General features: G+C 38.5%; 1 protein-coding gene across 3 annotated transcripts; it reads right to left on the reverse strand.

The window, feature by feature from the left end:
• Window positions 1-7,462: 7,462 nt before the first annotated feature.
• Window positions 7,463-113,426, reverse strand: LOC139733885 (uncharacterized). 3 transcript variants are annotated; one of them, XM_071644688.1, is made up of 23 exons: window positions 113,257-113,426; window positions 108,455-108,578; window positions 107,737-107,958; window positions 101,891-101,959; window positions 99,929-99,997; window positions 93,598-93,713; window positions 91,988-92,200; window positions 88,791-88,935; window positions 87,744-87,869; window positions 80,121-80,326; window positions 79,462-79,609; window positions 76,963-77,088; window positions 63,797-64,008; window positions 63,036-63,183; window positions 50,748-50,899; window positions 29,591-29,776; window positions 28,758-28,905; window positions 23,746-24,080; window positions 22,896-23,043; window positions 21,934-22,118; window positions 19,573-19,728; window positions 11,088-11,235; window positions 7,463-8,738 (listed from the first exon to the last, which is right to left on the reverse strand). In XM_071644688.1, exons 2-23 carry the CDS (start codon window positions 108,549-108,551, stop codon window positions 8,734-8,736), a joined length of 3,360 nt encoding a protein of 1,119 aa, XP_071500789.1. In that variant the 5' UTR covers window positions 108,552-108,578; window positions 113,257-113,426; the 3' UTR covers window positions 7,463-8,733. The 3 variants fall into 3 exon arrangements, with proteins under 3 accessions (XP_071500789.1, XP_071500787.1, XP_071500788.1); XM_071644686.1 differs by having other exon boundaries at window positions 91,988-92,196; window positions 93,594-93,713; XM_071644687.1 differs by having other exon boundaries at window positions 91,988-92,196; window positions 93,594-93,713; window positions 108,455-108,619; window positions 113,257-113,276.
• Window positions 113,427-144,179: the final 30,753 nt, after the last annotated feature.

Consider the following 144,179-nt stretch of genomic DNA (forward strand, 5'->3'; position numbering starts at 1 on the left):
ATAGACATGATCATGGCGACGTTTTCAAGCTGGATGACAATGTCATTGAGGAGACCACTAGCTCTAAGTTCCTTGGCTCTATTATCAACGTTAAAGGTGACTGCACCCAAGAAATACAGAGGAGAACTTTAGCCATCGCCAGAAACATGGTACAAAGCATGTCAAAAATCTGGAGGAGCAGCAAACCAACAGCATTTAAGATTGGACTTTTAAGTCAACATATTTTGCTGTTGCAACATATGGCTGCGAGTCATGGAAACCATTCATTCCTTGAGCTTCGGTGTTATAGAAGAGTGCTGAGAGTTTCCTGGAAAGGCGGGTAAAACCAACACATGGGTCCTGGAACAGATGGGGCCTAAGAAGACACTTGTTTTCTGATATCATAGCAAGGAAACTAGCCTTTTTTGCCCATGCCACTAGACACATATGCCTTGAGAAAAGATTCATTCAGGAGATAGAACGAAAAGAAGAAGGGGTAGGCTAGCAGTAAGATGCTTCGACGACATCAGAACGTGTATGGGAACAAACATTGTCGGCGCTACTGGAATGGCAGCCGACCGCACTCGGTTGAGAACTCTCTAGCGGACCACACCAGCATATGTGTATGCAACGTGACGAAGAAGAAGAAGAAGAAGAAGAAGAAGAAGAAGAAGAGAAAATTGAATTTCACCTTCGATAGCTTGAGTTGGATAGGACGTGTGACTCTTATTTTTCTGAAATCATAGACAATGCACCGAGTCTGTGGTTGCTTTGTCGCGCTGCGGGCCGTGGCGCCGTGTGTGTTGTCATGGACGGCGCTGTCACCACCACAGAAGAATACGACTGAGATGTATTAGTAATAATATTATTAATACATCTCAGTCATCTAATATGTTATGATGCTGTCAAAGGATATGACCGTGGGGGAAGATGGAATAAAGTGGAGGATTATATTTGCAGTGTGTATTAATGTAAACATGTATGTTGTGTATAGTGGGGTTGCGTGGTGTAGGAATAGAAACTGAATCGAGTGAGTCGTACACAGAAACAAAGAAAGACACAATGTTGTAAAAACTCTCATTTCAGGTTTCAACAAAAACAAATATCAAAGTTTATTATTCTTTCACACAGCAAACATCGCCATTGTCACATTCTTTCATCTGTACATATGCCAATGTGACTACGCCTGTAGCAATTAAACCCATCTTCAAAATTATTTCATGCATGCTTATATCTCTGCCCCCCAAGGAAAAACGCAGTATCTAACATTTTTTTTTTGTCGATTTTCACTTTTTTGCATAAATATAGTCAGTGGGCAATCCTTGTTCATATGACATATTCAGATTTTTGAAAAAAAAAATGTTTGGAAAGCTACCTTTCCGTAACTGCCAAACGCAGTATCTACACTTAACTTGCACTTTCCCCAAGGAAAAACGCAGTATCTACATGATGAATATTTCCCTAAGGAAAAACGCAGTATCTACCTGATCAATATTTCCCCAAGGAAAAACGCAGTATCTACAAAGCTAGTCTTAATTACCAGACACTGCTATTTATATATGTGAATGCTATGCCGGTCGTTCTGTAATTTCAACGTAAATTACTTTCCTTAGATATACTTGCTCAATAATAATACATAATGTTCAAAATATCTAACCGAAACAATAATGATTAGTAAATATTTTTATGAGATCGTGATCCTAATATAAAACACAATATGTGATTAAAACTAACCGAGTGCACATTAAAACAATACAGCACAACACTGTTGATGACAGCTTGCAGCTAGCTGCACTGAGCATGCAGTCTGCACAGGGCCCGGCTAGTCAGCATACAGTGTGTACAATGTACATGTACTTGAATTAAAACAAAATGTTGTCGCGGGGAAAATTACTCGTGAGCCTAGCCCTCAAGAAAACTTTATCTGCAGATAATGAGTAAGTTATTCAAAACTTTTTAATATTGAAAGAATAAAGCTGATCGTTTGTCACACGAAGCGAGGTAAACAGAAATATGCATACATTTGAGTTTACCTCGCTTCGTGTGATAAAAGATCAGTCTAGACTGCAACGTTTGAGTCTTGCGTCTCTTTCCTAACGTTAGACTTAACGTTAATCAGAACTTTCAGGGTCCGTATTCCGAAAGTCTAAAGAAAGATCTAACGCTAGTGTAGGAGTAGATAGGCCTGCTACTGCGTGCTAGGGGAGGCCTGTTTATAAAACTAAGTGAGAAGTCTAAAACTAAAAGTAACTTAACCACTTAGAATCCTAAGTCAAGTGAAGTGTCAATGTTAAATTATCTACTCCATACCTAGCCCCGGAGACCCGCCGCTCCGCGGCAGGGTCCTGGCGGCTACCTCGCAGTTTCGTTCAAGTGAGAATCACGAACAACTCCCTATTGCCACATATACGGCAACTTCACAAATAAACCATGGCTAAATTTCGATCATGAACACAGGGACAATAACAAATGAAATATACACTACCCCATTGCCTTGGTTCTTCTCACCAATTTATCTGGAAACTGCAAAATTTTCCACATTTTTTTAGAAGTAAGCGGCCTGCCCTAGTGGAGAGCTTTGCTGCTATTTTGAATGTGTATATCCATTAGTACGCATCTACGCATGCGTGAACAATGACGTCACCGTTACGGATGCTCAAGGATATGAATACTGCATCATCGCACGGTGCATATAAGGTGAAATGAATATTTATTATGCATCATGTAGCCAGCAATACAGCTGTCAATGGACTGCACTGAATGCATGCTGTACGCATGTGCAAGTGATTGTGAGTTTTAGTGAGCATCGGTGAGCTGAAGATATTTGCCCTATAAGACAGCATTTTCTGCATCATAAGCAATGAAATGCATCAAACAGTCGCCGATGTGAATCACTTAGGTTTAATCGACCCATGTAAGTATTCCTAGTAGTTTTTGTTGAAAAATTAAGGAAATATAGCGCCGGAACGGCACCCGTTTTGTACAACATTAAAATCTGAATGCGAAAACGGCGCAGCCCCAACGCTGCACGTTGAGGCTGGTCGCAGTTGCTCCATACCATACTGTCCTAAAATTGAATAGCTGACAATAGATTATGTGAAAAATAGGTAAATGGACAAAATAGAGACAGTTAAGAATAAGTTGTATTTTAATTCTTATCTAGACCCTAGTGAGACTGACTAGGTTGCGTAAAATGCATGCATGATCCCATGCTGCATGCTACAACTTACAAGTAAAAAAAAAGTTACATTAAAAATTTACATGACATAAAAAACTTAGGTTCGATCCAGAAGGAATAGGCCTAACAGCTAAAGAGCGGATGTCACTTCGATCTAGACCGCTTCTAGATATACCGGTATTTTTTTTTTCTAATGAAAGAGTCCTGTCTCGTGTAGGGCTTAGACTAAACCTTCTAGGCTATTTTTTTTTCTGTCAGTATCATGCATGTATAGCCTGAGGCTGTAGACTCGTGTAGCCTGCTACGTAGCCAGCCTATTGCCCTAGAATAAACGATATAAAAACAAGTCTAGATCGATCTAGGTCCAGACATCCAATTTAGATTTATTTTGGTCTAGACTGACACTAGCCTAGACTGTAGAGATCTAGATCTAGATGCTAGTTAGCGGCTAGGCCATGTAGCATCACATTACAGCCCTGGCAAGCTTCATACTAAACACGTAACGTTACAGCAAGATCGGTCTGGGAATGTAAGCAACACGTTCCAATAACGATGTGTTATTAACATTGTTAATGTTATGAAGCCTGCTCTGTAATCAGGGCATACTGTGTAAATGGGGGGGGGGGGGGATGGAGGATGCATCCCCAGGGCCCAAGGTTGAGGATGGTGCATCATGAATACTTGTACAATGATGTATACATGCATACATAATTATGGCAGAAGATTAATCCTAGTCATTCCGCTGTACATAGATACTGCGTTTTTCCTTGGGGAAATTCGTTACGTTACATTGTAGATACTGCGTTTTTCCTTGGGGAAATCAGTCAATTGCATGGGGTTTCCCCAAAGTATCTACATTTGTGACCCGCTACAACAAAAGGATCCGAAAGTCGGGGGAGGACAATTTTCTGAAAATGGCATGACATTATTTCCTTACTCTTCTACTTTAATTTCATATATAGCACAACTCATAAAAGTACTTGGTTGCGGAGATGTCCATGATTAGCGCATGTCAAGTGGTTGAGGAAATCAGAGTTTCGAGAAAAACGCCTTCAGAGTTTTTCTTCCGACGCTAACATGATCAAGGGAAGTTTTCACCGCTTGACAATGGAAGGCATGCTCCTAGCGACCTCCACGATGTTCATTCAATAGCGTCAGCGGGCTACGTACGACCAATCAGTAATCAGGATGCCACACACTGACCAATAAGATCACTCCCTCGTTGCTAGGGGCGGAGTCTAGCTGCGGCGCTAAATCCAAATCTTCGGACACGTATGTGTTACGTTGAATGTCGGAAAATCATGGCCCAGAAAAACGCTAATTTCTCGTCTTTCCATTGATCATTTAGCTTCGAAATTACGGCAAATGATAAACAAAACATAAGACTACAATATTATGCCGAAAATAGAAATCTGATTGTTTTGATCAATTTTGATGATGTCACTTCAAACTCGATATTCTCGGCTTAGTCGTCAGCGACTTTAGGATCATTTTGTTGTAGCGGGTCACATTTTCATCAATAACTTAAAAACAAAACAAAAACACAAAATGATATTTTCCAGGAAAATTGGTAGCTAGATAGACTAAAATTCCACAATGAAGGAATTTTTCAAAAGAGTATATTTTCCGGGGGCTTTGGCAAAAATATAAAATGGTGAATATCTCGGCTGTTGAGAAATGGAGCTGGATGTAGATGCTGCGTTTTTCTTGGGGGGGGGGCAGATCTAACACGTCGTAAATTTTAATAAAGAATCAAATCCATTGTGTTCCGATTTGTGGGGCCCTATGTTTGGACTTCAGTTAATGACTCGCAAGAATCCCTAAGATCTCCTGAAACTAATATAAAGCAGGTTTCTTATATTCTGGTAGAACTTCAACTAGCCAGATGATACAAAGCATAAGTTGAAATTTACGTGGGGACATATGGGAGGGGGAGGGGGATTATAGTTCAGGGAGATTGGTATGTCGAGGAGTGAACAGATATTTCGCTCGTTACCTGTGTATCACCCCTAAATGTAATACCAACTCTAAATGTACTATCAACCATAAATGTAATACACCTTAACCCTAAATGTAATAACAACCCTAAATGTAATACATTTTAACGCTAAAGGTAATAATCGAGTCAACCCTTAATGTAATACATTTTAACCCTAAATGTCATAACCGGAGATAACCCTAAATGTAATACATGTCATACCTAAATGTAATATCGACCCTAAATGTAATACATGTCAACCCTAAATGTAATATCGACCCTAAATGTAATACTTTTTAACCCTAAATGTAATACACCTCAACCCTAAATGTAATAACAACCCTAAATGTAATACATTTCAACCCTAAATGTAATACATTTCAACCCTCAATGTAATATCGACCCTAAATGTAATACACCTCAACCCTAAATGTAATAACAACCCTAAATGTAATACATCTTAACGCTAAATGTAATGTCGACCCTAAATGTAATACATCTTAACGCTAAATGTAATTTTTCATGTAAGTCATGTCAACCCTATTATATTCAACTCTTAATTTAATTACGACCTTAAATGTAATACACCTGATTATTAAGAGGGTAAGCAACGCAGAATATCAGGCAAAATGTCAGGGGGTACACGAAGGAGATATGACGCAACTTTCTCTCGCACTCTTGAAAGAACGACAATAGTTGCTTACACTTGTTTTTGTTGTTTACCCATGTAAAAATCTTACAGTCTTATTAAATTATTGTTTGCTGCAAAGTGAATTAGGTTCATGTGACATAGTTCTTAAATCTATTATCTTTGTCATACTATCACATAAACATTTTGTATTCCAATCTTTATTCAGTGTTCATTATTGCTTAGAGTTTTGTTGAAAAAGAAAAAAAAAAAGAATGGGCAAAAGTTAAGTCAGTTTGCCTCACTCATACATTCATATATCATAGAAAAGTCAATATACAAATAGTGACTCAAAGATGATAAAAAAGACATCAATTTCTTTTTCCTTTACTGGCATTTTTCAATTTATTTCGTGTACCCTCCCCACGACCAATACTGTCCCAGTTTCGTGTCACTAAGTATAGTAGTGATTACCAGGAGTAGTGAACAATGTCATGAGGCTAATATTTCGGACAGTGATTTGCTGCCATGTCAATGTGTGACAGATATTTCGTCATTGAAACATTACATAGATAATGATGGTTCGTAAAGAATTTACGAAATCTTTCTAAATCTTTCTAATTTTCTCCATCTACTCGCTCTATCATCCCGTTTCATCAGTACTTATGTTTTTTTCTTGCTATATTAATTATTCATATTCAGAATTTCATTGTAAAGAATTTTTGCCAATTTTTTTTTCTTTTTCATCAAAACTTTAAACAAACATGAACACTGAATGAAGATTGGAATTCAAAATATTTATGTGATTGTATGATAAAGGTATAGATTAAAAAGAAAAGCTATGTCGAATGTACCTCATTAACTTTGTAGCAAACAAAGGAAATAATAAGACTGTGTGATATTTACCTGGGTAAACAACAAAAACAAATCTAAGCAACTATTGCTGCTCTTTCAAGAATGCTATAAAAAGTTGCGTCATATCCCCTTCATATACCCCCTGACCTTCTGCGTTGGTATTCTGCGTTGGTTACACTCTCTATAATGAGGTTTTTACATTTAGGGTGGTAATTACATTAAGCGTCAAGATGTATCACATTTATAGGGTTGACATGAATTACATAAGGAGTATCATTACATTTAGCGTTAAAATGTATTACATTTAGGATTGTTTATTACATTTAGCGTTAAGATGTATTACATTTAGGGTCGATATTACATTTAGCGTTACTAGATGTATTACATTTAGGGTCGATATTACATTTAGCGTTAAGATGTATTACATTTAGGGTCGATATTACGTTTAGCGTTAAGATGTTTTGAATTTAGGGTTGATATTACATTTAGGGTTGAAATGTATTACATTTAGGGTTGTTATTACATTTAGGGTTGAGGTGTATTACATTTAGGGTCGATATTACATTTAAGATTAAGATGTATTACATTTAGGGTTGATATTACATTTAGGGTCGATATTACATTTAGGGTTAAAAAGTATTACAGTTAGGGTCGATATTACATTTAGGGTTGACATGTATTACATTTAGGGTTGACATGCACTACATATAGGGTTGTCTCCGGTTATTACATTTAGGGTTAAAATGTATTACATTTAGGGTTGACTCGATTATTACATTGAAAGTTAAAATGTATTACATTTAGGGTTGTTATTACATCTAGGGTCGATATTACATTTAGCGTTGATATTACATTTAGGGGTGATACAACCTGGAGTAGAACTCCAAAAGTCTCCTCTGAATATAATATGGAGGAGGGAAAGAAGAAAGCTTATTGAACTTGTTTGTGTTGAGGAGTGAGCAGAGAGTATCTCGTTCCCTGGAGTAGGACACCGGGAGAAATGAAATTTTCTCCTACTTATAAAGACTACAATGCGGACGTCGAGGGAGACACTACGCGGAGATAGCTACGGTAAGCGCAGCCTAAGCGCTGAACTTGTACCATTCGTAAATTCTGTGCTAGTTTGATGTCGCAAATATCTTGTTATCTCGATATAATCTTATGTCACTTTTTATAGTGTGAAATCCGTCTTGCAATGAATTATGAACGATTTACCAGATGGCCAGATATGTAGACCAAATGTCTCTAGAATTGACCAGAATTGATAAAATAGAGGTAATTTTTCACACATGAAGGAGCCAAATCATTAGCTGACGTGGCTACGTCATCACAGCGATGCTGCTATTGTAAAGCCAAAACTCGCATCCAAACTCATATCATTTTGCAAGTTAGCTTTCGAGGAATAATAAAATTCATTTCAATCACCAAAAGTCTAATTCGTGCGTTGATATTTCTAACGTATTTTTCTAAGAGATGACGAATTTAGGGAATTTTAGACATGAATTAAAATGAACGGCCAGAATATCGAAGACAATGAACGAGGGAACGTTTGCAATCCTGAATGATCACTACGCGGTACGCGCATCCACCTGCAGTGTTTTTGGATCCTTCGTAAGGACATGACTTCGCTTTTAAATTCCATATTCCTTCACATTCGCTGTCAACATGGGGTAAGTTACCACTCGAATATTCGCTATATTTAATAATCGGTTCAATGATCAGGATATTCCTGGCCGACAATTCGTAATAAAGTGGTATTCCCTATCCTTTCAATGCCTTATGATACATGAAGTTCGCTTGTTGAACTATAAAAGTGCAAAGACTTTATACACGTATTCAAGCAGAACCATTTCAGCAATCGCTAAGTCAGCTAACATAATTATATCAGGAATAATTAACAGTGAATGTCGTAAACTTCGACTAAAACAGACTGACATAACAAGGTTGGCTAAATTACTACTACTACTACTACTACTAGTTAATGATCAAGGATGCACAAAATAGATGAATATATATGGATAATGTACTCTTGGTCAATCACATTCCGTTTCAAGACACCAGGCCTGCTGTCGGCTGAGCGCCATGGTTTGGTCGATTTTGGTCACAATTGCCGCATTATTCTGAAAATATATGGAAAGGAAATACAAGTAGAATCTTTTGAAAATATCTTGAAATTAACCGATTAGACCCTCAATGTTTTAGGAAACCATATACCAGACATGCATAGAGGATTCCTATCATTTAAAGAATTATAATGTAACAATTTTTTTCTTTTTCTTTTTAACAAAAATAATTATGCAGTTTTCCTCGTTTTTTTTTTTGTTTCAATTTTGTTTCAATGCTGTTAACCCAAAACAGATGTCTTTTCCTTCATTAAAAGAAAGAGAAATCCAAATTAATCCGCACTCCTCGCCTCTCGTTTGTAAAACATTTTTCTTTGTTGTTGTTGTTGCAAAATATCTTCATTGTTTCCTTTATCTTCTCATCTCATCTCTCTCTCTTTCTCTCTCTCTCTCTCTCTCTCTCTCTCCTATACCGATACTTGTACGTGATATCATGATACAAAATTAAGATGCTCGATTGTTGGAAATGATATGCTAGATGGGAAAACTTCCTGAAAAGCAGAATCGATGTAACCGCCCAGTTCAAAATCCACAAAAATTCGCAGATATGACCGTTTGTAATGGACCAAGATGCGTCTGTTTCGTTTAATGATTCAATTGTTTTTATTGTTTGTTTTTCGTATGTTGTCTTCTGTTGTTTATCAAGTGGAAAATGATATTTTTTTCTGCCTCCTGTCGAAATGTAAAACTTAAAATAAATCCCAAATCGAAATATGACTAATTTTTCATTGTGACTTTTTTTTTCGGACACTGTATGTTTTCAATTATACACAAGCACAGCTGCATGAGTGAGAGACCCTAATATACAAATCCTCTTTTCTCCCCTTTTCTATGAAATCACACCTCCTAAATAAATCCCAAATCGAAATATGACAAATTTTTCATTGTGACTTTTTTTTTTTGGACACTGTATGTTTTCAATTATACACATGCACAGCTGCACGCGTGAGAGACCCTAATATACAAATCCTCTTTTCTCCCCTTTTCTATGAAATCACACCTCCTAACTCTTTCTTATTTCAGTCACTTAATTATTTCTAGTTTCTGAATGCCTTAAATGCGTTTTAAACGCGGAATGGTTCGATTTTATCGATTTAAAACCGAGAGCTTATTTGTTTTATTTCATTTTATTTTATTGTTCCACATCTCAAACACAAGTAACATGATACAATCGATTGAACATAAGACAGGACATTTACAAAGAATGCAAAATAAAACAATTTAACAAGCATGAAATGTTGGGGACCTACTAAAAAGCAGAGCTTGTAATAATGTAGGTCCCTATATAGATGAAAATGTTGGTCTTATTAAACAAACAACCTAGTAACGAAAACTATGAACGGAAGGAAAGGGACGTAAAGAAAAAGAGAGCCAAAAAGAGAAAGAAAAACAAATTAAATACATCAGAACATAAAGAAATAGCCACCTGTAATGCGCTTGTAAGATTCCTCGTCACCGAGCAACATGGTTACGTGAGTGTAAGAATGCCCCAAAATGCTCATGATACATAATGATTCTTTAATTCAGGAATTACCTCGTCATGAACGACTCAGCCGTAAAAAGAACGAAAATTGAACCCAGAATACCTAATAAACAACTAATCTGATAAAGAAAAGGAAGTTCGATTAAAATTGCATGCTGTATGACTAAACATAGGCCTGCACGAGATCTTTTTTTTTTTTTAGTTTACGTTTAAAACAATAGTGCCAACGACTCAGTGATGTTAGAGTCAAGGCTATTCCAGAATGCCAGACCTGTGTGTACTATTGTTGTAGTAAATGCAGTAAGTTCTTACTGGGGAAAAAATAATGAAAAGAGTTTTCCTGTCTTGTATATAGGGAAGGAATGTATAACTTTATTTCTTACAAACATATGAGTAAAAACATAAGGTAATTCATCTTTTATAATAGTTAACTAGTACATAAATTACTACGGGAGTAAATATATCAAAAATGTTTAATAGGTTTTTACTTTTGAAAAGTGGGTTTGTCGGTGCTAAACAATGTGTAATATTGATAATCCTTACAACGGGACTCAAACGGCGCCCTCATTTGTCAGCTATTCATTGCTATTTCATTCTTTGAACTATGTAGAAATGCGAACGTTCGTTTCGGACTACTTTTGTGTGTGTGTGTGTGTGTGGGGGGGGGGGGGGGTTCACTTGGCCAGTCACAAATAAAAGCTGTTTTGTTTTCACCAGAAAAATAAGCATTGGGAATATAGATAGCCACATTATAGTGACACATCCTAGCCAAAATCTAGCATCAAAAACTCTTGGCAACTTTTGTTCGTCTTGTTTGTTATTTTTCTTGAAAGTATTGTGCTTTCCCAGTCATTTGTACTAACCGTGCACTGGGCCTTCTCCGTACAGTTCCATGCGCATGCTGATGTGGCCAGTCCAGGTCAAAGGCAAAATGCGCACGTACTGACAGATGACGGGTACGGGAAGCTGGTTCGTCACAATGGTGTTGCGATCCGAGTTCCCTGTAAAGATCTTGATTTCAAAGTAAACACGAGCAGAAAAATGAGAAGATTCAAAAGAAAATAGCTTACCAAATTATGGACATTCCCAAAGCCCACATGAAAGGGGTCAGCCATTATCATAAGATATGATGCAACAAACTTTGTTGCACCAGAATAATTAAGTATAGGAGAGAAAATGGTATAGATGATAAATTTGGGACCATGGTTTAAGCTTCGTTGTAAAAAAAAAAAAAAAAAAAAATGTTATGACCATGTTTGTTAAAGTGGAAGTTCACTGTACGTATTGGTTTTGATAATTAGATTTCAAGGCAGCAATACTTTGAAATGTCATGATATTATGATGATGAAAGCTCTCTCAAGATAATTCCACAAAACATCACTTTGCGATAAAGAGTAAGTACTCATCGACATTCTGATATCATCTTCATAAAAATAATGTGTTCACCTCTGTTGCCTTAACCCGAATGAGCCAAATGTGTACAGATTTCACACACAAACCTATGGAAAGAAAATTAACGTGGCAAGCAGAGAGTTAAAGGTCATATCTACCTTTGGGAGAAGTGATTACAAAAATGTTTAAAATATCACATTATTTTGATGCATATGTGTAGGTCTGTTGTATCACAAAACCTCCTGCATATAAAATTTCCACAATAAAGCCTAAACAAGGCAAGTGCCATAATGTGTCTCGCCCATTCGCGTACAAGAAATTGTATAACAGATGAAAAAAGAGATATAACAGATAAAAAGAGATATAAAAGGGTAAAATTTTATGGCAAAACAGAAACGTGCCACAAACATTTAACAGTGGGCCCTTAAAGTTCGTGACCGCTGCCTGTGGCCTTTGACCTAGTGGTAACCATCCATTCCCCAAGGGACATCTACCATCCAGGTTTAGTCACAAATGGAGTTATGGATCAAAAGTTATGACCCATAATAGAAATGCGCCATAAAAACTTAACATTGGGCTCTACAAGTTCATTGACCAATGCTTGTGACCATTGACCTTGTGGTTACCATCCACTCCCCAAGGGACATCTACAATCCAAGTTTAGTCACAAATGGAGTTATGAATCAAAAGTTATGACCCATAATAGAAACACGCCATAAAAACTTAACATTGGGCTCTAAAAGTTTGTTGTCCCATGCTTGTGACCATTGACCTTGTGGTTACCATCCACTCCCCAAAGGACATTTACCATCCAAGTTTAGTCACAAATGGAGTTATGAATCAAAAATTATGACCCATAATAGAAACGCGCCATAAAAACTTAACATTAGGATCTAAAAGTTCGTTGTCCCATGCTTGTGACCATTGACCGTGTGGTGACCATCCATCCCCCAAGGGACATCTACCATCCACGTTTGGTCACAAATGGAGTTATGGATCAAAAGTTATTACCCATAATAGAAACGCGCCATAAAAACTTAACACTGGTCTCTAAAATTTCGTTGACCCCTGCTTGTGACCTTTGACCTTGTGGTGATCATTCACTTTTCAAGGGACATCTACCATCCAAGTTTGGTCACAAATGGAGTTATGGATCAAAAGTTACGACCCATAATAGAAACGCGCCATAAAAAGTTCATTGACCCCTGCCTGTGAGCCTTGACCTTGAAGTGACCTTCATATATAGTGGGGCAGATATGTGAAAAAAATGCTCACATCAGGCGGAAAGTATGAATTTTGGGGTATAGGGGTATTTTGGGGCGCTGTTTTCAAAAATTGCCGGATCCAAGAGATCAGGGCCCTGTTTTATCAAGATAAAGTTAGCGTTGATTGTGAAATCAACGCTAACTTTGTTAGTTATAGGTGATCACCATGACTTAATTATTGATTTAGTCAAAACAAGCAACACGGGACGAGGCTGGTTTCCGGTACTGTCTGCTTACAAACAATACAATACTTTATGCAAAACAAACAACAAAAACATGATTGTTTGCCATGGCCACGGAAGCGTAGTCTGCTAGTGCGACGCAGTATTATTAGCGCTACAGCCGCTGAATTAGAAGTATTTAAGTTTGCAACAGAACCGCAAAATACGCCGTTTTGCGTTGTTACTGAAGAAAGTAGGTCGATAGATCTAGCACATCTCGAGCTCAACGAAAATCTGCGTACGCGCGTACCGTAAAGTTTCCGCACACTACGTAGGATTAAACACTAAAGTATCCATTGACATGAGCCGCATTTACACTTACTAACATCGCGATTTTTAAAATCGCGATATTTTGGTTCCACCGTTTACACTTGCGCAAAAGCATGCGAAGTTTGAGCTTCACGAAACATCGCGATTTTTTGGTCGGTAGTGCGCATGCGTAATTTACCTCTTTTCAACGCGGTAGCTGAGTGGAAGCGCGCGCTTTTCTGTTCGTTTTCACTGCAGTGCAGTATATTTTGATCACAATAGCTGGTTGGAACGTTGAGCCAGGGCTTTTTATCAGTACAATGCACACATAAGTTTGTGCTTCTCGAGACTGTTATACTTACGGTAAAACTATATAGCTTGCTATATTAGATCACATACGTAGTAGGTGTGTAAAACTTCATCTACAGCAGCATTCAGGAGGATCATGAAATTTCGCCGATATGACGAAAGTGAGAAGTAGGACTTGGAAGTTAGGACTGGTATTTTATCAGGCGACAGCAAGAACTCACACTTGTTACGTACTCCTGTACTAGTATTCCACAAACGGCGTATATCGAGAGCAGTACGGGCTCTCTCACAATCTGAATCAACGCATTTCTGGGAGAACATTATTTTGTTAAGTCGTCTTGGGGTGATGATACGTGGTTGGAGAACTTCAGGTTTGCTACTAGTAGTAGTTTTCACGTACTAGTTTCATCAGGGAGAGGGAGGTGAGAGACTACGAGCCGATCGAGGATCGGCCGTACACAGCTAGCTGTCTATACCGTGTACTAGTACTCTGGCCAGTGACCGACGTACTCTCTACACGTTCCAAAGAGGGATCGGGAGCGCGCATAAACTCCCGGTGCAATCCGAGACCGAAAGTCACGTGATGAAAAATCGCGATATTTCTGCAGCTTGGGCTTACACTCGCTAACTTCGCCTCAAACTTCGCGATGTTTCAAAAAATCGCACTCCGGCTGGCGATTTTTCTGGCGATGTTTCGAGGGCGTTTGAGTGTACTTCCTTAGCAACTTACACCCAAATGTCGCGATTTTTCCAAGCAAGTGTAAATGGGCCTATGGATAAACGTACAGTAACTGACTGTCCAAGTCTTAATTAAATAGGCTGAAGTCCTGTGTGTTAACGTGTAGGATTATGGAAACTTGTGAGAGTGTGGTGAACTTCAGTAGCTTGTTCTTACCTCTACACCGCAGATCAGCTTTGTAAAGAAAAGATCGCGAGTCTACATACATCAACATGTCGAAATTCTAGACTCTAATAGGCGCTCTAATCTGCAGTACCTGTCTACGGTAAGTACAATCGACTCGCTGAACGAATAGGCCTGTTACTGGTTAGCCTAACTTAGATCTCAAGTTACTGTCGTACTCGGTGCTATAGAATTAAACTCTTTATTTTCTGTATAGGCCTACTAAACTCTTATATTTAGTATCTATTATAAAATGGGTTCAAGAATGTAGCCAATTGGAAGCGCTGAAATGAGTCACGTGTGCGTGCATTAATCTTTACTATCATGCACGGCCTTGCCAAAAAGCGTAAAGTCACTGACGTCACAATGTTTACACTAGCAGTGCGCACTTAATCAGTTGTTACAAGTGCGTCGCGCGCTACCATACGCGCTGTCAATCCTGTAAACAACTTCTCGTTCGGGCTGCCAGCCGGCCTTTCTTGTGCACAGCAATCATGTGGCGTACGTATACGCTTATACGTACAGTACTTACATGTGCGGGATTTCCGAGTGCGACGTGCGTAAATGTTTGGGACGAACATCCTCGGACGTCTTGACCCACAAAGGTACGTGAAAAACGCTGACAAATGCTGTTAGTTTTCGAATTTTCGACCCATTTTATAAAACAAATGATGCACAGGATTATTTCGTGGCGTTAGTGGAGGCGTAGCTCACTCTCGGGTAGTTACAATGTAGTGCAACATGCACTCGGCTTCGCCTCGTACATGTTTCACAATTGTAAATACAATGTACCCTCGAGTGCACTATACGCCTACACTAACGCACTCTATCCTGTGCATCATTTGTATATTGACGATCTAGCTCTAGTAGCCCTACGCACGTCAGAAATCATTGCATTTCCTCGCATATGGGTTCTTTGGCAAGATTTGCATTGCACACAAACGCGGTTCTTAACAGTACCGTACTCGGTTACTTGCCCTTACTGGCAATGGCTTGACTGGCGGGCGGGCGGACCGAGGCGCCGGGCACGCAGACTGGGATTGATCAGACTGCTGTCTAGGGTGTTTGCGTGCAGCAGTCGCGTAAGCAATGCGTGCCGATCGTGAATTTCATGTAACGAAAAGACCATAATTACAAGAAAGAAACGCGACAAAATGTTAGAGAAAGGTGAGCAGTTGATAGACAAACATTTGTGACAAGACCGCAGCTAGACTAGGAAAGTGTGACAGTCATCTTTCTTCTGTAAATTGCCTTACAATTGAGTCTACTGAGACTGTTTCTACTTAAAGTTGCTATTTATCAACTGTTAAGTTAATCATAGATTTGGAGCGGTTGAGAAAACGTATGTGTTGATTTTTTAGGAAGTTGGAGTTGATGTCAACTCTGGGTGTCTTGATAAGACGGACTTCAAGTGGATTTGGAAGTTAATCATAGATTAAGTGGACTTATAGTTGATTTGAGAGGTTAATAACAGATTATTTTGACTTAACGTTAAATTTATCTTTTGATAAAACAGGGCCCTGGCCACGGGGTCGGCCGCCATTTTGAATTCCCATATGGCCGCCATCAAAGATCCCTATCTTCAGTTCTGAATGACATAAGCCATTGGAATTTGATACCTAAAAGCATGGTGATATGATGACCTCAATAACAGACTTATTTGATATGTCTGACAAGCTGCACGGCAGCCAATTTGAACTTATTATGCATAGTTGCCTTGTTGGAGTGTTGAAAATCTCTATCTCGGGTTTGTAAATTAGGCTACCTGATTGAGCGCGTGTTTGTAACTGATTGAGTGCGCGCTGCAGTATTTACATTGTGACGTCAGTGAAAGGTGCATTATGCTTCCCGTAGGGCTCCGGGTTCGCTCACATATTATTAGAGGCAGTACAACTGAGTGGAAGTTACGAGGCAGCTGACACAAATCTTGCTTGTACGAGATCTGCTGGCGAACTGTCCTTCCCAGCAATTGTATTGTATAACTGATTCTTGTTCAGGCACTTGCCATTCAATGAATATGCATTATATACAAATAAGTTGACAAAGGATCTGAATATTCAGGAGGCTCAACACAGGATCTCAAAAGGATAAATTGCTATTCATGACTCATATAATTATGTAAATTGGTAACAAGGATGGTTGCACAGATAAATATTCATGACAGGGAAAACCAATCAGGAGAAATGGAGTAGGGTGGAGTCCTATCTCGAAAGTGTTGACTCCTCGGTTGGTAGGCAGCTCGCTGTGGACTGGGAGAGCGATATCGACTGTCTGAGCGAGGACTTGGTGAACGTTGGTGGTACTCAGTTCGTGGACTGGGAGATTGAGACCGTTGTTCATATCCACTATGAGAGTACTCTGCTTGTGATCTCGGTGGGTGACGATGTCTGTAGTCTGGTGCATATCTGTGTTCTGGACTTGGTGACCTGTACCTACTGGTATTCTGTCGCATTGATGGTCTCTGGTCACGGTAGTGAGAGTATCCATGGTGTTTATTCGGACTTGGTGATCTGGCTGGTCTGTGTTGCCCATCTCGCTCTAGCTTGAGACTGAGTTGGTCCATTTTCTTTTCCAGTTCATCAAGGCGTTTCATCATTTGCACATAGAGTATGTCCTTTTCAACCGCTGAGATAGAAGCGGTTGGGGCTTGTTGGTTTGCTCTTTCCACACGAACTGCAATGTTGAGAGCATCCGTCGTTGTTGTACCCCCCAACTCATGGATCTTTTTCTGCAAAGCGGGATCAAGTCCTGCAGTGAAACGTCTGAAGGATTCTCGTTCCTTGGCTTCCTTGTCATACCTTGGGAAGGCTTCTTCAACTATCGTGATTATTGCCGCAGCATACACCTCGAGTGGTTCCTCAGGGTGACGCTTACGAGCTGTGATGCACGATCGGAAGGTCTGGAGGTCCTGCTCCCTTTGATAATTTCTCTTTCATCACTTTGAAATCTCTCTTTTCTGATTCAGACAGTCCTTCCAACAGAATAAAAGCTGGTCCTGCTAAACGTGCTGGTAGAAGCAAGTGTATCCTGTCTGATGCACCCTGTATAAATTCTGCAGCCAACTCAAAACGTCTGATCCATTGATGGAAATCTTTTCCATCATCACCTGAAAAAAACTTCTGGTAAATCCATCCGAAAAGAACTCATTGTGGTCTGTCTCGATGAACTGGCTACTAGTTAGCATGGGAAGATTCACTACTTGTCTGAAGAATACCAGCTTTGACAAGCTAAACTGACGGCAGGTAGTGCATTAAGCTTCCTTATTGAGTAGCAGCAGTTTCAACATAATTGCACAAGTTTGTATGATGGAGGAAGTACTCACCAAAAGCAGTTGATTTCAAATCAAAATTGGCAGATGGAATCTCTATATGCACAAGTTTCCAATTCCAAAGTGGTAACAAAATTCACCTTATGTAATTCAAGATGACGGATGCATGCACATACAGAACACATGGGCAATCCAAGATGGCGGATGCAAGCTATCTGCCCAATGGTATAAGTACAGGTCTACATTCAAGATGGAGGGTGAAAACATGTGCTTTCCAAAATCCACTTGAGTATATGAAGCAAGGTGAATTCACAAATTGAATGTAGAATGCTGCAAAATGTCAGTGATCCACTTAAAAAAAATGTCTGCCTGCACAAAATGGGAGCACCGCTGCCACCAGTTGTAGGGCTCCGAGTTCGCCAGTAGATCTCGTACAAGCAAGACCTGTGTCAGCTGCCTCGTAACCTCCACTCAGTTGTACTGCCTCTAATAATATGTGAGCGAACCCGGAGCCCTACACTTCCTTTTTGCTGCACTTTTTGACATGCTCGTGAATGTTAGTTGTGGTGTTTGTCTTCGTAGCCACATTGGAATTCTAAATATCAGGCATTGCGTTTGTCATACACATCACATTATCTAATATTTTAACTCCGTATGTTAAAATACTTGTTTACACCAAATTTCAGCATCACTCACTACTTAGAAATCGAGATACGGATTTTGAATATTTCGTCGAGGCGGCCATATTGGAATTCAAAATGGCGGCCATTCGATGTTTGTCAGACACTTCAAATCAATCTGTCATCAAATTCAAAACGCTCATGTGTACAAAATGTTGGTGCCACAGGTCATTTAGAACTGAAGATAGGGATCTTTAAATTTGCTTCGTGATGGCGGCCATATTGGAATTCAAAATGGCGGCCGACCCCGCGGTCAGATCTCTTGGATCCGGCATTATTTGAAATCGGCGCCCCCAAAATACCCCTACATGCAAAATGTCATACTTTCCGCCGGATGTGAGCATCTCGACCAAATTTTGTTACATATCTGCCCTACTAATATGGTAAAATGTGAAACTTTGTATGACCCCTCTTCCCTCAAAGTTTGATTGCAATTGAAGCCCAGAGTAAAGGGTATTGAAGTTTTTGTAGCGTTACGGATAGACGGCGGACGGACGACGGACGAACAGACGCCGCAGGCGATCCCTTAGTCTCCCCTCACCTCCGGTGGGCTCGACAAATATAAGGAGATATCAGTGTATTTCTCAACAAACCGTTAACTGTAGACGGTTTAGTCTGGAAACATTTCTACCATTACTATTGTTCAAATTTTGCGTATTTAACAACACTGAACATCGATTTAACAGATTCAAATATGGTTGTTTCTATCCCTTGGAAGTGGTGATTAAAATATAATGAAATGAGTTTGTCACATTCATCACATTTGATGCATGATGTGTAGGTCAGTTGTATCACAAAGCATCCTACCATCAAAAAAAAAAGGCAACAAAGGTTAAAATATGAGGAGATATCAATATTTTTCTCAATAAATCCCAATAACTGTAGGCGGTTTGGTCTAGATTTTTTTTTTATCATAATCACTGTTCTCAATTAGTGTATTTAGATACGTAAGATTGATGATACGGATTATCATTTTTACATTGGTTGTTTGGAGCATTTTCGAAGCAATAAAGTTGGGTTTTTGCTTCATCTGGAAATGGGAATTAATGCTTTTAATCCTCACCCTGTCTGCCCTTGGATTGGTACAGATGCCCCGAACAACGTCAAAGGTTGTTCCATCCAAACTGCAAGCCACCTTGTAGGTTCGTACCCATTGACTGACGTCCTGGCTTCCCTGAGTTGCCACGGCAACGACGCGGTAAGGGGTCAAGAAATCCACCTGTTGGGGATGGGAGTGGGATGGGAGGGGTAAAGCAATAATATTCCAAATGTTCGTGTTGAACTCCTAATGTCATGCATGATCCAGGTAGGTTTTCATGCATTCATCGCACATAATTTACTTTTTTTTTTTTAATTTGGCATTTTTGCAAGATGTGACCGTGCATCACAAAACCAACAAAACGTCGCAGACACGACGTCCTGATTTTACTGGAGGAATCAAAATAGGTGAAACGGACCAACGTAGTCAATCTCGACTTTTTCAAATTTTCTTAAAGAGAAACTCTTTATTTACTATATAGAGTTTTGAATTATAAAGCATTTAAAAAACCGTATTATAACAGTTTTTGTATATTTTTATTTCGTAGAATATTGCAATTAGGGATATCATAAAGGCCCCATATCTTATTTTCAAACCTTGACTCATTTTTCACTTTCACTTTAATTACATTTGAATGGATAATGCTACTGCTTTGAAAATTGTTATCAGTCATGAACAGAATGTATCAATAGATAGGGCTTATATGCAGTATGATATGCAATCTTTGTTTTTTGGGGTGTTTTTTGTGGTCCCATTCATTGCACAGAGCAAGCGTTTTGTATGATAAAGGGCTTGAATAGACCCAAGTAATTTTTCCACAGTGTGTGCTTTCTTTCCGATATTTATATAAGTTAGAAGAGTCTATGCTATTTACATTGAGTTACACATTATTTCAAGGCTTAAAGTCTGTTCTTTCAAAATCTGTATCTGGCAACTTTTTTGTTGGCTTTGTGATGCAGGATCATTATATATCAAAGGACAAAAAGTGACACAAAGACCGGCTTGGAAGATAACAATTAATGAGTAATCGGATAACATGCAATCGATATCGAGACACCCAATAAAGATAAAAAGAAAGAATATCTGTCATAAAATATGCATAAAAATAAATTAAGTAGGAATACAGCTTGAGCGGGGGAGATTTAGTTATATATCCAGGCGGTCTACCAACAACTCGTTTATGAGTGTGGTTGGTATTTCAGCAACAAGTGATCTGATCAGGATAGGCAGGGTACGCTCAGTATATTGTGGAAATGATCTTAAAACAAAAAGCAAAACAGATAAACAAACAAACTAACGGCATTGTTTCGCCGTTACTTTTACAATCACTGCAAATTATTGTAATGTTTCCTTTATCTATTTATTCATTTTTGTTTTTTCAGCTGTCATTGCAATAAAATCATCGTTGATTTAAAAGTTTGGCAACAAATTGAAGAGTTTGTTCGCAAAAACCGATAAGTCCATTTTTGAAAATTTCGAAGTACGGTCTCTGTCAAAAAGTACAAAATAATACCTTTCAACTCTTTATGTGCCATGGTGGAAACCCCCTGTGTGCCACGTTATTCTGAGACACGAACGTAGTCATCCTTTGAGAGAGAATTCTGTTTTTCAAATTTGTATAACTTCTACAAATTTCTGTTAAGATGGGCATAATAGTAAGCAAAGTTAAAGATGAATGCCAAGCTTTGTTTCGATATAAATTGTATGACGAATCTATTTTCAATTTTTCTTTTGAATGACCAATTGCTACATTACTGTAAAGGCATTACTTTTCCACATAAAACCGTGACAGAAACTTAGAATGTACGAGCAAATCTAGTTGGGAACACCACTTCATAGTCAATCACCACATAGAACGCAAGCCGTATATGAGAGGAACAAAAGCACGAGAAACGCTTCCATTGTGCAGGGGGATTAGCAGTAATTAGCGATTTATCGATCGGTTTTGGCGGCTTTGTTTGTTGAGCAGAATATGCGAAGTTGACACGCCGTCGACTGAGTCGGACGTGCGAACGTGGCACATAAAGAGTTAAGTGATATATTGGTCACTACATATAAAGATACATTTAGAAGCAAAAATGTTCTTATTATTCTCTTCATTTTTCTTGACCTTTAATCACAAATATCTCCATTTAGCAAATATAAACTTGTCGGTTTTTGCGAACAAACTCTTCATTTTGAAAAAAGAATAGTATTAAAATTGTTGATTCAGGCTGGGAAGAAAAATAGCCGCATATTTAAAAAGTTGCCGTGACAGCAATCCTATCATTTGGCAAACCTTCTTATATCAAACGGTTTGTTACAAGATCACAGCAAATCGTTTGAAAAGATCATTACAGTTTACATAATTATAGAGCCGTAGACACAAAACTGATGAGTACTTACCTGTATCCATTGGTTATCATTGTTATGTCGAGCCGACCACGCTCCTCTCAGATTCCCCTCACGGACCCGGTTGAGGCGGCATCTTTTCGCCCCGTGATCTGCGTCATATTCACTTGATGCAGACAGCTGAGAGTCGGAGACTACGTTACTCTCCAAGCCTAAAGGAACGGTGTCCTCTAAAATACCTGTGGAAAAAAAAAATACAATCGAGATTTTTTCAATGCTACTTCTTGCTCATGCTGTGCTCTTTGGCATGATAAAAACAAAAAATGCAGATATAAATTGTGACCGCCCAGCTCAAAATGTTATAAAACTTGTTCATATTGGACCATCCTCAGGCCCGTAACTATGATTTTTATGGAGGGGGGGGGGGGGTTCAAAATTGGAAAAAGTGGAACACGGATTGTTTCTTTTTGTTTTTGTTTTATTTTGGTTGTTATTTTATCTTTAAAAATCATTGTTCTGTCGTATTTGGAACTTTGGAAAGAAGTTTTCACTTTTCTTTATTGTTCAAGGGGTCCCTGCTCGCCAACGGGGGGGGGGGGGGGGGGGGGGGGGGGGGGTCGTTCGAACCCCCTAAACCCCTCCTAGTTACGGGATGATCCTGACCCGTTCGATTATCCTGAAAAATGAATAAGAAGTAATATAATAGTCTATTCCCAGTGAAAGCAGCGCCTGTTTAAAAAGAATTGAATTGAAAGCACTTAGGTTTTATTTGAAATTACTAACTTTTGACAGTAGATCGTAAAAAGATTCATCTTACAGGTGTTTCAGGTAGGTTCCAGGAAAGGCAAACTAAAAACAACAACAGCAACAACAACAGTACCACCACCAACAACAACATCATGAGACATTCAAACGAAATTACTTGTTCTGGTCCATGGCAGAGAAACCTGTTGTGCAACTTTTTTGTTCTATTTTGATTTTGAGATAGGCGGTCACAAATTTTTTAATGCTCTTACCAGCGACTGGACCAGCTCCGAGAAGCTCAACTCTCATGCTGATGTGGCCGAGATATGTGTGAGGGCGGATGCGCACGAAACGTGTGGTCAGTGGGGGAGAAAAGAGGTTGGTCACCTCGGTTGTGCGATCGCCGTTTCCATCAAAAACCTTAGGAAAGAGTTACGACATGAAGCTGTAAAAAAGTTCCTTGTGTTTTTATATCGGGGTTCCTTATTCTTGCATTTAGGCCGACACGAATGTAGACGCACCAGAACTTATCTCATTTAATTGAAAATTGAGAATCAAAAAAGGGAAGTGAATATAAACGATTGAATTTAAATGTTAAGAAGACACGGAAATGTTCTGCAGTACATTGAATGGTCGAGGATCTCGTAAGTTGTTCGAAGTGTTCATCTTTTACCGTATAATACGAAATTCGAGCCATATTTGTGGTTTTTTTTTCTTTGTCTTCCTCTCAGCATGAATGTGCATGGTGAATATAATGCATGAATAGTGATTCTGATGAGTAAATAAGATGCGATAAAACGTCAATTTCCGGGAGTTCGTGAATAATTAGGGTTATTTCTCCTCAAAATGTCATCCTCTGAATTCACAGCAACATCTACAACAATAACAAAAACAAGCGGCCGGTAATACTCCGTGAGCAAAAACAAACAAACAAACAAACAAACAAACAAACAAACACAATAGATACAGAAATATGACAAGACAATTCTTAAAGAGAGAGAGAAGAAGAGTGTTTGTATGTATGTATGTGTGTGTGTGTGTGTGTGTGTGTTTGTGAGCGCGAGATAGAGAGTAAGAGATAGGAAGCAGGAAATGGGTGTGACGATAAATGCGACAGGGCACCTTGTCTTGGGGAGGGGACCGGTTATCCTTCACCATCGTCCAATCTTGGCCATTCAAGCTGTGTTCGACCTTAAAGGACGTCACCCATTCGTTTTCGTCAGCTCGACCCTGCGTGATGACCCCAGTCACTCGGTAGAGGCTGCGCAGGTTAACCTGCAGGTATTGGGCATGGTCGTTGATCTGTGCAGACCAGCCGCCCCTCCTGACCCCTTCCAATGGAAGATTCAGGCGACCGCGTGAAGCGTTGTGGTTACCGTCAAAAACGGTGGAGGCGGACATCGCGGTATCAGGTATTCGGTAATCTTCCACGCCCAACTTTTTGCTCGCTTCAGCCACTGATTGATATAAAACAGATAACGCAAAAAGAGAAAAAAAAAAACTACAAAGAGATATTGCGATTTTCCTTCTGTTCGAAGGCAACTTCCTTTATTACATTAATGTTAAAAGAATGCAATCTCAAGTAGTGATTTTAAAACGCTTATATAACACTGACACAAGAATCAACGGGATTACAGCAGATACACTCTGCCCCCTCCCCCCCACCCCCCCCCCCCCAAGGAAAAACGCAGTATCTGACATTTTTGTCGATTTTCACTTTTTTGCATAAATATAGTCAGTAGGCAATCCTTCTTCATATGACATATTCAGATTTTTGAAAAAAAAATGTTTGGAAAGCTACTTTTCCATAACTGCCAAATGCAGTACCTACACTTAACTTGCACTTTTCCCAAGGAAAAACGCAGTATCTACATGATGAACATTTCCCCAACGAAAAACGCAGTATCTACAAAGCTAGTCTTAATTACCAGACACTGTAATTCATTTTTGCCGGTTGTTCTGTAATTTGAACGTAAATTACTTTCTTTAAATATACTTGCTCAATAATAAAACACAGTGTTCAAAATATCTAAACGAAACAATAACTATGCTGTTACCATGGCAATGTACTTTCGGGTACTGTCAAAAAATGCGTCTTGCACATCTACAACCAAAGGCACACATCTGTACCAAGTTTCATGGAAATTGGGCAAAAACTGAGGAAGTAGTTTGCAACACAAAATTTTCCATCATTTTGGCTCATAATATGTGAGCTGTTACCATGGCAACATACTTTTTGTCACTGTCAAGAAATGTGTCATGCTGACCTATATCCTAAGACAAACATTCAATATGAATTCCATGAGAATTGGAAGAACACTGATGAAGCAGTTTTGCCATGAAGCATTTTGCCCTATATTTTACCAATAACATGCCGTTACCATGGCAACGCACTTTTTGCCACTGCGGAAATATGTGTCTTGCACATTAACATATTCAGATGAACATCTGTACCTAATTTCATAAAAATTGATCAAAAACTGTGGGAGGAGTTCGCGACGCAAGATTTGTACCCATTTTTGCCCATAATATGCCGTTACCATGGCAACGTACTTTTGGGTACTGTCAAAAAATACGTCTTGCACATCTACAACCCAAGGCACACATCTGTGCCAAGTTTTATGGGAATCGGTTGAAAACTGAGGAAGTAGTTTGCGACGCAAGATTTGCAACGGACCGACCGCCCGACCGACCGCCCGACCGACCGCCCGACCGACCGCCCGACCGACCGCCCAACCGTCCGCTGATTCCTATTATTATACCCCCTTCAAACTTCGTTTGGCGGGGGTACAATGATTAGTAAATATCTTGATGAGATCGCGATCATTATATAAAACGCAGTGTGTGATTAAGACTAACCGAGTGCACATTAAAACAATTTATAAAATGGGTTCAAGAATGTAGCCAATAGGAAGCGCTGAAATGAGTCACGTGTGCTTTGGTTATTCTAGTCCCATTGCACTGCGTGTTAAATCCTATTGCCCATCGTCTGTGCGCGCGGCGGCTCTTTTGATTGCATGCATACGCGCTGTCAATCCTGTAAACAACTTCTAGTTCGGGCTGCCGGCCGGCCGGCCTTTCATCCCTTGTGCATAACATGTGTGGCGTACGTATACATTTATATGCACAGTACAGTAGACCAAGCGTTGTGGGACCGGACGCGTACATGGAGTCACTTTGAAGGGCGAATCCAACGATTTAGCAGGTTAATTCTCACACCGTTTTCAGAGTATGTTGTATAGTAGGCCTAAATGAGGAGTCTATATCAAGTCTTTAAGGTAAAGGGTGCATATTCTATGTAAAATAAGTAAGTTTTCATGCGGGAACTTAAGTGTCCGGAAACCCAACCCCCATCATACTTAGGCCTATATGTGCGGGATTTCCGAGTGCGACGTGCGTACTTGTTTGGGACGAACATCTTCGGTCGTCTTGACCCACAAAGGTACGTGAAAAACGCTGAAAAATGCTGTTAGTTTTCGAATTTTTGACCCATTTTATAAGACAAATGATGAACAGGATTATTTCGTGGCGTTAGTGGAGATGCAGCTCACTCTAGTCAGCATACAGTGGGAGTGTGTACTTGGATTAAAACAAAATGTTGTCGTGGGGAAAATTACTCGTGAGCCCAGCCCTCAAGAAAAATTATCTACAGATAATGAGTAAGTTATTCAAAACTATTTCAATATTGAAAGAATAAGGCTGATCGTTTGTCCCACGAAGCGAGGTAAACACAAATGCATGTTTGTCACACGAAGCGAGGTAAACACAAATGCATACATTCGTGTTAACCTCGCTTCGTGTGACAAACGATCAGCTTTATTCTTTCATATTCTACCACGATGATGAACATCTTCCGTACTATTTCAATATTAACTTATTGTGAAGTACCGGTAACTTTGTTAGGCCTAGACCCTAGTCAGAATTCCTCAGGCTCCGAATCCGAAAGTTTCGGCGAAATAAGGCAATAGATCTAGACCCATTTGTGTTGTGTTGGATAAACGTCAGGTTAATTAACAACATGTTAGACGCTGTAGATCTAAGTCTAAATCTAAGACTTGTCTAGACAGTCATAAGCGTTTGAGTCTTGCGTCTCTTTTCTAACATTAGACGTAACGTTAATCAGAACTTTCAGGGTCCGTATTCCGAAAGTCTAAAGAAAGATCTAGTGTAGGACTAGAATAGGCCTAATGATAGGGCAGGTCTGTTTATAAAACTAAGTAAGAAACCTAAAACTAAAACTTAACCACTTAGAATCCTAAGTCTAGTTAAGTGTCAATGTTCAATTATCTACTCCATACCATACTGTCTTAAGATTAGGTCTAAATAGCTGACAATAGATTATGTGAAAAAAAAGGTCAATGGACAAAATAGAGACAGTTAATAAGTTGTATTTTAATTCTTATCTAGACCCTAACACTAGTGAGACTGGGTTGCGTAAAATGCATGCATGATCCCATGCTGCATGCTAACGTTACAACTTACAAGTAAAAAAAGTTACATTACAAATTTACATGACATAAAACACTTTGGTTTGATCCAGAAGGAATAGGACTAGAGAGCGAATGTAACTTCGATCTACACCTAGATGTATTTCTTCTAATTAAAGAGTCCTGTCTCGTGTAGGGCTTAGACTAAAGTAAACCTTCTAGTTATGCTTTTTTTTTCTGTCAGTATCGTGCATGTATAGCTAGCCTGAGGCTGTAGACTTGTGAAGCCTGCTACGCAGCCAGCCTAGAATAAACGATACATAAAAACTAATCTAGATCGATCTAGTTCCAGCCATCCGATTTAAATTTCTTTTGGTCTAGATCTAGACAGACTCTAGCCTAGACTGTACAGATCTAGATCTAGATGCTAGTTAGCGGCTAGGCCATGTAGCACCACATTACAGCCCTGGCAAGCTTCATATTAAACTCGCAACGTTACAGCTAGATCGATCTGGGAATGTTTTACTTTTTAGGTTTGAGCTGCAATTTGAAAAAGCAAAACGTTCCAAGAATGATCTGTTATTTGTTAATGCTATGAAGCCTGCTCTGTAATCAGGGCATAAATGGGCCCAAGGTTGAGGATGGTGCATCATGAATACTTGCACAATGATGTATACATGCAGTTATGACAGAAGATTAAACCTAGTCATTCCGCTGTTCAGAAAGATACTGCGTTTTTCCTTGGGGAAATCAGTCAATTGCATGGGGTTTCCCCAAAGTATCTACATTTTCATCAATAACTTAAAAAGCAAACAAAAACACAAAATGATATTTTCCAGGAAAATTGGTAGCTAGATAGACTAAAATTCCACAATGAAAGAATTTTTCAAAAGAGTTTTCCAGGGGCTTTGGCAAAAATATAAAATGGTGAATATCTCGGATGTTGAGAAATAGAGCTGGATGTAGATACTGCGTTTTTTCCCGGGGGGGGGGGGGGGGGGGGCAGCACTTTTCTGAGTTCGTGGAACCGACCTTTCTATAGCAAAATCCTGTAAAAAAATCATTGCAGTTGTGGAAACTTGTGTTATACTACAGACAGACGAATGATAAACAAATTAATAAATACATGAATGAATAACATATCACAATGTGCTATTAGATTTGAACGTAATCTTTTGATAGTTATACCATAAAAAATGCAAATGTATGTATGTAATAGGCCTATCTGAATAGATTGAACGCGAAAATTGATGAATTCATTCTTATCGAAATTAGGTAGGCCTATATGAGATTATTATAAGAATGCATTATTTCTTGTTATCTCAATACTTCCTGTTATATGACGAGTGCAGTATAATTGGACATTTATTTTTCCTATCTGATCACGACAAGGACCTTACTATAATAACGTGAAAGTGATGTTCATCTGTTTTCCCTTTATACATTTAAATACATAAATGTATCTTATTCATATCATGGTTATTATCATGTTTATGCAACAGCAACAAATTATGGAATTTGTTGTTTTATTATCATAATCCGTACATTTACTTTAATGTGACTAGTATAGTTCTAATAGACATATTGGGCAGTCATCTCTCAACTTTGCATTTTTTCCCCAGCAACGGTTAAAAGAAATGTTGTTACTCTAAACAACAAAAAGGTGCAGAAAAAATGAACTGAAGTGAAAAAAGAAAGTGATCTTACAGGTGAATGGTCCCTCGCCAACCAGCTCCCATCTCATGCTAATGTGATTGTGCCAAGATTGCGGATGGAGCCGGAAAAATCTTGCCGTCACTGGCGGGCTGATGCTGTTTTGCACCGGGCTGTTCCTGTTGTAGTTGCCTTGGAAAAACTACCAATCGTGAAGTTTGTTTCAGGGTTTTTTTAAATAGTTAAGCCTGTTTCTTGATATAAAACTCGCGCCCCTCAAAAGACGAGCGGCCCAAGAAGGCTTTTTGGTAATATAGTATAGTAACACATACGAACATGATAGATCATTACTAGTGATGAAAATAGAAAATGGAATTAATCGCGAATCTTAAGAAGATGATTTCTATACACATGCCGAATGCGTATCTAGTTTGACTTTTAATTCAACAACTCTTTCATATCTCATGTTTTGGTTAAGCTTCGTCTGTGTTATTTGAATGACATCTCCGCTTTCTGAAATTAGATGGCACATGAGGTTAAGCGTTCCTTTAATGCTTCTATTCGTATTGTGCACGTCCTGCTGATAAGGGAGTGACCGAATTTCTTTTCTCACTGATAAAAAGTGTGTTTCAACTTGTCCTCTGTTCATCCTTGAATGTCCACAATTTCATCGTTATTAGCCAAATATATAGATGATGGGCAGAAACCTTCGTAGAATACTTCAGACATACCTACATTCATTCATGAAACGTTGTAGAATACTTCACACACATCTATATCCATTCATGAAACGGTATTACCATTACCATTTTGGATTTCTTGTAATGAAGACACCCCCCCCCCCAAAAAAAAAGGGAAAAAATAGAGAAAGAAGAGCAATACTAGACCTTGTCTTCGTCGTTGCAATCAGCCACAAAAGTCCAATCTTTGCCGTCTATGCTGTAAGACATTTTATATGTAGTCACCCATTGGTTGTAGTTGGTTGACATTTCATGCCTCCCCTGCGTGATCACGCCCGTCACCTTAAAGGCAGAGCGAAGGTCAACTTGGATCCACTGATCAGCATTATTTACCTGCAATGTTACGAGAATACTTTTTTTTTTTCCAGTACGACTTTCAGTGATGAGTATTATTCAAATAATACATGTAATCGAAATTATATTTTGGATAAAAAAAAAATATCCTCTTGTAATTGGTTGAAAGAGCTTCGCGTGATTATAAATACATTTGTATATCAGCTTTGTCCAAATGTCGGCATGTTTGACACTCCTCAGGGTACACTTTGCAAAATGACGTCACTTCTTTGAAAAACATTTTGTAAATAGTATACTATCTACAAAATGATATCACAAAGCAGTTCTGAAATTGTGTGCAGCTTTCCACCGTCACTCTGTGAAAAGAAACAATTTCTAACAAAACAATTTAGTCCAAAAGTATTAGTTTTAACCTGGACATTTTTGGTAACAAGCTGATTTTTTTTTTTTCAGGATAGCTCCACTAATGTGTCTAGAGTAACAAACTAAATCAAAAGTCCCCATAAATCCTCTTTGAGCGTTTCCTGCAATCGAAGATGGCGTCCAAAATGGCCGCCATTTCTTGAAATTCTTATAACTTTTTAACCAGGTCACTCAAATACAAAACATAAATGTCGAAATATATGTTTTGAAGCATGAAGAACTTAATGAAATAAATACATATTAAGAGATGTTAAAGCACACAAGTACCGCAATCCAAGATGATGGCGTCCAAAATTGCCGCCATTTATTTTACTGTTTTTTGTCATGAATTAAATTACAAGTAGATTTCATCTGTACACACTTTAAATTTCGAAATTTATGTTTGAGTCACAAGGAACCAAAAAAAAAAACATACTTATTCAGAACTTCTGCAACACACATAAAGCGCTAAAGCACTTTCAGAAATCTAAAATGGTGTCCGAAATGACCGCCATTTCCTATTTTTCTCATTTCCCTGCAAAAAGTAACCCCGATACGCATTTAAATGTCAAGTATTTTGAGACATAATGAACCCAATAAAATACTTATCCAGGGATCATGATGCACGGAAGTACCGATAAAACTACACGAGTTCTTCCCGAAAAAACAAATGGTACCCCAAACGGCCGCCATTTTGTTTTATCAACGCATTGCTGTTTTTAGCCTGCTTCTTCAGAAAGACACACAAAAATTCTATAGGTGACCCTGCATCACAAAACTAACAAAAAGTCGACAAACCTGAATTTTTAGTTAAGGGCGGATTCTAAGCTTTAAGGTGATGTATAGCTCAATTGAAATGGACTCTCCTAACCTAAATAATCTAATCTAAATATTGGAAAGAAATCACGCACTCTGGAAAAATGTGAACCCAGAAAAAAGGCTCTGAAGTATACAGGGTCTATCTGTCTATTCAAGCGCCCAATGCTCGCTGTGTGATGAGTTGGACAAAAACAAGATGTAAACCACTATAGCAACAACAATGAAGGGATTCAGGTGCGAGTTTCTTCACTTTGTCTCCGTCTACAAATTAAATTTGTTAAGATTGCAACTGCTGATCTGTAAATTAACAAACATGTCGGAAAAAGGAACCAGTGGGACTCGAACCTGTCATCAACTGCTTTCCGCGCAGCGACACTACCACCAGGCTGTCCCTGGTTGCCGGCAGTGACACGATGAACATGGAACACATGTGACACTGCCGGCAACAAGGGACAGCCTGGACACCCTATTTTTCAGGAATTACCTTTTTTCAATGTATCTCATGAGAAAGAGGCTGAGTCAATTCGGGCCATAGTAAACTCGTCCCCACCTCACAATTATCATACTGAAGAAAACATATTTGGATGTAATGATGGTCTCAATATTTCTCATTTTGATGTTTGAAGTTTAAGGGGTAAAGTCGACGACATTTGTCAGTATCTCATGTCAAATCCATTTGATGTATTTACAATTTCTGAAACGTGGCTAGATAATGATGTATGTACTGATCTGTCTGTTTATGGCTATGAAGAGGAGAGATAGAAATTCCCACAGTGGAGGTGTTTGTTGCTACATCAAATCCTCCCTGTCATATGTACGCAGATTGGACTTTGAAAGTGACGGACTTGAACTTCTTTGGATAGAATTACAAATAAATAATGCAAGTTCTTTATCTATCTGTGTCCTTTACCGGGCTCCGAATTTTCCAGCTGACTTTTTTGCAAAATTGGAGACAACTAAAAATGTCGCTACAGCGACTGGTTATACCCCCGCCAAACAACATTTCATAAGCTTTGGTCAAAACAACATTTCATAAGCTTTGGTCAAAAAACTGAGGAAGTAGTTAAATCCGCAAGATCTTTCCTTGATCTTCTGCCATTAATATGCCGTTACCATGGCAACATACTTTCGGGTACTGTCGAAAAATGCGTCTTGCACATCTACAACCAAAGGCACACATCTGTACCAAGTTTCATGGAAATTGGGCAAAAACTGAGGAAGTAGTTTGCAACACAAAATTTTCCATCATTTTGGCTCATAATATGTGAGCTGTTACCATGGCAACATACTTTTTGTCACTGTCAAGAAATGTGTCATGCTAACCTATATCCTAAGACAAACATTCAATATGAATTCCATGAGAATTGGAAGAACACTGATGAAGCAGTTTTGCCATGAAGCATTTTGCCCTATATTTTACCAATAACATGCCGTTACCATGGCAACGCACTTTTTGCCACTGCGGAAATATGTGTCTTGCACATTAACATATTCAGATGAACATCTATACCTAATTTCATAAAAATTGATCAAAAACTGTGGGAGGAGTTTGCAACGCAAGATTTGTACCCATTTTTGCCCATAATATGCCGTTACCATGGCAACGTACTTTTAGGTACTGTCAAAAAAAACGTCTTGCACATCTACAACCCAAGGCACACATCTGTGCCAAGTTTTATGGGAATCGGTTGAAAACTGAGGAAGTAGTTCGCGACGCAAGATTTGCAACGGACCGACCGACCGACCGACCGCCCGACCGACCGCCCGACCGCCCGCCCGACCGACCGCCCGACCGCCCGACCGTCCGCTGATTCCTATATACCCCCTTCAAACTTCGTTTGGCGGGGGTATAACAAAAAGGATCCTAAAGTCGCTGACGGCTGAGCCGAGAAAATCAAGTTTGAAGTCACATCATCAAAATTTGTCAAAACAATCTGTGTTTGGCAAAGTTTTGTAGTCTAATGTTTTGTCTATCATTTGCTGAAATTTCGAAGCTAAAACAGATCAAAGGAAAGGCAAGAAATCAGTGTTTTTCTGGGCCATGATTTTCCGACTTTCAACGTAACAGAAACGTGTCCGAATATTTGGATTTAGCGTTGCAGCTAGACTCCGCCCCTTAGCAACGAGGGAGTGATCTTATTGGTCAGTGTGTGGCATCCTGATTACTGATTGCTCATGCGTAGACCTTTGGCACTAAGCTTGAATGAACATCCCGGAGGTCACTAGGAGCATACCTTCTATTGTCAAGTGGTGAAAACTGTCTTGCCTCCCCTTTATCATGATAGCGTCAGAAGGAAAACTTTGAAGACATTTTTCTTGAAACTGTGATTTCCTCAAACACTTGGCATGCGCTAATAAAATCTTTGATATCTCCGCAAGCGAGTACTGTTATGAGTTGTGCTATAAATATGTCACGCCATGAAAATTTTTGAGAAAGCTGTATATGAGCAAGTGTATGATTACTTCATTTCAAACAAGTTATTAAGTAATTGTCAATCTAGATTTCGCCCATTGCATTCAACAGCAACTGTATTACTGGATTTGAACGATTCTAAGGAATATTGACGAAGGTTATGTAACAGGATGTTTGTTTTTAGATTTCAGACGAGCTTTTGACTCAGTTTCACATATTATTCTACTCAATAAGTTATTAAGATATGGTTTTCATGACGTTGAACTGAACTGGTTTAGAAATTATTTCCTTGATCGCCAACAATGTGTATTTTTTAAGGGAATATTGTCAGAATCTCGAAATATTGAAGTAGGAACCCCACAAGGGTCAATATTGGGACCTCAGCTTTTTTCTATATTCATAAATGACATATGTGACCCTGCACCTCAAAACAAACAAAAAGTCGCCAGACATGAATTTGTAGTTAAAACCATATTCTGAAAGAGCAGACTTTAAGCTTTAAGATTATGTATAACTCAAATCAAATGGACTCTCCTAACCTATCTAAATATTGGAAAGAAAGCACAAACTCAGGAAAAGTGTGAACTGAGAAAAGAGGCTCTGAAGTACAGTGTCTATTCAAGCGCTTAATCTTTACCAGACCGGGCTGGCTGTGCGATGAATGGGACAAAAACAGGAAGTAAACCACCAGATTAACAACAATGAAGGGATTATCTGATTGAACTGAAATTAGGAACGCCTCCTTAACACATTCTGTCCGTGATTAATGCCAACTTTCAAAGCAGTAGCACTATCTTTTCAAAAGTTATTAGAGTTGAAAGTGAAGAGTGTAGACAAGGTTTTTCAGAAATGAAAACGGGATTCGAAAGACACACCTAATCACACTATTCTTCCAAAAATGTTCGAGATAAACTGCTAAAAAACACACTTTCCTGCCCGTTTTATGATACCAAATTTTAGCATAATGTAAAAGAAGACCCGCTCTTTCAGAAAATATGAAAAAGTCAAGTTCGGCTAGGTTGACCCATTTCACGTATTTTCAGTCCTCACGCGGAATCAGTATGTGCGACTTTATGTTCGTTTTGAGGTGCACGGTCACATATGCAGATTGTCATTTTTACATTGTACAAAATTGTGTTTATATGCGGATGATGCTGCAGTTTTTTGTAAAGACAGAAATATTAATGTTGTTTCTAAATTGCTTCAAAAGGGGTTTAAGAAGATATGCAAAAGGGTGGAATTCAATAATGATTTAGAACTGAATGTTAAGAAATGTAAGTGTATGTTGATTGGTACAAAAACGGAGAGTCACTGATGTTGTTTTAGATATCAAATGTAATAGGGAAACAATTGACCAAGTTCATGAAATTTAAATATTTGGGTGTTGTATTGGCTGAGTGTTTCACAGATGGAATAAACAAAATGAAAAGATATATATAAAGGTTTCTAAAATCATTGGGTATATCCGACAGATAAGAAAGAACATTCCACGAAATATTTCAATCATGTCATATAATGCATTAATCTTGCCGCATGTTGATTATGGTCTTGTAATCTGGGGCAGAAGTACTAAGTGCAATATCAAGAAATTACAAAAATTGCAAAATAGATTAAGCTCGTTTGGTTTTAAATGCTGATTTTTCAATATCCAGTACTACTCTTTTAAGACAATTAAACTGGCAAACGATTATACAAAGGAGGCAATACCAAACGTATCTTATTATGTATGAATTGATTAATGATATGGTGCCAGTCTATTTAAAACAACTAATTTTTTCGTCATGTCAATTTGCGAACTCGATATGAAGAGTTTGTTTGCAAAAACCGATAAGTCCATATTTGTCGAATGGAGATATTTGCAATTAAAGGTCAAGAAAAATAAAGAGAATAATAAGAAAATTTTTGCTTCTTTTGATCATAACTTCAGAAATATAATTTTCCCCATACGTATATTACAAATTATATATTCAACAATGATTTCCCCTTACCTCAACTATGGAATTCTAGCATGGGGTAATTCGTCCAAATTTTTACTTGATTCGCTATTCCTTCTTCAAAAACGCGCCATCAGAATGATCAATAACGCCAGATATTTATCTCATACAAATGAATTTTTTCACAAGAATAACATTCTGAAATTGATTGATTTGTTTGATTACAATCTAGGTATTTTCATGTATAAGTACTCAACGAATGATCTTCCTGATGTTTTTCTTCACATGTTCAAAAGAAACTACTCAGTTCACAATTATCCCACCCGCCAACGGGACGCTTATCACCTTCCACGTACTCGCACAATTTTCGCGATGAAAACAATTATGTATGCGGGACCGAAATACTGGAATGACCTCCCCCCTGAACTCAAAGGTTGTTTATCACTATCATCCTTCAAATGCAAATTAAGACAGTATTTATTGAATAATTACGCTACATCAGCTCATTGAAATTCTGTTTTGTGCTGTCCAGGACTATCCCGTTATACTGTACTCCAGGGTTGTTGTCATGTAAAACCAGACTTTAAGAGCCCAGCTGTTTGCGCCCTTAAATTCTATCACTGTGTTTATGTATATTTTTCCTTCTTTAAAGATAGCTGGGACGAGAAAACAGCTGGTATTTCACATTCTCACTGCACTGCAACTGGTTGTTCGATGTCTTTTTTAATGGATTTGCAGGTGCATGTGTTCCCTTCTTAATACACGCAATGTACACATTTCTAATACTGTCTGAACGGTATCATTGTTATTATAACTATATTAAGTCATATTGTATTGCCAGAACGACAATGGTTCATCCGCCTATATACAGCATGTGGCTTTTCCGATCCCTAACCTGCACTAGAGAAGAATTTTGTTATATAACTGTATATTTGTACTTTTTTATTTATTTTTTTGTTTTTCTCTTATGTTCCGGTCATTGTTGTACCCGTGCTCCCCTTCTCAATCTTAAACTCGTTTTTAACCGGGACCTACGCTCAACAAGCTCGCTTTTTAAGTAGGTTCCTTCATATTTCTTTAGCATTCATTCACAGATTCCAAACTGAACAGATCGACCACTATTATGTTTTACATATTTGCAATATTCTATGTATGTCATGTATTTCATTTAATTTTGTTATATTTGATGTAATTTTTCATCGAGAAATATGAAAATAAATTGAAATTGAAATTGAAAAATGTATATATATATATATATATATATATATATATATTATTATATGAAGTGACCAATATATCATTTAAAAGGTATTATGTTGTACTTTATGACAGAGACCGTACTTCAAGATCTTCAAAAATGGACTTATCGGTTTTTTGCAAACAATCAATACACCCCGTACGGAATATTATAAGAGATCTCTGCATTATCAAGGGTCAAACCTTTGAAACGACTTACCTCGTTTTATGCAAGTTTTGTCATCTTTTGCTATATTTAAAAAGCAGAGTAGAATTTTATATCAAGTTTTAAACCTATTGTGATATTTTACCAAGAAGAACAGAGTGCAATACATATATATTATTTCTATGACACCGGGAACTGACATATCATTTGTTTTGTTGCTGTTGTTATAGTTGTTTGTTAACTCGCGTTTTGTATTCTCTCGATTTCTTTCATTCTTATTCATGCTGTATTCTTATCATAGTATAATTTTGTAACGCATCTTTTTTTTTTTTTGCTATCTGGTTGATATGTTTACGTTTGTTTTTATTGATTGTAACGTTGTGCATTTGAATATATGTGACCCGCTACAACAAAATGATCCTAAAGTCGGGCGAGGTCAATTATTTGAAAATTGCATGATATAATCCCCTAATCTTTCTGCTTTAAATTGACATATAACACATTTTATAAACATCGGCTGCGGAGATATCGATGTTAAAAAGAGAGCATGTCGAGACGTCTGGAAAATCACTGTTTCGAGGCGAGAAAAGCGCCCTAAAAGTCTTCCTTTCGACGCAATCGCGATCAAGGGACACGCAAGTCAGTTTTCACCTCTGGACGATAGAAGGTAAGCCCTAGCAACCCCCGAAGAGTTCATTCAAGCACATCAGCGTCGGCGGTCTCTTCACCAACCAATCCGTGACCAGGATGTGAGAAGCGGCTGAGCATAGCGCACCCCGCACGCACGCACCAGTCGACTGGGGAGTGTGCGAGCTTCACGCGTGTTGTAGCAAAATCAAACCGTCCTCAACGGGTTAACAGCAAGCAGCAAACTGACCAATGAGATCACTCTGGTCGTTGTTAGGGGTGGAGCCTATCTGTGGCGCTCAATCCAAATTTTCGAACCAGTTTCTGCTTCGTTGAAACGCCAAAAAACATGGCTCAGAAAAACGCTATTTTTTTTAATCTTTCCTTTGATCATTTTGCTTCAAAATTTCGACAGATGATAGAAGACATGTAAGAGTCCAATAACATATCCAAATCAGAAAATCGTAAGTTTTGACCAATTTTAATGCTCTGACTTCAAACTCGATTTTCACGGCTTCGACCGTGCGCGACTTTAGGACCTTTTTGTTGTAGCGGGTCACATATTACATTTTGTATCTTTTATTGCGCAGGGCCCCTTGGTAGATAATTTTTTTTTTAAACTGAAAGGGCTACCCTGTTGAAATAAAAGAGAAATAATAAATAATAATACATAAAATGTGCTTGAGGTGAGTAAAATAGACACCGTGCGGTTAAAAAATATCGATATATATATATACAAATATACATATATCGCCTTCTAGTAGGCTGTCTATTTGGCAACAAAACTAATGGCGAAATGTTTTTCTCGTAACAAGTACACACTCCTTGGTTTTAATATTCGAATATTTTAATTTGTATACTTTACACATGAGATCAATTTTTTGATTATTTTTTTTTCAGGATGAAAAATCAAATATTAATCATAGACTGATATGTATTTGCATAATTGTGAGGTAAAATTGTTATTGCAGGCCATTTTGCATGCCAGTTTACATTTTGGAAGAGCTTGAGCGGTTTTATCGGTACTCGCGTGCTTAAACATCTCTTAATTCAGATGGGCCATCCCTCTTGCATTCCTGATATTGATATGTGTGCACGTGGTTGGAGGTGTGTGTGTGTGTGTGCATGTTTAGGTGTATGTGCGTGGGTGAGTTAGTGTGAGGTACACGCGCGCGTGTATTGTATAGTTATTTGAGTTTGCGTAAATATGATGTATTCTTCAACATGGAAAATATTATTATTGTCACCTTTGTATTGAGCTCATTTTTTTTCAGACATGATTATTATTATTGGTACACTTGTATCGGATAATATCATTTTGATAATTGGCATTTTAACATTTGCATTTCTTACATGAGCTCCCTCGTGGAGACTTAAAGAAGAAATCCACGACCTATACAAAGATTATTCATAATATAGTTAAGAAATCCAGGATTCCGATGAGCTTAATGATATACCTCACTTCATAACCGTTGCAGCAAACGAGATTTTTACATTTGGGAATATTTTCAGCCAAAAAGTTCAAATTGCTGTACGGAATAGAAATCAATCACGTGACCTGATGACGTTTCACCCTCACATTGCTCGAGCGAAGTTTATTTGCGGAGGCGCTCAATACACGTACAGTACCTTGCGCAACTGCGTTGTATACACTGAGCTGCATGCATCATATCATGCTGTTCGACATCGTGCGTGCATCATAGCGTTGAGCGAAGATGCCGATGTGTCAGGCATACGGGTGTACGAATAAGCCTGGGAAAGGCAAGAAAAAGAGCTTCTTTCTTATACCCAACCCAGAAATAGAAAGGGAACGGTGTGCAAAATGGCTCAACAACATTGGAACGGATAAATTTGATGTAAAGACATACAAATTTAATCCAAATCGAGTCGTATGCGAAGATCATTTTGAGTCGCACTGGTTCCAGGATGACATTCGTGCGCGCGTGATGGGATATGTGCATCAGCACTGCCAGCAGCGGCAGCCCTCTCGGTCAGTTCTTCTTGATTCCACTCTGGTGGTTTGAAAGCATATCCAGGTGGACCCGACAAGACACTTGCAGTAAACCACATAGAATGAACGTACGGCAATAAACGGAGATTAACAAAATGGGCGCTAATTAGAGCCGAGAGAAAATTATAAACGAAAGAACAAGCGATGTATGAACTGTATGTTGTACATGTACGTATGTATGGTTCACGGTATAGTGGGACGCGACGCGACGCACGCTGTGAGCTGAACGCTGAATGCTGCGACAACACACGTACATACACACACTCACACATAGTGCTTTATACAAGTGGCACACACACACAATTTCTGTGGCAAGGGCAGGCAGCGATCGTAGAAAACGGAAGTGCGGGTCGTACGTCATCGGAAATTGCATTGTGGTAGAAAACAGTCTCGCTCACTTTTAATGCGTCTCGCAAAAGCATATCTGAGCGTTTCATATTTTTGTCTTTCATTTGAGCATGACTTTATGTAGTCCCGGATTTCTTCTTTAAAGGGAAGCAGTCCTGAGATTTTCACTGTAATGATAATTAAGAAGAGTATAAAACATAACCTTTCACCAGTTTATACGCGTGAAAATGAAAAACTGTCTCCGTACGCGATTTTTGAAAAATAATTCCTGCAAGCGATCGTGTAAGAGCCGGCAAAAAGATGGTACGTCATGCATGCCCTACTCACCAAGTTGACAGCCGTGCCTCTAAAAACCAATTTAAGTGTTGAAATGATTAATTGCAATTTTATCATCAATTGTGAAAGTTTGTGGTTTTATTATTTGTGACCCTGCACCTCAAAACAAACAAAAAGTCGCCAGACATGCATTTTTAGTTAAGACCATATTCTGAAAGAGCAGACTTTAAGCTTTAAAATAATGTATAACTCAAATCAAATGGACTCTCCTAACCTATCTAAATATTGGAAAGAAAGCACAAACTCAGGAAAAGTGTGAACTGAGAAAAGAGGCTTTAAAGTACAGTGTCTATTCAAGCGCTTAATCTTTGCCAAACCGTGCTGACTGTGCGATGAATGGGACAAAAAACAGGAAGTAAACCACCAGAGTAACAACAATGAAGGGATAATCAGATTAAATTGAATCTAAGCATGCCTCATTACCACATTCTGTCCATAATTAACGCCAACTTTCAAAGCAGTAGCACTATCCTTTCAAAAGTTATTAGAGTTGAAAGTGAAGAGTGTGGACAAGGTTTTTCAGAAATGAAAAGGAGATTCTAAAGACACACCTAATCACACTATTCTACCAAAAATGTTCGAGATAAACTGCTAAAAAACACCTTTTCCTGCCCGTTTTATGATACCAAATTTTAGCATAATGTAAAAGAAGACCCGCTCTTCCAAAAAAATATGAAAAAGTCAAGTTCGGCTAGGTTGACCCATTTCACTTATTTTCAGTCCTCACGCAAAATCAGTGTGTGCGACTTAATGCTCGTTTTGAGGTGCACGGTCACATTTCAAACAAAATATTTCAAGCTTGGATATATATAATTCATGAAAAACTAATATTCTTTACATAAATTTATATGTATTTATAATCCAAATATACCATGAACTTGACATCAAATAGGCACGGTTCTTTTCTAGCTTCCGTCCGTGTTGCATACTTCTTAGCGTAGAAACCACTCTCGCGCGCGAATTCTTACCATACTAATGTACACAGTACTCCGTCTAGCTGATTTTGCCGAAGATAACCTGTGCATGAGAGAGTCGAATTCTTCAAAGAAAATATTGTTTGTATCTCAATATTTCTGTAAGTAGTCAAATATCGCCTTTCCTCGAAAAAACAAAAAACAAAAAACTATGACGTGAGCCGGGAAGGGTAAACACAGGGGGTCGTAGGGATGATTTCGCTCCACTTTGCCGTGCATGTCCAGTCAGCACTGGCAACTCGGTTCTCTTCGAAGTCGATGCTCGAGGTGTTTACGTTTTATAACTCATGTGAGCAAATGGTCGGGATTGCATCTGGCTTCAGGAGTTTTCTCGGTTTATAACCGAGGGCCACAGCCTGCCGCCGGTCCACGTAAAAACATCGCTTCTCAAATGGTCCACTCACAGTGAGGTAGGTCACAACACGATATCGAGATTTTGTAACTACATTTAAATTTGGTATTTGGGTTGCCTATGGTTGAAACGTTACAAGAATTTCAAGAAGTGGCGGCCATTTTGGACGCAATCTTGGATTGGGGAAAAGATGATTCATGAGGACTTTTATTATGTTGTTCTCGACATATTTCTGGACCTATCCTGGAAAAAAAAAATCAGCTTGTTACCAAAAATGCCCAGGTTTGAGCCTATGTTGACCTAATGCTCTTAGACTAATTGGGACATCACAAAGCAACTCTGAAATCGCGCACTGTTTCAGAGCTTCACTTTGTGAAATGTTATAATCTCTAACTAAATTCTGACTGTGTGACGTGCGCTGATTCTTTATAGTGTCAGTATGGAATCCCTATAGGGTGGGATTTCACGGAGCACGCGAACGATTTGCGAAGGACGCGAATGGCAAAATCCAGCATTCGTATTTTAGTCTGCAAAAGATCGCCAAACGAACGTGAGGGTTCGGAAGCGTCGTCAGATGTTCGCGAATGTCGTTTTTACTTCGGCGTGAATTTCAAAAAAGTTTGAAATTTTTTGCGAACCTTTTCCGCACACTTGGTCGTGATTTGCTCGTGAATTGTTCTCGAAAGTGTCTTTAAAGCCTCGTCATATGCGCAAGACCTTCGCAAGACACGCGCGATGTTCGCAAAATGTTCGTGAAACCCCAAACAGACTCCGAAACTTTGGAGAATGTCTCGCGTATGTTATGCGAAATCTGCGAAGTTTTTCCGATCATTTTACGACGCAATTGCAAACTGTTCGCGTACCTTTTGAGACATTCTCGCGAACGTTTAGCGCACGTTTGGGGGATGTATGACCTATACGTTTTCTACAAATAAAAATCGTAGCATACATCTTAACATCAAACAATTATTAACAACTACAGTAACAAAAGAAATTAAAGACTAGCAAAGAGAAATAAATGTTTGATATACAAAAAAAAAAATCGCAGAATACACTTAATATTAATCTAAAGTATGCAAAATTTCATTTGAACTATAGAGATTATGTGTTGGAGGAACTGCAAAAAAAAAACAATCAAATGCTTTACTAGTGGAAATAGGTCCTAGGAAAAAGAAAATGTAGGCAAGCACACGATAGAAAAATGAGAGAAAAAGAAAGGAGAAATAGAGGAAAGAAAAACAAATCAACTCAAGACAGCTTCCACCTCTCCTTGGGTACATTTTATCCCATGATTATTGAAAATTTTTCGTTGTTCGCATTTCCGTCGCGTGTTCTTCGTGTACGTAACACGCTGTACTTTAGCAATGATACACACGACATTCGCACATACGTCGTGGGAACTTCGCACAAATTGCGCAAGAATAGTTTTCGGCTTCATTGTCGGAACACATTCGGAGAAAAACGTCTCCGAATGCTGGATTTTGTAATTCGCATCCTTCGCAAATCGTTCGCGTGCTCCGTGAAAGGCTGGATTTGCGAAGGTCGCGAATGGCAAAACCCAGCATTCGCATTTTGGTCTGCAAAAGATCGCCAAACGAACGTGAGGGTTCGGAAGCGTCGTCAATTGTTCGCGAATGTCGTTTTTACTTCGGCGAGAATTTCAAAAAAGTTTGAAATTTTCTACGAACCTTTTCCGCACACTTGGTCGTGATTTGCTCGTGAATTGTTCTCGAAAGTGTCTTTAAAGCCTCGTCATATGCGCAAGACCTTCGCAAGACACGCGCGATGTTCGCAAAATGTTCGTGAAACCCCAAACAGACTCCGAAACTTTGGAGAATGTCTCGCGTATGTTACGCGAAATCTGCGAAGTTTTTCCGATCATTTTACGATGTAATCACAAACTGTTCGCGTACCTTTTGAGACATTCTCGCGAACGTTTAGCGCACGTTTGGGGATGTATGACCTATACGTTTTCTACAAATAAAAATCGCAGCATACACCTAAACATCAAACAATTATTAACAACTATAGTAACAAAAGAAATTAAAGACTAGCAAAGAGAAAGAAATGTTTGATATACCAAAAAAAAATTGCAGAATACAGTTAAAATTAATCTAAAGTATGTAAAATTTCATTTGAAGTACAGAGATTATGTGTTGGAGGAAGTGCAAAAAAAAATCATATGCTTTACTAGTGGAGATACGTCCGAGGAAAAAATGTAGGCAGGCACACAATAGAAAAATGAGAGAAAAAGAAAGGAGAAATAGAGGAAAGAAAAAAATTCAACTCAAGACAGCTTCCACCTCTCCTTGGGTACATTTTCTCCCATGATTACTGAAAATTTTTCGTTGTTCGCATTTCCGTCGCGTGTTCTTCGTGTACGTAACATGTTGTACTTAAGCAATGATACACACGACATTCGCACATACGTCGTGAAAACTTCGCACAAATTGCGCAAGAACAGTTTTCGGCTTCATTGTCGGAAAACATTCGGAGAAAAACTTTTCCGAATGCTGGATTTTGTCATTCGCGTCTTTCGCAAATCGTTCGCGTGCTCCGTGAAATCCCACCCTAACAGCATCGCACCCATCATCCGCTATCGTGTATTCCCACCAAGAAGGAACTAGGCAGGCGAGCTCCCCCTCTGTTTGCTGAAATCGCCACCAAGAGGAAGCCCGCAGAAGGTCCTCAGCATATTGCCGGTGAGTGCACCGTCAAAAGTACTGGTCGCCTATCCCTCCCAGATGTCAAGTTCAGTGCCCCATACCTTCAATTACCCTAACAATGAGTGCGTCTCGCATCACATATTCTGTCAAAGAACTCCACCGATTACGTAACACCAGTGCCTCGCAGTTACCCCTGGACACAATACGCGTTGCCAAGGGATGCGGTGTCTGGAGAACTCGTGGATGTCGGGCATGCAGGTTCACACAAAATACGAAAGATCCCTAGTCATATCACGGTATTTAGCAATCCTCACGACAAACGCTAAAAATCGGGTCAAGCGAAAGTCAACGTGTGCAACCTAATTCAAATTCCCATTCAAACCAACAGAACGGCGTATTAATGCACTGCCATCTTTTCTTCTTACTAACGCCAGATCTTTGAACAACAAATCTGACGAGTTCCATGCCGTCGTTCTCGATCAAAACGTCGGAGTAGCCGTGGTGACTGAAACCTGGTTTAGTCACGATCAACCGATTCAGACGATGTCTATCGCTGACTTTGACGTTTTCTACAAATCACGTCAGAAAACAAGAGGAAGTGGAGTTGCCGTGTATGCTAGAGATCTACTTCGACCTCAACGTCTGGATGTCACAGTTCCGCCTGAGCTAGAGATCGTATGGGTTAAGCTCCATCCACCAAGAGCGCCACGATCGATCTCGTTCATTGTGGCGGCCGCGATATATCATCACTTCTGTTGGACAATGATTTCAAACAGATTGTACATGTACCAACCAGAGGCAGCCGTACCTTGGACCAAATCATCACTAACTTTCAAGAGCCTTCTGAAGTCCCCATCTCGTGTTCGCCCTTAGGAGACATTGACCATAGCGTGGTTACATGGTCACCAAAGCATCACCCACGCCCCATCCCAAATGTCACGCGAACAAAGATTTCCCGCCCAATGAGAGACAATGACATCCGGGAGTTCGGAGCCAGACTGGCTGATCATGACTGGTCTGAACTTTTCTCCAGAAGCGATGCCAACGAAAAGTGTGAATTCTTTTACACAGAACTGGTTCCGATGATCGACACGTATTTTCCAACGCGAGTTGTAAAGCTACACATAAATGATAGACAATGGATGACACCGGCCATTAAATCGATAAAGAGGAGACAAAAAGCCTTTGTGAGAAAAGAGGACAAATAATGGCGCACCCTTTGGAACAAAATCCAGCGAGAAATCGCAGTTGCCAAAGCCAATTATTACTCGAAAAGGGTTCAACATCTCAAACATTCTAATCCATCAGCCTGGTTTCAACACATTGGAAAACTTACGTCTGGGCCTAGGAAGTCCCCCTTGATCCGAATTGAGATCATTGAACCAACAGATTATAAGTCAACTGCAGCCATAATTAACACACAGTTCGTCAATGTCGCTTCCGACATCCCGCCGCTTGATGCACTTCACCTCCCGGCATTTCTTCCCTCGAGAGCCCTGCCCCCTTGTACAACCATGGGAAGTCTACCGAGAGCTCAAGCGCATCAAACCCCGTACAGCCCCAGGACCTGATGGCCTCCCCGCCCGTTTGGTGAGGGAATTCGCATTGGAACTCAGTTCGCCACTCACAGACATATTCAACGCCTCCTTTCAACAAGCGAAAGTCCCAGAACGATGGAAGCGCGCATGTGTAGTGCCCATCCCCAAGACCACACCACCATCTATCGACAATCTCAGACCAGTGTCTCTTACCGACCACATTGGAAAGTAGCGGAGAAGTTCTTTGCAGGATTAACGCTTCGCGATCTGCAACCACTAATTAACAGATTGCAATTTGGAAACCATAAAAAAAGTCTCCACATCCCACTACTTGGTCAGTCTGGTTCACGCGATTCACATGAATGCTGACAAACAGAGGTCAATCTCCACGGTAATCTCTATCGATTATAGCAAGGACTTCGATCGGATAAATCACAATCTCGCGTTATAATACAAAAACTGGTAACTGCTTATAAATGTTCGTGAGTGTGTGGTTGACTGGATTCGTGATTTCTTGTCGAATCGTACTCAATGTGTAAAATATCCTAATACATATTCAGATTGGCAGGAGCTCCGCTCAGGAGCCCCAAAGGGGACCCGGCTTGGCCCCAGCATCATTCTGGCGATGATTAATGATGCATGCAGCAACGAAGTGATCCCTTGCTTGAAATACGTGGACGACCTCACCCTTCTGTAGTGCAGAAACCTTGGAGCAGTATCCACCATTCAGGAAGTAGTGACACGTTAGCACATCTTTTCAGATCAAAACTTCACGAGACTTAACCCGGAAAAAATGCTCGTCAATGCAAATTTGTTTTGCTCGCAATGTGCCGCAACCATCAGATATCGTGATCGGAGATTCAGTTGTAGCCCAAGTGAATGAGATCAAACTTCTCGGTGTAACATTACAACATGATCTGAGATGGTCTAGTCACGTGAATGAAATGCTGAAGAAAGCCAATACGAGACTCCACTTTCTGCGAGTCCCGAAGGGTTTTCGTATGTGCCTCGCTGACCTGATTGCCATCTATTGTACCTTCATTCGCACTGTCGTGGAATATTGCGCGGTTGTGTGGTGCTCTGGCCTATCAGTTTCCCAGATAAATGACATTGAGAGAGTGCAGAAACGCGCGTGCCGCATTATGCTTGAATCACAGTATGAGTGTTACGATGACGCCCTAGTGAGATGTAACCTGGTGAAGTTAAGTGACCGTCGCATCTCCCTATGGGTGAAATTCGCTCAGAACACTCAAAGACAGACTATCGCCTTCATGACTTAATCCCAGCCAGGAGAATGAGTTGTCATGGACGCAGTTTGCGAAACAATCATGAATTCACAGAGCTGAGATGCAGAACAGAGCGATGTAGAAATAGCCCCATTCCATTCATGATAAGGTTAGTGAACAATAAGCAATGAATTAATAGTCCGGAAGCTGAGGTGTTGTATCATAATGGTTGTGTGATTGCTTTTCTCTTTTTTGTTGATAATCAGTGGAAATATATTTTTTCTTTCATTTTATGTCCTTGGTGAGATATATTGTGACGAGAGACTCCCTAAAATTAATTTATATAGTATGCTGCCATCACCCGGTTGACCATGGTCAGCTTCAGATTTTATTTTGTGTGCAATTTCAATCATGTTGTAATCGCACACATGATTATTATATAAGAGTAATTAAGAACATAGTTTTAAGTTGCTGCATGCAAATGTTTTTTTTCATTCTTTATACATCCCCTTACACCTTTTATACATCCCAGTCAAGAGAATGAGCTGTCAAGGATGTAATTTGCAAAACAGAAATGAATTCACAGAGTTGAGATGTGCACAAAACACAATGATGTAGAAATAGCCTCATCTCTTGTATGATAAGGTTATTGAACAACAAGCAATGATTTGTTGGTCGGGGTAGTTATGCAGTACATGTATTTGTATAATGGCTGCATGATTTTTTTCTTCTGTGTTTTTTTTTTTCCTGTTGATTATTAATGGAGACATGATGTTTTGTTGTACAGGAAGTGCTAGGTGTTATATTATGATGAGAGACCATTGAAATCAAATTGGATAGTATGCTTCTATTATCATCCGGTTGAACGTTGGCCAACTTTATGTCCTTTCGTAATTTCAGTCATGTTGTAACTATATAGGTCAAAATTTTGAACGATGTACAATTTAGCCAAAACAACGCAAAATTTAAAAAGTAGGAAATTCTCCCAATCATTTATCTTACGTGAAAGAGTATAATTCAAGATTTAATATGAACTCATTTATACTAGGATTTTCCCAGAGGAACAAGTTTTTATTCACCGCGGAAGTTTACCATGTCCAGAGCAACGAACGTCTGTGAGGAATAGTATTGCACATAGCCTACATTTGAATACCATTTAACATAGTTTGCAACGATCTGATTCAGTTCAAAATCGTAACGAAATATCTTAAGGGACATGTGCATGTGTTTGCAAAATATTAAGCTTGTACCCTTAACCTGTACGTAATTGTAGACAACTGATGACTTAACCAAATTCGTCATTTCTGTTGAAATATTGCTCTTCCGCTAAACACTTTCTCCACTTTACGCCCATTTTACAGAAACTCAATATTTTGACCTCTTATTTCAATATCCCATACATTAATCGTCCCAAATAATAACATAGCTTTTTTAGATGTATCTAATCTAGGCAGTCTCTATAACCCAACAAACATAGCTAGATCTGAGCTGATTTGGACTCAGGACAACATCGCCAATAACGTTTAATGGGCTACGATCTTTATTAGTAAATAGCGGAAGCCCGTTCGTGACGAAAACTGAGTATGATTTTGCATAAAAGAATGTTACGTCCCATGTACAGCCAGCAGACGTACAATTTTTGCAGGATATATTCATTAGGTGGAACACCAAATTTTCGTATACATTACAGTTGGGACAACAAAGCAGAATTTGCAGCAGCGATAGAAATGACATCACGGACGTTCGACTGTTTAGGGCTTTGATACTTCAATTATTGTTCTCTGTCATTTCATACGTGCTCATGAAGTTCTTTTGATTTTGAGGTACATACCCATGATATGTCAGATCCAGAACATGGTCAGATATTAGATGTCACGTACCGTAAAAAAAGCATATCATTAGTTTGACAAACAAAAATTATTGTGAAAATAGCCTTTTTACCGTATTTTTACTCTAAATATAAGTCCTTGTAAAAGGAAAAATATCAGTCAAAGTTCAACCAAACCATACATTTTCTGAAAGGAAATTTACCAGGCTTTGAGCTTACATGAAAGAATCTGGTTTTGTAGATCATCCCGGCGTGTTCTAAGGGAAATAATGACATAAGGTACGAAAATTCGCAATTGTACTTTGTTCAAAATTCTCACCCATATATATGATTATAAATGTAATTGAGAATATATTTTTGAACTGTGAAATATATATGTATTTTTTAACATTTTTATATATTTCAGCCAAGAGAATGAGTTGTTTAAAAGGAAGTGATTTTGTAAAATGATAATGAATTTATAGAGATAATATTAATGAATAATAACCAATGAATTATGGGTCAGAGTAGCCGTGCTGTATCTGTATAAGGGTTGGATGATTTCATTTTTCTCTTTGCTTTTGTTATCAATGGAGACATGATATTTTTATATATAATATGAAGTGTTAGGTGTGATATAGTGATGATAGACTTTAAAATCAATTTGTAGAGTATGACGTGTTAGGTGTGATGGTATAGTGATGAGAGATTTTAAAATTAATGTGTATAGCATGTTGTTATCACCCGGTTGACCACGGACAGTTTTTTATGCGTTTTTTGTAATCTCAATCATGTTGCGATTGTATATACATGCAACTCAGAATATATTTTTCAAGTTGTGATATATATATATTTTTTTGGTATTTTTCATACAGTCAGACACAGTATGTAAATATGTAGAAATAGGTTTTTTTTTTAATCTCTCTCAGGAACACAATATTGAATATGATGATGTATGATTATGCATGCGTAGTTTTGAAATGGGTTGTTGGATTAAAGAATATGTAATTTTTTTTTTTGGTAGTATATACATTGTAGCTGCACATATTTCTGGTAAAGAATAACTGTTTAAAATATATTCATATAATTTATATATTTGTGATATCGAGTGGATAGATTTTATGTATACACACATATATGTGTTTGTTTTTTGTGTAGACATATCTGGCAATTGTTTTGTGCAATATATTTCATGTCTATTGTTTTTTAATGTGGATGTAATGTACGACATTTCAATGTATCTAATTGCAATGTATTTCAGCCTTCGGGCTGCGATTTTGCAATACCCAATAAACCATTCTAATAATGATAATAATAATAATATACCTACATGACAATGCACACATCATATGTGACCGTGCACCTCAAAACGAACATAAAGTCGCACACACTGATTTTGCGCGAGGACTGAAAATAAGTGAAATGGGTCAACCTAGCCGAACTTGACTTTTTCATATATTCTGAAAGAGCGGGTCTCCTTTTACATTATGCTAAAATTTGGTATCATAAAACGGGCAGGAAAGTGTGTTTTTTAGCAGTTTATCTCGAATATTTTTGGTGGAATAGTGTGATTAGGTGTGTCTTTAGAATCCCTTTTTTCATTTCTGAAACCTTGTCCACACTCTTCACTTTCAACTCTAATAACTTTTGAAAAGATAGTCCTACGGCTTTGAAAGTTGGCAATAATTATGGACAGAATATGTTAATGAGGCATGTTTAATTTCAGTTTAATCTGATAATCCCTTCATTGCTGTTACTCTGGTAGTTTACTTCCTGTTTTTGTCCCATTCATCGCACAGCCAGCACGGTTTGGTAAAGATTAAGCGCTTGAATAGACATTGTACTTCAGAGCCTCTTTTCTCAGTTCACACTTTTCCTGAGTTTGTGCTTTCTTTCCAATATTTAGGTAGGTTAGGAGAGTCAATTTGATTTGAGTTATACATCATTTTAAAGCTTAAAGTCTGCTCTTTCAGAATACGGTCTTAACTAAAAATTCATGTCTGGCGACTTTTTGTTTTGCTTTGAGGTGCAGGGTCACATACAACACATTATATATACATTGTATTCATTTAGTAACATTTTATATTATGAAATATAATATGAGACATTGCAATTGTAGTTGCCATATTCTTTGCTTTTTTTCACCGCAACTTACCCGGGCTGACCATGATCCCGCTCGGATGGCGACGGTTTGGGGTTGGTTAAGCCGACAGCCAGCCACGTCATGATTGCTGCGACCGAAGCTGGACGATGCCGAGAGGCTGGTGAGTGCGATCCGGCCGTCTTCGATACCGAGTTTACCCGCAACTGGCACCACGAGGGATTGCAGGTATTTGAGGGCAAAATAATATTTCGGAATCATATTATGATTCCAACTAAATCAAGCTGACTTTTATAATACGATTTATAATGATTTTAAATGATATGGGAGAAATTTCTTGAAATTGAAACATAACGTATAGACTAAATAAGTTTTTGATTTATTACTATTATTTTTTGATACTGAAATTGTTTTTCACAAAAAAAGAAAAGAAAATACTATTTACAGGGATTGTGCCACATTTGCATGCCCGACACAGTCGACGGTGTGCTAATTTGGCATACTCTGCTCAAACGCACAAACCCGCCCAAACCGATTGATAAATCGCCAAACGCCATGGCACAATAAAAACATTTCTCGCAATTTTATTTCTGTCACAGTCATATAGCTTGTATTATATGTGACGATTGACTATCGAGCTATGTTTTTTACTGGATTTGCGAGTAAATTCGAAGTTTCTGTCACGTGTTTTGCGAACGAAAGTCATGCCTCTGCAATAATGCTTGCTGCTGGTCATTTGAGGGGAAAACAAGCACACAAATATTCATAGATATATCACACGATTTACATCAAAGCAAAGCTTTGCATTTCTCTACAACTTTGCTCATTGCATGTCCAGGTTAACAAAAATCAAAGTCACATGGATTTGAAAAAACATAATGTTTTCCGAAAACATGACTATGTTGCTGTCTCAGAATAATGTGGCACACAGGGGGGTTACGCTATGGCACATAAAGAGCTAATTCTCCAATGGACCTACACACATACATTTTTTTTCTTTTGTTGGTTGTAATCAGTGCATTTACTTTTAACTTAATAATAATCTCACAATAATTATTTTGTCATTAAAACAGGTCGACTAGCATATTTTTTTAATGTCTAATACGAATATTTAAAAGAAATTTTGAGGTCAAATACAACGATCTATTAAAGACCTGATAAAATGCTTGCAAAATGTTTTAATATGCGAAGGAAATGTAAAATATATGTCATGATTATCAATTTAAATATGTTGTCAGTGACGTTCCGGTTTTTATCGCTTCTAGAAACTTCCCCAAATATCACATTTTTGAAGGAACCCGTTGCAGCTTTTGCGAAAATAATAGTCACGTGACCAACACCCCTGAACCGATTGATGGCGTATAAGCACGGAGTTGTGCTCAGTTAGCAGACGCCGCTCAGCACAAGCACTCAGATTACTAGCTTGGTACACGCGCGTACACGATAGCTAGCCCGGCCAGACCCGGGCACCGCGGGATGTGCGCTCCCGGTCGACCCACTGACTGTCGACATGTACGCATTACCACGTACATTATCACTAAGTTAGCTTGCACAGATACCTTTTACCTCGAGCATAATGTCTTCCCCTATATGGGTAAACTTCGACATTGAAGATGATGATGAAAACTGCAGCTCTGACGATAGCGGAGAAGAAGAGGAGGCACATGAAGTTGAAGGGGAAGATGGGGAGGGAGAGGCAGCCGATGAACCAGAACGTTATCGTGGGGCTGCACCTTGCCGATATGAACCATCTGCATCTCCCCCGCTGCCAGTGCAAGAGCGTATGAACATGGCACCAAGCCCGAGAATAGACCTCACGGAAACAATCGCCTGGGCAATACAGAGTGGTATGTCTGGTATGCCCCCATATATAATTGTTTAACGTTAGATAGGATATACTGTTTTCTACATGATTGACATTTTAAGTTGTAACTGTTTGTCTAGTATTAAAGTAGATTAGAAGAACAGACCCAGCTCGCTCACAAAGTGAGCGGCTACTCCTAGACGGCCGCAGCAAGCAAGCGGGAGCGTCCCGGCCGTAGTCTGGCCTGTCGGCCGGCGCTTACAAGTTAAACTACTAGTAGTAGTCTAGTAGTAGATCTAGTAGCAATCAACTAGTAGTTATAGTAGTCTACTAGTAGTAGTAGTCTACTAGTACTACTACTAGTAGTAGTACTATTACCACTACGGCACTAGGTCTAGTAGACTAGTAAGTAGGTAAATACTAATAGCAGAATCTTTGGTAGTAGTACAGAGGCTACACTCTAACGCCTAAACGGTTAGGGGGATATGTTGTTACAGGGTGGGTCGTGGCTATTAAAAAAAAAAGAAAAAAAAAAGGCCTAAGCCCTAACCAGTTTCCCATAGTCAGTTTCTGCAATATTTGTTATCAGTAATTTAGATGCGCCATTTTCCAAGAAAAACGATACCAAGAATGATCGTCAATTTTGGTCGAGTAGTTTTTGTTTTATGCTAAAAATCATACTGTGGAAGGAAGCCCAAACGCCGTGCTTATCTACCGATGAATGCCACGGTGGGGCTGGGTTCACGAGTAGGTTTAGGCCTGTAAAGCAGGCGAGTCGCCAAAGTATTACTGTAGTACAGACACGCAGTGGTAGTGGGGGCTATCGTGAAATAGGCCCCACCGCAGTGCGCGTGCACCGTACCCGTGCGTTTATAGTAAGCAAGGGTAGGTCCTCCTCTAGGGTTTAGGGTCAGGTAGGGTTGTATTTGTGGTTAAATTGGCCGTTAAATTAGTCGAGGGCCATATTATGAAGTCATTTTCGCCGCATTCACGAGTATTGACTGTGGAAGGCAGCCCCACCGCCGTGCTTACCTACCGAGATGAACGCCACACGGTGGGGTTGAATTCACGAGTATTTAAACAGGCGAGTCGCCGTAGTATTACTATTAGTACGGACACGCAGTGGTGGGGCCTATTTCACGAGTTTGCCGAAAATAATGGATATCCAAGCGGTAGTAAATCCGATACACTTCATTAAATATTCTTTTGTCTAAAGGCTTAGCCGGTGACAATAGTGCAGCGCAGCACCTGCTATGCGCTCGCTAGCTCGCTCCCCCGCCAGCGCTAGCAGCCAGTGCAGCCGCCGGCCGCCGGCTGTCGCTGCGCTGCGCTATAGTATAGCCTTGCCAGCTCGCTGGTTATGGCTGACTGGTCGTGAACGACTCCGTTCTTAGACGTCACCACAATTTAAAAGTGATAGTGCGCCGCATGCGGCGAAAGTATAGATAGTTTTGCAAAACCGAGGAAATTGCATCCATTAGGTTAACAAATGTGACCGTGCACCTCAAAACGAGCATAAAGTCGCACACACTGATTTTGCGTGAGGACTGAAAATAAGTGAAATGGGTCAACCTAGCCGAACTTGACTTTTTCATATTTTCTGAACGAGCGGGTCTTCTTTTACATTATGCTAAAATTTGGTATCATAAAACGGGCAGAAAAGTGTGTTTTTTTAGCAGTTTGTCTCGAACGTTTTTGGTAGAATAGTGTGATTAGGTGTGTCTTTAGAATCCCTTTTTCATTTCTGAAAAACCTTGTCCACACTCTTCACTTTCAACTCTAATAACTTTTTGAAAGGATAGTGCTACTGCTTTTAAAGTTGGCGTTAATTATGGACAGAATGTGTTAATGAGGCATGTTTAATTTCAGTTTAAGCTGATAATCCCTTCATTGTTGTTACTCTGGTGGTTCACTTCCTGTTTTTTGTCCCATTCATCGCACAGCCAGCACGGTTTGGTAAAAATTAAGCGCTTGAATAGGCACTGTACTTCAGAGCCTCTTTTTTCAGTTCACACTTTTCCTGAGTTCGTGCTTTCTTTCCAATATTTAGATAGGTTAGGAGAGTCCACTTGATTTGAGTTATACATCATTTTAAAGCTTAAAGTCTGCTCTTTCAGAATATGGTCGTAACTAAAAATGCATGTCTGGCGACTTTTTGTTTGTTTTGAGGTGCAGGGTCACAAATATAGAACAAAATTCAGAACAGTAAAAAACCCCGCACAACCATAGAATTACTTAGAATGTAACATTTAAAGATAATAAAAAGATTTGGTACCTCAAAAGTGTCCTTGAATTTCCTTGTCTTAGTTTGTGTTTCAGGTTAAAGTACCTTTCATATAACTAACACTGTGAGACTTACTAGCCCCAAAGTGCTCTCATGTCTTAGTAATCATGCAATTAACTGCGACCAGCAGCCCCATACGCATAGCGACCAGCAGTCCCATACGCATAGCGTAATCGGGCTTCGCATTGTAGCATTCAGGATCATGACAGATTTAGTATCGCAGGGTAAATGTCAACTTAAAATCCCATAAATTCTTCAATTTGAAGACTTACCAATTAAGTTGAAGTATTGAAAACAGGCTTCGGGCAACGTTTGGTTCTGCCTTTAGTCCCTTTCTGTTCGAATTGATGACTGAATGTGACTCGGTCGACAGGACCTTAGGAGAGCTACATACAGTACACTGAATACTACAGCCAGTGCATGCGAACACATCACATGCACACAAATTTCAAATCCATGAACGGATAAGATGTTTGTGTGCGCATGCGCTGGCCATGGTATCCAGTGTATGTACTTAAGTAGCTCTCCCAAGGTCCTCTCGACCGAGTCACATTCAGTCATCAATTCGAACAGTGCTAAAGGGGCTATTGGCAGAACCAAATGTTGTTCGAAGCCTGTTTTCAATACTTCAGCTTAATTGGTAAGTCTTCAAATCGAAGAAATTTTCGGATTTTAAGTTGACATTTACCCGCGATACTAATTCTGTCATGATCCTGAATGCTACAATGCGAAGCCCCATTACGCTATGCGTATGGGGCTGCTGGTCGCAGTTAGCTATGCGTACAATGGGCTGCACGCTGCTGGTCGCAGTCAGTGGTTTCGTACAATATTTATCGACGCTGTACAGCGTTGGCTCTGGTACGAAACCATTATTGCATGATTACTAAGACATGAGAGCACTTTGGGGCGAGTAATTCTCACAGACAACGTACTTTAACCTGAAACACAAACCAAGACAAGGAAATTCAGGGAAGCTTTTGAGGTATCAAAACTTTTTATTATCTTTAATATTATTACATCATTGAGAAAAAAAAATGCCTAAACCATTTTATTAGGTCTGTAAGTCATAGAATTATAGCGGTTCCAAGGAATGGCGTAGTTTTTGGTTGAGAAGGGGATACTCAGGTTTCCAAGGTGTTGGTTGTGTGTGTGTGTGTGTGTGTGTGTGTGTGTGTGTGTGATTACGAGAAACCTCTTAGAAAATATGAAAGAACATTATTTCAAGAAGAATTCAATGTTTAATTGATAGATATTGATTTAGAAATGGCTGAGATATCCAAAACAACGTAATCATAATAAGAAATGGGACCCCCCTTTTTAAGGACCGCTTTATTTTATTTTGTTTAGGATATCTCAACAATTTCGAAACTGATTTTTATCAAGTAAACTGTGAATTCCCCTTAGAATTGTATGACCTTTAACATTATTACACAGTTGTTTCTATCTCGCAAAAAAAAAGTTAAAAAGTAACTGAATCTTTATCTCAACCAAAACTATACCATCCCTTTAACGCCTCGTTCTAAATAAAAATCGAATGTTTAAATAAACTGACATTAATGATATAGTGATATCAAAAGCTGCATTGCATATTCTTGGCAACCATTCTGTATGCAAACTAAGATGTAACTCATGTAATTGTATTTTAGATGCATTGTATAAGTTATTGATGAAAATGATAATTGTTAAAAGTATTCATACTACCGATACTTTGTACAATGTTAATGAAATTGCAGAAAATTGGTGTATTTGTGACCCTGCACCTCAAAACAAACAAAAAGTCGCCAGACATTAATTTTTAGTTAAGACCATATTCTGAAAGAGCAGACTTTAAGCTTTATAATGATGTATAACTCAAATCAAATGGGCTCTCCTAACCTATCTAAATATTGGAAAGAAAGCACAAACTCAGGAAAAGTGTGAACTGAGAAAAGAGACACTGAAGTACAGTGTCTATTCAAGCGCTTAATCTTTACCAAACTGTGCTGGCTGTGCGATGAATGGGACAAAAAACAGGAAGTAAACCACCAGAGTAACAACAATGAAGGGATTATCAGATTAAACGGAAATTAAGCATGCCTCATTAACATATTCTGTCCATAATTAATGCTAACTTTCGAAGCAGTAGCACTATCCTTTCAAAAGTTATTAGAGTTGAAAGTGAAGAGTGTGGACAAGGTTTTTTAGAAATAAAAAAGGGATTCTAAAGACACACATAATCACACTATTCTACCAAAAATGTTCGAGATAGACTGCTAATAAAAAAAAAACCACACACACTTTCCTGCCCGTTTTATGATACCAAATTTTAGCATGATGTAAAAGAAGGTCCGCTCTTTCAGAAAATATGAAAAAGTCAAGTTCGGCTAGGTTGACCCATTTCACTTATTTTCAGTCCTCACGCAAAATCAGTGTGTGCGACTTTATGTTCGTTTTGAGGTGCACGGTCACATTTGAAAAAAAAAAGTAAAAAGAGAGTAAACCAAATCAAATCAAATCAAAATAATTGCAAAGCATCTTGAAGGACACGCAATACCCGACGTCGTGTAAAATCTTGTCCATGTGAAAAGCAAAGCAGTATTATCATTATCCCCCTCACAAGTAAATAATTATATCATTCACTCATTAGGTGATACGCTATCAGCGTATCACCTATTGTGATTGTCAAAATCTCTCTTTATTTTTTTTTATTCTTCTTTCTTTCTGGACAATTTTGTGTCGTCAATATCTCAAGAATGACATAACGAAATAACATGACATTTTCAGTCAACATGTCTCATGACAAAATCTAGCCACAATAAGGTTTTCATGACAGTAACATATCTATGACGTCATCTAGGCGCCATTTTGTGATTTTCGGACCTTGTCACATGATCGATCATAACTTCATAACTAGATGTCATTTCTGTATCATTTTCGGTGGACATGAAGTTCAGGTCACGCTCTATCTTACTTTTTAACGCTAGTTACACAGGTCATCATTACGCGCGCGTAAGCGCGCGTCAAAATTTTAAAAGGCTCAAAACGACTTCCCAATGGGAAATCTCGAAGTTTCAGACAATTTTAAGCGTTTCAAACATTTTCTCGCGTGCGCGTCCGTCCGCGCAATTCCGCGCGCAGAGCCCGTAAGCAACATGAAAATGCAATTTTTTTGACTGATTTGGATTCCTGATACTTTGAGTAACAATATCCATTGATTTCCGATCGATTTCGACCTATAACAAAGGAATGCACTGGCGTCAAAGTTGAAATTCCACGTGCGCGTCTTTCTGCAAATATAGTGAAAAAACATGTCTTTGTTTATTTCGCCATGGCTCTTTAAATCGTCCGTTGACCCTATATTTCTATTGCATATTACAAAAGTATATGAATTGTAAATAACATTCCTGGTATCAATATTGCCAGGAAAACGCGATGACGTCATCATATCGTCATTTTAGATGAAAAAAGTGGAATTGATTTTTTTGAGGTACTGTTTCTGACATTCATTTGCTCGTATCTCTGTTGTTTAAGCTCAATATTATCCCAAATTCAGATATGTTGCAGTTTGAACATTTGCCTTTCAAGTCCATGTGATGGTTTTGAAATATGATGACGTCATCACACTAGAAATTGTGATTAAAGGTAAAGACTCAAAATCAGACAAGTTTACGTGTTATGTCTATGGGAGGTGATTTTTTTTTTTAAACCATGCATTGACTTGACAACGTTTAAGCACCTTTACCTCATCTGATTTTGCTCCATTTCCTCTGAAACATAAATATGTTGTAGTTTAGACAATAAGCTTTAGTAATCATGCATTTTATGTTTTCAAATCTCCTCATCAGGTTGACAATTTTGCAATTTAAAACTGAAAATGAGAATGCAATCTGTACGGAACGATTCCCAATTTTTCTTTGCAACTGTATATTGATCGAATCCACGCTGCCACTTGTGAGAAATTGAATAGCGCCATCACAAGTCGACACTGTCACAATAGTATTTACATTTAAGTTTTGCACTCGATCTTCAGGACAGCAATGTGGCATAATCTGTTAGCGCGCTGGTTCTTCATAACGCCATACCGGAAGGCGAGAGGTTCGACCCCCGCAGGACTTTTATCCGTTCTTTCTTCTTTTTTTTCTCTCTTTTTTTTTCGGCAGTTCAGCTTTACTCCGATGTCATTTATCGTATTATTTTATCAAGTGTACGTAACCCGTGAACACGGCTGCTCTATTTCCCTTGCTTTGTATTGGAGTTTGGAGATTGGGTTTGCTTCAATAATTTTGTCACACTTAATGTTGTAAATTTCCCCTTGTTACAGTGTCCCGCTTGCCACGATTCGTTTTCTCTTTCCTTTTCTCTTCATTTGTTCTTGTTATACTGTAGCAGGATATTTAGGAACGTGTTCGTTTACATAACTAACATGAATGGGAACTGAATTAATTAACTCTAGTCCAGGTGCATGGCGTCTCGCTTATCTCTTTGGAATTCCAGGTTATTGTTTGACCAAATAACGGAGTTAAAGACAGGCAGGGAAGGAAGTGACTTGATATTGCTTCATAATGAGGAATTTCGGGCAACACCTTTCCAAGTGTAGTGATTATGACGGGGTTCTCTGTCGTTTATTTTCGTCATGGCTGTTTCACTAGTTAGCCATAGGTGATATTATGTTGCTGGCATCTGGGAGAATAGAACAGATCAGTACCAAACTGGAATAGCCCTATAAGCAATGTGGTAAGCGTTCAATTTTTTGCATCATCTTTCTTCTTTAAAGTCAATCACTACTGATCGAAATACGCAATATAATATGACACGTTCCACTGGTAGTTTAGGCAAAGGGAGTTAATGCATGATGCAATGATAAATGTGCTACCATTGATTTTAGAGACGTCATTGTGGTGTGGTACTGGTGATGGTAAGGGAACCATAGATTGCTTTTAAAGTAATGAGACAATCATTGGACCTTTGCATCAAGACCGTATTCCCATCTAGAATATAATGCATGTTCGTGCGGCGTTTTTTTTTTTAATCCTGACGTGGACATTTTTTTTTCTTGTTTTTAATTTAAGAATGTTATATCTAAATTTGTTTCTTTCCCCTAACATTTGTTTTTTGTTGAATATAGAGTTAGACGTTCCGTGATCGAGTAGAAGAGCAGCGATTTAGTTACAGTTTCAATGCATCTTGTTTACCATCTTCTCTGACATTAAATTGATGGTTTTTATATTTGACATTGTCTGTCTATTTGCCAGTTTATGCTCATAAACCACTGCTATAACAACTAATACATTTGCTTCACCTGTCACACGCAATGACATGGATTGCAGTTGTGCATGCAGTTTTCCTTTTGCCACCTCTCGTTTTTCTCTCCCCTTTTCCCTCACTTTGGTTTTGTTATACTGCAGATGGGAATGATTACAATAGCATAACCCAACTTAAAGTAGGAATGAGAACTGAATAAATTAACTCTGGGCCAGGTGTATATAGCGTCTCGCTCATCTCTTTGAAATTTCAGGTTGCCATTGTTCGACCAACGGAGTTGAAGACAGGCTTTATGTTGCTATAGAGGTATCTCGCGCCACATGAATGGAATGCATACGCTGTTTAGTATTAGTAATACACTTTTTCATGCCCATCCCTGCCAATAAAAGTGTGTTTGACGGGGTTCTGTGTCATTCTGCCTACGAGAAAGCAAAGTTTTATTTTCGCCATGGCTGTTTCTCTATGCGTAGCCGTGGGTGATGGGTGTTGTTGGCATCTGGGCAGTAAAGAACCGAGTATCATGCTATAATACCCCCCCCCCCCGTTAGGTTCTAAGCGTTCAATACGGTGATATATCTTTCTTCTTTATTATATCGATCACTGCTGATGGAATTACAGAATTATGTTATGACACGTTTCACTCAAAGCTTAAAAAACAAAGTTTATGCACGATACAAGTAATGGTGCATGAGTCCTATAGGCCATTGATTTTAGATGAGAAATTATGATATGCCTAAAGTAGTGGTGTCATTGATTAGGAATTAATGACACGATTAAGCACTCCTTCCACTTCTAACTGTCCCCTTTGAATGTGTGTCGATCACGTGAGATCGTCATAAATTATCATTCACGTATAAGCTTACGTTCAAAGTGTACTCTTAGTTGGAGGAGACCTATAGTTACATGGTTAAAGGTGATGTTTTGCCCTTTTCTCTTTAATTGAGGTATCACTTTCGTCCAGGATAAATCACATTCTCATGTAAACAGACTCACTTGCTCTATATCCCCTGTTTTGTATCGGAGGCTTCATTGGTTTTACTGCTGGTAAATCTCACAGGCTTGTATATAGTTGTAAGAGCTCTCTGAACTGATCATTGTGATAGCAAGATTAGAGGGAGTCATATTGGTTATGTAAATAATGGTCAAAGGTCATGTTTTAAAAGGCCACTGTTAAAGCCAGGATGGTTATAAACACTTAATTGTCATGTTTTATTTGTACGTGCCGAGGATCACTTGGACCCCGTTTACAGTGCGAGGCTCGGCCGCGTTCGGTGTAAACGCGCAAAAGGCCAAATGCGGGGCCAAAATTGGCCTCGCATTAGGCCACGCTCTGGAGGTGGTCTCGGCCGCGGCCGAGCCGCGGTCGCGCCCGGCCTTTTTCTCAGTGTAAGCGCAAACTGGGCTAAATGCGCGGCCAATTTTAGTCTGGCTTCCAAACCCTCGCCTGTACTATTTCGCTATTCAGGATATTAACTACTTCAACGTCGAAAACTAGTATAGTTTAAGGTGGTTTTGTCCTGCAAAGGATTTTCTCCTTCGACAAAGGCCTTTGCCCGAACGGCGACTTCGTCGCCACGGAATTCAGTTGGCAAAGGATCTGAAAACCAGACAATACCAAATTGCGTTTGTTTAAAAGGGTAGAGCACCACTACGACAAAATATTGAAAGGTTCGAATCAAAAGCGCGGCCGAGCCCGGCAGTGTAAACGGACTAAATTGCGGGGCTCGGCCTCGCAATTGAGGTTGTCCTTGATTGCAGCTCGGCCGCGGCTCGGCCCAGCCCCGCACCGTAAACGGGGTCTAAGTTTATGCACTGTAAGTACTCAAAAAGTCCGTAAATCGACTTAGTCGCACACGCACAGAATTTCCACTTAGTTTGTGTGACAGAAAAACAAATGTGATCTGAATAATGTAGGCCCAAAAAAGTTCAACTAAGTATCTCATTAGAACTTCAAGGTTCTGTATTACATTCTTTTCTTTGTCGATCACGGATGACCGACATCTGATGACCCCAAGCGTATCACCTAACTCGTCTTCAGTGTGACGAGTTTCATATCTCGTTAAGTTTGTGTTGCTCACCCAGTAATTGCTCAAGAAACGTTTATTACTCCATGTGCACCGTAAGTGTTGCCTCTTAGAGCGATATACCCCTATTTAGAAAAGGCACGGTAATGTGTGCATGTACACGTGAATGAATGGTTACTGTTATCTTTATTTCTGTTAGCATTACATTTTTGTTATTATAACATTAGGTATATACAATCACAATATTCAAGCTCAAGTTCAAGTTCAAGTATATTTTGGTTTTCACACTAACATTATACACATCTCAATTTCTCTAGTGACGGAAATGATGCATGCAAATTTGTACAGGGTAAACGATATTTAAGACCTAATACAGTTTACGACTTATTAGTGCCGAGGTAATCACAGTGAAATGTCAGTAATATCAATTGCAATGTTACAACAGGTATAATTCTTACTCTTGTATCAAGCTTCAGGATTTCATGATACACACACACACACACACACAAACACACCCACACCCACGCACACACACACGCACACACAGTCACACACAAACACACAAACACAGTGGCGGGACGAGGAATTTCAGGGGGGAGGGGGGTGGCGCAAAAGATATTTTTGGTGCCACTTCCCAGTTTAATCAACCGGGTTTCATCTGCTGACAAGAAAAAAAAATAATGATAGTAAAGATAATGATAATGATTTATTATAACAATAAAAACAACAACAACAACAACAATAATAATATTGATAATGATAATAATAAAGGCTTCAGGGCCATGTTCTGATGCCACTAATTGGCTGATAAGATTTTTTTTTTTATAAAAGGGGGGGGGGGGGTGGTGGAGAAGCACCCGCACAACCTTTCAGGTTTTTTATCTTTTCATTTCTTTTATTTTCCAGAAAATGTAAGGTTTGCACGCCCGGTGCGCCCCCACCCCCTCCAACCTGGATCCACCAATGCACACAAGCAGCTGTAATCTCACCGTTAATTGGCCCGTCACCAAGCAACTCGAACCGCATGCTGATGTGGCCATACCAGGTTAATGGCAGAATTCGGACGTATCGGGCAGTAACCGGCATTGACAGTGTATTGACAACAAGACTATTCCTGTCGGTGTTTCCGGAGAATATCTGAATAAACATGATAAAAAAAAAATGTATGAATAGACAAGTGCAAGTGCAAAGTTAACACGTTAGACACTTGTTTGAAAAAGATAGTTAAGTCTCGGGTAAGGTGAAAAACGCGTCGGAAGAGAAAAAAAAAACTACTTTATCTTTATAATCATATGCCTTTAGCAACTGACGATTCCGGGCCAAATTAAGATCCGATTGTTCCTTTCAAGACTTCAAGATCTCTATCTATTTCTTTTTAGTACCACTTACGTACTTCCAGGTTAAAAAAACAAAACAAAACTGAACCTGTTCGATACATTGTGCAAGGGGGGGGGGGGGGGGGGAGGAGGGAGTTGGTCTTTTGTTCCGCCGTGTCAATCATGCCGATGAGTAAATTTTTGTGGGCGGGGCATGAACTGGCTGAATATCAACGTTTGGCGTAAGAAACAAAAAAAAAATAACAAACAAACAAACACCAAAAGACAAACTAAACTTGAAATTACTGCTGCGTATATTTTCACCTATATATTTCTTTTTCCTGCAGACCTCATTTTCAAGTCCAGCTACGAAATGAGCGTGAAGGTATGTTTCATTACATACATGGTCCTTTAAAGAGTGGGGACAAGCATACCATAGGTTTTGTATAATTGTCACCGACAACGTCCAGCAAAGTTGTCCCGCCGTTTGGCTTGTACTGTAGTTTGTAGCTCATCACCCACTGGTCATACTCGGATCTACCCTGGGTAATGACTCCATGGAGATGATAGTCGGTACCTAGATCGACTTGGATCCACTGGACGTGGTCGTTTACTTGAGCCGACCAGGCACCTGTCTGCCATCCATCTGGTATTCAGATTGCAAGGTGAAATCAGAATAGATAGTGTTTTCAGTTCTTCTTTTTCTTTTTACAGTATTGATATTGCATTCGAGTAGGAGAAAAAAAAATATATTTTTTTTTGAGGGGATGGGATGGGGAGGGAGGGGTTGGGGGTTGGGGGTTGGGGGTTGGGGTGGGGTGGTTGTTTTTCGTGTCTACTGCCGTTCTCTGGATGAGTAGTTTACAAGCTACACTATGTCATTCTTTTTAATAGGTTCCTAGCTTTTTCTTTTCGTTGTTGTTGTTGCTGTTTTACATCACAGTAGTAAAGTAAGTTCCCTTCCAGTGCAGGGAAGGCGGTGCATAAAACTTTGACATTTTCAGGGGGAGGAGGAGCAATCATGGGTGGCCCAATTCATTAGCTGCCCACTATAGGGTACATTTTATATATACAAGAGTAGCATCGATAAAGCATACGTGCATCAGTGATAAATCAGTAATAAAGCTGTACACGTTTTGTTACACGGGGACTCTCGAATTATACCGACCGGGCCAGCCATGCAACTCAGTAACGGGCATTAAGGGCCAGGTCGATGTTTCGCTACCCTCGCACATGCCGGGAGACTACATGAGCTACTATCATGATATATATCCACCCGACAATGATGTCGATTTTGTTTCATCTGTGTTCATGTTCGTTTCCTTGTTTTGTGTGTGTTTCATGTTTCTCTGTACCCATTTCGGTTTCCTTTCTTCTTCTAGGTCTGCATAGCTGCTGAGTTACGTTCAGGCGGGAAGCCAGCTATTAACTCCCGAATGTTTTATATTATATTTTTAACCTATGACTAACACAACAAATTTCGCTTTCAATTCTTTGAATAGTGATGAATTTTATGACACAGTAAGGCACTCCGAATCTGATCATGCAAATATTACTTCCAGATCGTATGAAGATTTCATATCCAATAAATACTATACCTCAGCACAAGAATTTGAATATAATTTTCACTCAAATGATCCAGTTCAGAGTCCATCATGTGTTTACTTGACTGAAAATCAGTATAAAAATCGTATTATGAATACAGTCGTTTTGACACTTGTGTTAGCTCATTTTAACATACGCAGTATCAACAGAAACTTTGACAAGTTGCGCTTACTCTTAGAAATCCCAGATCAAAAATCTTGCTCCATCATAGGGCTAACAGATACATGGTTGAACTCCAATATCAGTCATTTATTTTCTTTACCCGGATTTGAATTTGTATTTAGAAATAGAAACAAGAGAGTTGGTGGTGGAGTTGGTTTGTACATCTCGAAAAAATTTAGATACATTATACATGAAAAGATTAGTGTTATGAATGATGTACTCGAATCCCTTTTTTTGAATTGATAAATCCACATGGAAAAATATTGTGATTGGCGTAATTTACAGACCCCGAATTTGAATGACTTCTTGACATTTTTGCAGGATTTTACAGTAAAAAATCCCATTATAGTTCATAAAAAATACACTTTTGATGGGTGATTTTCATATTGATCTCATGAAATGTAACTCCCAAAACAACCACAAGAATTTATAGGAACGTTAATGTCTGCTTCGTTTTTACCATTAATTTCCAAGCCTACTCGTGTCGCCAGTCAATCGGCTATCCTCATAGACAACATTTTTTGTAACGTTCTTCCACTTTCTGAGTCTGGTATCGTCCTCTCAGACATCACCGAACATTATCCTATATTTGCTCAGGTTTCAATTAAATTGACTAAACAAAGTAATTATTATAAGCGACGTAAAATTACTGCAGATAATCTTACAAGTCTTCATAACAGCTTAAATGAAACCGACTGTTCTTCTGTATACAACACTTCCGAGGTCAACTTGTCTTATGACTACTTCACATGGGCGTAAATCCCGGGGGGATGGGGGGATATATCCCCCCCCCCCCCCCACACACACACTTTTGAAGGAGGGGGGGGGGATGGCCTGTACAAATATCCCCCTGAAATTCTCCCAAGAAAAAGATGTAGGAAAAAAAAGGAATGTGGTGACATTGATTTCAGCATGATGGATTATTGCATAGCCTATAATCTAGGCGGAGAATGCAGTTATTGTCTTTGTAATTTGCTGTTAAGCTAAACGTATGATGCAGCGAGATAATTGTCTTTGCCAAGCGATACATCTGATGCGGCGAGACTACGAACAGTGGACGCATCTACCGCGTCCGCTAGGCGCCACGATCGGTGGCAGTTTTTTTTTTTCCATGTAAGAAGACTGCCACCGATAAAAAAAAAATAAGAAAACAACGACAAACAACTGGATCATGTGGTGTATTCGCGCGCATCCACTGTTCGTAGTCTCGTCGCGTCAGACCAGCTGTATCCCCACCTAGGTTATAGGCTACATACTGTAATGCATTAGCCATGACGTTCGCACGCCCGCCTCGTGACGAGAGCATACTGCTGAACAGTGCTAGCTCGCGTACTTCTCTCGCACGCCAGTGCATGTAGAGCAATATCGACCGTTATGCATGCTTCGGATGTTGAACTACTATAGTAGCCACACAACCAGACGGCAACCAGCTGCATGCAACTAGGGAGGTGCTCTTCCCACCTCCTTAATGCAACCATGGACCTACGTTGTTGTAGGTCCATGATGCAACGGTTACAGCTCGTTATTCCGAAGGTTCGTTATTCCGAAGGCTCTTTATTCCTAAGATTCGTTATTCAGAAGGTTCATTGTTCCGAATTTCGTTTTCGGATTAACCAATCTTCGGAATAACGAACCTTCGGAATAACGCCACAAATTTTCGGATTAACGAACCCTTTTTCATTTTCGGATCAACGAACCTGTGGGTATAGGGAATTTGCGTGTTTCGGACTAACGACCCTTCAGAATAACGAACCTTCGGAATAACGAACAGCACCCGATGCAACCCAGTCGTAGGTCCATGGACGTAGGCGTGAACGAGTGCACCATGCCGAGCGCGATACGACTCACGTCGAGCTCCGCATGAGTTACCCAAAGATCTAGATAACAAACGAGTTCGTTAACAGCGTACGAGTTTGAGTCGTAGGAATTGCAACACATTTACCCTCTCCATATTGGCAGTGATTAGTTAGTATTCGTTTGCCTCCAGAAAAAACAAAAGGAACGGGTGTCGATTCCCATATTTTGCCATATGCAAATACCTCCATTAATCTAATGAACATAGCTTTAGATTAATGGTTCAGACCTATTAACCAGATTTCTTTTTGTTTTCATGGGAGATGTGCAAAAAACACAAGAAAGTTCACCTGTTAACAAACATATATCAATAGATTAATAAGACAAGTTTACAAGACATTCTAACAGTTTGCCAGAATAGTACGAAAAGATTTTCACTTTTTTTTTTCCAGTGAATAGGACCTACTTGGAATTGAGTACTGAAACGGATATTGTACCTTACCAAATCATTTTCACACGTTGGTAAGAATGTATAAAACCTGAAGTGTGCCGTGATCCAGAATGAATTTTACAACTGTATTTATGAGCCTGTTATGTTGTTGGAAAATAACGTTGCTTATCATGACATTGTGCTTAGTAGGGGCCAGATATGAAGCCATTAACTTGACAAAGATGGAAAAAAGGTGAGCAAAATAAATAGAACTATCTCTACGAAAAGGAAGGGCTGAACTCATTCTGATTTCTGCAAATATGAATGGTGTTTAAATGGTGATAAAATATACAGAAGACTCTTTAAGAAAAAATCTCAGGAAATTATTCAAATTGTCGGCATCTATGCCCAATTATGTTTGAACTTTCAAAGGCTACAGTATGTTAACATCTGATAGACCTGGGCTTCAGAAGTGCTCTGATATGTAGGCCTATGTTGCGAGATTTATAGTTAGAAAACGTTGGGTTGTCTTCAATTAAAGGACAAGTTCACCTTCATAAACATAAGGATTGAGAGAATGTAGCAATATTAGTAGAACACATCATTGAAAGTTTGAGGAAAATCAGACAATCCGTTCAAAAGTTATGAATTGTTGAAGTTTTTTTTGCAGTACCCGCTGGATGGGTAATATTATTCCCCCTGCCTTTAGAAAGAGGCAAGTCAATTGCTCTTTTATTATGCGAAAAAAGTGAAAATATGTTGAATTTGCTTTTATATTTTCTTTATACTGTTGTACGCATATGACTCACAAGCTGTAGTAGTCTCCCCATCCAGCGGTTCCAACACAAAAATTTAAAAAATTCATAACTTTTGCATCGATTGTCCAATTTTCCTCAAACTTTCACTGATGTGTTCTACTAATATTGTTGCATTTTCTCAATCCTTATGTTTATGAAGGTGAACTTGTCCTTTAAAGTACGGTTTGCTTAATCTATTCCTGAGATGTAACTGAAGTTAAAAGGTAAAATTTCCTTCAATACGAGATGAACTTTCAAGTTTTCAATCTCTGCCTATACGGTCCTTATATAACCTTGCGTTTCTGCATGATAATGTTTATTGTTTACTCTCCAAAGGAATGGGGTTCGACATAAAAGATAATATTCTATATGGTCGACTGGAATTACGGAACATAATTATGTTATTAGAGTCCACAAAGATTGTCATAGAGACACATACGGAGAAAAAAAAAACTGTGCTTGTTTGTTCAACCTTGTTTGCTTTGTTACTGTTTTATGTTAAGGTTTTTAACACATAATGTACAAAACTGATCTCGCGGAATAAATCTATTCAAGTGAATAAAACTATGTATATATTCACCTTTATCGAGCAATTTGTTCTCAATAGTGTTTTGATCAGAGGAAAACTAGTGTGTTAGTTGTCGCATGTCACAAGTTATCCCGGGTTACATGAAGAGCTGTCACTATACCTTGCCACTACAACTCGACTTCTGTGGAAACCGTTCTTCGTTATTCTGCCAAGTCCCCCCCCCCCCCCCCCCCCCCGTGAAAAAAAAAAAGTTCAATCGTGTGCAGTGGATGAAGTTGGGGGAGACAAATCATTTTGTCCTCCAAGCAATTCCCGAGATGAGGACAAATCTCGAACTTTCTTTATGGAAAATTGGACAACTACCGCCAGAATTATGCACCGGATCGCTGAATTGCAATCATAAATATGCAAAAGCTACTGGGTCCCTTTCGATAGACTTTGTACACTTTTGAGATTGACGTTTTATTTCCTTATATTTATCAAAGAGTGTGCAGCAGATCTTTCACTTACAAAAGCTCCCTCATATGCAGAGGCGTCGATGGAGGGGGAGGGGGATGGTTCCCCCATAAAAGTATTGGTGACAAACAGATCATTTTGCTCCTCCTTGTAACTCCCAAGAAGTGGAAAATAATGTTCTTACTTTTTTTTTGATAGAAGACTGTCTAAATATTTCACCCAAAGATGGCTGAATTTCAATTCTGAAAATACAAAATCTCCCTCGCGTCAGAGGGGGATAGGCCTAACCCCTCCCATACCCTCCCCGTTCAATCATTTCTACTTAATACACTTTAGATTGACATATTTCAAAATGTTTCATCCAAAGTGTGCACCAGGTCTGTTACTTCAGTTTAAAGAAATGCAAATGTTCCTTGGGTAGAAGGAGATATCTAGATACTTTCAATTAACGGAGGATCCCCCCCCCCCCTAAAAAAAAAAAAATAGTATACACTTCTGGGATTGAAATTTCCCCATCGATACTCCATAAATGTGTTTACGAGATATTTGTTGCTGCCAGTAATTGCCAGCAGTTGCACCCGGTGCGAACCCATCCCTTAATTTCCAAAGCGAAAAAAGTACAGCTACAAACGGCAGTTTTTGGACTGTAAAATGTCAAAATTTCGAGCTCGCTCGCTTCGCTCGCTCGCATTGAATCGTCATGCCATTCTTCTGATGTTGCTGTCGGGTAATTGCCAGCAGTTGCGCCCGGTGCGCCCCCCCCCCCCCTTATTTTTCAAAGCGAAAAAAAATATAGCTACAAACGGCAGTTTTGGGACTGTAAGATGTCAAAATTTTCAAGCTCGCTCGCATCAGGGAGGTGGGAAGAGAAACACCTCCCTGCTCGCATTTAATCGTTATGTCATTCTCCTGATGTTGCTGCCAGTATTAAATTGCCAGCAGTTGCGCCCGGTGCGCCCCCACCCCCTTAATTTCCTAAACGAAAAAAGTACAGCTACAAACGGCAGTTTTGGGACTGTAAAATGTCAAAATTTTCAAGCTTGCTCGCTTCGCTCGCTCGCATTTAATCGTCATGCCATCATCTCCTGATGTTGCTGCCGGGTGCTTACCAGCAGTTGCGCCCGGTGCGCCCCCCCCCCCCCCCTCCCCTATTTTTCAAAGCGAAAAAGATTATAGCAACAAACGGCAGTTTGGGGACTGTGAAATATCAAAATTTTCAAGCTCGCTCGCATTTAATCGTTATGTCATTCTCCTGATGTTGCTGCCAGTAATTGTCAGCAGTTGCGTCTGGTGCGCCCCCATCCCCCCCCCCCCCTCTTAATTTCCTAAGCGAAAAAATATAGCTACAAACTGCCGTTTTGGGACTGTACAATGTCAAAATTTTCAAGCTCGCTTGCTTCCCTCGCTCGCATTTAATCGCTATGCTATTCTCCTGATGTTGCTGCCGGGTAATTGCCAGCAGTTGCGCCCGGTGCCCCCCTTAATTTTCGAAGCGAAAAAATGTAGCTACAAAAAGCAGTTTTAGGACTGTAAAATGTCAAAATTTTCAAGAATCGTTATGTCATTTTCCTGATGTTGCTGCCAGTATTAAATTGCCAGCAAATGCGCCCGGTGCGCCCCCCTTAATTTTCAAAGCGAAAAAAATATATAGCTACAAACGGCCGCTTTTGGACTGTACAATGTCAAAATTCATGATCGCATTCATGATCTTCAGTGTAAGAATTAAGACAAGAAGTTTCTCTAAAATGCTACCATTTTATAGGCAAAATTGTTCAATAATAATCTACATAAAATGTACTGCTACCTTAAACATGTTGGACTGTTTCAAGTCGATAGAACACGCAAAAAAAAAATGAATCAAATTGCACCATTTACAACATCAATATGCAAAAAGAGTTCTCACTGTGGGAGGGGGGAAACCCCCCTCCCACACCCTCCCCCCTCGCTCGCATCTCTCCCTCGCATCTAACCGCTCCCCCTAAGATCAAATCCTAGCTACACCGGTGATAGGCCCCACTATTTAGGAGGCCTTCACAGTGATGTCGCACAGGCGGAGCAAGAGCTGAAATACAGTGTACCACGATGTAGTCATTTAATTATCTATGAATATTTCTTTTTCTGACTTGTTTTTTTATAGGAAAAAATCCCAAATTTTACCAAAAGTGTGCACTAGATCGCTGAATTTGAGATCTGAAAATGCCAAATTTTCCTCGTGTGGGAGGGGGATACCCCCCTCCCACACCCTCCCCCAGGCCGCTCCGCTCCCTCGCACAGATATTCAAACTCAAAGTCCTTCCCCTACCCCCCATCATTAAAACGGAACGATGCCCCTGTGATGATTGCTTCACTGACTTCAAACAAGAAAATTGACGAATACAATTAATAGCTACAGGAAAATATCTACTACGTTATTCAAGAAATGGATATCGTTATTAGCATTTTATTGACTTTATTTGGGCATTATTCAGGGCTGCGCTACTTTCTTGAAAGGGGGGGGGAGCAAAATCGCGTGTCAGTCAAGAAGAAAGAACATCAAAAGACAAGAGAAACAACAACAAAAAAGTCTTCATACTTTTAAGGTCTGATTTTCCGCCGAAAGTCGGCTGACAAGAAAAAAAAACAAAAACAAGAACAAAAAGTCGTCATATTTTTGCTGCTACTTCCCTCCCACTTTGCATGGAAAAGAGTGGGACATTTGATCCCTGTAAAGTGTGTGTGTGTGTGGGGGGGGGGGGTGGCAAGCTCCCCCCCCCCCCCCCCCCCCAAGGGCTGCGCCGGTCCGCTTATGGGCTTGTAATCGTGGTGATGGTGACTATCGCCAATCATCCCCCCCCCCCACTCCTCAGTACGGATTTACGCCGTTGCTACTTCATATCTATTATTACCTCCGAAATTAATAACCATATTCCCCTGCGTAATATAAAGAACAGATATAAGCAAATTCCAAGACTCCCGTGGATAACCCAGTCTATATTACGATCTATAAACAAGAAAAATCATTTCTTTTATAGATACAGATGCAACCCCACTGAAAAAAATAAGAACAAATATGTTTCATACAAAAACACACCAAATTATTACGCAGAAGAAAAATTTTTACGTAAATCAGATAAGTAAATATAAAAATGATATTAAAAACACATGGAAAACATTACAAAATGCTATGAATACACCTAACAACTCATCTAATATTTTTGAAGTTCGATGGGGCAATGCCTCCAGCAATACTCCCGCTGGCATGGCCGAAATTTTTTATGATTTCTTCTCCTCAATTGGAAAAAAAATTATCTCACAAAATTCCTCTTTCTAGTAAATAAAAAAGTGATTTTTTACATACACCTAACTCCAAAACTATATTTTTGACCCTACATATAAAGAAGAAATAATAAAGATTGTTGCTAATTTGAAAGAAGGAAAAAGTCCTGGCCACGACGGAATTGACAACCATTTGAGAAAAATCATAATTCCTCAAATAGTGGATCCCATAGTACACATTATCAATTATCGCTTACAACTGGCCATGTGCCAAATAGTATGAAAATACGAAGGTAATTCCTATATATAAGAAAGGGGAGAAGGATGATGTCAATAACTATAGACCAATATCTTTATCATCTTCCATTTCTAAGATTCTCGAAAGAATAGTTTACATCAGGACAGAACGTTTTCTTAAAACCTGCGACATATTTTCAAATGTTCAATTTGGATTCAGGGAAAACCACAGCACAACACACGCACTACTCGCCCTCATCGACAAAGTCACACACGCACTCGACACATTTTCACACACAATAGGTATCTTCTTAGACTTTTCCAAGGCCTTTGTCACGATTAACCATAGAATTCTTCTCGCCGAATTATCCAATTATGGCATACGTGGAAAGGCCTTGGAGTGGTTCATGAGTTATTTATCAAATAGATCCCAATTTGTACATGTCAACGGCTCTGACTCTCAAAATAAAAAAAAAAATACATGTGGTGTTCCACAAGGGAGCTTACTAGGCCCATTGTTATTCATTATTTATATCAATAATTTTCATAGATCCTCGGAGAAACTATCACTCTTATTATTCGCGGATGATTCTAACCTTTCTTTCCCCACCCTGACCCAAATATCTTAACAAGAACAGTAAATGAAGAATTGTGAAAGGTCATACAATGGATATACGCAAATAAATTGTCATTAAATATCCAAAAAACAAAATTTATGATTTTTAGTAACTGTTTAGATAGCCTCCCAGGCAATATAACATTTGATACTACTCCCCTAGAAGAAGTTTCTTCTTTTAAATTTCTTGGTGTTTACGTTGATAACAAGCTTTCATGGAGGAATCATATTGATAACATATGTACAACTATTTCACGTAACAATAGTGTAATGAACAGATTAAAATATTATCTTCCTTCATCTGCATTATTAACTCTTTATTCTACTTTGATACTACCTTATTTACATAACGGGATCCTTGCTTGGGGTAATACATATCAGACATTACTTGATAAACTTTTTTTTTATTGCAAAAGAAAGCGCTCAGAATTGTGACCGTGCACCTCAAAACGAACATAAAGTCGCACACACTGATTTTGCGTGAGGACTGAAAATAAGTGAAATGGGTCAACATAGACGAACTTGACTTTTTCATATTTTCTGAAAGAGCGGGTCTTCTTTTACATTATGCTAAAATTTGGTATCATAAAAACGGGCAGGAAAGTGTGTTTTTTAGCAGTTTATCTTGAACATTTTTGGTAGAACAGTGTGATTAGGTTTGTCTTTAGAATCCCTTTTTAATTTCTAAAAACCTTGTCCACACTCTTCATTTTCAACTCTGATAACTTTTGAAAGGATAGTGCTTCTGCTTTGAAAGTTGGCATTGATTATGGAAAGAATGTGTTAAGGAGGCATGCGTACCTTCAGTTTCATCTGACAATTCCTTCATTGTTGTTACTCTTGTGGTTTACTTCCTGTTTTTTGTCCCATTCATCGCACAGCCAGCACGGTTTGGTAAAGATTGAGCGCTTGAATAGACACTGCACTTCAGAGCCTCTTTTCTCAGTTAACACTTTTCTTGAGTTTGTGCTTTCTTTCCAATATTTAGACAGGTTAGGAGAGTCCATTTCATTTGAGTTATACATCATTTTAAAGCCTAAAGTCTTCTTTTTCAAAATATAGTCTTAACTAAAAATTCATGTCTGGCGACTTTTTGTTTGTTTTGAGGTGCAGGGTCACAATTGTGTTTAACATACATACCCGAGAGCATACAGATGCTTTGTTTTTTTTTTAACCAAAAACTAGAAATGTCGCTACAGCGACTGGTTATACCCCCGCCAAACAACATTTCATAAGCTTTGGTCAAAACAACATTTCATAAGCTTTGGTCAAAAAACTGAGGAAGTAGTTAAATCCGCAAGATCTTTCCTTGATCTTCTGCCATTGATATGCCGTTACCATGGCAACGTACTTTCGGGTACTGTCGAAAAATGCGTCTTGCACATCTACAACCAAAGGCACACATCTGTACCAAGTTTCATGGAAATTGGGCAAAAACTGAGGAAGTAGTTTGCAACACAAACTTTTCCATCATTTTGGCTCATAATATGTGAGCTGTTACCATGGCAACATACTTTTTGTCACTGTCAAGAAATGTGTCATGCTGACCTATATCCTAAGACAAACATTCAATATGAATTCCATGAGAATTGGAAGAACACTGATGAAGCAGTTTTGCCATGAAGTATTTTGCCCTATATTTTACCAATAACATGCCGTTACCATGGCAACGCACTTTTTGCCACTGCGGAAATATGTGTCTTGCACATTAACATATTCAGATGAACATCTGTACCTAATTTCATAAAAATTGATCAAAAACTGTGGGAGGAGTTCGCGACGCAAGATTTGTACCCATTTTTGCCCATAATATGCCGTTACCATGGCAACGTACTTTTGGGTACTGTCAAAAAATACGTCTTGCACATCTACAACCCAAGGCACACATCTGTGCCAAGTTTTATGGGAGTCGGTTGAAAACTGAGGAAGTAGTTCGCGACGCAAGATTTGCAACGGACCGACCGCCCGACCGACCGCCCGACCGACCGCCCGACCGACCGACCGCCCGACCGACCACCCGACCGCCCGACCGACCGACCGTCCGCTGATTCCTATATGCCCCCTTCAAACTTCGTTTGGCGGGGGTATAAATATTAAAAATAAAAGTTTTGTATGTGTTTCAACTTGGCCAGTTCATGTTTAATTATAATAGCATTTTTTTACCCAAAATAATTCACGACTCATTTCATCGAAACAGTCATGTACATAACTATCCCACGCAAAGATCCGATGAATTCCATCTTCCATTAATGAGAACCGCACATGCCCAAAATACATTCCTTTTTACTCCGCCCAGACTTTGGAATAATCTAGAAAATACTTAAAGATTCCCCCAAATTCATCACATTTAAATACAAATTCAGAAAATACCTACTCTCTATTTATAATTTTAGATAATCCTAATGGTTTTAATTCATGCTTCAGCTTTCACCTGTCCTGATGTCGCAGCACTTGGCGTGTTCTGCAGGCAGACCTCACTTCTTTCTTTCTTCTCTCCTCCTCCTTTCCTGTCCTTTGTTCTTCATAGACTTGTATTGTTATCGTCTTCTCTCTTCTCAGTACTGTCTCGCGTCTTATATGTTTGAGGGTAATTGAATGTGTGTACGAGTGTGTTGTCCTTGTCATATTTTCCCGGTACACGCGGTTCAATGAACAGTGTCCGGGCATTAGCATTGATACTTTATTATAATTATATATTTTTCCCCGACCTGCGTATCTTAAAATGATTATATGTATATTTCTACAGATGATTTAAATAATCTATATTAGATATAATAGTTATAAAGAATATTGAATAATACATTGTTTATTTATTAACTATCTAGCGATCCACGTCCCACAAGCTTTGCTCTTTAGTGGATCACTATTTTCCATAATCGAATTTATTTTCCGCATGCCCACGAAGTATATATGCATTGTTTTTCCTAATTATTGTTGTTGTTATATAACTTATCTTGTATATTACATGGATCTTTTGCAAATGTTTAAACAATTATTATTTCATGACATGTATACTTTGTACTATGTTTTTGATTTTCGTTGATTGGAAATAAACTATGATTGAATTGAAATTGAATTGAATTGATTCAAGTTTTGGATCTGATACTGTCCCTACCTGTCTACAGAGTGACTTCATCCAACCGTTAAGCCAAATTGTGCTTTTTGCACATTCTGTATCATAGTAAAAGTCGTATCAGAGCAATTAACCCCAGGACAATTACCCTCCCCCCCCCCCCCCAGACAAATACTGGTTAGTGATAAGGTCATAACAAAGATTAGGTTTAGCGTTATGGTTAGAGTTTGGGTTAGCATTAAGGTTAGCTTTAGGGTTGGAGTTTGGGTTAGGGTTAGGGGTAATGTTCCTAGTTGCAGTAACAATATTATATTCAAATACATGGAATGAAATAAAGAAAGAAAGAAAGAAAAATACAAGATCAGGCATCAGAATATAGTCTTGAATTCAGAAATTCAGAAAAAAAATACTATTCAAGTCTTGTCTTTGTGAAGTTGAGGATAACGTTGAGGATAAAATTACGGGAAAAACGTTAAAAAAAGAAGAAATATAATGAACAAGTACACACACACACACACACACACACACACACAACAAGTGTCCTTCTTGCTTAAATTTCGCCGAGAATAGAATGTAAAAGACACAAAATAAGTCTACTCTATACATCAGAAGAACAAAGAGAATGATATATTGACATTGGATTTACTTGCAGCTTGGTGAAGCCTGGCTCTGCTGACACAATGATTCGCACTGTAGCATGTACTCGAAGACAGCATGGCGTCCGTGATCCTTCCGCTTTCCATACCGAGCTTAATGGGTTCGAAGCGTTGACCTGCGGGCACAAAGGTAACAAAATTATACGGAACAAGCCCCAACCAGCTACCAACGACACTTCAAAACTTACGTTATATCATCGTATATTGATACATTTATTTCATTGAACCAATCTGCGATGTAATTACGTGAATGCAAAAGTTATGTAATTAGGGCTACAATATGACAGTTTTGTGGTTTTGTGGTTGTATGATAGAAGGTAAAGGTTGAAATTATCAAACACATACACAAGCTAGAAAAGTAAAACAATTCACGAAATAACAGTTAAAATTCAACCAAGCTCCGTCGTTGCACAATTTTCTTTATAGATTACCACAGACGGCTAATACGCAGTAAGTGATTATTAATTGGTAAATAATGTTAGGTAAAATTTTTATATGTTTGGCCTAATTCAGAATTACTGTTTGCAAGGAATTGTCCCAAAACGACATCTTGAAATAAGTACATGTATCATATTGTGCCCTCTTCCTAGTAAAAGAACAAAAGTACAGGTACATCAGTTCTTTTTTTATTTATTTATTCATTTATTTTTTTTTTTTTTGGGGAGGGGGAAGTGCCATTTTCCTTTTGACAGAAAGCCATTTTTATACTATTTTGGGTCAGTACCTACTCTTGGCAATTCACTCACCAAAGTCCCTCCCCCCCCCCCCCCCCCCACTGTGAATGTAACTGGCTACCACGCCCCCTCCCCCCTCCCTACACACAAACACTCATCCCACAAGGCAATATCAGTATAAATCCTAGGCCATTTTGTATGCGTGTAATTATCATGTATAGGCTTATCATATATGTTGGATTTTATAAAACAAAGAGTTTGAATTACTACGAAAACCGATATGGCAATTTTTAACAACATGATATATATTTGATATTTAAGGGGCTGAATATTGAAATATACATGATGATTTTATATCTTTACGTTTTTTGTTCATACAAGCGCACTTTCGTTGAAACACATACATTTCTCTCTGCTTGGTGATAACCTTTCTTGAAAAATAACAAACACGGACTGAAATTAAAAAAAAATGGAAGTAGCTTTCTATCTGCGTTTGAATGTTTACATGTATTTACTCATTTCCACATTTCCACATAACTTTTTAAACCTATTGATATTTTTCACTTTTCTGTGAAAGTGCGCTTCCTAATTCGTTGTTATTTTAATTCCTTTTTAATGGATTGGGTTGATTCAATTTTGGGAAGGTATATAAGAGTTTGTTCGCAGAAACCGATAAGTCAGTTTTTGAAGATTTTGAAGTACGTTCTCTGTCATAAAGCACAAAATGACACCTTTTAAATGATATATTGGTCAATACATATGTGACCCTGCACCTCAAAACAAACAAAAAGTCGCCAGACACGAATTTTTAGTTAAGACCATAAAATTCTGAAAGAGCAGACTTTTAAGCTTTAAAATGATGTATAACTTAAATCAAATGGACTCTCCTAACCTATATAAATATTGGAAAGAAAGCACAAACTCAGGAAAAGTGTGAACTGAGAAAAGAGGCTCTGAAGTACGGTGTCTATTCAAGCGCTTAATCTTTACCAAACCGTGCTGGCTGTGCGATGAATGGGACAAAAAACGGGAAGTATACCACCAGAGTAACAACAATGAAGGGATTATTAGGTTAAACTGAAATTAAGCATGCCTCATTAACACATTCTGTCCTTAATTAATGCCAACTTTCAAAGCAGTAGCACTATCCTTTCAAAAGTTATTAGAGTTGAAAGTGAAGAATGTGGACAAGTTTTTTCAGAAATGAAAAAGAGATTCTAAAGACACACCTAATCACACTATTCTACCAAAAATGTTCGAGATAAACTGCTAAAAAAACACACTTTCCTGCCCGTTTTATGATGCCAAATTTTAGCATAATGTAAAAGAAGACCCGCTCTTTAAGAAAATATGATAAAGTCAAGTTCGGCTAGGTTGACCCATTTCACTTATTTTCAGTCCTCACGCAAAATCAGTGTGTGCGACTTTATGTTCGTTTTGAGGTGCACAGTCACATATAAAGGGACATTTGTGAAGTTATGGTCAAAAGAAGCAAGAATTTTCTTATTATTCTCTTTATTTTTCTTGACCTTTAATCGCAAATATCTTCATTTGGCAAATATGGACTTATCGGTTTTTGCAAACAAACTCTTCATATATCATTTCAAAGCCTAAATTACATTCATATGATACGTACTCTAATATGAATTCATTTCAACATTTAGGTGGTCTAATGTATGTGCGCCTGTGTAGTTGAAGTTCAATTATGAAAGAACACTTCTATGAAACAGTGAGAGAGCAGAGTTCTTGAAGTTTTCTATGATACAAATGTATGTATTTCTTGCAGTTTTATGACCTGCAACTTTTTCCCATTACCTGCGACAGGCCCCTTGCCTAGTAATTCAAACCGCATACTGATTTGATTGTGCCAAGTTACTGGGAGAATGCGGACAAATCGGGCCAGAACCGATCTCGCAAAGCGGTTTGTTCTCTTCGTAGAGCGATCTGCCATGGTTGTGAATGTCTATTAAAAAAATAATACAGTGAGGGTCATTTCCTTGCAAGAACATACTGAAATCAAAGAATGCGATAGGCCTTTATTTAAGAAGTGTCCGAAATGAGAAGCGTTAGAACGTAACAGCAAACTTTCACGTGATCTTAGGCGTCAGTTCAAAAAAAAAAAACATACTTTTAACATGAAACGTACAAAACACCGGCGAGTAGGCTTACTAAACCACTTTATCTTTGTTGGTTGTTGTTTTTTCAACATTGATAATATAGTCTCCCTCTCTTACACACACACACACTCTCTCTACCTCACACACACACACACACATGCAAATGCACCCAGTAAACGAAATTATACAGAGTCACAGACAAGTGGCGAAGTCTGTGATCTTTCCAAATGTCGAATTTTGAGGTAATGTACTACAAGACACTATTCGTATCCGAAACTAATGAGACAGGACAAAACAAAAAAAGAATGGAAAAAAAAGAAAGAGAGAAAGAAAGGAAACACTAGGTCACAAACGTACCTTTTTATCTCCATTGCAGTCCCGGATAGGGGTGAAAGTATTTCCATCCTCGCTGTAGGAAACGTTATAAGTTCTTATCCAATGACTCCATTCCTGCCGACCCTGTGATATGATACCCGTCACCAGGTAAAACCTGTTCAGGTCCACTTGGATCCATTGATTTTCATCACTGACTTGGGCGCACCAAGCACCACTCTTTCCACCACCTGTTGTACAAAAAAAAAAAGGCAAAATGAGCAGGGACGCTAATTCATAAGTCAAAAAATAAGAAAAAGAACAAAACAGGAAAAAGAAAAAAATCACACACACACACACACACACACACAATCATCGGCGATATCATGTTAAAAAAACAAAACAAAAACAAACCCTTGGGTTTCACGAATGGACTAGGTCCCTATGCCAGTTTGAGAACAGTTAACATAACCTGCTCATCAGCAAAGACAGATACAGTCAAGGATTTCTCACGACGCGAGTGTGTTTTTCATTTTGCTATTCAAGATACAATTTATTATATGTGACCCTGCCCCTCAAAACAAACAAAAAGTCGCCAGACATGAATTTTTAGTTAAGACCATATTCTGAAAGAGCTTTAAAATGAAAAAAGGAAAAGTGTGAACTGAGAAAAGAGGCTCTGAAGTACAGTGTCTATTCAAGCGCTTAATCTTTACCAAACCGTGCTGGCTGTGCGATGAATGGGACAAAAAACAGGAAGTAAACCACCAGAGTAACAACAATGAAGGGATTATCAGATGAAAATGAAATTGAATATGCCTCATTAACACATTCTGTCCATAATTAATGCCAACTTTCAAAGCAGTAGCACTATACTTGCAAAAGCTATTAGAGTTGAATGTGAAGAGTGTGGACAAGGTTTTTCAGAAATGAAAAAGGGATTCCAAAGACACACGTAATCACGCTATTCTACCAAAAATGTTCTAGATAAACTGCTAAAAAACCCCACTTTCCTGCCCATTTTATGATACCAAATTTTAGCATGATGTAAAAGAAGACCCGCTCTTTCAGAAAATATGAAAAAGTCAAGTTCGGCTAGGTTGACCCATTTCACTTATTTTCAGTCCTCACGCAAAATCAGTGTGTGCGACTTTATGTTCGTTTTGAGGTGCACGGTCACATATATACCTTTAGTGGCATCGGTCACGTCTGAGTAGTATTTTTGCCAATACTTTGAACTATCAACATTTATACCAATCATCATAATTACTTTTTTACATAAAATATCACTATAGCTATCCTTATCGCCATTTGCGGTATGATAATTCAGTTACCGCAATCGTCACCAACATCATCATGGTAGTTGTATCTGTACATGTACTATATTTTCCAAAATATTGTTTGCAAATAAAATTATATGTGTATTTGCTTTGTGGCATTTCACCTTCTCGTAGAAATCGGCTATACTACTTTGCAATTAGTTTGTATTATTTGAGTACGGAAACAAATAAATGAAATCATCGCTGCCAATATTCTGTGTGTACTCCACCATTTATATCACGTCTGTTAAGATCATTCTTTTGATATGAAGTTTATCTAAGCCTAAAGTTTAAAGTTTGGAATTTCTTTAAGATTAAAGTTTAATCATGGCCTATTCATGGTAGATCCTTCTGTCATCTGCGGGGACGAGAACCAGCTTGGTTACCCCCGAAGCCGCATTGTGCAAACAGAAATTTGCAGTTTGCAATATGTCTTTTCTTCAAGAAAGTAACTTTAGTAGCTCGATATCTTCTAGATTTCGAAAAGAGAAATATAGGTTTTCCCGGTCAAATTCATACTTTTGTTATTCAAGTTCCTATTCCGAGCATTCGATTTCACGCATTTCATGCTCGCAGCACTGAATGAGCAATCAAATTCAAGATTCGGTCATTCGAATTCCTTGTCAGAGCATTCAAATTTAGGAGAGGAACATGCATTTCAGCAATGGGCATTCAAACACTGTCAAATCCATGTAAAGCTGACGAAGGAATTTCGTTGGTTATTCAAATTCGTGAGCAGGCAAGTATGTTCCAAATAACCGCATTAAATATAAAAGAAGTCCTGAATTAGTTAGTTTGAATATATTGGGATTTAAGATGAAGATTATTCATCATGCTGTGGAGGTCGACCTGTTCACTGAAAAATTTGAACTCGGGCTTCACGAAAAGGAATATACAGGCACATGTCGGATAGGCCATAAAATGGAGGTCCCATGTGTGAGAGAGTCACAACTCATGCGCGTAAAAGACCCCACCTCATTTATTCATCGCAAAGAGAAGGGTGTTTAACCCGGTGAAGTGGTTCAAACTGACATCCAACTGGACCCCATGGAAGATCAGCCACTTCTTAGATGGGAAATGAAATAAAAAAAAAACAAACATTTGACACTGTATAGGCCTTCAGACGATCATAATACGGAAGGATGGTTGACACCTTCGGGGGAAAAATGGACTACATTAAAACCCATAACATGTACATTGCATCCGGTCTTGTTTGTTGTTTATTTTTATCTCATTGGTTCACTGCGGGACTGCGGGACTATGCGAGATCATTGTGTGTCAGTTTGTCTTTAAAATTATGCATTGCCAATATTTGGTTAGTGTTAGGGCGTTGTCAGCATGCAGTATCATCAAGACATTTGATTAGATTGTCGTTGTGCTGTTTGGATGCACTGCTGATTGGACCTTACAATTAAAAAATCATTGAGATGAAAAACAAAGAATACATTTACATAGAGCAATGCAACGGCGTAGCCAGGATTTCTTCTTTAGGGGGGGGGGGGGGGGCTGTTAGTGTGCGGAGGAGCGAAACAACCGAGCCCGAGCGAGCGGAGCGAGCGAGGGGGGGGGGGGGGTGGGAGGGGGGTTTTCCCCCTCCCACGGTGAGAACCTTTTTGCATTTTGATGTTGTAAATGGTGCAATTTGATGCATGTTTTTGCGCGTTTCATCGACGTGAAACAGTCCCACTTGTTTAAGGTAGCAGTTTATTTTGATGTAGATTATTATTGAACAATTTGTCTATAAAATGGTATAATGTAAATGCACTTCTTGTATTGATTCTTTTCACTGAATATCATGAACGCGACTGAACCCGAGCGAGCGGAGCGAGCGAGGGGGGGGGGAGGGGAGGGTGTGGGAGGGGGTGTCCCCCCTCCCACGGTAAGAACTTTCCGCATTTTGATGTTGCAAATGGTGCAATTTGATGCATGTTTTTGCGCGTTTTATCGACGTGAAACAGTCCCACTTGTTCAAGGTAGCAGTATATTTTAGTGTAGATTATTATTGAACAATCTGCCTATAATATGGTATAATTTAAATACACTTCTTGTATTAATTCTTTTCACTGAATATCATGAACGCAACTGAACCTGAATGAGCGAAGCGAGCGAAGGGGGAGGGAAGAGTGTCCCACGGTGAGAACTTTTTGCATTTTGATGTTGCAAATGGTGCAATTTGATACATGTTTTTGCGTGTTTTAACGAGTTGAAACAGTCCCACTTGTTTAAGGTTGCAGTATATTTTGATGTAGGTTATCATTGAACAATTCGCCTATAATATGTGACCGTGCACCTCAAAACGAACATAAAGTCGCAGACACTGATTTTGCCTGAGGACTGAAAACAAGTGAAATGGGTCAACCTAGCCGAACTTGACTTTTTCATATTTTCTGAAAGAGCGGGTCTTCTTTTACATTATGCTAAAACTTGGTATCATAAAACGGGCAGGAAAGTGTGTTTTTTTAGCAGTTTATCTTGAACATTTTTGGTAAAATAGTGTGATTAGGTGTGTCTTTAGAATCCCTGAAAAACCTTGTCCACACTTTTCACTTTCAACTCTAATAACTTTTGATAGGATAGTGCTACTGCTTTGAAAGTTCGCATTAAGTATGAACAGAATGAGTTAATAAAGCATGCTTAATTTCAGTTTAATCTGGTAATCCCTTCATTGTTGTTACTCTGGTGGTTTACTTCCTGTTTTTTGTCCCATTCATCGCACAGCCAGCACGGTTTGATAAAGATTAAGCGCTTGAATAGACACTGTACTTCAGAGCCTCTTTTCTCAGTTCACACTTTTCCTGAGTTTGTGCTTTCTTTCCAATATTTAGATAGGTTAGGAGAGTCCATTTGATTTGAGTTATACATCATTTTAAAGCTTAAAGTCTGTTCTTTCAGAATATGGTCTTAACTAAAAATTCATGTCTGGCGACTTTTTGTTTGTTTTGAGGTGCAGGGTCACATATGGTATGATTTAAATACACTTCTTGTATTAACTCTTTTCACTGAATACCATGAACGCGACTGAACCCAAGCGAGCGGAGCAAGCGAGGGGGAGGGGAGGGTGTGGGAGGGGGTGTCCCCCCTCCCACGGTAAGAACTTTCTGCATTTTGATGTTGCAAATGGTGCAATTTGATGCATGTTTTTGCGCGTTTTATCGACGTGAAACAGTCCCACTTGTTCAAGGTAGCAGTATATTTTAGTGTAGATTATTATTGAACAATCTGCCTATAATATGGTATAATTTAAATACACTTCTTGTATTAATTCTTTTCACTGAATATCGTGAACGCAACTGAACCTGAATGAGCGAAGCGAGCGAAGGGTGAGGGAAGAGTGTCCCACGGTGAGAACTTTTTGCGTTTTGATGTTGCAAATGGTGCAATTTGATACATGTTTTTGCGTGTTTTAACGAGTTGAAACAGTCCCACTTGTTTAAGGTTGCAGTATATTTTGATGTAGGTTATCATTGAACAATTCGCCTATAATATGGTATGATTTAAATACACTTCTTGTATTAACTCTTTTCACTGAATATCATGAACGCGACTGAACCCAAGCGAGCGGAGCAAGCGAGGGGGAGGGGAGGGTGTGGGGGGGGGGGTGTCCCCCCTCCCACGGTAAGAACTTTTTACATTTTGATGTTGCAAATGGTGCAATTTCATGCATGTTTTTGCGCGTTGTATCGACGTGAAACAGTAATACTTGTTTAAGGTAGCAGTATGTTTTGATGTAGATTATCATTGAACAATTTGCCTATAAAATGGTATCATTTAAATAATCTTCTTGTATTAATTCTTTTCACTGAATATCATGAATGCGACTGAACCCGAGCGAGCGAAGCGAGCGAAGGGGGAGGGGAGGGTGTGGTAGGGGGTGTCCCCCCTCCCACGGTAAGAACTTTTTGCATTTTGACGTTGCAAATGGTGTAATTTGATGCCTGTTTTTGCGTGTTTTAACGAGTTGAAACAGTCCCACTTGTTTAAGGTTGCAGTATATTTCAGTGTAGATTATTATTGAACAAATTGCCTATAAAATGGTATCATTTAAATAATCTTCTTGTATTTATTCTTACACTGAATATCATGAACGCTGTCTGTTCAGCAATCAAACAGCAAAAGCATGCACACGAGGGTGTAGATAGGGGCATATCCCCTCCCACACGAAGGTGATCTTGCGTTTTCAGACCTGAAATCAGCGATCTGGTGCAAATTTTTGGTGCAATACTTTTTCATCGAAGTGTTAAAATCACGGAATTTAGCTCTTATTCCGAATGTGCACCATCTGTGTGTATGTATAAAGTCTTGTGAGGTAGAGCTTTGGTGAAGGGGGATTCCCCCGTTTTAAGAATTGAAATAAAGCGATCTGGGTATAGCCACAGTCTACTTCTATCCATGGTGGAAGGGGGGGGGGGGGGGTAGGGGCGGGCGAGCAGGGAGAAGGCGTGGGCGAGTGTTATCTCCACCCTTCCCTTCCGATGGAGCCTTTGCCTTTTTAAGGTTGAAATTGAGATATCTCGTATACACATATTTAATGGAATCAACATTTGGGAAATCACAACAACAAAAAACTACGGGGGGGGGGGGGACTGCGGGAGGAAAGGGTCGATTGAAAGGGGAAATTCCCCTTATACATGAGGGAACCTTCAGTTTTCGGAATATAAGCGATAAGTCTTGTGCACTCAAAATTATTCAGAATTTTTTTGTAAATCTAAAAAGTGTACTAGGGAAAGAGGCACAGAGGGGGAGGGTTTGGGAGGGGGATACCCCTCTCCCAAGCACGAGAGATTTTGCATATTTTAAATTGAAATTCAACGATCTGGTGCACACTTTGAGTGAAATATTCACAAAAATATTTTATTTGATGAAAGGTTGCAAAGGAGACCCGCTTCATGTGCATGCAAATAGTATACACGCATTTTTTTTCCGCCTCCCAAATCCCCGGTCCAAATCTTAGGGGGGGGGGGGGCGACCGCCCCATCGCCCCCCTCTGGCTACGGAATGTAGAACCTTTATACAATCATAATTACACTATACACGACTAAAGAAGGCTATACTTATTATTTACGCCTTCATTGGTCGTGTATGCCCTTCCTCCTTTCTGAACAAATCTACTCCATTTTCCTCGTTAAATTGATAGCACGAAGTAGGAACTTGATCGCCTGAAAATGAAATTGAACGCTCCAAACAAGCTCATTGGGACTATCGCATGACTATCGCGTGAATTTTAATGCACGAGTAGGAATTGCAATGATTGCATATGGACGTTGAACGCCCAAGCGTATAATTATTTGATTTGACGAAAACGAAATGGAACTCCCATAAATGAAATTGATCGCGCGGATTCTGCATTTGTTTGCCCGAATATTTTTGCGCGCGTGCGCTGTGTGACTTTGAATGCACATTAATGAATCGGAATGACACAAGTATGAAATTGACCAGGAAAACCTACATCAAAAAGTAAATCCCTAAGTTTGGACATTTCAGAGGGAGAGGTTCGTGTTTTTTTTCTGAGTCAAACGAAATTAGATCATTTCACCCTAGAGATGCTTCCTGTCGAAAATGTCGAAAATCAGTGATGGAGTTTTCAAGAAACTGAAGAGAGGTTGATACAGTGCTTATTTGCTATTGACCTATGATCTCTAGAGGTAGCACGATTCGAGTTGAAGACACTGAATTACCAATTTGCGGGATGCAGAGTGCGCTTATAGACCCTATATACTCAATCTGAATGCAAAATCAGCTTTGAAACTATAATCCAAAACGCCGTTTCCTATGGTTGTGTGTGGGGGGGGGGGGGGGGAGAGGGGGAGGGGGGGAGGATATGGTTTACCTTCATTTTCTTCACACTCGAGATTCTAAAAGAGCCGATTTCCCGAACATGTCGTTGTTACAACGACACTTGAATTCGCGAACACAACGCGAAGTAAACGCGTTTGTAACGCGTTACTCATCATGGCGCAAAAAAGTTCAGCATATAAAGGTGAATCACTCTTATTTTTTTTTTTCATTTCACGGCAAAATAGCAGGTCTGCACATTTTAATTCTTCACATGTTTACATATTTCTTGTTGATGCAAGGTTACAGATCTGCACATTAGTTGTTTGTTATCTTGCATTCGCATGTGCATTTTGTAAAACGTGTGGGCAATTACGGATTTGTGCACATTTTCGCATTTTTGTAAATGAATCATTTTGATATTTCCAGGGCAGCACTTAGCTGGATAACAGAACTGAGATATTATGTTTGATAAATAGAAACATAGAAATACAGGAGAGAGAAAAATGGGGGGGGGGGGGGTTGAGATGAGTAGTGAGCGAATTGTAAATTGAAAGGGACAGTTGTATGAGGCTACCAGCAACAGTGTCCACACGAGCTCGTGCTGGTCCTTGTCTCGCGCTGTATTCACTCGAAGCAGTGATGGCGCTGTCGGGAATTTCACCATCTGCCATACCCAGTGCTTTCTCGGAACCTTCGACCTCTGCAAGAAATTACAAAGGAGTTAAGACGTAATATTTCAACATTAGAGCGCGAACTCACAAAGGTGGTTTTAAATCTAGAACATGGTTTAAATTGAAACCATGGACTAAAATAAGCGTGGATAGGCGTACTTTTGACATGCGCCTATCAATGCGTGTTTACTGGACGTCTGCTGGCGTCAATCCGCCAATCGTATTTACGCAGGAGTAATTTGCACAACCCATGGTCTACATTCAAATCACACCTTCGTGAATTTGACCCTAAATATTAGAAGCAAATACAGCCAAAAAAAAAAATAATAAAACGGGTTGCTGTCAAAATTACTCTTGTCTATAAATGCATGTCGAAAACAAAATGGTCAGATTTGGATGTACTGGGTACGGAGTTTCCGAATTAATAGTGACTATAAGATGAAAAATAAAAATGGTTTCAAAATTCATTACAAATCATTGTGAACGAGGACAATGTCATAACAGTTTCACGTACGAATGCGTTAATGGGTGCTTAAGGAAGCAGACCGTAAGAAGAAATCATGCAAAAATTATACATAGGTTAAATTGGTGAGCAAGTGGTATTGTAATGGGATTATATTGCTACATTACAGGAATATACAAGCATCCTAATGCCATCATGGTTGTTCAGTGTAACATGTCTTGGTCTTTTTTAAACAAAATTGGATTTATATCTGCTGTAGGACGACAATAAGTTCGCACAAATTGTACATAAGACTAAATGATTTGTATTCTAGTACATGGTGAATACAGTCATAATGGTAACCTGTCATATTTTCAATGGCCCAAGGATGTTAGCTAACAATCATCCGTCACCCTGTTGTCGACAAAAGCGGGGCTACGCAATTATCAATAATTACTTTTAGATTTTTCGTCAATTGAAACTGTTTAGGAGTATCAAATGTGCTTACTTGAATACGGTTGACCCAAGACCTCAAACCGCATGCTGATGTGACCAGACCAAGTCAATGGTAAGAAACGAACAAATCTAGCAATGACTGGCTCTGCGAAGTCATTGGTTACTACAGTGTCACGGTCCGAATTTCCAGTGAACGTCTGCAAGAAAACATGATTATAATCATGTTAGCCGTATTAAAAAACAAAACAAACATACACTACAAGCAAACAGCAAAGAATGTTTGATAACATGAACTCAAAGAGAAGAAAGTGCATGCGGGCGAATGCGAAAGGGCGGTGAGTTGGCTCAGTCGGTAGCGCGTCTACCTCACGATCACGCGGCCCGGGTTCGAACCCGAGTCTGGACTGAGCATGTTGTGTGTATTAGCATACCGTTCCGTCCCCCTCCCCCATCTACTAGAAAGAGGCAAAACACTCCGACCCTTGGATGGGACATAAAATGGAGGTCCCGTGTATGAACAACTCATGCACGTAAAAAACCCCGCTAAACATTCATTGCAAAGAGCAGGGTGTTTAACCCGGTGAAGTTAGTGGTCCCACCTCATATCCAACTGGACCCCATGGAAGACCAGCTTAACAGAGCTGAATAGGGAATATCCAGCCATCTTCTCAGATGGAAATGAACAAACAAACAAACAAACAGACATTTAAACTTGTTGGAAGGAGGTACTGATAGTAAACGCGATATCAAGACAGACATACTCAGGCACGTCACTGCTAGTGCGTTGTACATTTTAACCCGCACGTACAAACGTAATGCATGTCTTATATACTCGTTAAAATGTGCAATATTTCTGCGTTTCTACACTCCCAATGACCGGATGAGAACATTCATTTTATAACAATTTGCAATGAACACAATTGTGGCATGTTTTCCAACCGATAACTCAAAAATCTGTTTATCTGGTAATACAATGTGGTCGTTTCTATTTCCCACGTTTTTATTGTAAATTCGTACGTTTTTCTTGTGTTTGTTTTAATCGAATTCAGCCAAGAAGATTCAATTCAATTTATGTCACATCTCTTCAAAATGCACAAACATAGACATGAAGAGTTTGTTCGCAAAGACCGATAAGTCCATTTTTGAAGATTTTGAAGTACGATCTCTGTCAGAAAGTACAAAATAATACCTTTTAACCCGTTGAGGACGAGTTCCTAGAAAGTATACTCGGGCAAGTGTCTATGCATGCCGTCAATCCCTCGTTTGAGGCGAGTCCCCAACTGGGGAATACCCAAAGTGGGGTGCGTATATTTGTCGTTTGGGAGTTGGGAGTCGAAGTACTTGTCCATTGCAAATAAGCTTTCTGCTCAGGCGTGACAAACCTGGAGGCCAAGCCAGGGTTTGATGACTCCAGCAGCTGTCGTATTACGTAAGAGCATGATAAGGATATCTGCCTGTGGCAGACCATTCAAAGTGAACTCAATTTTCTCTATCCTTTTTAAAGTTTTCAATTTTATATTCTATTGAGAAATTCTATGGTCATCCATTTTACATTTCGAACGAAAAAAATTGACCCGTAAATAACGAAAATACAGGAATAAGAAGGAGAGCATTGCCAGTTTGCCGGTGCTATTTGGCAGTGAGTTACAACGGGGAGGTGAGACTACTCCCTGGTTACAATCAGCCTGCTGACTGGATCATTGAGAAAGCAGCTGTCGTATTACGTAAGAGCATGATAAGGATATCTGCCTGTGGCAGACCATTCAAAGTGAACTCAATTTTCTCTATCCTTTCTAAAGTTTTCAATTTTATATTCTATTGAGAAATTCTATGGTCATCCATTTTACATTTCGAACGAAAAAAATTGACCCGTAAATAACGAAAATACAGGAATAAGAAGGAGAGCATTGCCAGTTTGCCGGTGCTGACAATGTGCTATTTGGCAGTGAGTTACAACGGGGAGGTGAGACTACCTCCCTGGTTACAATCAGCCTGCTGACTGGATCATTGAGAAAGCAGCTGTCGTATTACGTAAGAGCATGATAAGGATATCTGCCTGTGGCAGACCATTCAAAGTGAACTCAATTTTCTCTATCCTTTCTAAAGTTTTCAATTTTATATTCTATTGAGAAATTCTATGGTCATCCATTTTACATTTCGAACGAAAAAAATTGACCCGTAAATAACGAAAATACAGGAATAAGAAGGAGAGCATTGCCAGTTTGCCGGTGCTGACAATGTGCTATTTGGCAGTGAGTTACAACGGGGAGGTGAGACTACCTCCCTGGTTACAATCAGCCTGCTGACTGGATCATTGAGAAAGAGAGAGAGGGGGAGAGAGAGAGAGAGAGAGAGGGAGAGCGAGGGGGAGAGAGGGAGGGAGATGGGGGAGGGAGAAGGGGAGAGCAAAATGGAATGACAATAGTTCCGGTCACTACAGTACAGGCATGCTCTGTCTGCATACGCTGAATGTCTACACTCACACACACACACGTACACACACACACGCACCATGGAGCTACATGGCCCATGCCAAAACCAAAACAATCTCCTCCTCTCGCGGTGCCCCCCCCCCTCCTGTGGCGCTGTGGCGATGACTGATGCTTAGATTAGGCCAGGGTCAAGAAACAGGTGTTTTATATCTTTGACTTTAAGTCATTGATTGCCAAGATATGCACTGGCATTATTTACTGGGGTGTAGCCTCTTCAAACGAGAGATTTGCGTCATGGGGAAATGCGTGTTGTAGCAAAATCAAACCGTCTTCAACGGGTTAAATGATATATTTGTCACTACAATAAAGGTGTATTTTTGAAGTTATGATCAAAAGAAGCAAAAAAATTCTCAGTATTCTCTTTACTTTTCTTTACCTTTAATCGCAAATATCTCCATTTGGCAAATATGGACTTATCGGTTGTTGCAAACAAACTCTTCACATATAAGCCTATGTATAATATGTATAATACAGAATATAACACGGAAAACGAAACAAAACATAACAGAATCAGTACAAGGACAGTTACAGTAGAATAATATGAATACAATAAAACAGTAAGAACTGCATCAGATGTGAGGGAATGACGGTGTGAAATAACGACAAGCAAAGCCGCTGGCAAAAGACGCCACCGAAAGATGTTTTCCCCCATTTTGCTGGTACGACAGCTGCCGCCTTCCTATAAGAAAACAAAAATGCATGTTTGCAGTATTTTGGCTTATAATCACCTTTATCTATAGTATGAATGCAATGTTACCTGGGACGTGATCAGTATGCCATTTAATGCCGAAGTCCAGGTTAGGCCATCGAGACTGTACTGAACGGCAAAACTCGTAACCCACTGATCATAGCCGTTTCTTCCCTGAGTCTGCACCCCACCGACGAGATGCAAGGTTCTCAGATCGACCTGGATAAACTGGTTCTGATCATTGGTCTTAGCACTCCAGGCCCCGGTGTATCCTCCCCCTTGATAACAATTCCGGGACAAGAAGATAGTGAAGAAATCTAGCATCACGCCCCTTTCTTGTGTGTGCTAGACGGCATTGGCATTATATTGTAATTTCGTGAGTGATGTTATGTTATCATAGCCATTATCTTACAGTTGATATACCCCATCATATGAGTTACCGTGATAATCCGATTCATGGTAACAGTAGCCTATTAGATAAGCTACAGGCCTAACATTAACTGCAACAATTGTATTGGAAATAGCAATAACATGTAATTGTCAGTGAAAATGATACCACGGATTATTAAAAGGGCTCCGGCAGTGCCACTGACTCCATTCAACATTTGAGTCGAGTGAGTGTATGCTATTAAAGCGTGTGTACAGTTCTAGTAGAGGTGAAGATTTAGCTTTTAACGTTTTGTGAGATATTCAGAAACCACTCTATGAGATGTCAAAGAGCATGCGGTTCTAAGGGGCATCAAAAGTTTATTCGATGAAAATCGGTTTTGAAATGGCTGAGATATCCAAAAACAAGGTGAAACAAAGAGATACTAATAACGTTGGGGCATGTCATCTTTTATTATTAGCACTTTTTGGGATATCTCAGCCATTTGAAAATCAATTTTCATCAAATAAATGCTGAATCCTTCTTAAAATTACATGCTCTTTCATATTTCATAAGAGGCTTTTCATTATCTCACTTAGGAATGTTCAAAACATGAATCCCTACTTCAACCAGTACTGTACAGTCCCTTTAAAGTGTATGCTATTGAAGTGTTTGAATCGCTACTATTGTAGCGGTTCAAACATTCCAAATCAAGAATGAAAGCATCAAATATAGGATTCTATTTAATTTTTTTTCCCCTAGTCATCCTAAACCACATCTGGTATACCAGAAAGGGACCAACTTCAGTGGCTGCAGAGTTTGTTTGTTTGCTTGTGTTTGTGTTTTGTTTTGTTTTGATTTGTTTTGGTTTGATTGTTTTTTGGTTTTGTTTTTTTTTTTTTTGGGGGGGGGGGGGCTGCGGGCTAAATGAGGATGGGGTGAAGGGTCAATACAATCCACAGGTCACCCTTGTAATTTAGAACGTTACTTTTTTACGGGGGGGGGGGGGTGGGGTGGCTGCATCTCCCGGTTCCACAGCCCTTGACCTTAAGGTCCTATATTGCCAGACTTTCGTTATCAGTCCTTGTGACAATTGAAGATTTATTACAATTCCTTGCTTAAAACGACAATTTCCTTGCAGAGGCTCCCGCCCCCATATTGTCTTTTTTTCACTCATTACCATTTTCTTTGTCTTTAAGTAATTAAAACCACCTAGAATATGAAGTGATGCATGTTTCGATAAAATTGTCTTTATCATATAAAAACAAGCAATTTTTTTCATTTCTTTTTTACTGCAGCACGGCTTACCATAGGGTTGATTCAGACGTGCACGATCCGTGCAATGATAGGCGTCCCAACAGCTTGATGCAGTGATCTGGGCATCAGTCAAACGACCGTCCTCCAAGCCCAGACGGGAGAAAACTTGACCTGTTTTTAAGATTTTTGGTTGTTTTTTTTTTATTATTAATGTACTTTTTTTTTAATTATTACAAATATATTATGTTAGTGCATTGTACAAAACTGTACATACATTTCCCTGTTTATCTAATGGAAATGAAAATAAAGTTCAATGTTTTTGTGTATTATATAGAAGAAATACTAGATAACAATCAAGAAACCTTGAACAACTCATGAAATAATGGCAGTATATCCCTCGTGCAAACAAACTTTACCTGAATAAAGTTGACAAGTCTTTTTTTAAGTATTTCATTTAATCCCATTTACATTAAACACATATACAAAGACAGACATCAAGCTACCTTTTACTTGCAATCTTGTTAACATAAAGCACATGTGTCTTTGAATTGATGGAATGCAACAATATCAGGAGAACATATCGGCAAAGTTTGAAGAAAATCGGGCAATCTGTTGAAAAGCTATTCACATTTAAGATTCGGTGCTCTTGATCCCCCCCCCCCCCTGCTTCAAATGCTCAGCGACTCTGTCTCGCAGAAACCCATATCCTTAACAAGACTCCCCATTGATATCAATTAACGTAATTCAAAGCGCACATCGAATGTATTTGGAATTTAAAAAAAAAGTGAGAAAAAAAATCAAACAATCCGATGAAATGCCAAATTCAGAAATTTAAACCAGTCTATCATATCTTGATCAATTCTTGTGTCTGAACCATCTTCGCTCTCCAGCAACATGACAAAAAAAAGACGGCAATCTCAAAAATTGGTATCACGATACCAATCTCTCCCTGTACCTTAGATGTTTCTCTTTCAATAAATGGTAATCCAATTTTATTCCTTGTTACACTGGCTCATTCTCTTCTTTTTTTTAACCTGTCACACATACTCCGATATAACTGTATCAAATGAATTCAGAATATTTCTTGTTTTCGACGAAATATTAAACAATTAGACATTATTATTACATAATCTTCATACGTGTGTATAAAGCAAGCGGAACGTTAATGTCAATTAATGCATTTTTGGAACCTACATCCCACAAGCTTAGCTTTTTAGTGGGTTCCTCGTTGCTACACGTCAATTATACGTCATTATATATTGCTGAAATCTTGTTTCAAACTGACCATTGTATTGAATTCATTTTTTTCAATAAAAAAATGACGAAACTGATTTTGATCTTCTGACAGTCAACAATATTTGTCCAATTTATATTTCTAATATCTTTTCTGCAGCTTAAGAATTACCGATTATAAAGTGTTTTTTTTTCCTTCATATTATATCCTTTTTTTTATTCTTCTTTTTTTTCTTTCAACAAAAAAATAACACAAGATAAATCAGGTATTACATCATAAACAAAAACATTTGCTTTTGCAATAAATAAATGATATCGATAATCATAAGAGCGCATACTGGCAAAAAAAATGATAATACAAAGTCATGCTTCAGTTGAAAAAAAAAAGGAAGAAAGAATAGAGAGGTCCACTTAAAAGCAAAGCTTGTAGATTGTGAACCACTAAAACTTATGAATTACTTATTTACAAACACTTGTGACATATATGATATACGACAGGACGGGACAAAACAGAAGAATCACAACAACATGACACAACTTGCCAGAATAGAAGAAAAGTATGAAAGGAAAGAAAGAAGAATGAGAGAATGCCTACACGCTGAACAAGGGAAATAGAACAGGGGATGGTAAAAAATGTGCTTCATAGAGTTGGTGCTGCATGCATGGCATGCAGCTGAGCAAGGATTGTGATGGCTACTTATTTACGTAATAATGAATTCAATGATTGAATGATTGGTAGGTGGATGATGAACCCTGAGGTTGACGAAACCTATTGCTTAAAGGGAAAAAAAACACATCAGAGAAGATTTAATAGAAAAGATTTCAACTTGCGCTTAAAAGAATACAAAGATGGGGAAATTTTTATTTCACAGCTCAGTGAGTTCCAAAATCTAGGACCGGTGTATAATTATAAATGTATTCTGTGCCAGTAAAGTTCTCAGAAGGGGTAAATGAAACTCATTAGATTGTCTAGTGGGATAATCATGAAAAGACTGGTTCCGTGGGAACATTGAATTGAAAATACTGGGAGGTACATTGACATTGTAATTAAACATAAACTGACCAAGTTGAAAAAAATACAAATCTTTAATTTTCAAAATCTAATATTTAGTAGATAATGGCTCTGTATGGGAACGTGGCGGGACGCCACAAATAATACGAATAACCTTTTTTTTGTAATAAAAGTTATTTATCTAGTAAGGTTTGATGGGCACTACCCCACGCTGGGAGTCCGTAATTAAGGTAAGGTAAAATTAGAGAAAAATACAACGTCATCAAAGAGGACAATGGAATATGAAACTTGAGTCTGTTAATAATACCAATATTGCGTGAAATTATTGTACTGTTTGTAATATGTTATATGTCTGTTATCAAAATATGTCTGATTTATCGAAATACGCTGACCTCTACGTTACGCTAAACTAAGCAACAGTATTTTTACCGACAATTCGATGATGCAAATCTGGTATAAGAGTACGTGGAAGGTGATCAACACAGCTTTAAAATCCAGCACTAAGGCGAATTCCCCAAATCGTATTCTGAAAGAGGGTCGCCTGATAGACAATCCAGAGGAGATGGCAGATGCATTCAATGACTTCTTTGTTAACCTTGGACCAGACCTTGCCAAGAAAATACCTCGCTCCGGGACACCTTTTCATTGGTTTCTAAGGGATAGGAATGCACACACTTTGTTTTTTGTTCCCATTGTCGAGGAAGAAATTAAAGAAATTGTTCGCAAACTAAATAACAAGAAAAGTACAGGTGATGACGGAATTTCAGTTTTTCTTTTAAAAAAACATAATAACTGAAATAATTTCTCCCCTTACTTATATTTTCAATCACTCTTTGTCGACTGGAAAAGTCCCTGAAAAGATGAAAATTGCTAAAGTCGTTCCCATATTCAAAAAGGGTGCTGAAGAGTCGGTTAGGAATTATCATCCAATATCTCTTTTAACTTCAATTTCAAAAATTTTAGAAAAGCTTGTTCACAAACGAACTCTTAGATTCCTTATCAACTGCAATGTTCTTTCGAATTTTCAGTTTGGTTTTAGAAAACAGCATAGTACAACCCACGCTTTGTTAGCTTTCATTGATAAAGTAGCACATGCTTTATACGACGCTTCCTATATTATAGGTGTCTTTCTCGACTTCTCGAAAGCGTTTGATACGATAGACCATGATATTTTGCTTTATAAGTTAAGCCATTACGGCATTCGTGGGACAGCTCTAGATTGGCTTAAGGACTACCTTACTAATAGAAAGCAATATGTTTATTTAAATGGATATGAGTCTCTCTTGAAAACAACTTCTTGTGGTGTCCCTCAGGGTTCCCTACTTGGCCCGTTATTATTTATCTTGTACATAAACGACCTCCAAAATTCGTTCCAGATTCTTTCTTTCATATGCTTTGCTGATGACACAAATTTATTTCTTTCACATCGTAACTCAAACACGCTTATACATATTATGTTAAACAATGAACTGAAACTTGTTCAGTCCTGGATCCACGCAAATAAGTTGTCACTAAATATTGATAAGACGCATTATATGCTGTTCAGCATTTCTCTGAACTCTGTTTCTGATTATGTTAAGATCGATGGTATCAATTTAAACCAGGTAGATAGTATCAAGTTTCTAGGACTTTACATTGATAATGATCTATCCTGGAAAACCCATATTAACGATTTAAGTAAAATTTTGTCCGGAAACATTGGCATTTTAAACGAGCTGAAATATAATTTCCCCATACACATATTACAAATTATATATTCAACAATAATTTCCCCCTTACCTCAACTATGGAATTCTAGCATGGGGTAATTCGTCCAGATTTTCGCTTTATTCGCTTTTCCTTCTTCAAAAACGCGCCATCAGAATTATCAATAACGCCGGATATTTATCTCATATAAATGATTTTTTCACAAGAATAAAATTTTGAAATTGATTGATTTGTTTGATTACAACATAGGTATTTTCATGTATAGATACTCCACGAATGATCTTCCTGATGTTTTTCTTCATATGTTCAAATGAAACTACTCAGTTCACAATTATCCCACCCGCCAACGGGACGCTTATCACCTTCCACGTACTCGCACAATTTTCGCGATGAAAACAATTATGTATGCGGGACCGAAATACTGGAACAATTTCCCCCCTGAACTCAAAGGTTGTTTATCACTCTCATCCTTCAAATGCAAATTAAGACAGTATTTATTGAACAATTACGCTAATTCAGCTCATTGAAATTGAAAAAACATGAAATATGCGGCCTCCCCGAAAGTTTATCGTCCACTGTGATACCAAAGGAATTTTACATGAGAAACTTGTTCTAACAAAGGGTCATCAAAAGCAATACCTGTGCCTAAATCTTCTAAAGAATTACTAAAAAGTATATACTTAGTTTTCTGAAGATTAAGAGATAATTTATTAGCTCTTAACCACTGAGTTACTTTTTTCAATTCGGAATTAACGATGCGTACAAGAGTATCTGGATTTTGGTGAGAAAAGAAAATATATGAATCGTCAGCAAAAAGTATAAATGAGAGTATGTCAGATGATCTGCAAAAGTCATTAATATAAATGATAAAAATTAAAGGTCCTAATAGAGTACCCTGTGGGACGCCACATTTAATGAATTCTAAACTCGAGCTGTACTCGTTCAGAGATACATATTGTTTTCGGTTTTGAAGGTAACTCCTGAACCACTCCAAGGCCTTCCCGCGTATTCCATAATGACACAGTTTATAAAGTTATATTTCATGATAAATTGTATCGAAGGCCTTGAAGAAGTCCAGGAAGATACTAATAAGATGAGAATGATTATCAATAGTGTGCGCAGCGTGGTCAATAAACTTGCAAAGAGCATGAATGGTGCTATGTTTCTGACGAAAACCAAATTGAGAATTTGTAAAAACATTATGCAAATTCAGAAAATTAATTGTTCTTGTTAATATCAATTTTTCCACTATTTTAGATGAAGATGAAAGCAGAGAAATAGGTTTATAATTACATAATATATTATATTAGAATCATCTCCTTTTTTGAATAAAGGGAAAACCGTAGCTATTTTCATAAAATCAGGAAAAACAACACTTGATAAGGATTTATTGAAGATTATTGAAAGTGGGTCAGCAATTGAAGATATAATTCCCTTTAAAATAAAATTACTGATATCGTCATAAACGGCACTTCGCTTCTTATTCATTGCCGTAACAATATCTATTATTTCATATTTTGTTGTTAGAACAAAAAAAAAAATAGGACTGGAATTGGATGACCTAAGAATTTAGAAAAAAAATATTTGACTGCGGTATTTGTTCTGCCAAATTCTCTCTAATCATTGAAAAATAAGAGTTAGAAATATTGACTATATCATTGGGATCTTCAAAAACTTTATTATCATGTCTTATTTTTATAATTTCTGATTTCTTTTTCGATATATTCATAGCCTGCTTCAATACCTTCCATGTATTTTCTTTTATATCATGTTTATATTTTTCTAATTGAATCATATAATATTTTTTCTTTTCCAACCGTGTAATCTTCGCTGAAATATTTTTATACGAAGTGTATTAATTGTTTGACTTCTTAGTTTTGTTTTGTTTTTTCATTTTGAATTTATAATATAACCTATTTTTCCTATTTATTGAACGAAGAAGAGATTTTGTAATCCATGGTAAGTATTGTAAATAACTGACTTTTCTTTTAATCTGGGAATATATTCATCTAAATATCTATTAATTCTTTAGCACTACAAAATGAGTTTGAATATGTCTGTACAATTTGGTGAAAAAAATAACATGAATCGTTTTCGTTGAACCTGAGTTCTTAGAATTATACTTTTTTGTAAACAACACCGTGTCATAATTTTAATGAAATTCTCTGTGTTTGTGTATTTATAATGTAAAAATCACATACAAACTGTAGCACGCATACACACATGCATAAACACATATAGTTCCTTCATTCTTAATACATTCGCAAATTTCACAACTTCATCATTTCCTAAGCTTTGATCCAACTTTGATAAAATTTTCTGTGCTTTTAAATTGACATCGTTGCCATTTGCATGCAGTTCTCTGAACCTACTGACTATCATCAAGAAAATGTTTATTTTGATTTCTTTGCGAAACATTCAACTTTCTTCTCACCTTCGGTATTGTCGTCTTCCCTGGATTCAACATCTACGTTTCGAGGTGTTTGACTCTCTTCGGTATGCTCTGGTGAATGTAGGAAGAATACACGAAATTAAAAATTTGAAATAGCATTGACTGATTGTAATAAACAGAATTACTGTGTACATGAACATTTTGATCAATCAAGACTTTGCAACGAGTTTTTACAAAAAAAGTAAACTTATCTGTTTACTCAACTTTAATTATGTTGTTTTGCTGCTGCATGTTATATCATAATACGTATATTTACATAATTTTGTATTTCATTTTAATGTCATACTTCTTCTTTTTTCTGGATCAATGCGCTTAGAAACATCAGTATTAAGCGCTATATAAATGTTATTCATTATCATTAAAAATTAGTCACCTTTTCTAAATTTGCTGTAATTGTCCTTGAATAAAACCTTATGTTTGATATTTATTGTCACGAACTTCACGTAAAAAAAAAATAATAATAACTAGCCTGAATGGAATTTGAATCCCTTTCACCTGATTATAGCTACTGCGTTCTTAGCAGCGGCCCTTAGGTAAAGCTTGGTAAAGCTTGAATAGACCCTATACTTCGGAACCTCTTTTCTCAGTTCTCACTTTTCCAGAGTTTTTGCATTTCGTTCCAATATTTAGATAGGGTAGAAGAACATCGGGAACATAGGGTAAACATCTTATGAAATATGAAAGAGCATGTAATTCTAAGAAGGATTCAACGTTTATTTGATGAAAATTGGTTTTCAAATGGCTGAGATATCCAAAAAAGTGATAATGATAAAAGACTATTGGTCACAACTTTATTAAGATCTCTTTGTTTCACGTTGTTTTTGGACATCTCGGCCACTTCGAAACCCATTTTCATCAAATAAACTTTTGATACCCCTTAGAATTGCATGCTCTCAGACACCTCACAGAGTGGTTTCTGAATATCTTGCAAAATTGTAAAAGCTAAATCCTCACCTCGACCAGAACTGTACACACCCTTTAAAGTATGTTGTTTTAGAATGTGTCCTTACCTGAAAATTCACGTCTGGCGACTTATGTTGGTTTTGTGATACAGGGTGTCTTTTTTCATGTACTCTTTAACAATACAATTTTGAATGTTTCTGTATATCTTGGCGGGAAACAAGAAACATGATAAGGACAAAGCCGAGTTGTCAAAATTGTACTTCTTTATAAGAACAAAACAAAACACTGTGAGATAACCCAATGCAATTCTTTATGTTTCTGTACAGTTATACAACAATTGTCACACACAAACTGTAACCACGCACACACACACACTCACACATACACACACAAACACACATGATTCTCCAATTAATACACTATCCTCTCTTTTCAAAAATGCCAGTCTATATAGTGACGCTTTGGCACGTGACGTCAGTAAAACCGATTCGTCTGAATATCCACCTTTAAGAACACGCGATTGCGACGTTTTTACTAATTTTCTTTGAATGTGTTCAACTACTGACGAAAAGTCAATTCTTATGCAGTGAAAGTATAGCACATAATGTTGTTCCTAACTGGAAAAAATAGAACGGTCAGAAGGTAGGGGATAATTGCGTTTGAATACGTATATACACATACACCTACACGCACACGCACACACACACACACACACACACACACACAACCAGAGAATTAGTTTGCCAGGGAATTTCATGATGTGTTGCTTTTAGAGCTATAATGGCAAGTGGGGAGTCATCAAGTCATCAGTATCGATATTCATCCTGACTGTTGAGAGTTTCGATACTCATACTGACTGTTCAAGAACTGCATTGTTCGCAAAACTTCACAACTTCTTCGTTTAGTTAGCTTTGATCAAACTTTGATAAGATTTTTTTGTTGTGCTTGTAAAATTGACTCCATCGCTCTTTGCAGACATTTCTCTGAACCTTTTGTTCTGTTCTGTCGATTCGTATGTGAGATATTTTATATTCCTCTCACCGTCAGTATTGTCGCCTTCCCCGGATCCAACATCTAAGTTTTGGGGTGTTTTCCATTCTTCGGTAGGCTCTGTTGACGTAGGAAGAATACACGAAATCAATAATGCGAATTACTTCTGACTGATTGTAATGCACAGGTTTACTAAGTACATAAATTATAAAGTTGATTAATGAAATGGTTTTGACTTCACAACGAATTTCCAACAATACATTATTCACAAAAAAATTTTACCTTTTGTTGTTGCTGTAAATCACCTTGAATAAAACCTTATGTTCGATATTTATTATTACGAACGTCACCTGAAAAAAAAAAAAAACTCGCCCGGGATGTCAACCCCTGTCACCTAGCTGCTGTATACTTGGTAGCCTCCATAAGACTCAACTATTAAAGCCAGTTCACAGCAATGAAACAATTGTATTTTTGATATCAAACATCAAGACCACCCCCCCCCCCCCAAAAAAAAAAAACGGGACAATTTAACAAAGCAAAAAACACGCATAGGTTTTCTTCAGAAACAAACACACACACATTTACTCTCTCTCTCTCTCTCTCTCTCTCTCTCTCTCTGTCTCTCCTTCTCTCTCTCACACACACACACATTATCTTCATTCATTATTACCTCTATTAAAAAAAAAAATAATGCATTTCAAAAGTAAAGCTTTGCTACATGGCGGCAATTTACCGATTCGTTTGAAACACACTTAATAGAACATGCAATTGTGTTTTTCAAAAGTTTTTGATGGTGTCCATTGATAGTATTCAAGCGCTGACCCCCAAAAAAAAATTAGTTCTTCTACAACAAAAGTGCAGAACAAAGTGTTATTCCTTTCAAAATTACTTCAACAATAGATAAGCCAGCTGGTGGGACATTATCCCTGTAGAGTCCAAGTGATTGTGTCCCCACATAAGTTCTTTATTATTTGATGTATCAATGTTATATGTGGCACATGGATAGAGTCACTCATACTCACCCAACATTTGACATTCACAAAGTCACCCAATGAGGATGCAAATTGCCAAAATATGAAGAAATACAGTAAAATCATGTTCCTTCTTTATATTCATTTATTCCCAGTATATTTGTTTTTATTTCACATCAAACATTTTCATATTTGCCACAAAGGAAAAGCTAGTCAACCTTTACTATGATTATGGTTAAGATTTTCCAAGGTTAACACATAGGGCGCCATTCAATACAGCATAAAGAAATAGACTGTATATGAGACCTATTATATACGTATTGCCTGGGATAGATACATACCCATGTTTATTGGTATCGCATTTCATATTTTCATAATATTGGAATTTTGAGTTTGCAGATTGATAAATACTAGGACAAACAAATGCTTTTACATGTAAAGTTTTTGTGAAAATGACACAAAATAAAAGGGTATAGTCGTTGGAATTTACGATTATTGTTGTGTGATGATACACAAAGTTATTACTACCCCTTCCTATTCCACAATGATGGCTGGATATGCCAGTTCACCTCTGCCAGTCAAATAGCCATGTCTACACCTATCCCAAAACTTCAAGTTATACCAACTACGTCGTAAAAATCCCCTCCCTTAACCACGACAAAACTTCGATGCCGTTCACACGTTCATACTAACTACGATAGAAAGGTCACTCAAAACTACAAGAGCGTCGTGGTTAACAAAACTCCGTTCACATTTGTCGTAGTTTTAGCGCTCTGTGGGGGGCATTCCCACAACCACGACGAAACTACGACAAAACCCTAAGAAATCTTATGGTATTCTCGTGATGTCTTCGCCTTAAGGTTTTGTCATAGTTTTCAAAACTACGTGCGTCTACATCTACACTAACTTGAAGTTTAGTTCCCTAGGGGACTATCGTAGTTTACAAAACTTCAAGTTTTGAAAACCTTAAGGTAAAGGGATCTAGATGTGAACTCAACTAATTGACCCTTACTAATTCTCTCCACCTCATCCAGTGAGTCATCGACCTGCATCATCCTTTGAGTATACATTGTACTTCTAGCCCCATCTAATTTACGACCAGGATAAATCAAACCGAAACATCCTGCCCTTACCCCATTGATTACTTAGAATTGTTGTTAAATCCAAAACCAAGAATACTAAGTCCTTGATAAAACTAGTACTGCCTTTGTTTCTGTAACAACCAAAGCTTTGCCCAATTAAAACCTCTCCTTTAGATTAGTGACTACTCCACCCCCACGTCCACCCCCTAAAAATGACTCGGGCAAGATTTATGACACACATGTAAAACCAACCAACCAGAGACAAGAACCAAAACGTGACACACCCCCAGTTCCAATTTCAGTCACTACACATTCCCACACACGTTCCCATGACAATCATATGCTCCTTCCCGCGACTTCCTTCTCGGCATACATCTGTTACTCCTCAACTTCACGAACCAAGACTAGTTGACGGACATAACGACCACCAATACCAACTTACACTGGCGCAACCCTAACGACCAATACCAAGAAGTACTGTACGCCTGACCTCTACACCCCGACGAAGCCACTGATCAATAAAGTGAATAACGTTGTAGCTGGGCACATCCCCAAGCAGGCAGAAGTAGACAAAATATGTACTTACTTGATCAAACGTAAAATCATCACAGACTACAACCTGCCCGTTGACTCACTTTGATTGTCTCTACAAATATACATGTGACATGAATACAAGTTTGAAAGTATTTGTCATGAACGATCATTGTTTCATTACGTGAATATACATTCATCAGCAAGTTGAGATTATAATTGTTAGAATTGGAAGGCAAGCTTTAAAGTGCTTATTCCCTCGTTCATTTCATACGTCAATTTTCTTAATTGGGAAATTTGCCTGAACTCTTTAATATGAAAGGTTTGTAAGCTATGATATTCTATGATAGTCCTTCAAAATTGAATGACATTTTGCCTGGCTCATAGATTTGACTTTCACTCCTTGAGCATTCCTATTTTCCCAATGATTTTATCATGAAGTCATATGCGTGGAAAGTGCATTAGATACAAGTATTTAAGATTGTTATTTAGAACGCATGGTTTATCTATCAGCACAGCATAATGACCAGCGAAGTGTTTTTACTTTTGCTTTGTGTTACATGAATTGTCGTTATCTAATACAATGTAATAATAATAATGATAATAATAATAATAATGATAATAATAATAATGATAATAATAATAATGATACATATTCATTTCGCGCTTAATACAAGATGTTTCGAAGCGCTTACAATCATCAAAACAAACAGACAAACAAACAAACAAATATATAAATCAGCTTAGAATACAAATAATCTACTACAAATGCGTAGGCCTACATAATCATCTGTTCTGTTCTAGAAATAAATGGGTTGTAAGTTGCTTTTTGAAGATGTCAATGGAGGTGGAGGACTGATATCATCTTATGAGTAGGGAGGGTGTTCCAAGGGGGGGGGGGGGGGGCACAAACGGAGAAAGCGTGGTCACCATAACGGTTGTGCGTGCAAGATCCAAGTTTGAGCTGAGCTGTAGATGATGATCTATTTGATAGGCGAGATCACATTGATGCTTTGTTTAAAGTACATATTGTGCAAGTAGCCCTATATATATTATTACAGTGCATTTTAGTCTGCAATTTTTTTTTTCTTTTACTCTATATGTTAGAAAGGGTAAAGGCATTGTTGAATATAAAGTATATACTTTGACTTAGTATCTTGAATAGTTCCCACAATACATACAAGTCAAAGAAAGTTCTGTGGTGAAATAAGTTCAGATATGTATCATACACCCCAGGTATGATTAAGTCATCTAAACAGAAGGTAAATGTCTTCATTGTGTATTTCATTCATGGTAATTCGTCTAATTAATTTAACTGTAAACCACTATTGTACGGATTTGAGCAAGACAGAGAGTATATGAGAGAGTCTGGAACAATGACAAACGGTTTCACAAGGAAATTTATACATGGTCAATCGCCTTTAATTCTATCACCTAGTATATACTGAATTATTGTGTGTAAACCAATTCCCTAAAAAAATGAGAGGAGCCTTAATTTCCAAACAAAAGGCATGTTGTGGAATGATACACAAAGTTATCACTACCCCCTCCCATTTCACAATGATGGCTGAATATACCAGTTCACCTCCGCCAGTCAATGACCCCCACCAATACTCTGCAACTCATCCAGTGAGTCATCGACCTCCATCATCCCTTAAGTATACATCGTACTTCTAGCCCATCTAATTTACGACCAGGATAAGTCACACCCAAACATCTTACCCTTTCCCCATTGATTACTTAATTGTTGTTGAATCCAAAACCGAGAATACTACCTCCTTAATAAAGCTAGTCCCACTCTTGTTTCTATAACAACCAAAGTTTTGCCCAATTAAAGCCTCTCCTTAACATGACGACTCCACCCCCATTCGCCCATTCCTAGTATGTTACAACCATGTAACCAATGTGTATGATTGAATGTATAAAGAGAATTAAAACATGAAGTGAAGAGGACTTGCATGCTGACGCTCGAAGAGAAAGGATCGCTCCTAAACGCCTCTCGAATGGTTCGGTGTAATAATGTCAGAGGTAAAAATGTCAGAGGTAAAAATGTCATGGGTAAAAACGTCAGAAGTAAAAATCGGGAAATCGTTGCCATCTCTGTGCTAAATTCAAGAATCTGTGTGGACCGAATCTGTTGACGTTCGAGGTGTTGTATTAAAAGAAATAGTGTACGGTCTTTGCTCGGGAAATGGAACAGGATGTCGCACTCGGTGAAAGATGAGGCGCATTATTCAACTCTGCTTCGCCTCGTTGAATAGAGCGCCTGGTCTGTGTGTTTCTCACCGGTCCCGTAAGTTGGTCCCGTCATGAAGACCGACACTTATCATGCTTATTCACGTTTCGTTTATCTAGGTATAGTCGAGCCAATTGATGCTGATTGTTACAGCATTATACAGAGCGTATCAACAAAAAAGGTTTATCCAAATTTGGAGGGCCACCATTTCATAATTGTCAGCAATGGAGAGTGCAATGTTAGTTGTGAGGAAAGAGGAACTCTTCCGCTTTTTATTGATACCTAATTATGCTAAAAAAATGTCATGCATGACTGAGCAAATAAACTTTAAAGACACCATAATGTCAAATTACACTTTTTCCAAGTTTGAGTGTTATCGTGGTGGAATAATGCATGTCTCACTGAATGGATGGGATCTCTCAATGAAAGTGGTAACATTAACAGGCCAGCCTGCATGACTGCAGGTATGTGTTAAGGTTTAGTGTGTAGGGTTTCCTCTAACATGTCATGGTTCATGACCTTTTAACAAGGACACCTGTCCGATAACGTGGTCACTCGTACTAAGGCAAAGGCCACACACTAAATTTTTCCCTGTCCATATTCAACACATAGCTCACAGTGCCAAACCAAGTCTTGAATGTCAAGAGAGAAAATGGATAATGGTTCAGCCTTTGTGGAAGTGACAAAGTTTTCAACAACGGTGGCCATATTGAAGATTGCGGACCATAAAAGGTTACAAGAAGCCCTAAATTAACCTGCAGTCATGCGGGCTGCCCTGTTCGTGTTACCTCTTTTATTGAGAGATCCAATCCATTCAGTGAGACATGCGTTGTTTCTTTAATTACAACATTCAAACTTGGAAAAAGTGTAAATTGCCATTGTTGTCTTTAGAGTTCATGTGCTCAGTCATGCATGATATTTGTCAACATAAGTAGGTATCAATGGAAAGAGGAAGAGTTTCTCTTTCCTCACAACTAACATTGCACTCTCCGGAGCGGACAATTATGAAATAGTAGCCCTCCAAAGTTGGATTACCTTTTTTGATACGCACTGTATAGGCATTTGATCAGAACTCACCTGGACACATCAAACAACACTCGAACTCGAGTAGAATGGGCTCTGGGCAGAAGACAGGCCGACAAGTCTCTTTGACACACTTTGTTATGGCATTGAAGCAGCTACACGTTCTACAGTTGTTTACCTTCCAGGTCTCCCCATGGAAGTGTTGAATTCCCCGATGAATGCACGTGAGGGCATCACTGCCGCTACTACCATAAAAAATACTGTTTGAGGAGGAGCCTGTCCAAGAAAGATTGTAGAAAGTAACATTTAATTCAAAAGGTTAGACGAAAATATAATTGTCTTTTCCTATAATAGCCAGAACATAGCCGACCTCTTGTTTGCTCATCGCTTGAACCCTTAAGACCGTATTTGAAATCAGACTGGCCAGAGCAATGGGGATGCCTACGTACTGCATGATTGCTGTTTCCTTTTGAGAGACACGGGGTTATTCACCTCTCCTTTACCTTTAAAATGATGTATGCCTATTCATACTGGCCACATTCAAGACATTTTCGAACGTCAATCTCGCATTCACTTTTTATGCGTGTTTTTATTGTGTGCGGATGCTTTTGTGACCTTTTTTCGCCCGTTACTATGAAAGCACACGGTATTCTTAGTCTGCTCTAGGCAGACTGTTGCCAATGTTGTTGAAGTAAAACTGCATATTGTTAATATCACAAACGGTCCGCTTAAGGGGGAAAAGACTTCCTTTTGAATATGGAAATATTCTCACCCTGTGCTTGACAGACTGCCACCAGAGTTGCCAAGGTGACGATGGTGAAAAACAACGTCTGCCTGTCCTGACAAAACTTGACTACCAAGCCATCCATGGCGCTTTCTCCTCTTTGTCGAATGACCTAGGGATTAGAGAAAGACTACGGAACTGTATGTCCCACTCCTGCAAATGAAATGGACAAGTTACACGAGATCAGGGGCGGATCCAAGTACACTGTATTCCGTGAAAGGAAGGAGCCTTCACAAAATTATGGGGGGGCATTTCTTTTTTATTTCTTTCGTTGTAACAAAACCAAAGAGGGTTCACGCGCCCTGTGCGCCCACCTCTAGATCCGCCACTGTCATCTCAATCATTATGTTGTTCCAAAGATAATCAAATAAATTGAAGAGAAGTACATCGTAACATTGCCTGTTATTCGTTATTTGAACCGATGACGTCTTTCATAAAACGCTTGTCATTTTGAGGCTGCATGGGCTTTCTTGTAAATTTAGGTGAACTGCATAATTATTCCCTATCATTGTTTATTTTGGCTGACATAGAAATAGCATGCACTTCTTTTTTTTGAATGGTAAAGCTCAACAATCTTTCTTCAAGGACGAGTCTACCATCTAAAATTAGAATATCAGGGGTAAAGGTGCCAGGTAAAAATGGCAGAGGTAAAAATGGCAGAGGTAGAAATGGCAGAGGTAAAAATGGCAGAGGTAAAAATGGCAGGGGTAAAAGTGGCAGAGGTAAAAATGGCACGGGTAAAAATGGCAGAGGTAAAAATGGCAGGGGTAAAAATGGCAGAGGTTAAAATGGCAGAGGTAAAAATGGCAGAGGAAAAAATGGCAGTGGTAAAAATGGGAGAGGTAAAAATGGCAGGGGTAAAAATGGCAGAGGTAAAAATGGCAGGGGTAAAAATGGCAGAGGTAAAAATGGCAGAGGTGAAAATGGCAGTGGTAAAAATGGCAGGGGTAAAAATGGCAGAGGTAAAAATGGCAGAGGTAAAAATGGCAGGGGTAAAAATGGCAGGGGTAAAAATGGCAGAGGTAAAAATTGCAGAGGTAAAAATGGCAGAGATAAAAATGGCAGAGGTAAAAATGGCAGTGGTAAAATTGGCAGGGGTAAAAATGGCAGAGGTAAAAATGGCAGAGGTAAAAATGGGAGAGATAAAAATGGCAGAGGTAAAAATGGCAGGGGTAAAAATGGAAGAGGTAAAAATGGTACAGGTAAAAATGGGAGAGGTAAATATGGCAGAGGTAAAAATGGCAGGGGTAAATATGGCAGAGGTAAAAATGGCAGAGGTAAAAATGGCAGGGGTAAAAATGGCAGAGGTAAAAACGGCAGAGGTAAAAATGGCAGCGGTAAAAATGGCAGAGGTAAATAATGATGTGGTAAAAATGTCAGAGGTAAAGTTGTCAGTGGTCGAAATGTCAGTGGTCAAAATGCTAGAGGTAAAAATGCCACTGATAAAAATTTAGTCGTTGAAATGTGAGAGGACGAGGTAAAAGTGACAGAGATTTTGTTTCCTTCATGTTTCTGACACCTTTCTCGCAATACGCGCTTTTCGTGCCTTCTTCTCCTGAATAAAGCACGGGGGAGACCGGGGAGAAATGGGACACGGGGAGAAATATGGGACACTCATGTAACTTGAAAAACGCTCGACCAGTCAACAATCCAATTATATCAGTAAAAAGATGAGCCTCGGTACACCTGAAAATGGACATATCAACCACTATACAGCTCTACAGGTATCTTGTCAGTAAAATATCAAACTCACTTTAGATCTGGTAGGTCCTATACTATCTTAATAAGTATTTTTAAAAGCGTGCAAACTACTGAAAATAAAATTGCTTGATAACAGACATGCAGGTATGAAAAATGATATTATTGGCACGGATCTTTTACTGTTTCCATTTGGTTTCCGTTACCACTGGGAGAAATTTCGAGATTTTTGTTTTTGCGCCATGTGATACTTGAACATTGTAATAAAATATTTTGCAAAAGCTTATTTGTTTTTGCGCCGTATAATACTTGAACAATGTAATGAGTGCTGTAGTTTGTTTTTTGCGTTTTGTATTTTTACTTCTACATTATGCCGTGATCAGGCCTTGTGAGATAAATAGACTCCTACGAAACCTAAATGTGAGAAAATAATATTGAACAGGTGAAATATTAGCGGTTTGCTTCGACTATGTCTCCTTCACTTCTTTACACTAAACAGTTCAAGAAATGAAAAATAATGACAATATACTAGCCTGGACACGAGCGGAATTCGTTTGTGTAAGAGTGTGTATGTAAGCGTATGTATATCTACGTATATGTCTATACCAAAAATGGGTTCGTGTGTGTGTGTGTGTGTGTGTGTGTGTGATAACTTCATTGGGCGAAACAACGTAGGATTAACTGTTTAAGGGCTTTGCAGCATTGTTGGAACCCCCTTATAATGATAGGTAATAATGATAGTAGTAGTAATAATAATAATAATAATAATGATAGTAATGATAATAATGATAATAATAACAATACTGAATAATAACATAATTTCCCATAGGACTACTAGGCTCTTAGAGGTTTTATTATTTCTCTGCACACAGACAGATTGCGCCACTGCACTTGAATCAAACCCAGAATGCTGAGAGTGCTCTAATCTCTTTAAAACATAATTCATTCAATATTCTTCAAACCTGCAATTTGGATTTGAAAATTCGATAGATACAGTTTGCTCTGGCTAGGTTATCATTCAAAACCTCTTCATACGTTTATATCTCATGAAATCGCTCTCATTATACTTCTGACATTGTACTTCTGCCATTTTTACCTCTGCCATTATTACCTCTGCCGTTTTTACCTCTGCCATTTTTACCTCTTCCGTTTCTACCTCTGCCATTTTTACCCCTGCCATTTTTACCTCTGCCATTTGTACCCCTGCCATTTTTACCTCTGTCATTTTTACCTCTGCTATTTTTACCTCTGCCATTTTTACCCCTGCCATTTTTACCTCTGCCATTTTTACCTCTGCCATTTTTATCTCTGCCATTTCTACCTCTGCCATTTTTACCACTGCCATTTTTTCCTCTGCCATTTTTACCTCTGCCATTTTTCCTCTGCCATTTCTACCTCTGCCATTTGTACCCCTGCCATTTTTACCTCTGCCATTTTTACCTCTGCCATTTTTACCTCTGCCATTTTTACCCCTGCCATTTTTACCCCTGCCATTTTTTATCCTGCCATTTTTACCTCTGCCATTTTTACCTCTGCCATTTTTACCCCTGCCATTTTTACCTCTGCCATTTTTACACCGAACCGGGGTAGGTTTAACTGTGCGCATTCTATGAACGGAATTAGTTAGTTTATCTAGATAAATTATGAAGCGATTAAGACATGTTAATCCTAAAATATTCGCGCACGTTATGAAATTGATTGATTACTCTTTGTAAAGGTATCTAACATCTATTATAATGCCATAACTCTTACTAAGAGACTTGAAATAATTTAAACATATTAGTCTCTTGATAAAGCCGACACTTAATTGCCACTCGAAAGCTAAAATCGATATTTATACACAATCAATAAATAAATACAAATGAGGTAATTATATCATCAGGTCACTCATTTGTGTGTTCTGTCATCTGTTGAAGAACATCGTTTTGTTAGAAAAAATAGGGCACTTCAAAATTTCTTAAACGTCTTCCCTAACTCTCACCAGATTTTTATCACTTTTATCGTTGTTTTGATAAAATTGTCTTTTGTCTTCAGACTAATATAAGTGATATTTCCCTTTTATGCTATTTCGCAGAGAGATCGACTTGTCTACCCTTCTACTGGTCAAGGGTGCTCGTATTGACATCGACCTCTTATAATTCCGCACTCTTTGAACTTATATATATTCTGTTCCAATGAAATTATGTACTTACCTATCATGTGACCGTGCATCACAAAACCAACAAAAAGTCGCACGCACTGATTTCGTGTTAGGACTGAAAATACATAGGTGAAATGGGTCAGCCCAACCGCTCTTGAGTTTTCATACTTCCTAAAAGAGCAACTCTTTTTCTACATTATATTGAAATTTTAGATGATAAAATGAAGAGGGCATTGCGTTTTTACCAATTTTTCTCAAACACCTTTTGGCAGAATAGTGTGGTGAGGTGTTTCTCATATTAAAGGTCCTCTTTTCATTTCGTAAAAACCCTGTCCGTACTCTTCACTTTCAATTCCAATAGCTTTAGAAAGGATCATGATACTGGTTTGAACGTCGGCATTAATCATCCACATAATGTGTCATTGAAGCATGCTTCATTTCAGCTTACTAAGTAATTTGATAACCCCTACAATATTGTTGCCCAGGAAATTAACATCCTGTTTTTGTTTTGTTTTGGTTTTTTTCCGTTCATAGCACAGCTAGCACGGCTAAATTGCGCTTGCATAGACTCATGTGCATCAGAGCTTCTTTTCTCAGTTCATGCTTTCCGGAGGGTATGCTTTCTTCCCAATGATAGAATAGGTAAGGAGAGTCCATTTGAATTGAGTTATACATCATTTTAAAGCTTAAAGTCTGCTCGTTCAGAAATTGTTCTTAGCTGAAAATCCATATTTGGCGACTTTTGTTGGTTTTGTGATGCAAGGTCACATATTATAACCCACACATGAACTCTACCGCAATTATAATCCTGACCCTGATAATCCTCACATCAAACTGAGCCTAAAACCCTATCAGAACCCTAACCATAAGGCAATTCCTGGGAGAATATAAGACGGAAGCAATTGACGGAGGAATATAATATCACATACCCAAATTAACAACGTGTACTCACAGATAACTTCTGAAAGTCCTTCAGGGGAATCGCAGCACCACCGGCAGCTCTGAGCAGTAGAATTACATCAGTACCGCAAGATAGATTTTGTGGAATGTTCAGACAGACGAGTAGTTGTCGACTCCTCTGCTTCTGATGATTCCAGGCTACCCGCTGCTGGCCGCTGCAAAAACTACAACTTGTGCTTTGGACGGTAGCAGGTATTATACCACTTACAGGTCCGGGTCGACGAAAAGACAGAGTTTTATCCGATTACATCTTTCATTTTATTCTCAGGTCTTTTATTTCATGTTCGGAGAAAACTTATCGTTGTGGCTACACCGCCAGACTTAAAAAGCACTTGATGTTTCCTCATCATAACATTTATGACGTCAGTGCTCCTGGAAAAGATCAAAAGATCAAGTTGAGAACAATCGGAGGTTACAGGGAGAGAGAGAGAGAGAGAGAGAGAGAGAGAGAGAGCTGAGGGAAGGAGCGAGAATGTGAGAGAGAAAGAGGCGGAAATAAAACACCGCATAACCACAAAAATGATGAATAGTATGTAAGCCAGGATATGAGAAAATGTACATGTGACCCTGCAGCACAAAAGCAACACAAAAAAAGTGCCAGACATGGATTTCTAGTTATGGGCAGATACTTACAGAGCAGACTCTAAGCTTCAGAATGATGTAGCTCAAATGGACTCCCCTGATCTAAATACACATTGTACTTGAAAGACTCTGGAAAAGTGTGAACTGAGATTGAGAAAAGATCGGCTCTGAAGTACAGGGTCTATTCAAGCACTTAATCTTTTAAATAGTGCTAGCTGTGCAGTGAAAGGGAGAAAACACAGGATGTTAACCATTGGAGCAACAACAATGAGGGAATTAAGCTGCAATTGAAGACTTTCTATTAACACATTCTGTCCATGATTGATATTAACTTTCAAAGCAGTGGAGGTATCCTTTCAAAAGTTATTAGACTTTAAAGTGAAGAGTGTGCAAAGGATTTCACGAAATGAAAAGGGCCTCTCAGACATACCTGATCATTCTATTCTCCCCCCCCCTAAAAAAAAAATAAAAAAAAAATGGGTTGTAGAAAAACTGCTGAAAACACACTTCCCCTTCATGTTGATCCCAAACTAAAGATTAATGTAGAAGAAGGAAAATGAAAGCTCTTTCAGAAAATATAAAAACAACAAGATTGACTCCGTTGACCCATTTCGCCTTTTCTGACTCCTCACGTAAAATCAAGGGTGCGACTTTTGGTCGGTTTTGTGATGCACGGTTGATGTAATGACGCTATTGCGAAGGTCTAAATGTGGCAGATGGCATATGTGGCTACTTTTTCCGGGTATGCGCCTTCACTTCACTGAAATGGAACAAATGGGAGGGTGTAGCCCCTTCCGCATGAGAAGGCTATAAAATAATTATATATTATATACGAATACTTAAAATGATACGAATATCTAAAATGTTCACATTCAAGGGCATAGCGGATAAAGATGGGGTATCTGTCACCTCTCTATAATGTAATTGTAAAGCAAGTGATGTTATACGGATAATTAATAAAATCAAATAAAAAAGAATCTTCAAGTTTTCTTGTTTACGTGCCAATCAAATTATTTGGATGAAATAGATATTATATTCAAATATCATATCCGATTCCAAAGAAAAGGAAGTGCTTGATTTGTTGGCTTTTTTTTCTTGTACGAACTTGTAGTGGAATTAAATATCAGTGTTCAAATTGCAACTCGCTCTGTGTGCATTTTGTGGCAATATATAATTTTGTATTGAATTATAATCATGTATTAAAGCCCGTGTACAGTAGTCGATTAGACACCTGAATTGTCGCCAAAAGTCACGAAAGCGATTGATTTTCTCAACGAGACATTATAGAGTATTATATAGCATCCTGACATTGATCAACATGGATTTTGAGGGTTGAAATTACTGAAATTACCTGATCACCGAAGTGCTTCAAAATCTAGCTTCGCCAGTTTCGCGGTCAGTTTTTTCTTTCGAATAAGTACGATCGGCCGTTACTTCAACAGCACCACCATGCGGTGTGTTTGTGCCATCCACAAACTTTCCTCCCGATTTTCCGCCCGATCGAGAGCGAGTGAGACACGACGGTGCTACAACTGTACGCATAGCTACAGTAACAAAGCAATCGCTGTCTGTTGTGTGACCGTGCGAAGTCGCGCTGCGCACTCAACTGCCTCTGGCCGACCAGACGCTGTTACTAGTGCTACTGTACTACGCTGTTTGAATACACGTACAGCGACTGGGCTGTGTATGTACAGCCAAGGAGGTATCTCATACACTGTGGCACACCGCCGTGGGCTACACCTCCACAATGTGCAGTTTGTGACACGTACACGTTCATCGGTGGGATCAGTCAGTCCAATGAGAATATCAAAGTCCTCGCACGCGTGACCTCGAGTTGACCCCGCAGGTCATGGTATGGGAGAGCGCGATTGCAGAGTCGTTTTGAAATGCTCATATCTCGGTCACTGAATTACATTTTCACATGATTTTTCTTTTATTTGATAGGTAAAGGTTAAAACTTCGATGTCATTTTGTTCATTTTTCCAAGAACGACATGAAAGATTATCAACTTCGTGGCTAATTAATTGCCGATGTTCCGGAAATAATGGATACAGATATTCTTCTAAAATTCTCCTAAAAGTCTTCTTTTTCATCGTATGGCACCAACGAAAGTTATACCATGTAAAAGAATAATTATTCAGCTTTAAGATGATACCTAGAGTGTAATGTGATGATTTGTGGATGGGTCAGCAGCCAGCCGAAATCATGGGGATGTCATTCCTTTTTTTTCTCGGCACGAAATCGTGAAAATACAGTAATGTCCCACATATAGAAATTGACGTGTGTCCTCGATGCCTTTGTTCGTGTGTTACGAGCGACCCCATGCAGGCAATGTACTACATGTACTGGACATGGTCAGTTATGAGCGTCTAGCTGTGATATGTATACTGTACTTGTGTCTGTCATTAGACATTAGGTACTAATAGTCTACTGCCTCTTGCATGGCCTCTCTCCCACTCCCTCTCCCTCTCTTTCTTCGATTACATGGAAAGAGTTCCTTATGTCCCCCCCCCCCACTACTCGTAGTTTGCGCAAAATGGATAGATTGCTATTTTTTTTTTTACTAATAATGGACTAAACAAAGGTTATGCTATTTATGGAAAGACTTCCCATAACCTTTATTTAGTTTATTATTAGTGGGGGGGGGGGAATGGTGGTTTGTTTATTTTGTTTAAATTGGTGGGGGGGGGGACATAAGGAACTCTCTCCGATTGCATGCCTTCCTTGTTCTTGTAAATCATAATACAAAATGTACAAGTACATGTATGTTTATTTGGTTTGCTTTTGTCCACCCTTCTGATTTTGTAAACAGGAAGTGCTGTCTGATTCTCAGTTTCATTCTGCCATCAATCATTCAGATCACTCTCTCTCTCAACTCAAAGCATCCTAAGCATTCACTCAAATATGCTACAAACTTGTATAACCACTAGTTATACCCTTTACTCCCGTCAAAGTGAACACACAGTTACATTATAATAAAATTCCGCTTACAACATTATCCACTCTTTTTTTTTAAATTTGCTCAGTTATAACAACGGGTGCTGTTCATTATTCCGAAGGTCACTGTTCAGAAGGTTCGTTATTCCGAAGGGTTGTTCATCCGAAACACGCAAATTCCCTATACAGTACCTAGAGGTTCGTTAATCCGAAAATTTGTAGCGTTATTCCGAAGATTGGTCAATCCGAAAATGAAATTCGAAACAATGAAGCTTCGGAATAACGAATCTTAGGAATAAAGAGCCTGCGGAATAACGAACCTTCGGAATAACGAGCTGTTACCTAACAACATTTTGATATAACAAAAGAAAACTGCTGATCCTAAAGGACTTCGCTACAATGGGAGGCCATTGTGCCTATTCTCTCTATTACTTTAGGAGGCCTACCTAACTAGGCAAAGAACTTTTGATACATTATTGCACATGTCATTTTCATCAATTAGTAAAATACCTTCTTTATTCATTAATAACAACAGAGAAAGGAGCACAATCGACAAGTTATTTTTCCTTGATATACATCTCCACATATTTATTACATGTAGGTGTTGAAACAACTACATTGTAATTAAGTTTCAAGGTATCCATCACTCTTCATGGCAATGTATCACACACAAGACAAAAATATGTATGTTACCAAAAACAAGAGCTGCTTATTAAGCATTCTACAGTTTTATCTATTTTTTAGCATTATAGTCAAGTGCGGTTTAGATTATTTTATTTATTTATTCATCCATTTATTTATTTATTTATATACAACCTGTATATATATATATATATATATATATATATATATATATTGGTGGTGGTCTTGGTATCAGTCTCAGGCCAAGTCACATGTAAGAGACCTATGAAAGGTACAACTGTCAGCAGTCTTGTGAGTAGGAACATGAGTAGGAACAGTCTGTCTTGACTGTGATGTACAGTGAACACTGATGAACTTGGAGTCTCCCGTTTGCTAGGGGTTTCGGGCGGGAGAATCTCCAGGTCAGAAGGTGCTTGGGGTTGGAGTCTCTGGAGTTGACCTTGACCTTTGACCCATGACCCCTTAATTCCCTACATGATCGCTGTCAGTCATTACAGAAGTTCCATGAAGATACCTTGAAATATTTGTTCGATATGGAGAATTAAGTGACATTTTCACTTGACCCTTGACCTTTGACCTCATGACTCAAAACTCTCCCTAGTAGGAATCTTCATTTGGTAGTTATGTATACACCAAGTTTCAAGAAAATACCTCCAGGCATTGCGGAGATATAGGGGAAATAGTGAAATGTTCAACATTTGACCTTGACCTTTTGACCTTTGACCTTGGGTATATGCACCCAAAAGTTGACAGGCACAACTCCACCCACTCATACAATCATATACATGCAAAGTTTCATTTGATACCTCTAACGGTTTTTTAGATACAATGTCCACAAAATTGATTACAGACGGAAGGATGGACGGACGGAAGGACGGACAGACGGACAACCCGAAAACATAATGCCTCCGACGACACTTCATGGCGGAGGCATAAAAATATAAACTTGATCAACAGACCAAATAGCAGAGAATGTTTTGAAGGTGTAGATGTACATCATATGCCCTTAATTATATATGTACTTTGAAGGCAAGTATCTATTGGTCACACTGCCAATGTTTCAAACTCATAAACTGGCAGCTGCATCAACAATTCAAAACTGTACGTACATGTACATAATATGAAGTACCGGTATGCTTATTGAAAACAAGAGACCCGCGGGTCTAGCGCTCACCTGAGTATCGCAAGTTCACCTTTCACGCAGTCACTTATCTAAATTATTCACAGCTCTACCAAAATTTGACCAGGCATTCTCAAGTAGATGAAAATGTACAATAAGGGCCTAATTTTTTTAAGATTCCTTAATTTGGGGGGATTGGGGCCCCCTGGGGCCCTCTGGGTGGGGCGTGGTGCCCATTTTTATGAATTGAGATCCTGACCCCCTAGGGATGCTACCTGCCAAGTTTGACGAAAATACATCAAGAGGTTTTCAGGAAGAAGATGAAAATGTACAATTCAGGCCCCCATTTGGACCTTCCCAACCAACCCCCCCCCCCTGCCCCCAAGAGGGGCACCCCTGGATCTCCTGTGAACAAACTCGAAACTACAGTAATTAATGTACTCACTCATAGTATTATCTTAGCTCTATAACTTCTGATTCTAGAGAAGATTTTTAAAGATTCCTTCATTTTGGGGGTTTGGGTCCCCCTGGGGGCCCCCTGGGTGGGGCATGGTGCCCATTTTAACAAATTGAGATCCTAACCCCCTAGGGATGCTACCTGCCAAGTTTGGTGAAAATGGGTCGTGGGGTTCTCAAGAAGAATGTACAATTTAGGCCCCATTAGGACCCAACCTCATCCCCCTCCCCTGGGTCCCAAGGGGGGCACCCCTGATTCTGCCATGAACAAACTTGAAACTACAGTCATCAATGTACAAACTCATAGTATTAACTTAGCTCTATCACTTCTGGTTCTAGAGAAGAAGATTTTTACAGATTCCTTAATTTTGGGGCGTTTGGGCTCCCTTGGGGCCCCCTGGGTGGGGCATGGTGCCCATTTTAACAAATTGAGTTCCTAACCCCCTAGGGATGCTACCTGCCAAGTTTGGTGAAAATGGGTCATGGGGTTCTCAAGAAAGATGAAAATGTACAATTTAGGCCCCATTAGAACCCCTCCCCACCCCCTCCCCTGGGTCCCAAGGGGGGCACCCCTGATTCTGCCATGAACAAACTTGAAACTATAGTCATCAATGTACTAACTCATAGTATTAACTTAGCTCTATCACTTCTGGTTCTAGAGAAGAAGATTTTTACAGATTCCTTAATTTTGGGGGGTTTGGGCCCCCCTGGGGGCCCCCTGGGTGGGGCATGGTGCCCATTTTAAAAAATGAGTTCCTAACCCCCTAGGGATGCTACCTGCCAAGTTTGATGAAAATCGGTCTTGGGGTTTTCAAGAAGAAGATGAAAATGTAAAAAGTTTACGCACGATGCACGCCGGACACCGGACGAAGGGCGATCGCAATAGCTCACTTGAGCCTTTGACTCAGGTGAGCTAACAAAACAGATACAACATTTGAATACACTTCAAAACATCAATATTAATAGAAATCAAAGCAGACAGATCAGAACTGGCCCTTATAACATCTTGCAAAACATCTATGTGAAGAAATCTTTCATCCCCAACTTTAGCATTGGGTGTACAGAGTTTACACATGTACAATCTGATCTGAAATGTCCAAAGGCAAACTAATCATCCCAACATCTCTGTCAACTGAATACATTTGTACACATGTATCAGTACATCAGGGCTGCCAACACTGGAAACTAGTTAAGAGTGAGACTCCCATAGGCCAATGCTATAATTTAGGAGTCAAAATGTGTGAGATCAATAGAAATGCATGCAAATGAAATAAAGTTTTAGGGTGAGAAAGGACCAAAATTATATATGCGAGTCTCAGGCTCAATGCACGAGAGTTGGCAGCCCTGCAGTACATGTGTACAAGCAGCATCATACACATTTAAAATATCTTGTGTGTCACTCCCTTCATGGTTATAAATGAATGAGTGAATGATATTCAACCCCCTTACCAGTAACAATTCACTCGACCACACTAGTGTGGAGTATTGGCCAACATGAAACCCCCCAGGTGGTATAAAAATCTGCTCATCTTACCTTTCACAGGGTCCACAATTTTTCTTGATAGGTATCTGATAAGAGCATGCTCGGTCATGTGAACATGTAAAAGTTTGGCCGATTTGGTGGAAGTGCATGTTGTATCATCATCTATCTAACTGCTGTGTCAGAATCTTCATCTTCCTTATCCCTTCCTGACCATTCAATTCTTTTTGATGACATACCTTGTGTATCTACCTGATCAAACAGAATTCTTATATCTTTGAAACCTTTTCTGAAATGGGTCACAACCAAAATATCAACAACAAAACATGTATACTCACTAAACCTCTTATGGTGCTTCAGTGGTGATGTACAAATTAAATTGATACCTTCAGCGGCAATTAAAACATGCCCCCTGTTGAGTACTGGCTGGACATCCAGATACTATTTCATACAAAGTACTTGGTTCCCTAACATTTATCAAGAATATCATGAAGGATAATATCTAATTTAATCAGGGCGGGCAACATTTGAAGTTTCATCCCTCATACTTCTGCCATCTGTACAGACTTCAAAGGAATTTACATGCACTGATTTAACATATCATAGATTATTGCATACACGTAGTTCCATACACTGATTATCTGTAATGGTCGAACTTCACATTTACTATGTACAACACCCTTGCTTTTCAAGGGATAAATGTACCTTTGTCTTTACTAAAAATGTTACCGTAAAGATGAATGAAGAATAAAGTTGATATAAAATAATATGTTATATCAACTTCATTCTTCGATTGTATCATACATGTATCACATTGATTAGCACCTTTCTGAGGTAGGTTATCATGATCACATACTGCTCTAGGTTTCCTGCTAGGTTTTTCAATGAACTGAAAAAGGCTACTAATCAGTTGTTTCTATTCTTGTGAGGAAGCCATTAAGCTCTTGCAACAGCAGTGCTCTCCTTGATAAAATCTGTCAGAGATTGAATGGTGCATCCAGGAAAACAAAACATAGAACTGTGCAAACGATAGCTTGTACAGTGTAGATCTCCTCGTTCATGTCATGCAGATTATCCTGGAGGCCACAGAGAAGAGAATCACCATAAATATGCACGTTCCACCGATGTGATGTCAGGTACTGGGGACACCTACGTGTACAATGTGACACAAGAGAAAGAGATTAGAGAAAGGATTAGAAAATGCATAACAATTTTTCCAGCCATTACTCCAAATTATTATTCTAAACCATTATTCACATAACATGTCTGAAAACATTATCATGATGGAGTAAACCTCAATTCAAGCAAAGAGAAACTACAGACATGCACTGTACGTACATGTGCACATACATGTATACACACATTGAGAGAAAAAATAATGTAATAATTCATAACTCACACACCTTGTAAGTAAAACCTTTCTGAGAATATTAAATTCAGACTACATCCTTGTAAACTTTATTGATAGATGTGGAAGACTCTGCATCTCTACTACACTGTATTAACAGAAAATACACTTGCAAGTTGGATACCAACTTGGAAAATTCAAAAAGCCTGGTACTCTATTCGTCTTAAAATTGCAGCAGGGTCAACTCTTGATTTCCTGAAAATTATGTTTACATCAAATACCAGAATCTCTCTAGACTCTTGTCAATAATGTCTCGCAAGTAGGCACAATAAAAATTGAATCTATTCTAGGGTAGGAGTAGGACAGGTTCTCGTTTGAAACCCAATCATAGGTCGATCACTACAATATCCACAGCCAACACCTTCAAGAAGTTCACTCAGCAAAGCATCTGGGGGTCCATCTTGACAGAAAGCTGAATTTCAACACACATATTGATGCCACCGTCAAGAAGGCAAACTCTATTTGTGCCTTCTTCCGTCATATCTTCAGACACTGCAATCAGAAGATAAAGCAGGCCACCTATTTCACCTACATTCGTCCAGTTGTGGAATATGCTGCAACAGCATGGGACCCACACACCGGGAAAAATGTGGACAAGATCGAGATGGTTCAGCGACGAAGTGCATGTTATGTGACTGGCAACTTCAAATGTCACAGCAGTGTCACCGCCATGTTGGACAGGTTACACAATGGCCATCACTTGCTAGCAGGCATCTACAAAGCCGTCTTGTAATGCTGTATCGCATAAGTTATGATCTGGTGAACAATGACTGGCAGCAATACCTACAAAGTCAACATCTTCCACAAGAGGGCATGATTCCCGCTTCAGGACACCATTATGCACCAATCTGGTGTATAGCTCATCCTTCTTCTCCAGAACTGCCAGAGACTGCACGGAACCACCTACCAGCAGACCCAGCTGACTCATCCTCCCTAGAGGCATTCAAGTCCTTCTGGAGGGAGATGTAACTGCAGCTCATGACATGTAGGCCTACAGTGTATGAAATTATGGATTTTTACTTGCACTCCAAAAGTGGAAATTTTCGCGGTGTTGAAATTTTCGCGCAACCAGAAACTAGCGCGAAAATAAAAGCACGCGAATATTTTTGCTTGCTAAATGTTCCTGTGTGGGGTGTCTTGATTCCGCGGAATTAAGAACACGCAAAACTCTTTTCACCCGGCAAAGCGCGAAAAATTAGTCGTGCAAAAATATCCACTTTTACAGACATGTTTTGTAAATACACTAGGCCTACTTGTGGAATTTGACTGGTAGACCACACATACGGCTGCACACTCTCACACACTACAACAGTGCGTAATCTTCAAGTTCAAGCAGAAAGCTGCACTTAACACTAACAGAAGAAGAAGAAAGAGAGAGTAGCCTATACAATTAGGCTACTCTTTCAAACGAGAACCTGTCCTACTCCTATAAGAACCTGTCCCAGAACCTATGTTACTCCTACAGCCACAGGCTGGAGTCCTACCCTACCACCCTACAAGGTTGTATATAAAGCAAAAGGCCTAGTACTTTAGTACTAGTACAGGTAGTAGAACATAATTTTCAGGAAATGAATAAGAGATGAAGATAAAGACTCTGTTTATAGATCTACTATAATTTATAGACATCGTCATTCGATCATTCTTTCTTGAGCTGTATTATCCATAATCCAATATAATAATCCAATATTTGTACACTGTACAATTGTTGTAAATTAGCTCAATAGCTGTACAAACTGGCATCGCCATCGCCACATACACAACACACGTACACGATCACGGAGTTTCACTTGACCGAATGAACGACGCTAATTTCAATGTATGGGACTGACCCTGCATCTCCGCAGAGATCGTCAACAACGCGTCAACGGTGCATTTACGGTCCGAAAAAGTCCCCTTCCGCACTAGATGCGATCACGTGACCTTCCGGAGGACTAGAATACATTATTTGGCCTCTAAAAATACAATCTTCAGGCCTAATGTTTAATAAATTATGCTTTAAGTTGTCTTTATTTACGTCCTAACTTGGTTCCTGGTTCGCATAATCCAACCAACTCTATGGGCTACTGAATATATTAATTATTATCCATATCCCTGTAACCTAACTGCTGCCAGCAGCCCCATACGCATAGCGTCATCGGTGTGCGGCAAAGAGACTTTTCTCCTCCCCAAAACCCACCACTGGGGAAAATCTCTTTGGTGTGCGGCCAGCAATTCAGCCCCAGCCCTATGGAACGCCATTAAGGAAACAATACAAAATTTATTTCACTCCAGCCAATATTCATTTCACTCCAGCCAATATTCATTTCACTTTTAACAAATACATTTCACTCACAAACATGGATTTTACTTTTTATAAAAATACATTTCACTTTTCACAATAATACATTTCACTTTTAAATTAAAATTCATTTCACTTTTCACAAAAATACATTTCACTTTTGCATTAAACTTCATCTCACTTTTCACAAAAATACATTTCACTTTTGAATTAAAATTCATTTCACTTTTCACAAAAATACATTTCACTTTTACATAAAGATTCATTTCACTTTTCACAAAAATACATTTCACTTTTAGATACAAATTCATTTCACTCTTCACAAAAATACATTTCACCTTGGCGTACCATATCACTCAGACGAAACCATTTCACTGCGCTAAAACCATTTCACTCTGATAAAACCATTTCACTCTGATAAAACCATTTCACTCTGATACAAAAAAATACGTTCCTCTTTTTTCCGGCCAAAAGGTGGCGCCAGTCTGAGAGGAGTCACAGTGCCATGGCACTTTGTTAGCACTGAGCTGAGGTGAGTAGCCGGCCAGCTGGCCGGCTGGCTATGCATGCAGTACCTAGATCTACTGAGTAGCCAGTCAGTCGGCAAGCCCGAAAAAACCCGTCTAGAATATCCAAGTCCTCGCACGCGAGTTGACCCCGCAAGTCATAGAGAGCGCGATTGGAGAATCGTTTTAAAATGCTCATATCTTGGTCACTGAATTACGTTTTCACATGATTTTTCTTTTATTTGATAGGTAAAGGTTAAAACTTGGATGCTATCTTGTTGATTTTTCCAAGAACGACATGAAAGATTATCAACTTCGTGGCTAACTAATTGCAGATGTTCCGGAAATAATGGATACAGATATTCTTCTAAAATTCTCCTAAAAGTCTTCTTTTTCATCGTGGGCACCTACAAAAGTTATATCATGTAAAAGGAAATTTATTCAGCTTTAAGATGATACCTAAAAGTGTAATGTGATGATTTGTAGATGGGTCAGCAGCCAGCTGATATCATAGGGATGTCATTCCTTTTTTTCTCGGCACGAAATCGCGAAGTACTGTACTGTCCCACATATAGAAATTGACGTGTGTCCTCGATGCCTTTGTACGTGTGTGTTACTGTATGAGCGACCCCAGCGTAAATACACGTGGTCAGTTTCGAGCGTCTAGCTGTGATATACTGTACTTGTGTCTGTCATTAGACATTACGTACTAATAGTCTACAGCCTCTTGCGCTGGGCCTCCCTCTCTCTCTCTCTCTCTCTCTCCCTCTCTTTTTTTGATTATATGTCTTGTTCTTGTTATTCATAATACAATGTATGTTTGTTTTGTTTGCTTTTGTCCACCCTTCTGATTTCGTCAACAGGAAGTGTCTGATTCTCAGTTTCATTCTGCCATCAATCATTCACATCACTCTCTCTCAATTCAAAGCATCCTAAGCATCCACTCAAATACATTACTGTATAACCACTACTTATACCGTTCACTCCGCTAAAGTGAACACAGTTACATTATATCGAAATTCCGCTTACATTATCCACTTTTTTTTTACATGCTTGGTTATAACAACATTTTGATATAACAAAAGAAAGCTGTTGATCCCAAGGACTTCACTACATTACTTCACTCTATTACTATAGGCTACCTAACTAGGCAGAGAAATTTACATACATTAGTGCACGTGCCATTCTCATCAATTAATAAAATACTTTTTTTCATTAATAACAACAGAGAAAGGAGCACAATCCACAAGTTTTTTTTTTCTTTATAAATGTATATACATCTCCATATATATATATATATATATATATATATATATTACATGTAAGTGTTGAAAGAACTACATTGCAGTTAAGTTTCAAGGTATCCACCAATCTTCATGACAATGTATCACACACATAACAACAAAAAAATAATACCTAAAGTAAGAGCTGCATAAGCAGTCTACAGTTTATGTACTTTTTAGCAGTATAGTCAAATGCAGTTTTAGATCATTTTATTTTTTTTTATTTATAACTCTCATTTATTTATTCATCCATTTATTAATTATTTTTAATTTATTTTTTGGTGGTGGTATTGGACTCAGTCTCCAGCCAAGTGGCATGTAAGAGACCTGCGAAAGGTACAACTGTCAGCGGTCTTGTGAGTACATGTAGGAACGCGAGTAGGATCAGTCTGTCTTGACTACAACAGTGATGTACAGTGAACATTTCAAAAAAAAAATCTTCTGGTGAAGCACAGTAATAAGACAATAGCAAATGAAAGTACCAAGTAGTTTGAACAATTGCAGAGCTACATTGTATTGAGCAGATCTGTACAAATAAAATGCCGGCAAATTTTGACACTGTAAATAAACAAACTATACTGATACCGATGTTGCACAAACATGAAACAGTTGTGAATATGGCTTGAATGTTATGTAAGTGAATAAAATCAAGCAAAAATACCACAAATGTTTTGAGGCAATACTCTGTAAATTACATGCCATCTACACTTTTGGCAAGGTTTTACTCAAATGATACATGTACAGAGATAACTTCATTAATAGTTCAAACTGCATGAATGTTTGAGGGTGTACAAATGCCCTTGAGTACTCTGAAGGCAGGTACACATACGTGTATCTACTATAGTATTCACATCACCAAGGTTTCACACACATGAATAGAGGGTGACAGTAAACTGGCAGCTGCAAGAGCAATTTGAAGGTGTAAATGTATACATACGAAGTGTACTTACTGGAAACAAAATGAAACATGTACAAAATATATAAACTTCATCGACAGTCCAAACAGCAGAGAATGTTTTGAAGGTGTACATATGCCCTTAAATACTTTGAAGGCAAGTACAATGTATCTATTGGTCACACTGCCAATGTTTCAAACACATGAACTGGCAGCTGCATCAACAATTCAGAAGTGTACATACTACATATGAAGCAGGGGCGGATCCAGGAATTCCGTAAAGAGGGAACGCGTTTACAAAATTAAAGGGGGGCGCATGCACCCCTCCCCCATTTTTTCTTTTAATTTCTTTTGTTTAAACAAAAAATAAAGGGGGGCGTGCACCAGTTGCGGTCCTAACTGGATCCGCCAATGTATGAAGTACACTTACTGGAAACTAAACAGATAAAAAATTTAAAGTAACTTTAAAACATCAATATTACTGGAAATCGAAGCAGACAGATTAGATTTGGCCTTATAGCATCTTGCAAAACATCTATGTGAAGAAATCTTTCATTCCCAACTTTAGCATTGACTGTATATAATCTTATCTGAAATGTCAAAAGGCAAACTAATCATCCCAACATCTCTGTCAACTGAATACACATGTATCAGTACATGGACACAAGCAGTATCATACACATTTAAAATATCTGTGTGTCACTCTCTTCATGGTTATGACTGAGTGAATGATACAAATGTGTATTCGAACCCCTTACCAGTAACAACACTCGACAACCCTGGGGTAGACTACATGCCAACATGAAACCCCCCAGGTGTTATAAAAATCTGCTCATCTTACCTTTCACAAGGTCCACAATTTTTCTTTATAGGTATCTAATAAGAGCATGCCCGTTCAATGCGAACATGTTCAAAATTTTGGTTGATTTGGGGGAAGTACTAATGTAATGTATCATCTATCTAACTGTTGTGTCAAAATCTTCATCTTCCTTATCCCCTCTTGACCGTTCAATTCCTTTTGGTGACATACCTTGTGTATCTTCCTGATCGAACAGAATTCTTACATCTTTGAAACCTCTTCTGAAATGGGTCACAACCAAAATATTAGCAATAAAACATGCATACATGTACTAACTAAACCTCTTATAGTGCTTCAGTGATGATGTACAAATTAAATTCATACCTTCAGCAACAAGACATGCCCCTGTCGAGTAATGGATGTACGTCCAGATACTACTTCATACTGTACAATGTACTTGCTTCCATAACATTTATCAAGAATATCATGAAGGATAATATTTAGTTTAATCAGGGCTCATAATTCTGCCATCTGTACAAACTCCAAAGTAATTTAAATGCACATAATTTAACATACACTATCTTGCATAGTTCCACACATTGACGTATCTGTAATGGTCGAACTTCACATTTACTACAACGACCGTGCTTTTCAAAGAATATACATGTACATCCTCTTTACTAAAAATGTTACCGTAAAGATGAATGAAGTTGATATACAGTAACATACTGTAATATGTTACAATTGTATATCAACTTCATTCTTCCTATTGTATCATATCACATATTTAGCACCTTTCTGAGGTAGGTTATCATGATCACATACTGCTCTAGGTTTTTCAATGAAATGAAAAAGTTGACAGGTGTACTAATCAGTTGTTTCTATTCTTGTGAGGAAGTCACTCAGCGCTTGCAAAACAGCAGTGCTCTCCTTGATAAAAATCTGTCAGAGATTGAATGGTACGTGTGCATCCAAGAAAACAAAATACACTATAGAACTGACAGTGTAGATCTTCTCGTTTATGTCATGCAGATTTTCCTGGAGGCCACAGAGAAGAGAATCACCTTAAATATGCATGTTCCATCGGTGTGATGTCAGGTACTGGGGATACCTACATATACAATGTGACACAAATAGAGAAAATTAATCATAGATGATATTATAAACCATTATTCACAATAACATGTCCGAAAACATTATGTTGGAGTAAACCCCAATTCAAGCAGAGAGAAACTACAGACATGCACTGTACTATGGTAAACATATGAAGAGTCTGTTCGCAAAAACCGATAAGTCCATTTTTGAAGATTTTCAAGTACGGTCTCTGTCATAAAGTACAAAATAACACCTTTTAAATGAGATATTGGTCACTACATATAAAAGGGCATTTTTGAAGTTATGGTCAAAAGAAGCAAAAATTTTCTTAGTATTCTCTTTATTTTTCCTGACCTTTAATCGCAAATATCTCCATTTGGCAAATATGGACTTATCGGTTTTTGCGAACAAACTCTTCATATTATTCTGAGAATAATTGCATTCATTCAGACATCCTCGTAAACTTTATTGTTACAAATTGTAGATGCGGAAGACTAATAATACATCTCTATATTTACTGACAACCTGTATACCAACTTGAAAAATTCAAATAGCCTGGTACTCTATTAGTGTTAACATTGCAGCCGGGTCAACTCTTAAACATGTCATGAAAATTATGCTTACATCAAATACTAGAATCGCTCTTGTGCCTTCTTTCTCCATGCGAAAGAAAAAAACTAATAATAATAATAATATTGAATCTATACTGTTCTTGTTTGTATTAAGTGATGAGTAGGTGCCTAAATCATATAATGATTAACTACTAAGAGATGAAGACTAAGACCCTGTTTATTATAGACAGCATACACATTGTACACTGTACAATTTTTGTGAATAAGTTGTAAATTCAAATTTACAAATTGCCATCGCCACATACAATTGTAGGCCTACCGCCACCGGCCTACACTGACTCACTGTACACAACACACGATATCACGAAGTTCCAATTGAGCGAATGAACAACGCTAATTTCAATATATGGGACTGACCCTGCACCTCCGCAGAGATCGTTAACAACGGTGCATTTACGGTCCGAAAAAGTCCCCTTCCGCACTAGATGCGATCACGTGACCTTCCGGAGGACTAGAATACATTATTTGGCCTCTAAAAATGCAATCTTCAGGCCTAATTTTTAACAAGTTATGCTTCTAGGGCACCGTCGATCTTGGTATCTGCGTAAAGCACGAAGTATTGCCGACCTGATGAACAAAAAGTCACATCAATCCCCTTTTTAGATGGGTCAGCAGCCAGCTATAAACACGGGAATGTTTTGAAAGAGGAAAAATACTATGTCAACTTCGAGATACTATTTAAACGGCAAAAAAATACTCATTTTGAACCGGAAAAAATAGCATGTCGATCACAAGAAGTCAGACATCAAACTTACCCCACAACTTCGCTGTTGAAAAGCGTTGTAAAACACACGTTAATTATTCAGCAAGTCAGGCGTAGATTCAATTCTCGATGTAGTATGCATGTAACGGCACGAGCGTGCATGTGAGTGAGGCCGAGGCGAGGACCGTCGACTGCTAGCTCGCCTCGCGTCGCTTCCGCGCCAGCGTAGCGCGCTAAATCTAGGTACTGCATAGCCAGCCGGCCAGCTGGCCGGCCACTCACCTCAGCTCAGTGCTAAGTGCCATGGCACTGTGACTCCTCTCAGACTGGCGCCACCTTTTGGCCGGGAAAAAAGAGGAACGTATTTTTTTTTTATCGGAGTGAAATGGTTTTATCAGAGTGAAATGGTTTTAGCGCAGTGAAATGGTTTCGTCTGAGTGATATGGTACGCCAAAGTGAAATGTATTTTTGTGAAGAGTGAAATGAATTTGTATTTAAAAGTGAAATGTATTTTTGTGAAAAGTGAAATGAATCTTTATGTAAAAGTGAAATGTATTTTTGTGAAAAGTGAAATGTATTTTTGTGAAAAGTGAGATGAAGTTTAATTCAAAAGTGAAATGTATTTTTGTGAAAAGTGAAATGAATTTTAATTTAAAAGTGAAATGTATTATTGTGAAAAGTGAAATGTATTTTTATAAAAAGTAAAATCAATGTTTGTGAGTGAAATGTATTTGTTAAAAGTGAAATGAATATTGGCTGGAGTGAAATGAATTTTGTATTGTTTCCTTAATGGCGTTCCATACAGCCCCATACACATACTCAAGTATGTGTAGTACGCTATGCGTGTGGGGCTGCCGCGCCGGTCGCAGTTCGTTATCCCTAACCTAATCATGCTAACAGTAACACAACAATTTGAGTAACGCTAAACGAATAAACTAACGGTAGGCCCCATATGTTTACAATTACAACCCTCTAGTAGTCCAGTGGCAGAAGGATGTATTCTAGACATAGAACAAACTGGTAACTTGTTGGTAACTTGTTGGAAATGCGGGTCACATTTACTTACACAGTCGGTCAGCAGCAGCCCTGCGAAGTCCCCGTCATTCGAGACGGCACTTGCCTGTCGAACCTCCATCAACGGCGGATCGCCGTGTGTAGTGTGCTCATGCTGCATACGTCCAATGACTCAATGTACAGTGTACGTATACTTCTGCGATTGAGTACGATCGCAACGCGATGTAAACTTGTAACCGTTACCGCTGAGGGAGCTAAACAACTTTTTTTTTCAAACCAAATTCGAATAAATTCGGATAAAGTTGGGGCATGTCGTCTTTTTTCCGTTCGTTCGTTTATTCATATTTTAGCCATTTCTGACCCAATTTTCTTCAAACAAGCGGCACCTGTGCTTTAGATTCATAATTTCACATCAATATGCATAGCTATTTTGTTTCCAGCTGACGAAGTAGTTAAAATCCCAAACGCCACCTCCCCCACTTCTGTACACGCCCTTTAAGTATAAAGTATTTCAAAAGGCCAGATCATAGGTATTTATTCCATTCTATTTTCTTCAACATGACTTTATATATAATTGAAATTGCATTTTGATAATAGTGCCTATCATAGACAACATCAATACGTAGTGTGCATGATTCGAAGAAAGAAAATAAATACTTAGTTTCTGGTTGCGCGAAATGCGCGAAAATTTCAACACCGCGAAAAATTCCACTTTAACTGTATGTTTATTAATTCCAGTTGCAAAATATATATCACAATACGAAACTTGCAAATATGGCATTATGATTATGGCATTATGATTTGAATTATTGTGCATAGATACTAATAAAGATGATGACAAAAATAAAAGACACTTGTGACTTGGATGGTCGGAGATTATGTATTGTGATATATTTCATCAGTCACAGGTCCGCTCTCTCCGAATAGATATCACAGATGATGTCCAGGAAAGACTATTCTAGGTTTCAACTAACTCCACCCCCCCCCCCATCACCCCACTGTAACTCGGTAAATTGAGGGTTTCACCACGGTGATAATAGTAATTTGGGGGACTTGACATTTTTGCTGGGATTGCTGAAGCCATTAAAAATTGCTCATATCACCCCTCATCACCCTGTTATAACTCGGTAAAATGTTGGTTTCAACTGGGCGATAAAAGTAATTTGCGGAACTTGAAAAGTTTCCTGGGATTGCTACAAGATTACTGTTATTACTCAAGTTTACAATGTTACAACCAGTTAAAGCCATTCAACATTACCCATATCACCCCTCATCACCCTGTTGTAACTCGGTAAGAAGTCGGTTTCAGCAGGGTGGTAACAGTAATATTTTCGACTTAAACATTGCGTTACGAGGTGCATCCTTTTTCAGTTGTTTTCCTCATCAGAAACAGATCCTGTCGGCCTCGAGAATCATTTATTTGTATATCTTATCCTTATCCTCAAAATAAAAAAGTAAGGATTTTGTAACACTTCCAATATTGCACAGGTGAAATGATTTGGGTAATATTGATAAAATTTGGTCTTAGTGAAATTTTGGCGTGATGTTACCGGTAATATCCGGTAATATCGGTAATCGGTAACAAATTGCCCAGTGGGAAATTAGAAAGTCTTCTGGATGGCGATGCTTCGAACACGAAGAAGCTTGTAAAATTTTCACCTAAAAGACTTAAGGATTTGCCAAATTGGTTGGATATGAATCAATCGACGTTGTGAACATTTTGACAGAAGGCCTATTAAGATCTAGAGGAGTTCTACAGATTGTGCAGGTTTTACCCTGGACTCGGGAAGGATGATGTTATACGTCGTATGCAAAGAAGGATATGCAAAGTATCTAGTGCGGAATCGCCAAGCGCCATCCGAGAAATGAAGTCTGATGATTACATCTTGAACACAGAGAAACTACGTAATCGCTATTTTGAGCGTCGTGACACTTTCACAAAATCGAGGAGAGAGGGTGAAAACGAAGAGTTTGGAGGTCGGACGTACGAAATGAAAGCTTCTCCTAGATGCCAGTCAATACTTTGACAACGTACAAAGAATAACTCAACCCATGCTGTACCGCATTTTGGAAGAGGTCCAAATCTAAGCCAACAGAAGTGGGTTCGTGGTACAACAACGCTCCTCTTGATATCAACACAATCGAAACTAAATGAACAAATCGCAGAAGGAGCTGGATGTTGGATCACCAGGAATACTAATGACAGCCTGAGAGCAACAACCGTAACTTCGCTTAACTTCGCGAAGATTCCGATAGCAGGGATATCATGACCGTCACTGGATATTTACATGTTTAAAGGACGAATCTTCACTATTAATATCACTACAAAATGACCAGTGTACTCAGGAAGAGAGAAATAAGTGCCAGTATAGCAAAGGGCTTAGCAGAGTGTGGGAACGAAAACGAGAATGCAGGACCAGGACCAGGACGCTATTTTTTTCCGTAACCCTAACGCGTCGAAATTGCCAATTGTGTCACTTGAGCAAAGACTATCAGTGTACTGGCTGTTTTTTTTTTTTTTGTTTTTTTTTTTTTTGTTTGTTTTTTTTGTACGCATGCGCGTGGACTAGGTTAGGCATACTGTTCTGTCGCACAGTACCAATGGCATGGTCGTCTGCTAACACAGAATCAGATTCGAATGGCACGCCTTCATGTCTTTGAAACATAACGACGAGTTTGCTTGTGTGTGTGTGTGTGTGTGTGTGCTTGTGTGTGTGTGTGTGTGTGTGTGTTTGTGTGTGTGTGTGTGAGTGAGTGTGTGTGTGTGTGTGTGTTGGTGTTAAAAAAAGAAGGTGATTCAGCAGCACAAGTGTTTGCGTATTATTGAAAGGCAGATACGGATTGGCTTGATTAACTTACTATAATATAAGTATTAAATCAAAAAGCCTTCTCTGAGATGCATGCAGAATTCTATGCCAATATTTTATGCATGGTACGATTTGTATGTAAAGGCCTAATTGTACTGTATGTTAAGAAAAATATGATTTAGGAGCACAAGAGATAAGAATTCAGCTGCTTTTTTGTTCAAATTAATTTCATTGTAAACATGGGCCTGGTATCGATGAAATTCTAATAAAGAATATCACTTTTTTTTTTTAAAAAGTGTTTGGTGTATTGTTCTGCTCGCAGTTCAAGTATACACACAACAGTAACACAGTTTAAGTTTAGTTCAGTTTATTTTATTTAATCACGGCAATTTGCTTCAGCAAAGCTGTTCTTCTGCAAATCCGACTAATCGAAGTTACAGAGGAAAATGAGACGTAAGGAAACAAGTCGTACATGGTAAGTTGGAGCATTATTCGAAGATGTTTCACATGGGCAAGTCGTTTAGCAAGACATCATTTACAAAATTCAGCAGTCAGTGTACGTGTACAACATCAGCAGGGAGGCGACTCACCTCGCTGGTTGATATTAGCAGGGAGGTGAGACTAAATTCTCTCACCTTCTTGGTATTAGGCGCATTGAAACGACAGGGTGCCTTTTTCAATCAAAGATCACATCACTGGTCACTTTCACTGACAGCGATCACTTTGTTTTCAGATTATTTAGGACCTATGGGCTGTCTTATTTTTACACATTAACTGCGGCAGCCACAAATGTGGAGCGAGCGTCAGGTGGTGTCCGTTGACAAGCAACGAATGATTTTTTTTTTTAGGGGGATGGGTAGGTACATATGCCGTGACGGCGAGGGGGAAAGAAATTGCATTTGCATCCATATGATTGTTGTTTTTTGGTTTGTTTGTTTGTTTGTTTGTTTTACAACAGCTATGTACTGTATGGTAGTAATTTGACATTCAAGAGTGTTAGGATGGCGTTAAGAGGTATCTGTGAAGGGTTGGTGTAGGATCGCATTTGTATGACATCAAATTGATTGTTTAAATTTTTTATCTACGGTATTAAGATGTTAAAAGGAATGATAATATTAAGTTTAAAAATGTGCCAACATCCATGTGGCGTTTACATGGATGGTTAGTCCGCCGCGGCCCAACATAACTATATGTATATGGTTGAGCCAACATTGGTTCGAAACCAAGAAGATCTTGACTCCACTAGAAATTATTGATCACCTACACAGTGTTCAAAAATTCAGTCTGCTACCCCCCCCCCCCCCCTCAAAAAAAAGTCGTGTTTTAATGCGCTCTTCGCTTAATTTATCCATGCACTTAAGAATATTTTGATAATTTCTCCTTCGTAGGCATTTGTAGAGAAATCATTGCGAAATTTATTTGAAATGTATTTTCCGTGACGCTGTAATGAAATAATACAACTGTCATCACAGAGGTTATTTGTAAAATATTTGGAGTGATTACTATAGAGGTTGCATTTAAAAATGGAATGCATGTATTTCAAAGGTCCTGTTTACCTTTGAGAGCAGTGATTTTTAATGTTCAAGATATTCCTTTTGATGCATATTATGTGTAGGTCAGTCGTATCACCAAACATCCTGCCATATAAAATGTTTTCAATAAAGCTTAAAATATACGGAGTTATCACGGTTTTTTTCTCATTAAACCATAACTGTAGACGGTTTAATCTGGAAACATTTTTATTAAAAATATTGTTCACATTTTGTACATCTAACAATATTTAACATCGATGATAATGGTTCAAATATTTATATTGGCTGTTTCTATCCCTACGGCGCACATTTTAGAACTATTTTGAAGCACCAATGCTGGGGTTTATTAATCTGTAAATGGTTAATTATGCCTATAAGTTAGAATGTTTTACTTTACATACATGTACTTTCTTTTCTATTCTCTTGCTATAGGGAGTCGCTGGAAATGTCATAGATTTCCTGATTTTCTCGATCGATTATACTTTGTTGAAAATTAGAATGATACCTTTCTTTAAAAGAGAAAATAATTACAAATTGAACTCTAAGCAGGCAGATAGGATATCTAATAAGGCCTACTTAACTTGAAAAGAAAAGGGCAAAAAAAAAAACCAACTTAGATTCTATCCACCGGGTAAGTAGAAATTAGGAGAGCCTATCAAATATAGCATGATGGCATCTAAAGGTAAACCATTCATTGTTCTTGTTCTCTATCACTATTTTTTTTGTTTTTTTTGTTTTTTGTTTTTTGTTTGTTTTTTTGTTTTGTTTTGTTTTGTTTTGTTTTTTTTTTTTTTTTGGGGGGGGGGGGTCCTATGAAGAGGACAATTGAGTATATGAATATAAGAACGACCCAAGTCCATGGAAGACCATTTTGAGTAAACTAAAAAAAAACTTCATATCTTCTTTGTTTGTCCAATAATGTTCTACTTAACTGTGATGGGAAGGCAACATTGTATATACAAATTAGAACATATATTATTATGACAATTAACATTAACATTAATTGGGGAGAGGCCCTTTTGTGTGATGGACTTGGGTCGTTCTTTGATTCATATACATGATATTCTGCTATAGAGATGAGAGAAGGACGCGAGAGGGCGCTATAATATGAATGTAAGAATGACCCAAGTCCTTCATTCTTACATTCATATAAGATTTAACTCATTTATTTCAGGCACTTCCGGGGGTAATTAGGATTTATCATTTATACACAAGATGAGTCCATGCGTAAGCTACAATTTCCCATGTCAAACTGAATTTGGCCAAAAATTGGACTTGGACATACACTCAATTCTATTATATATTACAAGAAAAAATGGTAACAATGTCGCTCCCCGTAGCGTGACAGAACTGGCCCCTAAATAGACACACGTGTAGAAAATACATACTTAATGTCGTTGATATGTAGATGGTGCTGTCAGTAGTAACAATCACTCGCTCGACAGCGAAACGAAATTGCACCCGCCAGTATGTAATTTTCCCCTAATGGAACACCCTGTACAGGTACATGTGTGTAATTGACATGTAGATGGCGCTGTTCATCCTGTCGGTCTCGTGACTCTTCTTTGCCTAGTGTCGGTCTCGTGGGCTTAATTTGCCTAGTGTCGGTCTCGTGAGCCTCTTTTGTGTACTGTCGGTCTCGTGAGCCTTAATTGTGTAGTGTCGGTCTCGTGGGCTTTCTTTGCTTAGTGTCGGTTTCGTGAATCTTTTGTGCCTAGTGTCGAGCTCATTGGCTGTATGACTCGTGAGCCGTATAACTCATGGGCTGTATGACTCATGGACCTATTTTTGATGTCGGTCTCGTGGGCCGTATGACTCGTGGGAGTCGGTCTCGTGGGACAACAAAGCTTAGTTTCTGAAAGGATTGTTTGTAGACTCTAGTGTAGAAATCTAGTTTACTTTCAACTTTGGAATTCAACTTAACTCTGTTCATATTTCATAATATTATGCTTCAGCTATTGTTGACTTGAAACAATTTCGCTTTCCAAGTTAGCTCTAGTGACTAGACCTACGTTCAGTATCATCAATATTTTGACATGGATCCTGCATTTTTACTACCGGTATTGACCTGTTGGATCCGCTGTGTATGGACCCCATGGCCAAGTGACCTCCAAATCAAGTCTTTGTCAGGGTAAAGTGAGAAACTGTAATTTGGTTATGTTTTCTGTGTTTTTATACAAAATCATCGGAAATATGCTTAGTCTAGACGTCTAGAAACTCTCTATCAATGATATAGAATTTCTAGATCTAGACTAGAAATCTAGGCTCTATACGGTAGGCTTGTAACATAGTCCATATAGTTTTCCATATTGAGAGGGCGCTAGCAGATACGTCAAGACGTTTTTTTGCATCCTCTCCTTTTGGGATTTAATATCTTGAAATATCGCCAACAAGGAAATCCATCCTATTGTCATCTTTGGACCATATAAGTGATTTGGAAAAGTGCTATAAACTATCCTGTTTTTGAGGACTAACAGACTGTGCTTCTTGACATCTTCTGTGGGAAGTTAACTGGCGAAGGTGCATGCAATATGTACGTCCAGAAAGCGACGCCACGCCCAGACATACATACGACAGGGCCCAAGCCAGTTTTCCTACGCACAGACGACATCAGGAACAATGACAAGAAACATTGTACAGGTGAGGAAATATATGTCGCCTTGGAAAGAACTGTCAGCACTGACAGCATCCTGGGAATCCAGCAAATTCGCCGTCTATGGCGGATTTATCTGAACTCCCATGAGGACCGCGTGAAACTGATATCCAATGGGCTTGTCATTCGGGGAGCAAACGCCGCTGTATACGACGTGAACCCATTCACGAGGTCAAAGGATGAGAACCTGACCAGAGTGACCATCAAAGACATCCCGTTGTCTGTCAGCGACGAAGTCATCCGTAGCAAGATAGAAAACCAAAAATGCCAGATCCAAGGGGACATCAATCGCTAAAAACTGAGAGTAAACGGTCAACTGACCAACTGTCTGAATGGTGATCGGGTACTCTACATCACCCCACCCTCACAGCCACTACCACGGAAATTGTTATTTGGAAACAACTTCATGGGACGTGTATACCATCCAGGACAACCCGAGCAATCTAGTGCAGCTGGTCCGGTAACATGCTCCAGATGCCTTGAATCGGGACACCATGTATCCAGCTGCCATAACGAGGTGAAATGCCAGCTTTGCAGAATCACCGGCCACAAAAGGAACGAGTGTCCACAGAACCCGGCACTACACAATCACATAGCAACGCCCGACGCCTCACCACCGCGACAACCTACGGCACGTGAGAACTCCGAAAGTACCGGTCCAACACACCCCATCGAGACTGCGAGTCAAAGCACCAAGACGCGACAAACTCGTCTCGCTGATTTCATCACGAAGCTTGTGCAACAACCATTGCAGACCAACGATCCCGAAAGATCTGAGGCCATCGATCTTCGATCACCGTCGAGAACGCGATCAGCCTCATGTAGTGCAGGAACATCTGGTACGACATGTGAAGCATCATATCGCACGCGATCACAGGCAAAGATCAGTGAAAGCACGCCGCGTGATGACGAGAAGAGAGAACAGCAAACGGATGGAGAATGTGATGATGAAACATGCAGTATCTACACGAACAGCGACAATGATGATTCCACGTTATCCCCGGAGACTCCTCCTCCGAAGGCTGCTGGGAAGACAAAGGAATCTAAAAAAAGGAAAATGAAACCAACGAAGAAGCAGAAGTGAGTAGATTTTGATCGTGATTAATTAGAAAACAGGTAATCTCATTAAGAGCGATGGAGTGTTTCCATTTTGTCTCTTTAAATGTAAGAGGAATATGTGATACATTCAAACGGAAGAAAATATTCTTATGGTTGAAACGTCAAAAATGTGATATAGCTTTCTTACAAGACACGTTTTTATCAGGAGAATTAGAAAAAGTAATTTCAAATGAATGGAAAGGTTTCCGAATATACGATCATGGAACAAAACACTCAAAAGGTGTAGCTGTTTTAATCAGAAACGACCTTCCAATTGACGTCATAGAGACACGTTCCAAAGGTGACGGTAGAGCCATTGCGTTGAGATTTGTAAGCTATGATTCTGTTTATTTCTGCCTAAATGTATACGCTCCGGCGAAAAACGCAGAAAAAGAGCCGTTTTACGCATCATTACATAACTGGGTGAAAAAGATCAAGAAACCAAGTGAAATTATGATTGCAGGAGGAGACTGGAACTGTGTACAAAATAAAAAGTTAGACACAAACGGAATGTCTTACATATATTTACCAAAAAAATGTTTTGTTAAATTTCAGCAGTGTTACAATTTAATAGATGTGTGGAGAAAAAAATTCCCGGAGAGGAGGCAATTTACGTGGAGACACCTGTCACTCAGTATATGCTCACGCCTTGATTATTGGCTAGTCTCCAGGGCATACGCTCCGTATGTACATTCCTTAGATATCAAACCAGTGTTAAAATGTGATCACAATGCGGTGACAATGAAGCTTCGGGTGACAACAAAAAAGAGAGGAAGGGGTTTTTGGAAATTGAATAATTCATTACTTAAAGATGAAAAATATAAACAAGGTATAAAGAATATTGTTCAGAAGGTTAAAATGGAGTGTGATAAAATTGATGCTCAGTTAAGATGGGAAATATGTAAGATAAAAATAAAAGAATACAGTATTAGATATGCATCTGAGTTGTCACAAAAGAAGAAGAAATATATCAGGAGCATCGAAGAAGAATATAAAAGATTGAGTATGAGTGTTAATGAAGACCAAAATATTGATGATTTAGACAAGATTAATTGTTTAAAACATGAGATAGATAGATGGTATGAATATCAATGTAAAGGTGCATATGTTAGATCAAGGGCAAGGTGGCTTGAGTCAGGAGAGAAGTCATCTCGATATTTTTTTCAGCTTGAAAAAGCAAAGGGTAAAAAAAAAGAAATAAATAGTATTGAAATAGATGGTAAGATTTTCAGAGAAGATGAAGAGATTTTGAAAAAAATACATGATTTTTATAGCAGTCTTTACGGAAAAGATGATTCCAAGTCTGATATCAAAGACTACACTCGTAATTTAGACTTTAATGTATTAAGTGAGGAAGATGCAAACATCTGCGAGGGGAAGCTCACAGAAAATGAATGCTGGTTTGCACTCAAATCTATGCATTTGAATAAGTCACCTGGCAGTGACGGTCTTAGTGTAGAATTTTATAGATGTTTCTGGGAAGACCTGAAACAGATGGTAATAGACAGCTTGAATCAGGGATATGATAAAAAAGAATTGTCTGTTTCTCAAAGTCAAGCCATTTTAACACTCTTGTATAAGAAAGGTAATAAGAACATATTAGATAATTGGCGACCAATTTCGTTGCTTAATATAGATTATAAGTTGGCGGCTCGTGTTCTGACAATCCGATTGAAAACAATAATTCATTGTATTATATCCGAGGACCAATATGGTTTTATGAAAAATCGTTCTGCATCAGAGTGTATACGGACAGTTCAGGATGTAATTGATTACTGTCAATGTACTGAAACACCCGCTATTATTATGTCATTGGATTTCAAGAAAGGTTTTGATACTATTAATCATGATTTTTTGTTTGGTTTGTTGAAGGAACTAAGATTCAAAGAATCTTTCATTAGATGGATCAAAACGTTGTATAGTAATGCTAATGGTAGAGTAATGAATTATGGTTGGATATCTGAAGAATTTTTTATTAAAAGAGGTGTGCGGCAAGGATGTCCGTTATCAGCTCTTTTGTTTATCATTGTTGCAGAAATTTTAGCAGCAAAGATAAAGCAGAATGTTCAAATAAAAGGTATTTTAGTACCTAATATTGAATCGGAAAATGAGTATAACGATATTCGAATTATTCAATTTGCTGACGATACCACAATTTTAGTTGATTCTGTTGATTCCTTCACAGAAGTAATGAAAGAAATAGAATTTTTTGGTGAAAATGCTGGCCCAAAAATTAATTGGTCAAAATCTCAGTTTATGAGACTGAACTTAGATATTGAAACTATTGGAGAATTAAATCTCACAGAAGACGCCATAAAATGTCTCGGTATATATGTTGGGAAATGCTATAAAGAAGTTGAAGACCTTAACTGGGAAGGCAAAATAGGGAAAATAAAAAATACACTAGATTTATGGAGAATGAGAAATTTGACATTGTATGGAAAGGTGACCATTATCAAACAATTAGTTACATCTCAGTTAGTATACACAGCTACAGCAGTACCTGTGCCCTTAAAGATCATTACGTCAGTAAATAGATTACTGTATTCTTTTTTATGGAATTCCAAACGGGAAAAGGTAAAACGCACCGTATGCTGCAACCCAGAAACAGGAGGAGGACTTAAAATGGTCGATTTGCTTTCAAAATGTTTATCTCTCCGTTTATCATGGTTTAAGAAGTATTTTTCTGAGGAACAAATGTCATGGAAGATTTTATTTCAATATTGGACCCAGAAAATTGGCGGAATGCCTTTGTGTTGGAAATTTAATTGCAAGAAAAATGATATATTAAGAATATGCAGAAGGAGAAAAATACCTGAGTTTTACATTGACCTTTTCTGTTCATGGTCTGAGTTAAAGTACATAGACATGTTTAATGTTAATGATATAAAGAAAGAAGTTGTTTGGAATAACAGTCATATTAGATATGACAACGAAATGTTATGTTTCCAGAGCTGGATAAAGGAAAATGTTATCACAGTGAAACAGATTATAGAAGATGGGGAGTGGAAAGACGTTACATCCATAAATGAAACCTTCCGAGACAGGCAGCTGCTCGCCTCATTTGAATTGTCTAAGTTAAAAAAAGCATTCCCCAGGTTTTGGTTAGATAAGTTACGTAATAATATACAGACTCCTGTACTGCTGCACACAGAAGAATTTGATGCTATTGAGTTGTCAACAGGTGATAAAATCAGTGTACAGAAAACGTCAGCTAAACATTATTATATAATAGATTATTTTTGCGTAAGAAAAAACAAGAACCTTCATGTTTATACCTCTGGCAAGGTTATTTGAATTTACCCTGTGATTTTGATTGGAAAAAGGTATTGCAATATAAGTTTCATCAGATTAATGATAACAGAATAAAGCAATTTAATTTTAAGCTTTTTCATCGAATACTGCCCAGTAAAGACAATTTGTTTAAATGGGAAATTTTGAATGATAATTTGTGTACTGTATGTAATTGTAAAGAAACCACTTGTCATTTTTTGCTGAAATGCAAAAAAATCAAAATGTATTGGAGAGTGGTTTCGGTTTTAATTCGAAATATTTTCGATCTTGTGATAGATATCAATGAAAAAGTCATTATTCTCGGATATGATATAGGTAACAAAAAGATGAAATTAGTAAACCTTTTTTTGAATTATGCCCAATTCATTGTCTACAGGAATTATGTCAGAGAACGCAATGAAAGAAACAAATGTTTGTTCAATGTACATCATTTAATAGAAGATTTGAAAGCGGAATTAAGATTTTATATCAGTTTGAAGTGCAACCAAACGAGATTCGATGATATTGGATTAAGAAGAATACGCAATTATTTTGGTTGGTACCATTGATGTACCCTTCAATTATTTTTTTCCTGTCATAATGATTATGTTGAATGCCTTTTGGATACTTGCAGATAATGTGATTGTAAATATGCGAAGATATGTGGAAAAATAAAGTACCTCAGATGAGGAAAATAGAAAAAAAAATATAGTTTCTGGTAGAGTTTCGACAAAATCTACTGACATTTTCAGGCCTATGCCTCGGCCTCAGGGTGTTTATAATACTATAGTCCGTATAGACCATAGACTAGGTCAAGACTACCCTGTCATAGAGTTTTATACAACAACAATTATGCGGTCGAAGCATCGCCTATCAGACGTTAGGCCCACTGGCTAGTGCACCAGTCCAGGCTAGAAGCCACGTAACCTCGTTTTTTTTATATATACAATGTTTTTTTATGGTTTCTTGTCAATTCGAGAGTGCTGATTCCAAATCTGATTGATGCCACTCACGTAACCTTGAGCATTTTCGGCAAAATGCAAAAATCCAAAATGGCCGCCAGATATGCTAATCTGGCCTTGATAATCACAATAATAATGCATTCTACCACCAATTATTCCACTAAATTTTGTACATTTCTGTTCCTACAGTTACTCCATCTGCATTTGCAAGAGAATTTTCATTTCATATAGGTTCGTTTAGTAAGTTTTCAATTCAAAATGGCTGCCATTCCAATGCTCATGTACAATACGAATAGCAAAAAAATACGCATGGAAATATAGAACAAATGTACTGTATTTCCAGTAGAGTACCTACGCTGTTATAAAGAGTTGCATGCGCAATGCAAACATGTTGGGTGCCACTTACAATATAGAGGGCCTACATGTGTTTTTATTCTTCTAAATAAAGAATTCAAAATGGTCGCCACTCTTATTCTCGTGTACAATATGAATGGCAATGTGGAAATAGAAAACAAATTTGCCTTTTTTTCTGACATGAAGCTACATTGTTTATTAAGGTTTAGTGCTGATCGTATATCTAAAGGATGTTCTCAACAAAAAGTTATTCTTTTGTGGTGCAAAAGTCCCAATTTACCACATAGCTAGATTAGGATTTTCACAAGGAATTATGAATAGAGTTTTGAGCATTTAGTATTCATAAGCCTTATGATGTTTAACACAATTTCATATCTTTTGTTTCAACAAAGAATATAAGTGCACT

The sequence above is a fragment of the Diadema antillarum genome, unplaced genomic scaffold (genome assembly GCF_040938485.1).
Source record: "Diadema antillarum isolate AM-2024a unplaced genomic scaffold, OU_Dant_1.0 seq00000501_RagTag, whole genome shotgun sequence".
NCBI classification, from domain to species: domain Eukaryota; kingdom Metazoa; phylum Echinodermata; class Echinoidea; order Diadematoida; family Diadematidae; genus Diadema; species Diadema antillarum.

Excerpts from the sequence above, each read along its gene's own strand:
- LOC139733885 (XM_071644688.1), bottom strand. The coding sequence starts at position 108,551 with ATGGATGGCTTGGTAGTCAAGTTTTGTCAGGACAGGCAGACGTTGTTT. Across the intron at positions 19,729-21,933 it reads ATGATAACCAATGGATACAG|GTGGATTTCTTGACCCCTTA; the intron begins GTAAGTACTCAT and ends CATCCCCAACAG. Across the intron at positions 11,236-19,572 it reads CCAATCCAAGGGCAGACAGG|ATCTTTACAGGGAACTCGGA; the intron begins GTGAGGATTAAA and ends TTTGAAATCAAG.